The sequence below is a fragment of the Ursus americanus genome, chromosome 28, assembly GCF_024610735.1.
Source record: "Ursus americanus isolate L20-20 chromosome 28, mUrsAme1.1.p, whole genome shotgun sequence".
Classification (NCBI taxonomy): domain Eukaryota; kingdom Metazoa; phylum Chordata; class Mammalia; order Carnivora; family Ursidae; genus Ursus; species Ursus americanus.
The window spans coordinates 1,417,932-1,547,259 of NC_142154.1; the positions used below are offsets into that span (position 1 = coordinate 1,417,932).

The following is a 129,328-nucleotide window of genomic DNA, read 5'->3' on the forward strand; positions in this document are numbered from 1 at the left end:
TTCCGTATGAGTGAAATCACACAGTATTTGTCTCTGTCTGACTTACTTCACTTAGCATAATACCCTCTAGTCCAGCCATGTGCTCGTAAACGACAGGATCTCATTCTTTTTTTTATGACTGATGTGTTTGTGGGTGTGTGTGTGTACCCCACATCTTTATCCATCCATCTGCGGGTGGATACTTGGCTTGGTTGCATATCTTGGCTATCGTAAATAATGCTACAGTGAATGCAGGGGTGCGTGCCTCTTTGTGTTATATTAGCTTGTGAATAACGTAAAAATTCCAAAGCAAATCAAAAAGTCAGTGTTTCAAATACTACTTTGTGTATTGGTAAGTATTGTGCAGCCTGTGCTTTTATAATTCTAACTTTTTAAAACTTTTAACTCTTTAAAAGAATATTAGATTTCTAAGAAATTAGCATTAATATTGTAAATTTGTTTTCAGTCAGTGATGACCACTTTGCTTTTATAATAGTGTTCTCTCCTTTTCTGATTGTCTTCTTCATAAGGAAAAGCAAAACTCAGAAACAAAGGAATGGCTAACATTCTGGTTGGATGTCCCTGGAGGGAAAAATACTTGATTGATGACAAACTCTGTTGCCAGGCATTATTCGACCATCATGCAGGTCCCAGAGTAGGCATGGTTCTTGCCCTCTATTTTTCAGATGCGCAAACTGATGAGGGCAGAGTTTAACTTGCTCAGGGCTAAGCACTTCGTTCGTGTCAGAGGCTGACCTGCACTCTCCATCCATTTAGCTGTGGTCAACTGCCCACAGAATTGGGATGTGAATCTGCCGTCCTTTGTGTCCCCCTCTCCCATCCTTTCTCTAACACAAGCATCTGTGTCCCTGTGTGCCAGGCACAAGCACCCACAGTTAATTCGCTTCTCAGATCCCCTCGATGGAGCAGGAGCGGTGGTCATCCACACTGTGTCCTACGGGGGACAAAGCCCGGGCAGCAGAAGGAGCTTAAGTGGCTCGTCCGAGGTCAAATAGCTTGTCGGCGTCATTTTAACATCAGAACGTGAAATAGCAGGTGAGCTATACTTTTTAGACTTAATTCTCATTAATTTCAGCCTTCCAAAGGCACGCCTGCCCCTGTGGCCCAGAGTGGGAGCGTCGCAGCTGACGGGTCAGCGGGACTCTGGCAGGACTCTCCAAGCCAGGGGGCCGCGTCCACGGAGTCCGGGCAGCCCACGGGACTTCCGCAGAGCCCAGGACACGGGAGGGGTGCGCCGGGCTGGGGTCAGTTCCAGGCGAGGGCTGCTATCGGTGGGGCGCAGGGCCCGGTGCCTGCAGCCGGGCCTCTGTCTCCGGGGGGCGAGGCTCTGCGGGGAAGCCTGTGCAGGGCAGCGAGGACCGCTGAGCATTCCGCGGAGGGGCGCTGCGGGTCCCGGCAGGACCAGGGTGGGGGCGGGGCCGCGGGGACAGGGCAGGGGAGGGGGCGGGGCAGGGGAGGAGCCGGGGTGCGGCGGGGGCGGGGCCGGGGTGGAGCCGCGGGGTCGAGGGGCGGCGCCCTGGGGTCGCGAGCAGAACCACCCGGGGCGAGATCCTGCCTGACCCAGCCGAGTGCCGCCCGCGGCCCCGCTCCCTACTGGCCAGCATGTCCTTCGTCGCGGTGTCCGAGGATTCTGACTTCCCCATCCACAACCTGCCCTACGGCGTCTTTTCCACCCCAGGCAACGTGAGCTACTGCGCTAGGCCTCCGGGCGGGGACGGGACGGTGCCCCTTCCGCTGGGACCCCCGCCCCAACCCCCGAAGCCCGTGGTCAATGCCCAACAGGCAGGACGCTGGCCTGGGGTTCCCCCGCTGGACGCGCCCCAGGGAGGCAGCCCCTCCCCCCAGGTCACTGGGGGCAGGGGGGGTGAGTTGGGGCGGGTGGAGGCTTTGGGGCTGTCTGTTGAGGAGCCTGTGGTTCCTGCCTGGTAACTTTCTAGATGTGCACATAGTTGAGCCGCTGGTCCTCCGTTTGTGCAGGTTTGTGGGAATTAAATGCGAAATGAAGCAGAGCCTACAGCTGTCTCTCCCAGGCAAGCAGGGCCAGTCCAATTACTGTGGGGTTTTTTAAAGATTGTATTTATTTATTTTGGGGGGGAAAGAGAGGGAGAGAGCAAGCAGGGGGAGGGGGAGAGGGAGAGGAAGAAGCAGACTCCTCACTGAGCAGGGAGCCCTAAGGGGGGGGGCTGATCCCAAGACCCTGGGATCATGACCTGAGCCCAAGGCAGACAGACACTTAACCGACGGATCCACCAGTTGCCCCAAGTCAGATTATTGTTACTGAGCAGTTGAAGCGCCTGGTCTTACTGCTTCCACCACAGTTATTGGGGTTTGTTTCCTGTCCCCTAACGCTCTATGGCTGCTTGTTGGTCTGGCAGGTTAGACCCTAATGCTAGAACCGGGGAAATATTGAGGACCTCAGCATTTTTAGTAACTTAGAGGGATATGGCCGGTGAGCTGTGGGCCCCAAATGCCAAGTTAACCTGCCTCTAGCTACCATACTTTCAGCTCGTGGGGTGGGCTCCTGGGCATTCCCTTGCTGGTTGGAAGAAGCCCTTTTGGACAGAAAAAAGGAGCTTTCACTTAGTAAGTGTAGCCTGATTGGTAGAAAGAAATCTTTGAAAACTGGGGATTTATTAATCTGTAAGAAGGTCCCTGGGTGGAGACAGCAGATTCCCTTGGATTTATTCATGGTAGTTTTTGCTCTGTAAACCATAGACGCTCATTATTTGCTCACTCCCAACACTGTTCAGGAAATATTTGCTAAAAGAAGCTCCTGGCGGTCAGCCCTTTCCCCCATGGCAGATCTTTGACCCCAAGTGGCCGGCCTTCTGTGGGCCTGCCTGCAGCAAATGCCTTGGTCTCCGAGAGCCAATGTGTGTTTCACAATGGCCAGGCCTGAGCAAACATTGCGGGGACACAGAAAGTTAACTCTCAGTCCCTTGGAGGGACAGGAATACAATGAGGCAGGTTAACCCTTGACCTGTGTTAGCCAACCATGCTCTGCCCAAGCCACAAGGCCGGTGAGTCTGGACTACTCTGGAATAAACGCCCCTTGGAGGGTGGCTGGTGGCCTTTGGACCCCAGGCCCCTTTGTTGACAAATTAGAATGTGCAGGGAGAGCCACGGCGGGGGGGGGGGGGGGGGTGACGACGCTGGAGACAGCACGCCTTCCCAGGGCCCTCTGAAAAGCACGCAGCCCCTTGGGCATTCTGGAAGGCTCAGGGTGTGCACGTGTGAACAGGCCTCCGCTGAAGCTGTCCTGCCCTCAGTGGACCTTGCAGGGTCGCAGCTGCCTCTGTAGGCTGGTCTTCTTGCCAGGCACTGCCTCCCCACTGCACGCCAGCAGCCAGCTCTTCATAATTCGGGCGGAACGCTAGTGAATTAATCCGATCATTACTTTGTTCATTCTCTTATTCAGGGAATGCCTAAGAACCCCAACTCTGGGCCAGACTTTGGGGGGGTCAGGGATCAAAGACACACGAGACACCCTCCCTCCATCTCAGGGTGCTCATGGATTGGGAGAACACAGGAGACTTTGTGAAGACAGGAATGATGGCCTTGGCGATGGGGGCGCTGCCCGCGGTGGGCTGCAGCCTATGGCCAAGTTGTTAGAATCCCTGTAGTCTGGCCCTGCCTCTGCCTGCTGGCCCTCTGCTCTCCTCAGCCACACCGGCCACCTTTCAGTTTCTGGAACATTCTAAGAGCATTTTTCTGCTCCAGGACCTTAGCACGTATTGTTCCTGCCTTCTGTCTGGAGTACTCTTCCTTCTACTCTGTGCAGGTCTACTCCCCTCTCACTGTTCAGGACTCAGCTTAAATGTCACCTCAGAGAGACATCCCTTAAGCACCCTCACTGAATGAGGCTCCCTGCTGCACCCCAGCCACACCTACTGTCTGTCACCGCACCGTGTGGGGCCTTTGCTTTCGGGCAGCTGGCACCAATCCCTCCCCTGTCCCTGGTGCCTTCGTGTCCTGCTGGTGTGGAGTAGAGGCTTCCTAATTGTTTTTGTCTGAATGGCTGTCTGCCCTGTGTCCGGCCTCAAGATAAGAGATTTAGATATTAATTGAACTCCCACAACAAACCTGCCGTTATGTGTTGTCCCCATTTCATGGAGGAGGAAACCGCGGCTCAGGACGGCTAAGAACCCCACCGCAGGTCTCACAGCCAGTAAGAAGCAGAACTGGAGTTGGACCCCACATGGGAGAGCTTCCAAACCCCATGCTTTTCCATCTTTGTCAGCCTGGGAGTGGGCTGAAGGTTTGGCCTGGACAGCCGTCTGTCAGCTAGGACCCAGCGACAGCGCACGTGCGTTCTCTTACAGTCAGACCAACGGGGTATCTCTTCCGAATTTGTCTCCCTCACGTTAGGCAGGGGACCCTGAGCCCTGAGAGGACTAGGGACTCGTCCCAAGGGACAGGATGGCGAGTGACAGAGCGGATAGGGACTCAGGGGTCCTGGATCCCAGCCGGGAGCCCCTTCCCATCTAGCACTGAAGAATTCAGCTCCCCGAATTTATTGTTCTCATTTTTTATTTTTTTCAAGATTTCATTTTTAAGCAGTCTCCACACCCAGCTTGGGGCTCGAACTGACAACTCCGAGATCAAGAGTCACAGACTCTACTGATGAAGCCAGTCAGGCGCCCCTTCCTGGCACTTAAAGTAGACAGACCCCTGTTTTCAGGGTCTTTGAGTCACAGCTGGGCGCACAAGGGCAGCGTCTGGGCTTCGTTTACGGCTGGGGAAGCTGGCCCTGCGCTTGTCGCTACGTCTTGGAGGTTGCTCAGTGGCATTGGCTCCTTCCTACCTTCAAGGGACCAGGGTCAGAAATGGCCCCAGGGTCTGCCCTGCACACCCTGTGGCGGGTGGCCACTGAGGTCCAAGTGCTCACCAATTGTGTCCATTGCCATTTGCCAGAGGGGGAGACTGAGGCCCAAGGAGTCGGCCGTGCAAGCAGCTGGGAAGGAGTAGCCAGGCCCCCCAGGCAGGGCCGGGTGAGGGTGCGGCTCTGGTCCACCCCGGTCCCAGGGCCTGATGTGCAGGGGAGGTGGCCGCCTCCTCTCAGCCTGCTGAAATGAGCAGCCAGTGGCGAGAAGGCCAGCCTGTCATCCCACCTCTAGGCTCTCTGGAGCTGAAATGGCAAAGCTGGACCCTCAGGAGAGCTGGGAGCCCAGCTCAGGACAGAGCTCCCGGAGGCTGGGTCTGCAGCCATGCTCTCTGGTTTCTTGTTGGCCAGCAAAGCCCAGGGTCCTGGAACAAAAGCCAGGAGGCCGAGGTGAAGACGGGATTTTATGTCGTGGGAAGGAACTTCCCCCCTATGTTTGGAGCAGCTTGGCTTCATGGTCCCTCATGACCTGAGCTCTGCCTGTTTGAGCCAGAGCGGGCCTCATTAATGAAAGCCCCTGACCCTCAGCCCTGTGCCTGGGGCGCTCTCTGCTCTGCGGTGCAAAGAAATTCCCCCGAGGGAAGGCCTAGGTCAATCCTGGGAAGTAATCCAGCTCCTCAGTGAGGTGGTGAGCTCCTCATCACCAGAGGCATTTAAGCAGTACCTGAGGAACTTCTCTGGGGACTTTGCCTCCATAAGGGGCTTGGACTAGGCAGCATGCACCTTCCCCTTTCCAAGGGATAGTTGGATTTATTTCCCATTCAGTGAACATAGATTCTTTTCTTGTCCTAGAAGCAGATAGGATCCCAGGTTCTGCCCGGCCAGAGGTCCCCGGGGCAATCTCTGTCCACTGGGAGACTAAGGGAGTTGGGGGTCGGGCACTGAGGACCCAGTTCCTTGGTCCCTCTTCTTAGAAGGCCGTCTAAAGGTGGGATCCACGAGCTCTTAACTAGACAGATTTTGCAGGTAAATAACCAAGCTTGGCCGAGGCCTTCCCCAATGCTGACAATACTGTCTCCCTCCCAGCCAAGGCCGAGGATCGGCGTGGCCATTGGCGACCAGATCCTGGACCTCAGTGTCATTAAGCACCTCTTCACCGGGCCTGTCCTCTCCAAACAGCAGGATGTCTTCGATCAGGTAGGGCTCCATGCCCCGTTGTGGCTGCTGGATTTATTACGAATGGCACCAGGAAGATGCTCTTCCCTCCCATTTCGGATAAGAGATAGTGCCTTCGGAGGTCTCAGAAACTTTACTTGGGTCAGGCTGCGTGGTTCTGAGACAGGCCGGCAGCAGGCAGCCTGGGGACAGCTCCGGTGGCCTCCTAGGTGGGCAGAGTTTCAGTCTCTGCCGTGCTGGGCCCTTCTCTGGGCTCTTGGAGGAGGCTGTCGGTTCCCAGTTAGTCCCCCCGTCGAGCTGTGGGACCCCTGCCTGTCCGAGGTCGGCGCCGGCCCTCGGGTCTGTAGACAAGGCCAGGGAGCAACGGACGACGCCTTGTGTGCGCCCACCAGTTGGGAGTCAGCCTGAAGTCCACGCCCTGGAAATGGTCGGGTGCTGTGATGTCACCTCCCGTTCGTGGGTCAGGACGGAGGACGGTGTTCATTGAGCACCCCCTGTGTGCCGAGAGTTCCACACACGTCTCTCGTCCGGTCCTCACAACGACCCTCTGGCACAGGACTCGGATCCTTGGTAGATGGTGGGGATCTCCTCTGAAATGAGCCACGATTCTCCCCCGTGGCTAGAAGGATCGGAGCCCTCAGACCCCAGTGCTGCTGCTGTCACACCAACATGGCTATGAACCTCCTGACGGGGGTGTGTGGGGACCGAGCCCCCACAGACGCAGGGAGTGTTTCCGTGGCAGGAACGCAGCCCCCTTCAGCGGCACACAAGGCCCCGTGTCCCCAGCAGCACCCCCGATAGTGGCTCCCAGGCTTTGCCGATCGTGTGCAGACCTGGGGCGAGGGGGTGGGGGGGACGCTTTCCCCAGCTCCAGGGGCGGAGAGAAAGTCCTGGCAGTGCGAGGGCCTCTCCCATGTGCGGTCTGCCCCCTCTGCCCCACGTAGCCCACTCTCAACAGCTTCATGGGCCTGGGCCAGGCCGCCTGGAAGGAGGCGCGAGCATTCTTGCACAACCTGCTATCCGCCAGCCACGCCAGGCTGCGAGACGACGCGGAGCTTCGCAGACGGTGAGGGGCGTGCGGACCTAGGCGGGCGGGGAGAGGGGACAGTGCGGTGACCAGGGCCTTTCGGAGCCACTGCTCGGCTGCCTCCACCTCCTCCAGCCCCTGCCTCCGCTGCATACTGGTGGCAGGGCTCTGGGCCGACTGGGAGGACCCGTGTCTTTGGCCTGGAGGGTCTGGCCAGGTCCGGCCACTGCCCACTCCCTTCCTCATCAGCACCTTCCACGTCTGTGTCTGGTTTCCAGAGAAGGAGTAATTTGGCCCGTTTTCTCGAGAGGAAAATCAGAGCAGAGAGGAGGCATCGGGGCTCTTGTGGGCACATGCCCTCCCCAGGGTGGCCTGCTGCAGCCCAGTCTTGGCCCCAGGCCAGCCTGGGGGTGCTCACTGGAGACTGTGAGCAGGATTCCAGGGCTGGTTTGGGCTGAGCCTACAGTGGGCAGCCAGAGCAGGAACCCCACTTGGTGCTTGACCTTGAAGCCCCTGGTTCTGTGTTGCAGTGCGTTCGCTGCCCAGGACTCTGCTGTGATGCACCTACCGGCCACCATAGGTACGTAGGGCCCCTGTCCCGGAGCGGCTCACGGGGCCAAGACACTGGCTGGCCGGGTCCGGGGTGCCTGCTACCGGGCGGGCTTGGGAGCGGGGCGGGGCTCTGGGCTCTACCCACGCCCGTCATGGACCCAGGCCAGTCTGAAAGCCAGAGCCCTCGCTGGGTGGCTGCTGGCTACTGGGATTTGTGGTTGGCCATCGGCTCCCTTCCCAGCAAATGGCTCTGTCCTCGAGGCTGGAGGGAGTGCTCCCAGCTCATCCGTGAGTCCGAGTCAGGGGTTCGAGGAAAGAGGGTCCTGGAGAGCCCCAGTTTGAGCCCTTGGCCGGGAGTCTGATGAAAGTTCCAGTTGGCAAGTTGCCATTGTGCAGACTCCCTTAGCTGAAGCAGAGGGAGGCTCTGCACCCTCGTCTCCCAGCCCCAGGGTGCTGGCGCACCTGTGAGCTCAGAGGGTTCCAGAACCCGGGGCTGCGGGGCCCTGGCAGGCCTTGTGCTGTGTCTGCCCCGTTTGCTTTTGCGGCCTTCGTCCTAGCACAGCCTCTGGAGGCCTTCCTGGTGGAGAATGGCCTTTCAAAGGACAGGTGCACCAGTCAGGACTTACCCCGTCCTAGGGTTTGAGGGTTGAAGCAGCTTAAGTGTGCAGAGCACAGAGCTCAGGTCAAGCTGCGTGTGTGTAAGAACCCCCCCCCCACTCTGCAGCCCCTGCTTCCTTCCAGGGGCTCTCTCTTCTGCCACCCCTGTGTTCCTGCTTCGGACAGCTTCTCTGGGGCCTGGCGCACAGGGCTGCGACGACACGGTCTGGAGAGTGTGAGGCCGTGTGAGGACTGGTGCAGCCCGGCCTCCTGGCCGGTCCTGAAACACCAGCGCCTCAGCCTGTTTGCTGTCCATCCCTGCGCCCACACCAGGCCACCACCATCCGTCCGTCTCTCTAGTCTTACTTCTAGAAGCTTCATGGAGAGGGAATCACACTGTGCATAAGCCTTCGTGTCCATCCCAACCGGCATTTCCCCCCAATATCACCCTTACTCTTCCTCTTATGTTCCTGGTAATCTGTATTTTGTATGAAGGAAAAAGAAGGTGTTAGTTAAGGCGGTCTCACAAAAATTTCTTTATAAACTGTGGTAAAGTACATGTAACATAAAACTTCCCGTCTGAACGATTCCGAAGTGTACGTTCAGTGGCATCGAGTACACGACACGGTCCCGCCTGTTAGCGTGAGCCTCTGGAACCGCGCACCTGCCCCCGGTGGGGGTGGTGTCGTGTCTGCGCCTCACGCCCGCCGCTGCCGTTGCCCGCCGCTTGTCAGCCATCACGATGCAGACACCCGTATGGAAGCAAGCCGGCGGCGGGCGCTCTGGGACGACGGCGCTGTGACCGCTGTGTGCTGGGCCCCTGCCTGGCCCTGGGGTCCTGCTGCAGTGTGCAGCCCCGAGCTCCTGAGGGTGCGTGCGGGACGGCACACACCTGCCCCGCTCTTCGCGGCTTAGAAGACACCACCTTGCAGTGTTTTGAAGGATGATCATGTGAGAAAGACTCGATCTTTGAGTCTGTTGAGTTGGGATAGCCGCCGCAGGGCCGCGGTGCCCCCACGGGGGCCAAGGGCTCACCTTTGGGGGCCTTTCATATGCCAGACATTAGGATAAGTACTTCATTTACTCACTTACTAACGATTTTATTTTTAAGCAATCTCTACCCCCAACGTGGGGCTTGCAGCTGTGGCCCTGAGATCACGAGTCCCACGCCCCCACTCACGGAGCCAGACGCCCCCATGATACGCACTTTAGACACATTATTTCCTGCTCTGTAAGGTGGTGCCCTGGAGTGTGACCCTTCTTGTTTCTGGTTACGGATTTCTTCTTCCCAAGAATCCCTCAGCTCTTACCTCTGGGATCCGGACATGAAGGCCGTGTGCCCCCTGCTCTACCCACCCCCCCCCATAGAACTTCTCTCCTCGGTCATCACTGCCCTTTCCAGTCTAGACTGGCCTGCCGCCCTGCTTCGTCTCCCCCTCCACCCCTCCCTGCCTACTCCCCTCCCCCTTCTCTCCCTCCTCCTCCTTCCCCTTTCTTCTCCTCCTCCCCCACCTCCTCCCACTCCTCCTCCTCTTCGTCCTCCTGGAGCAGTCCTGCCAGAGAGAGTAGGGAAAGGGCCTCAAAGTGTTGCCAGGATTTGGACTCAGACCAGGGGGGAGAGAAGCCATGCAGGTGGCAGGTGCCGCTCGCAGGTGCAGCTCACGCACAGGCCTGGGGAGCAGAGCCCTGGGTCGGCAGTGGTGAGGTGGGAAGCCCCGGGAAGAGGAGGGGTGTCCAGGGGTCTGTTCCACTCAGTCTTGGCTCCTCGTTCCTTACTTGTCTCTCAGAGGAGAGTTCTCAAAACAAACTGTGAGTGAGGCTCATCGGTGTTGCATTTGCGGCCGAGCTTTGGACGGCGCTGTGGGGGTGCGCTGGCGGGAAGGGCATGTAGGGGTGCACGCGTGGGAAGGGCGGGGCTGGACGCCTGCATGTGCCTCTTCCTCCTGCTCTGAGACCCGCCCTGCCTGTGCTGGGCAGCTGGCCACCGCGGGGTCTCCGGTGTCTCCCCGCAGGTGACTACACGGACTTCTACTCCTCCCGGCAGCACGCCACCAACGTGGGCATCATGTTCCGCGGCAAGGACAAAGCCTTGATGCCCAACTGGTACGTCTGGCCCAGAGTGTGATCAGTGCGCAGGCTGTCTCTCCATTCCCAGCAGCACACTTTCCCAGGAGCTAACAAGTCCCTCTCAGGGTCAAGAGACCGGGGCGGGGGGGGGGGGGGGGCTCCCATGCCCGTGATCCACCACTCCTGGAAACAGAGGGACCACCCCTCTGTCCCTCAAGCCCCTTTGTGCAGAGAACAGGGTTGAAGATCCGTCCCCGAGTGGGTTCGGTCCTTCTAGGCTCCTGTTGTAAGCTGTGTATCACTACCCTGTGGGCACGCCTCGAATCCCAGCCTTCTCCACGCCTGGAACTTTCTGATGCCTGAGAACCGTCAAGTGCGCCCATGCTCTTTATCTGTCGAAGTGTGGGCAGCTCACAGCGTGAGCTGTGTTCATTTCTGGGATCCGCACAGGGGATTCTGGGGTCTCCAAGGCTGTGACCATTAGCCTCATTTCATGGGAGCGAAGACAGGCTGAGGAGGCCTGGCTTGCCCGAGGACAGACAGGGCCAGAGGCACCTCCTAACTCCCAGGTCAGGGCCACGCCCCACTGGGAACACGGAGCCCAGATCATTGCCCCTTTGTTCCACGTTGTCCCCTGGATGTGGGGGTTACTTAGAACATGGTGGTAGGTGCACAGCCCAGGCCGGGTGCCGCCAGCCATGCACAGGCCGGGGAATGTCCGTCAGACTCAAGGTGAGGAAGGAGGAAGGAAAGAGACAGCAGGCTAACCACCTAGAGAAGTGAAGCAACAAGGCCAAGGTTGCAGAGCAGGACGCATGGGTCTGGGAGAGCAGGTGTGCAGCGAGACCAGGCTCTGCCCCGGGCAGGCTCCAGGCTGAGTGGGGGAGCCGGGCCATTTCCGTCTGCCGATGAGAGCAAATGGGCTTCTCTCCGGATGTTGGAGGCGAGGTTGCCCATGGCTGTGCCTTTGTCACTCTCTGCATATATCCTTTATTAATACAGGGTATGTGTTCATATCGTGATTAAGCCTGGCTTGCCCTCCCCGCCCCCACCCTCTGAGTCCCTCCTCCCGGAGCAAAACTCTTGTCCGTTTTCCATATTCTTTCACAGACATTCTGGCCTTCTCTTTGCCAGCTTTTCTATGCAACCCCTGCTCTCCTACTAATTTGAAAGAATGTTTCATATGTAATAGAAATGAACCCTTTGCTATCACGCATAGTAAATACTTTCTCCCAGCGTGACATCTTTTTACTTTGCTCTCTTTCCTGATACAGAAGCTTTATACTTTTATAAAGTCAAACATGTCCATCATTTTTTAATTTTAATTTTTTTTAAGATTTTATTTATTTGAGCGAGAAAGAGAGGAGAGCAAGCAAGAGAGCATGACTGGGGATAGAGGGGCAGAGGGAGAAGCAGACCCCTGCTGAGCAGGGAACCCCACACGGAGCTCGATCCCAGGACCCCGGGGATCATAACCTGAGCTGAAGGCAGACGCCTACCCGACTGAGCCACCCAGGAGCCCCTGTCCCTCATTTTTTTTTTTTAAAGATTTTATTTATTTACTTGACAGAGATAGAGACAGCCAGCGAGAAAGGGAACACAAGCAGGGGGAGTGGGAGAGGAAGAAGCAGGCTCATAGCGGAAGAGCCTGATGTGGGGCTCGATCCCATAACGCCGGGATCATGCCCTGAGCCGAAGGCAGACGCTTAACCGCTGTGCCACCCAGGCGCCCCTATCCCTCATTTTTTTAAATGACATTGGCTTTCATGTCATCCTGAGGCTTTTTCCAGCCCAAGAATTGGAAGATAGTCTTTGTGCTTTGCTCCTGGCACGTACTGTAGCCTCACTTTGTACAGATTTAGAGGTGTGCCCCACCTGGAACTTCCCTGTGCGCGTGACGGGGGGTGTGGGTCTGCATTCGGCTCCTGGACGGCCATAGATTGCTCTAAACCCGTGACCTATGACAAGAGAATGAATACCTCGGGGTTCTGGGGGCCGGAGCCTGGGGCCGAGGTTCTGGGGCTGAGCTCCCTCCGGAACGTCCGGGCGACAGTCTGGGCCCTCGCTGCTCCAGCTCCAGGAGGCTGCAGGGGGCCCCGGGCCTGACTCTGCCTGGCTTCCTGTTGTCACTGGATTTAGGGCCCCCGGATGATCCTGGATGACCTCATCTCAGGACCCTTAACGCAGACCCTTTTCCACAATAAGGTCACCTTCCCATTTTCTGGGGGATGGGACGGGGACATGATCTTGGGGGGCCCACTGTACGGTGTGACTCGTGCAGACATTTGTCAGGCGTTCATCACGTGCTGTGCTGTGACTGACAGTCGCGGTCACATTGCTTGGCTGTCCGTCCCTAGCGCATCAGACTTTTAACTCCCTTTCTCCTGTGTTTTGATATTTGGGAGCTCTTTCCTTTTTCACTTGTCTGTCTTAGAGACAGAGCTCTTGGCTGTGTTCCTGCTGCCCTGTGCGGCTTTGCCGTCAGGCCGGCCGGGTCGGGCGCCCAGGGCCAGCGCGTCACACTGCGTGACCTCAATCAAGCCCTGGATGCTCTCCTCTCTGCTCCGGGCTGAGTTCGCGCCCTGCTGGCTGGCGGCACCTGCGGCTGGGGGCGGGGAAGATCTGGGAAGAGTCTGAAGAGGGACCCTGTGTGGTGCCGGCCTGTTCTGAGCACCATGTACGCTGGCGGCTGGTACTGTCCCCGTGGGTTGTGGCGTCGGCTCCTGGCTGGTGCTGGAGACGAGGATGGAGGAACCCCTGTAAGTGCCCAGCTCTGCGGCACTAAGTGCCCCCACACCACGGTGCGCCTGTCGGCACCATCCACCTCCAGAGCGTTCTCACTGGGACAACGGACGCTCTGTCCCCGTTAAGCACTAGCTGGCCAGGCCCCCCGCCCCGGCTCTGGGCACCACCATGCTCTCCGGGATGGCACAGAGGCGGAATCGTGCTGGCCCTTCTGAGCCGGGCCGCGTGGCGTCGCTGAGGCTCACCGGAGTCAGGGCGCGGGCCGGCATGTCCTCCCGCGTTAGTGCTCGCTGGTCCTCCTGTGTGCTGTGTGTAGACCACACTTTGCTTATCCCTCTGCCCGTGGACGGATGGTTGGGACTACCTTTGGGTTTTAGAACCACGTGTGTATGTGTGGACTCCTTTTTGTTTTTAGTTCTAAAAACTAGAAATTTATTTTGCAGCATGTAACAGTTAGCGTCCTTCCTCCTCCTTTCTCAGGCTGCAGCTTCCCGTGGGCTACCATGGCCGCGCCTCCTCCGTCGTGGTGTCCGGCACCCCGATCCGCAGGCCCATGGGGCAGATGAGCCCCGATGACTGTAAGTGGCCCCAGCGCCCAGGCCTCACTGGTTCCCGCTCTGTGTGCCCATGGTCCCGTGGCCCGGCACCCACGACAGCCTCTCTGTCCTGCCGCTCTTGCAGCTAAGCCTCCTGTCTACGGCGCCTGCAAGCTCTTGGACATGGAGCTGGAGATGGTAAGCCAGGCCTCGGTCTCTGCACGGGCGTCCCATGGCAGCAGCGCTCCCCGGAAGGGCTGCCCGGGGTCCCTGCCTGGGGTCCCGGCCTGGCTGCCCCCGGGACAGTCCATCCTCGCACGGCTTCCGTTTTGTGAACTTGCTGAGTTAACCGCTAGCGTCCCCCGCAGTACCCGCAGAGCTGGTGGGGGTCATGAGCGGACACGCAGAGAGTGGCGGAGAATTGGCGTCCCCAGCGTGTGTGTGCCACGCTCTGCCTTCTCGGTCCCGCTCACGCTGTGGACACGTGCTCTGCGCACTACTGAAAGCCGCGTTATTTTGCATCTTTGTGCTTATTTTGGGGGGGGTGCTTTCGCTGTTTTAAGTTGCCCCTTGAGTGTGGTGCTGTAGTGTCGTCTGGTGTTGGCGACGCGCCCTCCGGGGACACGTCTGGACTGCACAGCCCGCCTCCGGGCGGGACCCAGCCGGCACTCACGCACTTGTGTTCCTGAGTCAGCAGTCGATGTCGGACAAGGTGCCCTCAGACAGAAACACATGCGAAACACGGTTAGGTATCGATTGGCTGAGGTAGGCCCGGTATTTTCCGTAGGAGCTGAGGGTCTGCACCTGCTAATCCCGCGTGTGTATTCTGTATCGATAGACTATACGTGACAAGGGTCACACCTGTCCCAGCCGCCCCGCAGCTATGGTTGGGCCCGCGCAATCTCAGAAACGTGGCTGTTTTAGGGCTGCATGGTTTTTTAAATTAAGGGGTTTTTATTTTGAGATACCTGTAGGTGACATGCAGTTGTAAGAAATAACACGGAGAGATCCTGAACGCCTTCCACACACTCTCCCCCAGGCGTAACGTCCCGCACGGCAGTACCTACCATCGCTTCACCCCCAGGATGCTGACATTCATCCCCGAGGACCCCTCACGCTGCAGGGCTCTGCATGTTACTGGGGACACTGAACTCTGGGAAGTCCCCGAGGCGAGGGGACGAAGGGGAGGGGGGAGGAGCTGAACTGAACGGGAGGACCCTGGTGCAGCTCGCAGGATGATCAGAGGGCAGGTAGTGGAGCCAGGCCCAGTGGGGGGCATGCAGGCAGGCGGGTAGCCGGGGGCTTCCCTCCACCGGCATCTATGGGGAGCTTCTCCTCATGGCAGGTGGAGGAGAAGGGATTGTGGGGCCGCCTGGTAGGGGCCATGGCACTGAGAAGCCAGGGCCGGCTGGAGGCAGGCTGGAGTTCCCTGTCCCTCCAGTCCTGCCCTGTGATTCCTGGGGTTCCGTCCAGAGGCAGGAATGTATGGTCACTTCCAAACAGCAAGGCCTTCCCCGCCAGCCCTCAGCCCCCTGCAGCGAGGGTGCCATGGGGGCCCCAGGAGGAGCCCTGCCAGCGCAGAGGCACGGAGCGGGGCCCTCTGCAGGCCTGTGCTCTGCCTGTGTTGGTCCTGTCGGGGGTGGACAGCAGGCCGAGGAGAGGCAGAAAGTCGGTGTGCGGAGACGGTGCGGGGCGGGCGGGATGGGGAGCGCAGATGATCTGCACTTGATGCTGATAAGATTCTATAGAAATTGGTGCCCGTGGGCTTTTTTTAAATCTTGATGAAAAGACTTGCAGTGTTTAAACACTGTCACAGAGCAAACTGTGACAGGTTTTGCAAATGTCACGGCTGATCCTGTGTGTGCCTGACAGTCGTCCCCCCATTTTCCCCTGCGATGATGTCTTGGGATTCTGCTGGTTTCCGAGGCCCTTGCTGGTGATGTCTCTCTGCAGAGGGGGAGGGCAGCGGGTGGGGGTGTGGGGGATGCCCCCCCCCGCCACGGCCCTCCTGGCTGCATTACGGAGGCAGGCTTCTCATTTTTCGTGACACGAGTACACACCCAGATATTTCTGTCTCCCATAAGCCCGGCGTAGCTGTCAGATCTTGAAATGCAGCCTGTGGGGGTGCGTGCAGAGGTGCAGGGGAAGGAGCGGGGTGGCCTGGGGCTTGATGAGGGAGGGAGCAGGGCAGCCATGGGATTGGGCCGGTTGGAGGCCTTGGGGGGTGCCGGCTGCATCCTGCCGCTCCCCACTCTCCCGAGGTGACCAGCTCTCAGCTCAAGCACAGTCCACGACTTAGAAATGCAGTGAATTCGCAGCCTGGGCCGGTCCCCGGTGGCAGTCTTGGTCCCTGGCCTGGGTTTGGAAATGCCTGCCCTCTGCCCTCCAGACCAGTGCCCTGATTCTAACCAACTGTTCCCCGCGTCAGGCTTTCTTTGTAGGCCCTGGGAACAACTTTGGAGAGCCGATCCCCATCTCCAGGGCCCACGAGCACATTTTTGGAATGGTCCTTATGAACGACTGGAGTGGTAATTATTGGGGTGTGGGTGCCCTGCTCTGGCTGAAGACTGGGTGCTGGGGACCGTGTCACAGAAGCCGTGGATGGTTTCGGGGTCTGGTGCTGTTCAGAGGTGGGGAGCGCGGCTCGGTGTCTCGCGGACTTCTCGGCTCTGAGCCCCTGGGTTCCGATCTCCAGTGTTCCTGTAAGCTAACCAGGAACAAGGCTGACGTCACAGCTGGCGTTTCTGAGCACCTCTGTGCCAGGCCCTGTGCTGAACCCCCACAAGGCGCCGGTCACCTTAGCGTTCCCCTTTCACGGGTGAGGAACTGAGGCCCAGGGAGATTGCAGTTAGTTGCTGAGCTGAGATTTCAAACGAAAGCAGCTCAGTGTCCCAGTGGCTCCCGACCTCTAGGCCGCATGCCTGAGCCCCAGGAAGTGTCTGCCCCGCCGCCACCCCCCCGGGGGGGGGGGGTAGAGGATGAACTTCCAGCCCCCTCCTGGGGGAATGCCTCCCTGCCCTTTGGTCATCGTTCTCTTTGCTGTAACCTGGCACAGTGACCTCGAAGGACCTCTGTCCTTGGCCCTGAATGCTGTTGCCTGTGGTCCCTGTGGTCCCGGGCAGTCTGGCCGAGGCCAGAGCTCCGTGCAGTGTGGCGGTCCTCCTCATTGGGGGGAAGAACGGAGTCTTGGGCGAGGCCCTGGGCAGCCTTTGTAAGCCCTGATTGGCCCTTCTCTTGCAGCTCGGGACATTCAGAAGTGGGAGTATGTCCCTCTTGGGCCGTTCCTTGGGAAGAGTTTTGGAACCACCATCTCTCCATGGGTGGTGCCCATGGAGGCCCTCATGCCCTTTGCCGTGCCCAACCCGGAGCAGGTAAGCGGTCCCTCTGCGGGAAGCTGCACACCCGGGTGCCTCTGCCCCTGCGGCTGCTTGGCACCGGGCATCCACACTGTCTGAATGTGCAGGGAAGCTCCGTGCCCCCCATCTGCCTGCTGGGGGGCCCTTTGCAGTGACCTCAGGTGGGCCTGGCACAATCCTTCTGCCTGTGCATTCTCCACTCCCTGCACAGTTCTTGGGGGGAAACACAGAATTCTGTACCCTTCGGAATCCTCTGAGGCCCGAGGCCAGAAGAGAAGGGGTCCTGGCCAGGGCCACCATCCTGCACAGCTTTGCTAAGTTCTGCTCTGTGCGGTGGCGCCCCCTGGAGTCCAACTGGTAGAATGCAGCCTGGAGCCTGGCAGCAGGGAGTCCTGGTCCTAGCACCACTTCACGCCCCCACCCCGTCCCATCAGCGGCCAGAGCCCCTTGTGACCTCTCCAGCATGGATCTGCGGCAGCCCCCTGCTGCTCCTGGTGCTCCGTCCCCCTGCCTCCCCTGTCTTCCCGAGGCCTGCGATGCTCTCAGCCCTTTGCCGTCCCCCCCCACACACACTGTCCTGGGGCACCTGCACCCACACTGCCCTCTTGTGCTCATGTCTGCTGCGCTGAAAGCAGACTGGGAGTTTTTCCCTTCGAGCCGATTCCTCACGAAGCAGCTCCCCTCACTCTTCTTGCAGGCCGTGCTGCACCCCTCCCACCTCTCCACACCTCCCTGTCCTGGGAGGTCTCCTATCAGCCTTCCTGAGAGCCAGCCCTTCCCAAACACCCTCCCCGTGGGGTCTTCACAACTCTTGCTACTTTGCCTGTCATTTGATGTTTTCCTTTAAAGCCGCTCCCGTTTTTTTGTTGTTGTTGTTTTTGTTTTTGTTTTTAAGACAATTTTTTTTTAAAGATTTATTTATTTATTCGACAGAGATAGAGACAGCCAGTGAGAGAGGGAACACAAGCAGGGGGAGTGGGAGAGGAAGAAGCAGGCTCATAGCGGAGGAGCCTGATGTGGGGCTCGATCCCACAACGCCGGGATCACGCCCTGAGCCGAAGGCAGACGCTTAACCGCTGTGCCACCCAGGTGCCCCAAGCCGCTCCCGTTTTTAAACTCAAATAATGTGTTTAGAAAAGGAAGGATCTTTTATTTGTTTGTTTATACTTTATATTTCTATTGGTGTCACTAGCCACCAAATTAATCATAAAAAGAAACGCGTAACTGTTACAGTCACCCCAGACTACTCGTGTGTGGCATGTCTGGCAACACTGCTGTGGGCTGCCGTGTGGACTCCGTGGCCTGGCCGTCGGGCTGCCTCCACCGGGTCCTGCACCAACAGTGCGTTCCTGCTCCCTGGCTTTCTGGGGCGTCTCTGATCTGACCCCTGTGCCCTTGACCTGCGGATGCTCTCCCCGCCCCCCCCCCCCCGCCAGCTTCTTTCCAGAGACTAGCGCATGTGACCACCCTGGTCCCTATCGTGTGGGGGCCTCCTTTGGCCTAGGGGGGATCCCCTGTGTGGAGGGAGCAGTGCTGGTGCGCTGTGGGACCCCCCCGGGCCAGCGCCATCTGTCAGCAGCCCCTGTGCTGTGCTCTGCCCTCACAGGACCCCAAGCCCCTGCCGTATCTCCGTCACGACCGGCCCTACACATTCGACATTAACCTCTCTGTCACTCTGAAAGGTACTGTCGTGGAGCTGGAGGGTGTGTCCAGGGCTCGGTGGGCTCAGGTGGCCAGGTGCCATTGTCCCATTGCTCCTGAGCCCCTGGGGGGCGGGGGCGGTGAGAGGGCATCACCTGCTGTGTCCCTGGAGCTGTGGAGGGTCCTGCAAAGGGAAGAGAGGGGGACGGGGTGCCCTTTGCTCAGAGGACACCACAGGAGCCCGCAGGACGTTAGCGGCCTGTCACTGCCAGAAAGCACGGAGCCCAGGGCCTCCCTCCTCTGCCTGCATCCCCTCGTCCGCACCGCAGCCAGGGGTCTGTTCAGCCTCCGCTCACTCGCGCACCACCAGTGACCCCCCGCCCCGGGCCCATGTTCCATCCGGGGCCTGTTGGAAAGCCTGGCTCTGCTCTCTGGGGCTGCACAGCTGGCCCCCACACTCCACCCTGGGTCAGCCCTGAGAGCCTCACGGACGGGGCCCACGTGCCCTGGAGGCTCTTGGGCTCGGCTCCTTTAATAGGCAGGTAGAGCGTTAGTGTAAAGAGCGTGGCTCTGCAGGCCGTGGCTGGGGTCCACCCTCCACCCCTGCTCAGCTGTGGGGCTCTGCAGGCTGTGCCAGCCCTGCTTATCTGTGGGGCTCTGCAGGCCATGGCTGGGGTCCACCTGGGGCCTGCTCAACTATGGGCAAATGGCTGAGCCGGTCTGTGCCCCGGTGCGTCATCTGTAAAATGGGCCAGTAATGGCACTGACATGACCATGTGGTTGTGAGGGTTAAGGAGGTGGACGGGCTCTGTAAAGGTCTAGAGCAGAACCAGTACCTAGGAAGAGGCTGGTGTCATTTCTGTTCCTGTAGGGGCCCTTGGGGCTGGGGGCGGGTTTGCCCAGGGGCTGCACACAGAGCCCTGGCCACACTCTGGCTTGGATCTGTCTCCTCCTCTTCTCCGGTGTATGCACGCCAGGCTTGGCTCGCCTGCCCCCTCCAGCATCCCCACCCTTCATGGAGGTGGTTCCCCCGCAGAAGGGGACAGAGCTGTCACCAAGGGAGCAGGACACCCCCCAGAGGAAGGGGCTTCAGGAAACACCCCACAGCTGCAATCTAGTGCCCTCCGAGATCTATGCCGGCCCTGTCCTTTCATGTTATGCTGTAGGAAGATGAGGCTCAGGGAGGAAAAGGGGTTCACCCCAAGTTGCTTAGGGGAGCTACTGGCCAGGCTGAGAGGAAAACCTGGTGTCGTTGGATCTGGGCTTGTCTCCTCCTACCCACAGACCCTCTTGGGGGCCCACTTCTGTCTTATGTTCATCTGCTGGCCTGGAAACATCCAGGGGAATGCCCTGTTGGGGAAGGAACGGTATTATCAAGAAGGCGCGGTGTCCAGAGACTTAGAAAGACCTGGAAGGGGAGGACTGCGTACAGGGATGGCTTCCAAGACCCCTCTCCGCCCCAGTCCCGAACATGCTGTTCTGACGGCCCCAGTTGAGATCTGGGTGACAGGTGTAGGCCCTGACCTGACCAGGGGCCGTGGGGCACACCTTCCTGTGCAGCCTCAGAGGGGAAGCCAGGGCCAAGGATTCTGAGGGAGTAACGGGCCTTGTAGGTGTGAGCACGGTTGGGAAACAGAACAGCCGTGACCCGCGGCCCTGCCTGTCCTAGCTGCTTCGTAAATACCGCTGAAGTGCGTTGTAAACCGGACGTGGCCCGTTGGGGGAGAGGCAGGTGGGTTTCTACGTGCTCGGGCTGGAGATTATCACTGCGGTGCACATCCCCCGGCTCCGGTGTTCACCGTTTCACAGGCCACAAAACCGCTTACCTTACAAGTGTGCCCCCCGTCCCGATCCATGGAGCGAAGTCCCCTTGTCGATGCTACTTGTGTTTCCAACAGGAGAAGGAATGAGCCAGGCAGCCACCATCTGCAAGTCCAATTTTAAGGTGAGCTTTGAAGCTGGGCAGACTGCTTCTCGGAAGTGTGGGACGTGGGGTGGTCCTTCCGGGAAGAACGGGAGGCTCGCATCCATTCTGGGATATGGTGATGGCTCGGGGCGTGGCCTGGAGCTTCCATGGCCCTGTTCCTTTCCAAAGAGGCCACGAGGCCACAGAGACTCCTCCAGATGCAGGCTGTGTAGACATGACCAGCAATTTTCTTGGGGGAGCGACCAATGTTCCTAACAGGGTCTAGTCTGCGGCTTCTTCTGTCCTGGCAGGGGAGTGGATTGAGCCAAGTGACTTATGTCTGTTTTAACTGAGCTGCTCATTGAAGCCTTACTCACACAGAGGAAAATGCACAAATTCTAGGTGCCCAGCTCAATTAATTTTCACAAAGTCCACACCCCTGTGTGGCCAGCACCTGCCGGGCAATGGGAGATTTGCAGGCCTCCGCTGCCCCCCTTCCGTCCCCTCCAGTCACGTCTGTCACGTAGCACATGTGTCTATATACGCAGCCCAGAAGGACTTGCAGACACTTTCCCCAGGAGCTCGAGCCCGCCCGCATGCACCCCGCAGCCCGTCAGCCTCCCGGCTGTCCTGGCCGGCACGGCCGCGGTGCGCCTTCTCCCTTGGGCTGCTCCGAGCGTGGTGGTGTCAGTCTGCGTCTCCCTGAGCAGTCCCGCAGCTGGGCCCCTTCTCGTGTGTTCACTGAGCATGTAAGCGTCCTCTGAATCAATGTAGTCCTGTTGCCTCTAGTTTCCCTTCTAACTGGACCTTGTTCTGGGCTCCTTAGGCAGCTAGGAAATCAGGGGGCCTCCTCAAGGGGGCTCTTGGGCAAGAACCTGTTTCTAAGTTCTCCTGTGTCCGCATGTGCAGCTCCAAGAGTGGCAGATCTAAGAAGCTGTGGGCTCGGAGAGGCGTGGGCTGGCACTGCGTCTGAGCGTCTTGGCCCCGTGGTCCTTGGCCCCCTTCCCCAGGCAGAGCTCCCTGCATGCTCCTTCGTTCCTGGGCCTGCCCAGACATCCTGTTGGCTCTATGCTTCAAGGCCCAGGGAGGTGGGGTGGACGTGGGGGGAGGAATGCCAGTGAGCTCTTTGCTCATTAGAAGCCTCTGCTGTGATGAGGTCCTGAAGCATGCCAACTCAGGACCCAAGGGTATTCGCAGGGCAGCGTCTGATTGCAGACAGATGGGCAGGTTGCAGACTGAGCGTCTGAGCAGGGAGAAGGTCTGCCTTCCTGGAGAAGGCAGGTTGGGGAGCCTGAGGGAGCAGGGGAGCCGAGGCCAGTGCACAGCGGGGAGGGAGGGGGGACCCCAGGAGGACAGCTTGTGGTTGCTGTGAGCGACCGGGCGAGCTGGTTGGGGCACCAGGAGAGAGCCCGGGGAGGCTGTCTGTCACGAGCGGCTGTGTGAGCTGCCAACCAGGAGGCTGGGGTGAGCCACCTGCCCTGTCCCCCTCTGTGTCCCTGCCCTCAGTATATGTACTGGACGATGCTCCAGCAGCTGACCCACCACACCGTCAATGGCTGCAACCTGCGCCCAGGGGACCTGCTGGCTTCTGGAACCATCAGCGGGCCGGTGAGTCTCCGATGCCTTGGGCGCTGTCCATGTGGACAGCCTACTCCGCACACAGACCCGAGGGCCCTGAGCTTGTCCTGCAGAAGGGCTTCCCACCCAGGGCGGGCGCATCTTACAACTCTTCCTTCTTCCAGCTTCGTCCAGCAGGGGGTGCACAAGGGGCTTCCTTTCCAGACACTTTCCAGACTTCCTTTACAGACACTGTAGGACGGGAGGCTGCATCTGTGTGCTTAGGGGACAGAGGACGTGGGGGGAGTCAGGGAGTGGCCATGCAGTCTGGCTGTCACTGGGTCACATGCACCTTCCCAGGATGAGATGACCCCACTGCTGTGCCCCCTGACCCCCTCATGCCACCATAAGCCCATGGGAGAGTCGTAGAACCTTAGGGGATGGAGACTTTGGGATGGTGCACGTGCCAATCACTTCCTGCAAGGTCCTGACCGCAGCCTGTGGGTCGACGGGAATCTCTCCCCAGTGGGAGGGTGTCAGGCGTGGCAGCATGTGGGTTCGCTGCAGTCGCAGGGCAGGAGAGGGCCTGGGCGCACTGTCCCAGCACTGCCCGGGACCCAGACAGCGCAAGCAGGGCCCAATGCAGAGGTCCCACCAAGGCAGGGTCTTTGAGGGGCACAGCACCCATCCCTGCCCGGGGCTCCTCGGCTTTGCTACACGTCCATTCTGCAGCCGACACCCTCACCAAGGTGTAAATACATGGGAGGCTTTCTTCCCTTCTTGTGATGAAGGAGCCAGAGAGCTTTGGCTCCATGCTGGAGCTGTCGTGGAGGGGAACGAAGGCCATCGAGCTGGGGAACGGACAGACCAGGAAGTTTCTGCTGGACGGCGATGAAGTCATCATAACAGGTGAGGGCAGCCAGGCCTCGCGGGCTCCGTGCACCTGCTGCTGGCCTGCGTGCCCTGGCCGTGTGGCGCTGCGGGCTGGCCCAGAAGCCATCTGTCTGATCTCGTCCCCACTCCGGCATTCCCAGGCCCCTGTCTGCTTCTTGTGACCACCGCAGCCTTGGCCACCAGGGACTTTAAACCTCAGTGTCCACGACCAGAAAGGCCCCAGGTGTCCCACTCTGTCTCCCTTCCTACTGAGCGAGACTGTGGGGTAGCGGCAGGCTCCCACACTTCTGGGCTTTGCCGTGCTGGGACCCCGTGTCTTGAGACCAGGCTGAGCTGGGCCGTGCCACACGCCAGGTGTTACCACCCAAGGGGGAGGCACCGCAGTGGCCGGCAGCACCCTCGTCAGAGTTAGACGCGGGTCCACCCCCAGCTCCCACGGGCTGTGCGACCCTCGCCGAGTTATCGACCCTCCTGGGCTCCGGTGCCTCATCTTTAGGTACTTATGTTTTAAAAGATTTTATTTACTTATTTGAGGGAGAGACACAGACCATGAGTGAGGGGAGGAGCAGAGGTTTGTTTTTGTTTTTTTTTTTAGATTTAATTTTTTAATTTATTTTATTTTTTTAAGATTTAATTTATAGGTTCCTCATCTTTAAAATGGAATTAATGATGCAGAACTTACCCTCACAGCATGGTTGTAAGGATGAGAGGAGCTGGTTTATTCCTTCATTCTCTTTTTTTTTTAAGATTTTTTTAATTTTTTTCTTTTTTTTTAAGATTTTATTTATTTATTTGACAGAGAGAGACAGCCAGCGAGGGAGGGAACACAAGCAGGGGGAGTGGGAGAGGAAGAAGCAGGCTCCCAGCGGAGGAGCCTGATGTGGGGCTCGATCCCAGAACGCCGGGATCACGCCCTGAGCCAAAGGTAGACGCTTAACGACTAAGCCAACCTGGCACCCCTTTTTAAGATTTTTTAAAATGTATTTATTTGAGACACAGAGAGAGAACGAGAGGCGGAGAAGCAGATTTCCCGCTGAGCAGGGAGCCTGATGCAGGACTTGAGGCCAGGACCCCAAGATCATGACCTGAGCTGAAGGCAAATGCTTCACCAGCTGAGACCCCCCAGGTGCCCCTATTCCTTCATTCTCGCGCACCTGCTTGAGTCCCATTCTGGGATTCCAGTCATGAACAAGACAAATACAGGGCCTGGTCTTTGGGAGCACCTGGCAGGGTTTAGTCACTCGCCTGGGGTCTCGCTGCCAGTAGGCGCTGAAACCGAGGTCCCACCTGCCAGCTTCTCATCAGAACCCCGACTCTGAGCCCCTTGTTTTCCTTACCATCATTACAAACCTCTCCAGACCCGTATTTTCAAACACTTGTGGGGTGTTCAGGTCAGCAGGCACGCCCGGTCCTCCATGCTCACAGCCTGAGTGTCACGTCGTCACCCCCTCCTTGGCCCCGTCCTCTTGCCGCTGTTTCCCCTGCGGGCTGGCACCATGGCCCCATTTTGTCAACACAGCCTGCTGAGCAGCCTTTCAAAGCCTCACGCCCCCTCTGTGCAGCTGCCTGCCCCAAGCCACCACCCCTCCGTGCCGGGACTGCCGGCACGTGCCCAGCCCCTGCGGTCCGCCCTGCCATGGGGGGCGTCACTCGTCTGCTCCCGGTTGCCTCCTGGCTCCCTAGGGCCTCTTGTGTCAGATGTGCACCTGCCACTCCCCTGGTTCTGCCCCGCCCGCCGGCCCCATCGAACCCCCTGAGGACTTACATCTCGCTCAGCCGCAGTAGTGCCCTCGCCGGGCGCTTGGGTATAATCGGTCTGTGCAGGCAGCGCCAAATTCTAGTTAATTGTATGTGCGTGTTCCCAGCCTGACTAGGAGCTTGGATTCCTTCCTCGGGCTGCTGTCACAAATGGCCACAAACATGCTGGCTTAGAACAAGAGAAATTCATTCTCTCCCCGTTATGGGAGGCAGAAGTCGGAAACCCAAGGGTTGGCAGGGCGTCCTCCTTGCCGAGGCTCTCGGGGAGGACCCGTTCCGGCCTCTGCCACCTGCTGGTGGCTCCTGGGTCCCCTGGCAGCCACATCCCTCCAGCCTCCCCCACCGTCCTCACTCAGATTCCTCCATGGCCGCCTGTCTCAGTGGCGCACTCGCCATGGCATGTAGGGCCTGCCTGGGTCATCGCCGCATCTAAGACCCCTCACTTACTCACACTTGCAAAAAGTGCTGTGTAAGGTAGCAGTCAGGTGTTCCAGGGCCGAGGGCCTAAGCTCTGTGGGGTCATTGTTCAGGGCAAGCTGCAGCCCCACAGGTCTCTGCAGGCTGACTGTGTGCCAGGCACGCATTAGGAGCCGTGCGGTTGTTGGTTGATGAAGCGAAGTGGAGCTGGTAGAGAAGGTGCGGGCAGAGCCCAGGCCGTTACCGTCCCCACAGCCCTGTTGCGGCCTAATTCCAGCTTCGCTGAGATTTCTGAGAACCTGCCAGGGGCCAACTGAGTTACAGCGCTTACACCGCCCTGATTCCGTCTGACACTCACAGGAGCCCTAGGCCAAGGGATCGTTGCCCCAGTTTACAGGGCAAAGAGCTCAAGTTGGCAGCAGGTGGGTTGCCTGCTGGGATCATGCTCGGGGGGAGCCGGGGTGCAGCTCATGGACCTCTCTGTGGCTGTGGTCCTCTCCGTGGCCGGTCTTATTTCCAGCGTTTCTGCGGTGCTTACGCACCTGACGCAGACCCTCAGCCCTCCTTCAGTGCCGTGAGCATTGAGCCCCAAAGCGTTTTCTGAAGTTCTGGCTGGGGAGGAGCTGGGATGGGAGAGGAGGGAGTTCCAGCTTCACCTTCCTGTCCTGCCTCCGGGGCCCCCACCCAGCTATTCCAGGCTGGGCCGTGGTCCAGGACAGGGGCCTATGTGGCTGTGCAAGGGTCTCAGCCCCCATCAGTGGAGCTGCACCACTCCCTTGGAGCCCCAAGGCTCAGGCAGTGGGTCTGTTTTCTCTCCGCTCTTGCTCTGTGGCTCCCCCGACGCCTGCGAGCCCTAGCGGTATCTATCCTTGTGCTCCCACCATGGCCAGCCTTCCGGGCAGGAAGTCCTCCTCTGTTTACAGAACGGAGAGCTCGTGGCCCAGCACAGGTTCAGGCGTGTGCGGGTCCTGCTGCCTGGGCTGCGCCCGGCCACATCCCACTGTTCCGTGCCCTCCATGTCTCCCAGCCCCCCACAGCCCTGTCTTCTGCAGGATTTCCTTTCTTGCTTCTCATGTTGATACAGACTCCTCCCTGGTATTTATTTCCTTGGACCATTTCCACCGGAATATAGCGAAAGAGAAAGTGCCTGTATGGAATCAGAGCCCCATCCTGAGCCAGAAGCTTTTTAGCAGTAATCTTTAATCAGACACAAAACTCCACGGTGAACACAACAGCAACACCATGATTTGCTGTGCACGTACCAGGTGCCAGGAATGGTGTGCGTTATTCTTCACACGGGAATCCCCTTGGATTCCTGTGGTGCCCTTATTCTGACTTACAGATAAGCCCTTGGAGGCCCCGGGCGTAGAGTACTTGGACGAGAACCACACAGTTAGCAGGTAGCAGCCCCAGAGGGCAGCTAATGGCTTTGGGATGCAAAGCCCACCACCTTCGCCGCCCCACGAGGATGCCAGCCTCCCCCATCTGCTTTCCCGGGTCATTTCCTACAGTTTGGTTCAGTGCTGTGATGCGGTCGGGACTCCCCCGATGCTCCCGTGGCAGAGACCCCTGGTTTCAGGCTCGGTGCTGCTCCCCGGGGCTCCTCTGCGAGGTAGGGTGTGCACCTGGACGCGCCAGCAAGAGCGGCATTCCACGAAGCTGGGAGACTGGGCTGCAGCTACGGGTCGCATTCCCATTGGTGGGATGGAGTGGGGGGTGGGCTGAAGGTCAGCGTCCAGGCAAGGGCCAGTGAGGTCAGGATGCCGGGGCTCGTATTCCAGAGAACGGGGTATGCTTTCACCTTCACTTCTACCGTTGGTGGCGGTGGGGGAGAGGCGGGGGAGCTGGCTCTGACCTCTCGGGTCCCTCTACCCCTGCATGGATACACCGGCCCCCAGCTTCTCCTCTCCAGACCTGGGAGCAGCATCCTGGGGGCTTGGGAAGGCTCTCGGGTCCCTTCCCGGCCGGATGCGGCTCCTTTCATCCTCTGGACCGGTGGGCTCAGCCAGGACAGCTCTGGCTCCAGGGGGTGTCCGACAATGTCTGCAGATAACCTTGGTTGTCCGTGAGTGGGAGTCAGAGATGCCATCAAGCATCCCACCGAGCACGGCGAGCCCTCACTGGTGAGGGGCATCCAGCCCAAGATGTCACGACACTGCGGCTGAGAAGCCCATCTCGGCCACCTGCCATGCCAACTGTAAAGTGGGGGGATGTGGGCAGCCTTGTCTACGGGGATGGCTGGTCGGAAAGGGAAATGATGGCGTCGTGGATCCGTGTCCAGGAAGCAGGCAGTGCGTTCGTGGGACCAGGGCAGGGGGCCACGTGATGGACTGAGCGGCAGCGTCGGGGGCTGGGGAGGAGGACGGCGCATCAGCGTCTGCCGCTCCAGGAGGAAGGCCCTTGGAAGAGGCTGCCGTTCTGACTTGGTTGCTTCGACGTTTCCTCCTGGTTGCTGGACGCTTGTCTGCTCGGGTCCACACCGGGCAGCAGATGGCACGGCCCCAGAGTCGGGGCCTGTGTCCAGCAGGTGGGGGGATCTGGCGGTGTGTTTGTGTGACTCAAGGTCACAGGCAGCCCCTGCAGGAGCCCTCATGGTCACTGGTGCCTGGCACCACCCCTCACCCGCTCTGGCCTCCACGAGGCCTGGGGCCTGGGGAGTGATGCAGGCTGAGGGGCCTGGGCCGAGGCCTGACGCTCTTAAGTCTGGGTGTTTCCATCGCCTTCTGTCTGGGGCCCCTTGGGCTTTCTTTAAAACATGGCTGTGACTGTCACTGCCTTGTCGGAAACTCCTCCGTGAACCTCAGTGGCCTCAGAATAAGGCTCAAAGTCCTTAACACGGCTCGTCAGGGCTCTCCGTAAGTAGCCTCTCTGGGGCCCACACAACGGCTTCTCGGAACAAATGTAGCACACGCGCCCCTCGCCTGGACCTCTGTGCCCGCGCGGTGCCGTTCCTTCTGTGCCCTCCTCCCGAACTCCTACCCACCCTTCAAATCCCAGCTCAGATGCTCCCTCCTTCCTGCTCCCGGCTCCTCCGTGCTGACCTCTCCAAACTGCACACACCGCGCCCTCTAACTCCGGTCTAGCCGGGCCCCCCGCCAGCCAGGCCTCACCGTGCCCTCTAACTCCGGTCTAGCCGGTCCCCCGCCAGCCAGGCCCCACCGCGCCCTCTAGCTCCGGTCTAGCCGGGACCCCCGCCAGCCAGGCCCCACCGCGCCCTCTAGCTCCGGTCTAGCCGGGACCCCCGCCAGCCAGGCCCCCCTTGCCTTTCCCTCGCCCTGTAGATGTGGAAAGATGTGGAATCCGATGACTGAAGCTCATGTTGGTTGAACATCAGGCATTTGCGGAACTCAGGCAGTGTGGCCTCTGGCGAATTAGCAGACCTGGGCTTTGAACCCAAGCCCACTCAGGAAGGGTTGACCCCCTGTCAGAAAAGCCGTGGAGCCTGTGCTTCCGAGGGCCCCTGACGGCAGGGCACGCCTGCAGTTCCCTCTCGGTCCCCCCGTGGATCTGCTCGGCCCCTGGGGACAGTGGTTCTTACGTTTAAAATACGTGTTCATCGTTCCTGCCTAGAGTCCAGAGGACTGGCCGCTCGGCTGCACTTCCTGTGAGCCCAGCAGCCTCGTGGCTAACCCTGTCCTTGTCCGTCCCAGGACACTGCCAGGGGGCTGGGTACCGCGTCGGCTTTGGCCAGTGTGCTGGAAAAGTGCTGCCCGCTCTCTCGCCCGCGTGACCTTCTCTGCGTTGCTGGATGTGAGGAGCTCCCCGTCCCCCCACCTGGGGCGTCAGCGGCCGTCTGTGCGGCTGTGGGCCTGGTTCCTCATGCTGCGTAAATAAAGCCACTGTGCTCGGCCTTCACGCTCTACGCCCTGTGCTGTCGTGGTGTGTGAGGTCCCCCCACGCTCTGGATTTGATCCGGAAGGTCCTCGAGAGACCTCACTTGTCTCCTCGTTCTCAGGAGTGGTGCTCATCACACGTCCTTCCCGTCACACATCCCGGCCTTCCTAGCGTTCCTGGGAGTGTGGGAAGAGAGTGGCGGCTACACTAGTTAGGGTCCTCAGAGAAACAGAAACGAGAGGATATGTATGTGTATAGAGAGATTTATTTTAAGCAATTGGCTCATGTGATTGTGGAGGCTGGCAAATCCAAAATTGGCAGGGTGGGCCAGTAGGCTGGTAGGCTGGAGACCCAGGGAAGATTTGCAGTTTGAGTCTGAAGGTGGTCTGCTGCGGAATTCCCTCCTCCTCGGGGGAGATCAGGCCTTTTTCTTGTAAGGCCTTCAACTGATTAGATAAGGCCCACCCACATTATGGAATGGAGGGTAATCTGCTTTACTCAAAGTCCACTCACTCAAATGTTAATCTCATCTGGAAAATACCTCCATAGCAGCATCCATGCTAATGTTGGACCAAACATGTGGGTATCATGGCCCAGCCACGTTGACACATAAAATCATCACAGCACCCCACACATCCAGTATTCCTTGGGGGCTGATTCGTGGGGTGCAGAGTTCGTCCACGGGCACTGTGGCTGTCTCAGCACATCGCAAGCCTCGGGTAGAGACCCCAGGTTGTGGGCACACACACCTGAACTGTGAGAGAGCAGAAAGGGGGCCGGGGGCTCGCTTTGCTTCCCCTGTAAGCCCATGAGAATCCACAGACTGAGCCCCACCCACAGCAGACGGGCAGCCCCTGTCCCAGCCTGGTTCCTGGTCCCCACAGTGACTTCTCTTGAGCTGAAGGACCTCACAGCAGAGCCTGTCCGTCAGGTCATGCTATCCCTTCATTTCGAAATCTTTGTTGAGCGCCCTCTCTGTGTCAGGCACTGTTCTGGGCACAAAAGATGCAGCGGAGCACAGAAGAGCCCACCCTCTGCCCTGGTGGGGCTTGATTTCCAGTAGGAGAGAGACAGACAATAAGCAAAGGGACAAGGAAGAGACAGACCGCGTGTAAGGTAGCGATGCGGTCTCTGGAGCACTGGGGTATGCAGGTGGTCAGGGAAGGCTAGTGTCTTAGGTTCTTGGTGCTTCCCTGCCAGGCAGCTGGAGGAAGGGAGGGAGTCAGCCGGATGGATATCTGCAGAGAGAGAATGCTCCAGGCAGAGGGACTAGTCAGGGCAAAGCCCCAAGGATGGGGCATCATGCTTATCACTTCTGGGAACATAAGGAGGCTGAATTTCTCCCATGAAAGCATTCCAGGGCAGGGAAGTCTGGAGTTTTATGGTAATACCACAGTGTCCTGGAGAGCCCACACCATTCACTCTCAGCACAGGTTTTCATCTTCAAGGCCGCCTCATGGCACCAAAGGCTGCTGGAGCTCCAGTCACTATGCCCAAGTTCCAGGCCTGCAGAAAAAGGAAATCAAGAGGCAGGGGGTGGGGAGAATAGAAGCACCCCCTTCCGGCTGAGTTATGTCAATTTAAGCAGCCTCCCTGGGAGTTCTGTACCACACTTTTCATCTGATTTCATTGGCAAAAATCACAAGACCACACCTCATTGCAAGGAAGTCTGAGAATGCAGTTTCTTAGCTGAATGCATTGTTTCCTCTGTTAAAACCTGAGCTCAGTGGCTAAAGAGGAGGAGGGGAATGGATACTGGGGAGCCGCTGGTGGTCTCTGCAGTCCGCAGGCTGGGAGGCCTCAAACTTGGAGGCAGACCTGCTCTCACGCGCTAACTCATGGAGCTGAGGCCTGGGCCATCGTCTCCAATCTTTGCTGATTTCGGGGGAATTCCTGTGTAGCTCAGATGGCTGCAGGGCCTCCCAGACCCCCACCGTCTGAAGAAGATTGACCCAAACACTCACTCTCAGGATTTGGAAGGCCAGACCCTTCCCGCGGATTTCTCTGCATTCCTGGAGGCTTGTGTTCCATCGGCTCCGCTAGCATCCCTGTTCTCCACCCTGTGTTGGAGATTGTTCCTCTCGCTCTGTCTCCTGGCATCCTTTGGCGTGAGGTTTCCATCCTCTTTGCCTTGGAGGCCTGACGTCACTGCGGCTAAACACCTGCTGTGTCAGCTGCTATCAGCTGGATGCTGGTATCAGCTACGGAGAGCACGCATTTAGCCCCTTGCCATGCACTTAGTGCTTCCGGGGCAGGTGGTGCGGGGACATCTGCTGGGTGGGGCTGTGGAGCCCGAGACACAGAGGGCAGGGGCAGGGGCAGGGGCAGCCAGCTGTCATCGTGGCCCCAGACGCATCCACGCAGCAGAGCAGGACGTCTCAGCTGGGTCCTTCCTGGGCTCCCTCCACCGCAGCCTGAGAGGTCAGTCAATGAGCCGTCTTTGGTTTGGGAGCTGACCTTATCGAAAGGTCAAGAAATACACAACAGTGGCACTTGTGGCCTGATTTTCTTTCACAACAGTCTGTTGTGCACCAGAGGCTTTTTGAAACTGTGCACAGAGTTTGCAGTTTTGGTGGCTTGTCCAAGGATGAGGCTAACCTCAGGCCAAGACCATATTTTTGGGGACAAGGGAGCCTTAGGATTTTAAGTACCGTATTGATTTTATCTCAAAGATTCCTGATGCAAAATGGATCTCAAAAGTGGTTATATGGTTTTTTTCTTTTTTTAGTTTGGAAGCATATATTTTTAATGCCCTCAGGAAAAATTAACGTGTCAGGGTTGCCTTCCAAAGCATGAATCTGTTTCCTGTATCTGTTCCTTTCCTGCCCCCTCGGCAGGACCCCCGGGCCTGGGGGAGACTCAGGAAGGACGCAGAGGGGCCACTGGTCGACGGGAGATGGCGGGGAGTGCGTGCATCCTTGCCGATCTGCTGTTTTGTGTCTTTGGTTTGGTTTTTCATGGTCTCGGAGACTAAGACCGGGGCCAGGATTATTCAGACACTGTGCCAACAACACACCCAAAAGCTGGAGCCGTGAGTCTTTTCTTAAAGCGGGATCGGAATGGAACATCTCTGTGTCCACTGACCAGTGTCGTCTGATGATTCGAGCAACGTCTGCCTTCTCCAGACGCTAAGCTCCCGGGGGCAGAGTCAGCTGCTGCTCGCAGAAAGTTCTCCACGACCTAGCACAGCGCCTACCCAGCACATAGTAGGCACTCAGCGCGTATCTGCTAAATGAATGAACATCTGGGAGATCACTGGGGACAGGATTCTGCCCCTAAGCCAGCAGACACCTGGAGACCCACTTCTGCCTCCGTATTTAAGAGGAGTTAAGTGAAGCTACACACTTAAATAAAAGACATCCTGTTCTCCCGCCTCAACGTATGTTTTCATAACGACAACACAAAAATAGTTGCAAAACCATTTATGGCATTTGATTGAAAATTGGCAAGACACCAAGCATAACAGTTTGCTTATTTTTCTTTTTTTAATTGAAGTATAATTGATGTACAGGGTTCTGTTAGTTTCAGGTGTATAGAGGTTCAGCACTTACGTGCATCACCCGTGCCCATCACGACGAGTGTCCGCTGGATCCCCTGCCTCGGGGGCACCCCTCCTCCCCTCGCCACCCCTCTGACCATCAGTCTCTTCTCCTATCAAACATAACAGTTCAGACATTGCACGTGAGCCGTGCTGGGGAGGGGGGCAGTTTGAGATGAGCATTTAAGACATACAAGTTCATGAGTTGTTCTATAAATATTTTTAAATAAAATTTTAAAATTTTAAATTTATCATTCTTGCCTTAATTTCATTAGAATCACTATTTTGTCATAACCAAGCTTTTGCCGTGATTTGGGTTTTGCTGAGAGACTGATCTAAATGATGAAAAAGAAATTGAATTATAATCAAACGTACAAAATATAGCCTCACAAAACTCTAATGTTAAAAATTGCAAAATGGAATTTATTTTATATGCATTTGTCAGTTATTTTTCTTTGATAATATCCAAAGTCTCCATGAAAATTAAAGGCAAGATACAATTTATAATTGAAGAACCTTGCATATCAAAATTATCTAAACCAAGCTGAAATGTTTAAATTTATTTTTTAAAAATTAATTAAATCCTTTCATGTACTTCTGATAAAAATAAAGCAATTCGCAAGCCTAGTGCTCGGTGTCCATCTGGTCACCACAGTGAACAGTTAGTATCACTCTGTGTGTCGTGATGAGGCCCGACGTGCAGATGAATTAATGCGAATCCGTTACTATTGCAAAATGTGCCCTACTCGCCGCGTGCGGCTGTCGTGACGACGGGGCTGCTCTGTGTCCCTAGAAGCACGGGTTGGACAAAGAGCAGGAAAACGGGAATCTGGTGCAGCTGCGAAAGGCCACTGGTGTGGACGTGAATCAGTTGCATCCGCTTGGGGTGCTGAACCAGCTAACCCGTCGTCTTTCCTTTACCCACTGTCCTTTGCCGCTGCCCTCCCTCCCTGCGTCAGGGGACGGGCCCACCTCCCATGGTGGCCGTGACCCACCGCGGACCGCGTGCCATTCACCCTGGTTTATTTGGACGCCGCGCAGGATGGGGCGAGGCTGCGCCCGGGGCCCGGCCAGTGTCACTCATGGGAGGGGCACCTGGGGTGTAGTCGATACCCCAGGCGGACCCTCGAGGGGCAGAGGGGCCCCTGTGGCCCTGACGTGAATGCGTGCGTGTCTGTCTGTCACGTGCGGGCCCCCTGAAGCGTGAGTCCCGGGGAAGGACCCCCTTGCCCGGGATCAAGGGCAGTCCCGCTGCCTTACCTCCCTCTCTGGGCCCCACATTTTGTGCAACGATGAGACTCGTTCCTTGCTCAGATCTGAGTGAGTGGCTGAGGCTGGACTCCAGGACTTCGAGCCTCGAGGGCAACGCTTCTCTCCGGCCGGAGATGATGGTTCAGTGGGTGGAACTGTGCCTTTGATACGTGGTTTGTGTGCAAACCCCGGTCACACGGGAGCTGCTCGTGAACGCGGGCGGCGCTGTCCTCGCAGAGCTCGCTACTTCGTGGCTGTGAGCTCAACACCAAGCTCGTCTCTCAAATCAGAGGGGAGCTTGACCTGCTCCCGGGATGCCCCTTACAGCACTGCTGGTGGAGCCCAGGCTCCAGCCTCCGGGACGTCCAGTCCGTACGCCTTCTGCTCATGGCCCTGAGCCCCCTTTCTACCTACGGGGTGAAGCCCGACATCTCCCCGCTTCATGGGCTAACTGATGCGCCCTGGGGGTGGCTTATAGTACCGCGTGGGATTATTTGGGGGTGTATTGGCCAGCCGCTTCCCTGTGTGGTCAGGCTGAGGGGTTCCCAGTTCCGTGGACCTTCTTGACTGTGTGTCAGGCAAGAAGACACTCTTTCTCTGGGAGAAAGGCATATAGCAGGACTTAGCCAGGGTGCCCCGGGCTTTCGTACAGCCGGCTGGTGGGGGGACCAAACTGTGTAAGAAAGGGCATCGAGGACTGCTCCTGCCCTCCTCTTTCCCAAATACTCAGTTAGGACATGGGTTTTGTGCACTAGCTGGGCCAAGCCTAAGATCTGTTGTCAGGGAAGAACAGCAAGGCCCGACGCAGTGATGCTCTGTTTGTCACCCTGCATGTGGTCTCCGTCCTTCCCCGCCCCGCTGTGTCCTGGGAGGCTGACCTCTGGGGATGACGGTGCCCAGGCTCACGGCCTCTGGCTTCAGGTTGAGATTGGGCAGCAGAGGCTCAGGCCGAGAGTGGAATGCAGGAGGAGAAAGAAGCCGGGAGTAGTTGTTTTCCTCACTCCTTCCCTTCTGGGCCACCGGTTTGGTGTGGCTGCGTCCCACTGGGTCCCTCTACCCGTGGCTCACAGCTCCCGTGGGCAGCACGGCCGCCCCCCACCCCAAGCCAGGGATGGCAATGGCTTCTCATCGTCATCAATCCTGGGTTATTCACCAGCCGTTGCGGGTTCTCTTAAACCTGTCTACACATCCGAAAATAGGAGGGGACCCCCTAAATTAAGCCCTCCTCAATGAATCCTTTGAGTACACAAAGGAATGTCTGGAATGATGTCTGGAATTTCCCTGGAATACTGCAGAGGAAGGAAACTGAGGGCTCAGGGAGATGGGAATGTTGGAGTGAGTGCATTCTGTGCGACTGACTGGTTCAGTCACCCCAAAACCAAGCTCTCTGGAGGGCCCTGAGGCCAATTCCATCACAAAGCCATTAAGAATGCATTAGGAAGGGCGGGGGTCCCCAGCACGTTTGAGGAGCTCTCCTTCAGGTTGGAGACAATGGTGGGAGATGAGGTTCCAGATGTCAGCAGTAATAATGGGGTCCCACAGACTGGAAGGGGCCACGTGGTACAGGGGACCCAAAGGTATAGGGAGTGTCTGTAGCAGACAGGATACCATGTGGAGCTTCTCAGCATCCCAGGAGGAGAATCAGAGCTCAACTGTAGAAGATTCAGGAAGAGAGGATTCAGGGCCGTACTGGGGAGATGTATGTGGAAGGACGTCTTTGAAAAGGTCTTGAACGTGAAGATAATCGTGTGCCAATGAAATGCCCATCAGAAGACATCCACAGCAGAGAAGGCTCTCGATAATTAGGTGGGGATGTCATCCCCCTCCCTTATCCACTCTGGTGCTTGCTTCCACAGTGGCCACAGTGGAAGGGATGGAGGCCGTATATGGGTTCAACAATGTGGGCTCCCCCTCACCAAGGCTCCTCTGCTTCCATCATCTCCAGATATGCAAGGAGGTGAGTGCGGCCAATGTCCAGCCCCCGGTAGGACACCATTCCCCAGGAGTGGGCTGTGGGAACAGGCCAGCCACTTGGGGGTGGGTTGATTATACGGGACCCCTTCGATCATGGAGGGTGGAGGGAAGAACTTCATACTCTGGATGTAGACTTGCCCTCCCTGCCGCCCCAGCATTTGTTGGGTTTCATCCATTTCCGTGCATCTCAGCCACATGACCTTCCCCCGAAGAGTGCATTTGCAAAGGGAATGCAGCAGTGGGCTCCAGCCCCGGAAATTCACTGCTATAGCACTTCCCTCGTCACCCAGAAGCAGTGGGCATGATGGAAATTTGCAGTGTGCTGTGGACAGCTCAGCTCTGGTGGCTGACCTACAGAACGCAGCATCCGCCCTAAACCAGAGGCCCCATAGTGCCGCCTTCCCCCTAGCTGGAGGATCCGAGTCTGGAAACCAAGGGATGGAGGCAAAAGGAGTCCTCGGGCTGCTAGACCCAATAATAACCCACTTATTTTTGTTTTTCGCCCTTGTATCCTCAGCCTTGGTGGGTCTGGGAATTCTTAGTGAGGGAGAAGAGATGCTTCCACCAGGGTACACAGTTACAGGTGGGCTAAGTCAGAAACAGATCGTTGTCCTTTTGTTGACCAGGGGGCAGAGAAGGGGATCGCTGCACGGTCAGAGTGATCTATCCCAACTGCACGATGGGGGTGGGGAGCAAGGAGGACTGGCTCTGGAGCTCAGAGGTTCACTGGGGAGCCTCTTGTGACTCCCATTCTGTACCCCCCAGTGACGCTGACGGTCCTGAGACCGTAGTCGGAGTGGCGCTCTCCTAGGGCACCTGTTCTCTCCGAGCAGGTGAGGCCTTCCAAGTCTCTTCGCGTTCTCTGTGGGTTGGTAGGAACTGGCAACCTGGTGAAGACAGGCCGTCAAGAATGTGAATCTTCCGTGAATGAAGATTCGGGGCATCCGCCAGGTGGACTACTCCAAAAGCCATGGGAATGCTGGAAGGTAGAGGGACGTGGAGTGGGCGGGGAGGAAGGACGCCGTGATTATCGGGCTGGGCCTGGTGGCCAGCCACGGAAGGGAGGACTCGAGCACCTGCGCTTCATACGAATGGTTTACTTACTCACCTGGAGGTCGGTAAGTCCCAGGTGGGAGCAGGACTGCATTGCTACTCGCCCCTCCCCCAGACGGTATGGTGGTTCATGGAACTTGAGGTCACCCCTGTGCGGGGCACATAGAAACCTGTTCCCCATTCAAGCGAAGTTCACGGATGGATACTGAGTGCTGACAGGGCTGGGTTGTGCTGGTTGTGTTCGCTCCAGAGCACTGGCAGATAGGAACCGCTGCACCCAGCGTCCCCGACCACAGGGTTCTATTGTTTTGGCTGATGGGAGAGCCGGAGGAGAGACCTGAGGGCTGAAGGTGAGAGATCAAGGTGTACCTTCCCCCCACGTTCTCCCTGCCGGCTGCGGTTTGAGCAGGAGTTTGGCCGTCTCCCTGTGGCCACGGCTCCTGTCAGTGTCCCCTCCCCCACTGTCACAGTCCTGCTGGGTTCTGAGAACCCGCTGCCTCCTTGCCACGTCAGGCCGAGCTGGAGACGGCCTCACACCCTGGCCCGATTTTCCATCCCGTGTTGTTTCCCTGAGCCCTGCCCGACCTCTCAGTACTCTTTACTTGGACCCTCAAAGCAGGAAACACTTTGGGCAGCCATCTCTTTCCTGATGGGAGGCGGGCTGGCTCAGGTACCAAAGACAAACTCCACAGGAGGGAGGGAGAGCCTCGGCTGGTAACCGAGGACACAAGGATCCGGGGGCAGGGCCGGGGGAGCGGAGGCCATCTGCCCCTCTTGATGCAGCCAACCTGTGTTTGGACAGAACGGCGGGAAATGCGGGTGTGGACCCGGGGAGCTCAGCGGGGGCACCTCTCAGCAGATGGGGCCAGTGGCCAGAGATGTCCGTGCAGCTTGTCGACCATCACGGGTAGCAGGGCCGGTCTTCAACGGTGAGACCGCGGGGCTCGGAACCGCAGCAGTGGACACACAGGGCACGGCGATTCTCTGCAGCTGGTGTTTGGAAGCACAGCCAGCTCCTTTTAGATGGAGCTGGCCTCTGGAGTTCAGGGACAGGGTTACCGGTGAGGGATACCTGGGGCTTTCAATTCCATAAAAACTTGGTAGACATTTGAGCGACTAGTTGGAAAAAATACAACAGAGATGTTGGGAATTGGTACTCCGGGCTGGTGAAGCGCGTGTCCTGTTTCTCCCATCAGCCTCTCCGAGCATTCTCGGTGGCCGTGCGTCTCCTGCTGTCGGTCCCTCCGACTGTGGGTGCTGCCCCACCTGTCCCTTTCCAGATCGCATTCCCTCCCACGGCCCGCTGTCCAGATGCCTTTATTGTCCCCAAATACCACCGCCACAGAATGGACTGGGGCACAGACATTACTGAGAGTCTGGAGGGGCCTGGGGGGCTGAGCAGAGCACAGTGCAGACAACAGCCCAAAGTGACCACTGGACACCACGGTCTGGAAAATCCGCCATCCTTTCTCTGCAGTGGGGACTTTCTGGTTGGTTGTCTTTCCCTTAGGTCTGGAACTGTGGCCAACGTCACAGACTTCTCTCTTCCACTGAATGCTTGCACTTCCTCTCTGCCAGCTTCCAGTCTTCAAGAATCCTGTTCATTTCTTTTGCTGGAAGTTTCTCTCTCCATTCACACCCCCAAACCTCATCTCAACTAGCTGGAAACTGGCTAAGAGGCTCTGGCCCCAGGAGCCCACATCCTCATCCTGAGAAAGAGCAACAACAGAAGCTCCAAATTCCCTTTAATACAAGTAAATGCGATGTGTGTCTTAGGTGGAGGGGCTGGGGTTCATTCTCTTCCCCACTGTCCTGAGCAAGCTCCCACGGTCTATCACATCTGTCTTTATCTGTCTTTTCTCTCTTGGTGCACGTATAATAGGGAAAATGAAAGCAATCTGAGTCCTTAATAATAAGAGTCTGGATAATTGTGTACATGCACTAGACGGCATGTCCCACAGCCACTCAAATGATAAATAGGAAGATGGGAGCAGAAATACACTCATGAGATAATGTTAGGAGGGAACGTGATTTTCAGTTATGTAACTGATGACATTTATAGAAAAATACATCTTGCATTTGGACAAGGATTAGAAAGGAGTGTATGGGTACACAATGAAAATCACTGTTTTGCTGGAGGCTTGGATGGGGTGTGATTTTTTTATTTTTGATCTTTTCTGAAATGTTATTTCCCCATGCCACCAAAAAAACAAAAACAAAAACCACCCAAATAAATAAAAAAACCAGTCCAGAGATAGGGTGGGAAACATCAGCAAATCTAAGTGTGGAAAAACAATGAAGTGGGAGCACGGGGTCCCTAGGGCCATGCTTCTCAAACTTCGGTGCGCTCACCAGCCGCTTGGTGGCTCTCGCCAGCAGATTGCTGGGCGCTATCCCCAGAGACACAGAGCCTGAAGGTCTGGACTGGGCCCAGGATCCTGGATTTCCAGCGAACTCCAAACCATTGCAGAGGTGACCCTAGGGCACCAGTCTTTCCCTCCTGAGGATTCCAGAGTATCTCCAGGTGAGGGCTTCCGGAGCTCCTCCATTCTTGGGAGCTGACTGGGAGCTGCTTCTGATTTCCGTCGTGAATCCACACCGATGGGTTTTCACAGAAGTGCGGGCTGTCTCTGAGGTAGGCTGTAGAGCCGAGGCTGCTGCTGGGCCTGGGGCACAAGGCCCTTGCTCTAGATCCTTCCTTCATCCAGAGTCTCCGTGCATCACCGTTCACTGCCCTTGCCAGCTGCCTCTTTGTGCATCCCACACAGCACGTGTGCATGTGTGTGTGTGTGTGTGGGGGGACAGCTGGACAGGCCCTGCGATGTGCCTAAACACCTGAGACCTTGTTCACTGTCAGGGGTCACCTAGTGGTGACGGTGCTTTGGAAAGCCACTGCCTGGGTGCCTGGGCTGGAGTGGGACCCAGAGCTGGGATGCAGGCGACGGGAAGGGAGCCTTGCCCTTCTTCACAGGTGCAGGTCTCTCCTGATGGGGATGGTCGGCCGTGCCTCGGAGGGAGGGGGCTCTAGGGTAACTTCACACTGTGTGTGGTTCCACAGTGACAATGACAATGATGTACATGAATAGACACCATATCCCTTGAGATCCGGTGCTGGGAGAGGTTGCTGTGAGTGTCCCTCTGACCAGGGGTCCTGGCTGGGAGATTTGGCCCAGCAAGTGGCCCTGGGAGGTTGAGGAAAGTCCGGGCTTCCAGGCTCTGCTGGGAGGGGGATCCTGGAACCTGTGCCCCTCCCGGCTCAGACCCCTGGCTTCTCCTGGGGGGTGGAGTCAAGGAAGGACACCGATGTCGGCCCATGTTCCTTCATTCCATCCTCACAACAACCTTGTGAGGTAGACATGGTTCCCTCACGCTACACATGAGGGAACTGGGGCTCAGAGAGGCTATTATCTGGGGTGATAGAGCAGAAGGTAAAGGAGCTGGGACTTGGGACCAGCGTGGTGGGCTCCATGTTCTTGCTGCAAGGTCGCCGAGGGAGGAGACGGGAGAGGAGGAGACCCCAAGAACAGTCACTATCAGCAAACTGTCCCTGCCCCCCACCAGCCCCCTCCTGTCCTTTTAGCCACAGGAGCCTCGCACAAAACAAAGAAGGCAAGGCTCTTCCACCTCGTTGTGACACGAGGGGACTGAGGCACGCAGAGGGGGCGGGACTTGCTCACGGCCACACAGTCTTTGGGTGACGGAGGACGAGACCCAGGGCTCCTGGTCCAGTGCTTCCCCTGCAGCGTGTGCACATCTGAGAGACTATACGGCATGGAAGAACGTTGTGTGCGGGGAAGTCAGCAAACAGATTGAACTGTGCGGCCAGAGGCGACGCTGATGGAGCCATGACCTCGCTCAGACGATGGTTGTGACGGGACAGGAAAGTGTCCATGCTCTGCTACCAAGGGATGCGACATCGTGCGTACGGCGTGAACGTGACCATTTAAAAAGATGTGTAAAAAAAGCTTGGGAGAAGTGTATCAAACTGGCGGCTTTGGGGAGGTGGGATCGTAAGTGTTATTTTCCCCCTTTCCTTCTATTTTTCTGTGTGTTCCCAAATTCCCAAAATGCGCATTTCGTTTATGACAGGAAAAATAGACCCCTCTATGTTTTAGCTTAAAAAAATACTGCTGGGAAGCAGGCCTGTGCCTGGCGAGAAGGTGGGGTGAAGCCCCTTCCATCCGCCTCCGCCTTCGCCACCGCCCCGCGGCTGCCCAGCGGGACGGGCTGGGGATCGCGGGTCGTCTGTGCTCTGTGCCGGGAGCTGCCACGGCTCGTGCGTGTGCCGTTTTGCATTTTAAGGGCAGACAGTGTCCTCACCATGAGAGCGCTGTTGTGTGACGGCGGGGGTCTGCCCTGGACCCAGTCCCAGAAGGTGCACAGGAGCGAGGCGACAGGACCCCCCCCCCCCATCGTCCCACAGTGACTCCCCAGCCCCGACCGGCCTCCTGACTCCGGGGCCAGTGCTCTCCTCTCCAGGCTGGCCCACCACGGACCCCCGTGGCGCCTCACTCTGGTGCTCGAGAGGGAGCAGGTGCGGCTCCGGTGACCCCTCCATCCACAGCCAAACCCATTCCCGCGTCTGCGGGCGGGCTGGCCGGTGGTCACATGGAGGCCCCCGTGCCGGCGCCTCAGTCGTCCAGGTGCTGCTCCTCCCAGGTGGACGTGGGGATGGCGCTGTAAGGGTCCATGATGACCCTGGCGCAGCGAACGATCATCACCACGAGGAAGAGGCAGAGGAAGACGAAGCAGGCCAGGGTCAGCCCTTTGTCGACATCCACGTACACGGGCTCCGGCGTGGGCTCCTCCATGTCGGGGCTGCGGCCGCGGGCTCCTCCGGCTCGGGGTTGACAGGTACCATTTTCCACCCCTGCAGAGAGCCGGGGCAGTGGGGAGGCAGGGCCACAGCCCGGCCTGGGGTGGGGACACAGGCCCCTGGGTGACAGCGTGCGGCCCAGCCCCTCCTGAGGGACCCCGCCCCGAACCTCCTAGGCGACCCCCAGCCAGTGCCTGGGGGCAGGGGGGAGAGTGAGGGAGGAGGACCAGCGGGGCGGGGCCGGGTGCAGGGGGAGGCCTCTTGGGGGCGGAGCTCCCGCGCTGGCCTCCAGCCGAGACCCTTAGGAAGGGCGGTGTCACGGTGTTTCAACTCCGCCGAGCCCCTGACGGAGGGTGAGCCGAGAGCGGAGAGCCTGAACAAGGTCAGGTAAGGGGAGGACCGCAGAAGCCGTGTTTGGAACCGCGCATACGAATGGGCTGCAGAGACGCTGCTGTCACTAAATGGGGGGTAGGCGTGGAGGGTCTGCGCTGCGGGGGCCTCGGGGGCCTCCCAGGGACGTCTGCTGAGGCCTCGCCACAGTGTTTGGGAAGCGCAGGTGCGCCTCGCCCTGCAGCCCCGGGCCTAAGACCACGCGGAGACTCCGTGGGTCGCGCCTGCGCTTCCGTGCCGAGGGCGGTGACGACGCGCAGGCGCGGGGCCGCGTTGGGGGGGAGGGGGGAGGGCGGTGGGAGTCCGCGTGAGGCGGCGGGGGCGGTGGGAGTCCGCGTGGGGGCGGGCCGGCGGTGGGAGTCCGCGTGGGGGCGGCGGGGGGGGGCGGCAGTGGGAGTCCGCGTGGGGGAGGCGGGGGCGGTGGGAGTCCGCGTGGGGGCGGGGCGGCGGTGGGAGTCCGCGTGGGGGCGGTGGGGGGGCGGCAGTGGGAGTCCGCGTGGGGGAGGCGGGGGCGGTGGGAGTCCGCGTGGGGGCGGGGCGGCGGTGGGAGTCCGCGTGGGGGCGGTGGGAGTCCGCGTGGGGGCGGGGCGGCGGTGGGAGTCCGCGTGGGGGCGGCGGGGGGGGGCGGCAGTGGGAGTCCGCGTGGGGGGGGCGGGGGGGGCAGTGGGAGTCCGCGTGGGGGCGGGGCGGCGGTGGGAGTCCGCGTGGGGGCGGTGGGAGTCCGCGTGGGGGCGGGGCGGCGGTGGGAGTCCGCGTGGGGGCGGTGGGAGTCCGCGTGGGGGCGGGGCGGCGGTGGGAGTCCGCGTCGGGGCGGCGGGCGGCGGCGGCAGCACTTCTCTCGTGGCCCCCGGCCCGGGCACGCGACGCCGTCTCCGCGTGGAGGGGGAGCTGCCTAGGGCAGGACGCGGGGCGCCGCAGCCCAACTGTGAGCCCGAATCTTCCCAGCACTTGAGCTGTGTTTTACCTTCACGTCCGGTCTGTTTCCTCCTCATGCCGCCCCGGAGGCCGGCTCGCGGGGCAGCCACGTGCCCACCTTTACCATTGGGGCGACCGAGGCACAGACGGTGAGTGTCGCACGCCGGCTCCGCAGGCCTCTCCCTCCGCTGGTGCGAGGCCGGGTGGGTTGCGTCCCCCCCCTCCAACCCCCTCCACCCCCACCGTGGCCTTTAGGAGGACACCGAGGCAAGCTCTGGGTTGGCCGGTCCTGGCATATCTCTAACCACCGGCAACCACGCTGTCCCCTCGCTCAGACCCTGTCTCCCTTCCCACCCCTCCCGGGGGGCACTGACCTGCCGGTCGGAGTGGTCACCACGTCATCAGGGCCACTAGGGGGGCTCGCACTCTGGGTCGGGCTGCTCCAGGAGGGCCAGGGAGTGGCTGGACATCACCGTAGCTACGAGCGTTTCACTCAGAGCGCAGGGGGCCCCTGAAACGGAAGAGGACAGACCATGGCCAGTTACTTCCCAGGACGCGCAGCCCCAGACGTGATCAGGGCCAGCAGGAAGGACCGGCGGGGGAGGGGGGGGGGCTCCTCCCAGGGCACCGGGATGGGGCCCAAACACTTTACTCTTTACTTGTTTCTTTTACAAACTATAGTGTCTTATTTTTTTTCATAAAATATACGTAACATAAAATTTGCCATAGTCCCCATTGTTACATGTCCAGTTCAGTGGCCCTAAGGACACTCACACAGTTGTGCAACCATCCCCACCATCCGTGTCCAGAGCTCTTCCTCTTACAAACCTGACACTCGGTGCCATTCCACAGCCAGGCCCTGGCCCACCAGCTCCTTTCTGTCTCTATGAACTTGACTCCTCCTGGGACTTCCGGGAGCAGAATCCTACAGAATTTGTCCTTCGGGGACTGGCTTGCTTCACTGGGCCTGGTGTCCTCCGGGTCCGTCCATGTCATAACTGGTGTCAGGAGCTCCTTCCTTTCCTTGTCAAGGCTGAGCAGTATTCCAGTGCGTGTGTGCCACGTTTCCCTATCTGTCCCTCCACGGATGGTCACTTGAGCTGTCTCTGGGCTATCATGGACAACGCTGCTATGAATATTTGTGTGCAAATACCTCCCTGAGACCCTGCTTCAATTCCTTTCGGTATATACATATATCCAGCAGCCAAACTGCTGGATCAGTGTTATCCTTTTTTTAGTTTTTTGAGAACTAAAATTTTTAAAGATTTTATTTATTTGAGAGACAGAGAAAAGAGGAGCAGGGGGCGGGGCAGAAGTAGAGGCGGAAACAGATTCCTGCTGAGTGGGGAGCCTGACGCAGGGCTCCATCCAAGGACCCTGAGATCATGACCTGAGCTGAAGTCAGACACTTAACTGAACGAGCCATCCAGGTGCCCAGAGGACTAAATTTAACATTTTTGTACAAATAATACTTGTACACAGTTTATAATTCAAACAGCACAGGGAGCAAACAGTGAAAACTTCCCCCATCCCCAGTAATCCAGCTCGATTGGGGGGGAGACCGCTACCATTAGGAATGCCTTGTACACCCTTCTGATCTGAAGGTATATTCTGTGCACATACACAGACGTTTATCTACTTGTTATTTACACAAATAAGATGTTTATTTATTATTTACACCAGTGCAAGTCTGTTATACAAGCTGTTCCCCATCATCCATTTTTCACATAATCGATCTTAGAGAGTATTGCCTATTGATACAAAGAAAGTTGCTTTTTCTTCTTCGTAGCCATATTATGTTTTATTGTATGGATTTATCATAGTATATTTTACCATTCTTCTGTTGATTAGACATTTAGATGATTTCTCATCTTTTGTTCTTCATGCAACAACGTGTCGTTCTGCACGTGCATGAGGACATCTGTAGATTAAATTCCGTCAGGTGCACTTGCCATCCCTAAGGATACATCCATTTTAATTCCAATAGGAATTATTCTCTCTACAAGTCTGTGCCTACGTAAGCTTCTACTGTTGTCCTGCACCCTTGAAAACTCTTATCAAGTTTTTCAGTTTTTGCCAATTTGGGGGAAAATGTTATCCAAAGATGTTTTTTCCTTAAGCTGAAAAAATTGCCCAGTAAACATGCATCTATTTACCACTCAGACTCTACAGTTACTAACATTTTGCTATCTTTATTTTATTTCATTTTATTCATCTATCCATCCTTATTTTTTGGATGCAGTTCAAAGAGGCAGGTGTTCGCACACTTCACTCGAAGCACCCCAGCATGCATACCATTAATCAGAATCCAATACTTGTTTACAGCTTTTTGCAAAGTAAGACTCACCTATAGCGAGATGCGTGAGTTTCACGTGTGTCGTTCTTGAGATCTGACAAGAGCACGCACCTTTGTAACTTTTGGGAGTATTTTTATCTTTCATTTCTGTTAGTGAAGGAGGTTAAACATCTTCAGATCGTTTGCATTTCCTTTTCGTGAGGGAAAAAGGTCAGTTTATATCTTTTATCTATTTTTCTTTTGGATTTTGGGTCTCTTTTTTGACCTTGGAAGCAGAGAGTTGAGATAAATACGTTAATTTTATTTGTTCATCTGATTTTTCTTTTCTTTTGCTTGTAATTTTTTCTTTATCTCTGATTCCTACTCCTCGTTCTTTATCACCACGATGTTAGTCATTAGTATTCGCTCTCTGATTGTTTCTTTGTTCTTTTAGGTGTGCTTCTGTTTGTGTAATTTGAATTGTCAGTGTTAAATGTCTCTTTATTCCCAGCTATTACAGATGAAGACATTAGGGAGCTCATTCTTCTTTCCGCCTTTTTTCCCAGTCTTTACATTTTCTTTGGTTCTGTTATTTTCCCGTGGTGAGAGCACATCACATTTATATATTGTTTTAATCTCTTTTCCGAGATTAGTCCTGGTCCTGCCACTGGGGTTTTCCTATCAGCTCAGATATTCTCCAGCATGACTTCCGGGAAGGAAGGGCTCCTGGGAATAATATCCCCTGAGGCTTCTTTTGAAGGTAATGTGCCTTTTTTTCTGACTGCCTTGAAGACTTCCTCTTTGTCTTCGGTTTACTGCAGATGAGCCTGGTGTGGTTTTCTCTGTATTTTCCTAGTACGTGTACTCCTTCAATCTCACTCATGTCTCATCAATTTTCGAAAACTTTTGGCCCTTCCCTTTTTCAAATATTCGTCTGTCCCATTCTCTCACTTTCCCCTTTCTGGCTTTCCAAATACACGACTACCTTTTCATTATGTTGGTTTGTCTGTTAATCTTTATTTCTTTTTTTTTTTTATGTTATGTTAGTCACCATACACTACATCCTTAGTTTTTGATGTAAAGTTCCATGATTCATTACTTGTATGTGACACCCAGTGCTCCATGCAATACGTGCCCTCCTTACTACCCATCACGGGCCCAGCCCAATCCTCCACCCCCCTCCCCTCTGAAACCCTCAGTTTGTTTCCCAGAGTCCGTAGTCTCTCGTGGTTCATTCCCCCTTCTGTTTACCCCCCCTTCATTCTTCCCTTCCTTCTACCGATCTCCCTGCTATTCCTTATGTTCCATAAATGAGTAAAACCGTATGATTATTGTCTTTCTCTGCTTGACTTTTTTCACTTAGCATAATCTCCTCCAGTCCCGTCCATGTTTCTGCAAATGTTGGGTAATTGTTCTTTCTGATGGCTGAGTAATATTCCATTGTGTATATGGACCACCTCTTCTTTATCCATTTGTCTGTTGAAGGGCATCTCGGCTTCTTCCACAGTTTGGCTAGTTGGACAATGCTGCTATGAACATTGGGGTGCATATGGCCCTTCTCTTCACTACGTCTGTATCTTTGGGGTAAATACCCAGTAGTGCAATTGCTGGATCACAGGGTAGCTCTATTTTTAACTTTTTGAGGGACCTCCACACTGTTTTCCAGAGTGGCTGCACCAACTTGCCTTCCCACCAACAATGTAGGAGTGATCTCCTTTCTCCACATCCTCTCCAACATTTGTTGTTTCTTGCCTTGTCCATTTTTGCCATTCTAACTGGTGTAAGGTGGTATCTCCGTGTGGTTTTGATTTGAATTTCCCAAATGGCTAATGATGTTGAACATTTTTTCATGTGTCTGTTAGCCATTCGTATGTCTTCATTGGAAAAGTGTTCATATCTTCTGCCCATTTTTGATATGTTTATTTGTTTCTCATGTATTGACTTTGAGGAGTTCTTTATAGATCTTGGATACCAGCCTTTTATCTGTAGTTTTATTTGCAAATATCTTCTCCCATTCTGTGGGCTGCCTCTTTGTCCTGTTAATCTTTATTTCTGTATGTTTTTTCTTTTTATGCTGTGGTCTGAATACTTTCTTCCGAGTAGTTTCCAGTCCATTAATCTTCTCTTCTGCTCTGTCCAATTAGCTGTTTATCTATTCAAATTTCCATTTAAACCATACTTTCCAGTTGTATAATTTCCATTGGATCCTTTAAAAAAAATTTCCAGCTCTGCAGTGAAATTTTCCACCTTGTTACCTACTTTCTTGAACACATTAATCACAATTTTTTAAAGACCACATTTAACAATTCCAGTGTCTGGGTCATCTGTGGGTCTGCTTCTATTATTTATTTATTTTTCTTTTGGTTCAGTTTCTTGATATAGCTGATAGAAATGTCCCTGGAATATCGAGCATTGTTATGAACAGTTGTGGCGGCTCCAGACGAGCTCATCCTTTGGCAGACCAGGTTCACTGTCTGCTCTGGTTACAGGTAGAATTTAGGCAGATGCGTTAATCCAATAGGGGGCTGAGCTCACTGGAACTGGGGTCTACTTCTTGTTAACCAGGCTAGTGACCGCCTCTGCTTTGACAACGCTCTATGGTCTTACTCTCTGGCGTTCTGTTCTATTTTATTTTATTTTATTTTATTTTATTTTATTTTATTTTATTTTATTTTATTTTATGTTATGTTATTTTACTTTATTTTATTTTATTTTATTTTATTTTATTTTATTTTATTTTATTTTATTTTATTTTTAGAGACAACATGAACAGGGGGAGCAGCAGAGGTTGAGAGAGAAGCAGGCTCCCTACTGAGCAGGGATCCCGACTCGGGGCTCGACCCCAGGACCCTGGGATCGTGACCTGAGCTGAAGGCAGATGCTTAACCGGCTAAGCCACCCGGGTGCCCCTCTTGTCCTCCATAGTTCTGAATTGAGAACCTGGAGTGTTTCCTTGGGCTGTTTCTTCTTAGAGTGTCTTGAATTCTAGTTTTTCTCTTCAGTGACCTGAGGCATGAAAACTGAGTGAGACAAACTACTCAGAATTATTCAGCAACTGATGTTTGAATCTCTACAAGAGCATGTACCCTAAGAACAGTGGTCATCAGCTAATAGCCACTAATGATTACATGGAAGCCCAGGCCTGGGGCTGAGCCCATACGTGTTAAGTCAAAGCTCTCCTGTTCCTCTGTTCTGGATTTTGAAAGATGTTCACTGCAGCATTGTTGTAACAGTTGGAAGGAAGGAAGGAAGGAAGGAAGGAAGGAAGGAAGGAAGGAAGGAAGGAAGGAAAAGAAAAGAAAGAAAGAAAACAAACCAAACCTGGAACAAAGTGAATGTCACCTTTGGAGTGGTTACAACAGCTGTCATGACATATATCTGTGTCACGGAATACTCTGAGGCCGTTAAAAAGAAACACACGCGCAAACGAGATCGAAGAAATTTTCTTAAGTGGAAAAGTTAAGGAACAATACTTCAAATATGATATAATCTATATAAAATAAAAAGAACGTTTAGGGGCCCCTGGGTGGTGCAGTCAGTTAAGCATCTGACTCTTGGCTTCGGCTCAGGCCGTGACCTCAAGGTCGTGAGACCGAGCCCTGAGTCGGGCTCCACGCTCAGTGCAGTCTGCCTGAGAGTCTGTCCCCCTCTCTCCTCCTGCTCATGCTCTCTCTCTCCCCAAAATAAGTAAATAAATCTTAAAATAAAAAGAGCTTTTTAACTATCAGTATGTACACATGTATGTGTTAGGGGTGGGAGGTTAGGTCGAGAGCTGCTCCTGCTTTCATTAAGAGATTTAAGAAAAGTGCAAACATAAGTGCCCACATTTCCATCATGCAGAATTTGTAACTATTACCCAATCCTAGTTGCTTTGTCCTTTTGTTTCCAGAACTATATCCTTCTATTGTAACTGCTAGCCCACAGAGCCATTTCCTCTCACCCCATCTAGAAGTACCACCATCCTGAGTGTGGTATGCAGTTCCCGTCCTGGGCATCCATGGAAATCTAGGGTTCCTTGAACCATACCTTGAAAACACATTCATTTTACAGACGAAGAGACTGGAATGTAGGGAGAAGGAGTTTTCTCCGGGTCTTGGAGCAACGGCATAGCTGAGCTTGGGGCAAACCCGGCTGGGCCCGTGCCACGGGCGTTGTGGTTGTTGGTGGCTCTCAGGGAAGGATGAATGTGCTGGAGTGTCACAGCAGGACCCAGTCTGGCCTCTCAGACACAGACCCTGAAATCCCAGGCCCAGGGTCTGCCTTGAGTTATTATGGATACCCTGCAGAGATGGTAGCGGTCAGACCTCGGATAGATTGCCTTTTGACCGCCCCTATCTGGTCTGGGGCCAGGATTGGGCTCTATAACCTTGGAACAGGCCCCAGAAGAAGACTGTTGGTGTTTTCTGGATCCTTCTAGCCGGGAGGAATGCCAAGGATGTGGACTCAAAAGAACAGATTTGCCTTTCCGCCCTCCAGATGGAGTGCGCTCATTAACCTTAATTACCGAGCAGGCACAAGGGCCGTCCAGCTCCATTGCAGAGCGAGGACACGACACCCAGGAGAGACTGTAACACAGAACTCCGCTGCCGTTCCCGGGGAGCGGAGGGCCGCTCAGGGGTCCCCAGAATCACGGAGCTGTCCTTCAGCACGGAGCCCGCACGCGCCAGGGGCTCCATCTGCCCCCTTCCTGGGGAGGCTGGAGGTGACCTTGCCTCAGAGTCAGGGATTCTGGGCGGTGAACGACCCTCAAGGGGACTGACTGCTGGGCCGCCCCGGAACGCTCACCAGAGCGTGCAGCTTTCGGGTTGGGGTGTAGCAGTTCCAAGTGGATGTCCTGCCAAATGCCACAGTCCGAATACAGAGCCTGGAAATGAGTGTCTCAGTCGGGGTTTTAGGGCAAAACTAGCAGGAAGGGTCCACAAATACAGGATCTGGGGTAAACGTGTGTCCCGCCCCAGGGCTGGGGGGTGGGAAGCTCAGGTCCTCGCTTTCTGTGCTGACATATTTCCTTTTTTCTGTCCATATGTGTGTCTCAGTCTGCTAGGGGTGGCTTATGCAACAGGATGTCTGTCCACTTCTCACAGTTCTGGAGGCTAGAAGTCCCGGATTAAGATCTGCCAGGGTTTGATTTTGGTGAGGGCTGTCTTCCTTGTGTGCACATGGCCACTTTCTCACCATGACCTTGCCTCAGCATGCTTGCATGCAAAGAGGGAGAGATCGCTCTCTCTCCTTTTTATAAGGTCACCAATCTTCGCAGAGTAAGACCCTGACCTTTATGACTTCATCTGACCTCTTTAAAAGCCGTCTCTCTGAATACAATCACACTGGATGTCAGGACTTCAACAAATGAATCTGGGGGGGGAGGACACAAGTCAGTTCGTGGCAATGTGTGAGTTCTGGGTCCAAGTTTGACCAAGGGGCACGGCCACTCTGGGGCCACGCAGACCCATACCTCGTGGGCACACAGTGAGTGTTGAGAAGATGAGGACCAGTGTTTGGCCATGGCCCTCCAGACACCGCTAGTAAGAAGACGAGGAGGTGACTGAAAAAGCACGCTGCTTGTTACTGTGGGGAAAAACAACGGGCTGTGTGGACATGGTGAACTCACTCAGATAACAAAGACTGGTCACGTGCCATCATCAGCTGGTGCTATAAATAGCAGTGCAGCCATTATGAAAGGTGACCCATCAGAATCACTCCCCCAGATGGCAGATGGGTTAAGTGGATGGCGTTTGCTCAGGACAGAGAAGTTGTCCAGTGTCTTAACCTCACACCAATCACATTGTCCTGCGGGACTGCACTCGGTGGCCTCACTCCTCCATCAGTGCAATTAGCAGCTGGTCCGTGTTCAGAGATGATTAAGACCGTGACATCTTCCAGGGCTGGAGAGAAGCAAGGAGGGGATGGGATTCATGGAATCTTGTAGGTAGGACTTGTTGTCTTCCAATATTTAAACCTCCCTAATCTCTAAAGAACCTTCCAGAGCAAAGAGGCGGAAAGAAGCAGCACCACTTTGGATAAAAGGGAAGAGAACATGTCCGTCCAGAGAGTGCATTATCACTGCGCCATGCTTCTGTAAGCCGTCAGACCACCTGCTGTGTCGTTCTAGGCTAGACGCTGATCCTACCCGTCTCCCGTGGCCCTCCTTGGGTTCCCTTCACCAGCCAGTGTGCACACCTCCCAGGCTCTGCATGTTTTGCTCCTGGCAGCTCCCATCTACAGCTTCCTAGACTGCCCTTGGGTCACTGCAGCTGCCCCATCCATGCATGCAGAGAGCTAGAGGTGCCCTCGAGGACCTTAGCCCATCCAGGCTGAAGAAGATGCTACCGTTAGGAGACTCGCCATCAGGAAAGCATGAAGGCCAAGCATGGGACCACATAACCGCTACTGGTGCTGGAGAGAGATGTGTTGCTCATGGATCTCACCAGCTACCTCTGCAGAAGCCAGGAACAGAGATGAGATTATCCAGAAAAGACCTTTGGAAGACTCTCATCAAGTGGAGTGCATCCCTGTGACACACGTGGGCCGACACAAACGTCCTGAGACTGTGATGCCGGTAGTAACACTGCCCGCCTGGTCTGCAAAGCACAGAGAAGACAAGATGAAAGAAGGCAGCTGGGCTCTCAAAATTCTGCAGGCAGAAAACAGCCTGATGGGAATAGTCCCTGTAAATGTGTCCTGCCCTTCAGGAACACAGAAGAATGACCCTAAGGGCAACAGCCTTGGCCCAGGGGACAGAGATGTGGACACAGAGGGTGAAGCCTTGAGCCACGGATTATTCCCAGGCCTTGAAAATGAGTGGAGTTTTCCTGGTGGAATTTTGGAATTGCTTGGGACTGATGACTCCTTTCTTTAATTTGTTTTCTCTTTTGAAAGGGGAATGTGTGTAACTGTTATCCGATGCGTGTCCCACCACTGTATTTTTGGAGCAGATAACATCCTTTTCCAGGTCCCCACAGGTGGAAAGGGGTTTTGCCCCAGGATGGATCACGTGCAGAGTGTCACCAGTACCTGCTGTAGACAATTGAGATGAGATTCCGGACTTGGGGTTGATGGCATAATGGGTGAACACATGCAGGATAGACGCGAATCTATGGAGGCCAGAGAGCGGGCTGCAGGAGCGTGAATAATGACCCCCCCCCCCAAGAAATCCACACTGAATCTTTGGAACCCGTGAATGTTATCTTACAGAGCAAAAGGGGCTTTGCCGACGCGATGGGTTAAGGATCTTGCGATGGGTTTTCTGGCCGAGTGCTCCATGTAACCGCAGCTGTCCTTGTGAGCGCCTGGCAGAGGGGGGGATCGGCTGTAGTGGGGGAGGAAAGGTGACCGTGGGAGCAGAGACGGTGTGAGGAGCTCGCTCCTGGAGCCGCCAGAAAGAACAGCCTTGCCAACACCGAGGTGTTCCCCCCTTCACACTCATTTTGGCCTTCTGACCTCCGGAATGGAGGAGCATACGTCTCTGTGATTCTAAACCACCTCGGCTTGTGGCAGTTTGTTACACAGGCAAGGGGAAGTCACAGTCCTTTTGACTCACATCCCATCTCTAAGAGGCCTGAGGCTATTTTTGCTTTCTTTCCCCAGGATTGGAGAAGTGGAAACCAACCAAGGGCACGCAAGAACACGACGTCTGGCCAGCAGACGAGGCGTGACTCACTGGCAGACTGTCAGAAAAAGAAGTTTCCTTAAAAGGGAACCGAAAACCCGAAAGAGGGAGGACCGTCAGCTTCGGCGCTGATGCAGGTGGACGAGGCGGCCGTATAGACGAGGAGAGGGGGGAGACATTGCACAAAGACAGGGCGAGTTGCTCTAGTGGTCAGACCGAGGTGCGGGCCCTGATGCTTCGGAGCCCGGCTCTTCCCAGCATGCTGACCCCCACACCAACAGCAGCCAGAGGTCAGAGCAAGAACGCCAGCAGAGACCCCAAGAGGCAATGCAAGGGGGACAGGGCAAGGCCACTCCTTGTCCTTACACGAAAAGATCCGTTCTTCGAGGTGACCTTACTGAACTCTGTTCTTCGTAAAATCACTCTCCAGTAGAAAACACTTGGAAGAAGCACCTTCACTTTTGGAAGGCAGGGCCCTCACTGGCCAGCGCCCAGGGCGGCACTCGCTTTCCACGAGTGAGGAGGAACAGGTGCAAAAAAGAAGAGGGTAAGTGAACACTGTCCCCTATAATGCTCTGTAGGGCACTGAGGCATCAGGGCAAGCTCAGACTCCGGAGACTCACGAACGTGGGTTCAAATCCTGGGTGTGCCGTTGGCTCTGGAGCAGCTTGAGGACGTTGCCCCGTTAAGCCTCCATCCCCTTGCCTGTGAGATGCAGCTGCTTATGTGTGTCTCCTGGGGGTGTCATCGGGGTCCATGAAAGAAAGGTCCTCCTCTGAGCCCCATCTTTCCCTTCGACAGAGCCCACTTGGGAGGCTTTCCATGACTCCTCGTCTGCTCAGAGCCCGCCTTCTCTCCGTTTCGCTTCTCCGATATCCCCACGTGTGGACCTGTGCCTGCGTGGATTCAGCCTGCTTTGGGGCCCCCTCTGTGTGTCAGCCACCATGTCCCCGGTCGCCTGCTCTGCTCATGGCTCCCGTGTGCAAACGTGGACATGGAGTCCGGGATCAGGTATGTGTTTGAACATGTCAAGCTAACGCTGGTAGAATGACATGGAATATTTGGACAGTATGATTAAGAAGCCAAATAGACATTTTTACTGCCTGCAGGGAATACACATTATTTTCAAATGTTCACAGGACATTTATGAAAATTGACTTAATACAAATTCACAAGGAAAACATCCATACATTTTTAAAAGTGGAAGTTTTACAGGCTGTGTTCTCTGACTGCAAAGAAGTTAAGCAAATGAATGAACCCACAAGCCATTTGACTTGAGAAAAAAAGAATAACATGAAAAAAAATTGTGTTCATTAAAAAATTGAGCTGCAATTACAGAATATTTAGGAAATCATTCTAATGAGAATACCACCGATTAAAAGTTATGGGGTGACGTGAACGACAGCTGTTTACCGCACTCCGGGGCAAACTCCTGCCTGTCATTACTGAACCGGAAGAGTTAAATGCAGTGACACAAGGAATCCACCAAGATACTTACATGAACCGCATCGAGAAAATCCACAAGATGGGATCAGTAAGAGTAAGAACAAAAATTAATAATTCACAAGAACAGAAAATCAGTAGAGTTAAACCACAAAGAAAGTCCTCTGAAATAGTCTGAGTTTGGACAGACCCCTGGTGAGTCTGTTCTGGGGAAAAGGGAGAAAAGGGCACACGCGTCATCAGGAATGGGAAAGGGGTTGCAGCCACAGAGAGGAAGGAAACCGATTACAAACGCCAGGCAGGACTCTGGGAAACTCTGCCCATACATCTTAAAAATTCAATGATTAAAAAAAAAAAAAAGAAGAATTCAATGATGTCTTTTCTAGAACGTGAATGGTCAAAACGGACCCAAAACGTAATTAGAAGCCCAAACAGAGGTCCTCCATGAAGGCCTGTTGAGAGTGTCGCGTTGGCACGAGTTGGGCTGGTGTCCGGCAGGCAGGGCAGGGTCCAGCCCGAGCTGTAGGAGCACCACGGCGATCCCTGGAGAGCCCCGGGAGGGGAGGCACCTGCTCCTGTCCTGAGGGCTGGGGGTAGCGTGGCGGCCACCGTCACACTCCTTCCCTCGTCTGTACTCCCCCTTGCCACGTAGGGGCCATAAAACGGCCCATTTCCTGTGAATACCTCTCTGGAACAGCTCAAGCTCCGGTAGCCTCGACTTTGAGTATGTTTCTTGTGATTAAGAAGTCCCCAAGGTACTTACTTATAACCAAAGAGCCTTCCAGATGGAGTGTCTCCTTGAGGCCAAAGGAGGCCACATCACTTGGGAAGCCGGTGGACAACAGCAAGTACACTCCAGTGTCCGTGGCAACAGTTCCACTCAGTCGTCCATCAAGGGAGTTTCCGAGCATTCCTCAGTGCTCTGCCAAGAGCCCCTAGATTCACCCCCACACGTGGGCCACGTTCCTGGGGCGCTAGCCGGCCTCCAGGATGACTGGCCCAGGACTGAGCCTGGGGTAGAGTGCATCAGGGATTGGAGCCATTCCTCTCTCAAGAGAACCCAGCTCCAGGCAGGGGCCTGCCCCCCAAGTCTAAGGCCCTTATCCCCATGATGCTTTTATTTCAGGGCCCTCATTCCTCCTTCCTCCCTCTGCGTGTCATTGAGTGAACTACTAAAGCATTTTTAACTTGTATCTTGCTGGAAAGGGGTAGAGTCTCTCGACCCGTTTCCATTCTGGAGGCTCCCAGGTTCCTTGCAACTATACCAGCCTCTTCTGGGCATCTCCCAAGGTCTGCTGATCAGTTTATCTCCCAGAAAGAAATGCCGATTTTCCACCTTTTGAATATCCTGCTACTCAGAACCAATGCGACGTTTGTAAATGTCTGTCTTTATCTCATCTTTCATTAGAAAACTCTGAAGTCTGTATCCCGGTTCTCCAGGGCTGGGGCTCCAGCCAACTGCACGGAGCATATGTCTTCTGTCTCTGTGTATGTTAGGGACACGTTCTTTTCATACTGTTTCCCTCAAATCAGTGTAAGTCCTTGATTTTCTGTGTCTGAGGGGTGAATGGACAAAAGCCCGCGGTTTTGAGAACTAGGGAAGAGAGGTCTCTTTTCCAAAGAACATACTTCATTTGCTCCCAGCCATGAATTGAGATGTTCACGTTTCCCCTACTCACCACTTTACACGTGTCATACAGAAGCAAAGACTTTAGGGGTCACCCAGTCCAGAGCCTGTATTCAGAATTAGGGAGACTGAAGCTCAGGGAGGCAAGTGATGGGATCCGGGGTCCCCAGAGGGGACGGGAGCCCTTGACTTCTGGAGGTCGTGAGTGCCTTGGCGTTATCCATGGTACCTCTAGCTAGGCTCGCTGGTGTCCTTGAGTTGCTTCCAATGGCAGAAGGTAGGCTCCGATGCCAGGAGACGAGGGAGAAAATTCATCTTGTGTTTTTTAGTCCATGCCAATTATAAGCTGGGACTCTGTTCCACTATGGGCTTTGTGGTAGCACAGCTCCTCGGGGAATTAAGGAAAAATGTAGGAAATGAGACCAGACTGCCAAGGATGCGGTCTGGCGGCAATCCAAGCAGGCAGCGGGTTGGAATCCTATTTCAATGATTATGATGTTGGCTGCAGGTTTCTGGTTAATAACCCCCACCAAGTCAGGGAAGTTTTCTTCTCTGCATATATGCTCTAAATTTCAGTACCTTACATAGAAAACGGGGTAATGATAACACGGGCCTCACAGCATTGTTGTCAGGGTCGGATACGGCACACGTTGCCCCTAACAGCGCCTGACACACAGAAACGCACGAGAAAATGAGCCATCTGTATTAGTTCCAGGGTGCTAATGAGTTTCAGGATTGCCCAAGATAAACATGGGTTTTTCTCCTTCGTGTCTGAATAGATATCTTCATGTTGCACCAAACCTAGATCCCGGAATAAATCCTACTTGGTATATTCTCTTTTAACGCACGGCTGGATTTGAATGTTAATATTTTATCCGGGGTTATTACAACCGGCACTAAGTAAGATGGAATCTGTTGACTCCTTTGTGTGTGCTGTTCTGTTAAATTTTTTTGTATCAAGGTTGTGCTCATTTCTAAGCACAAATTGGGGAGATTTCCATGTGATTCTGTGTTCTTTAGTGGTTCAAGGAAGAGGAATTATCTGTAAAGGGTGTTTTTTTCCAAGATTTTATTTATTTATTTATTTGTTTGTTTATCAGAGAGAGAGAGAGAGAGATGACAAGCAGGGGGAGCAGCAGACTCCCCGCTGAGCAGGGAGCCCAATACGGGACTCGATCCCATGACTCTAGGGTCATAACCTGAGCTGAAGACAGACGCTTAACCGACTGAGCCACGCAGGTGCCCCAATTTTGTTTTTCTTATTTAGGTCTGTAAGCTATCTGAAATGGATTTTCCTGTGATCTGACCCGGGCTTTCAGTTGACGTCTTCCTGTATGGAGGAACAGTTGTCTTCACCTGTTTACTGACTAGTCTGTTTTTCCCCCATGACTTGTAACCTCAAGTTACCATGTAAACATGAGTTCGCCCTGGGCTCTCCGTGCTTTTAAAGGTGTCTGCTGTCTACCCTGCACCAATACCACACTGTCTAATCACATTCAAATGGCTTTATGAGGCATCTTGACAACTCTAGTCCAGGCCCCCGCCGTGGAACGTGTATGCAAGAGCACCTTGGCTCCTCATACATGTTACGATCATCTCGTTGGGATGCTGATTGGAACTGCACTGAATTTTAAATCCGTAGCAATGAATTACCATCTATATGAGACGGTAATACCTTTTGCCATTGGTGAGTTAGGCATTCACACTTTCTCTCATGTCCATTCATCGTGTTTTACCATCTCACCGTGAGAAAATGCATTTTTTGTTTATTTATTCCTTGGTTTGCTGTAGTTTACGATATTGTCAGTACCGTCTTGTTCCTTTTCTCATTTTCTATTTGTCCATCAACCGTATATACAAACAATAGAAATTTTTTTGTATATGAATTTTAAATCCCACCAACTTCCGGAGCTCTATTATTAGTTTATTTTCTATTTAGAAAATCGGTGTCAGGGCGCCTGGGTAGCTCAGTCGCTTAAGCGTCCGACTCTTGATTTCGGTTCAGGTCATGATCTCAGGGTTGTGGGACTGAGCCCTGCATCAGGCGCTGTGCTCAGTGGGGAGCCTGCTTGTCCCTCTCCCTCTGCTCCTCCCCCTGCTCTCTCTCTCTCTCTTTCTCTTTCTAAAATAATAAATAAATAAAATCTTTAAAAAAAAAGATAGCAGTGTCTTCAAGGAAGAGTTTTGTTCCTTTCTCTGCATGTTGCCACTTTTTCTTTTCCTGTTGAATCTGATCACAAGAAAATGGTCAACTGTGGGGGCAGCAGTGGGCGTCCTTGTGGTGTTCCTCATTTCAAAGGGAATATGGCTATTCTTTCATCATAAAAATGATGGGTTTTATAGGTCTAATTTTACCTCTTTCTCTTTTATTAGTTTTTGTTGTTTTTTTAGCTTCACAAGATGACAGTTTGATAGATTGATTTTCCATCTTTCTTGTGAAATATAACAATTTTTATGCTTGTGGATTTTTTTGAGTATGGTTTTTTTGCTGCATGCATGGAAAACTGTGTTATTGTCTATGGATTTTATAGATCACTTCCTCATTGCTATTAATTTTTAGTCTCTGATTTTTATTTTGATTTGAAGGTCGTGTGGAAAAGTGATTTTTCAAAAATTATTAAATGCTTAGAAATTTTTATTTATTTAAAAAAATTCGTTAATTTTATTTTCATTGCATTGTGGCCAGAAAACATAGCCTCTTTCAGGTTTTACTCTGTGTCTTCTGTGTGTGTACACATGGTTAATTTTTTGAAACTATTTCATGAACATATATAAAAACTTGTTATTCTGTTTTTGGGCATGTGAGATTTTATACACGTTCATTAGATCAAGATTATCCATTATGTTATTAGAATCGTGATTCCGCATGGCTATTTGATCAATCCAATTTTGAATTCATATTCATTTTTACGGAAATTAAAGATTTTGAATTTAAAATTTTATGGAAATTTTAAACCACCCACAAAGTAGAGATAGTGAAGAATCTTTGCCAACCCCAATGTCTTGAAGATCTCCTACGTTTGCTCTCAGAAGTCTCATGTTTACTGTTCCTTCAACGAAATGTCTGTGAACAGTGCTAAGTAAGGTTCATTCTTTCTCCCCAAGGGGGTATCTGGTTTCTTGCTTCATTTATTAAAAAGACCATCTTTTCCCCTAAAGAAACACAGAGGCTCTTTGTTGCAAGTCAAGTGATTCATGTAGGCAGGTTGATGTGCTGACTTCGAAATACGTCCACAAATCCTTTGAAAAGGCAGACTCCATGGTGCCTGCCCTTGAGCCTGGTGGGGAAACGGGGGCTCTGCGGCCCCTCCATGAATAAAATGAGGTGGAAGTTAACTTGGGGGCTGGTTAGAGAGGGTCACACGGCTTCTACTGGTCTCACTTGGAACACAGGGACCGGGAGCTTTGGGCTGCCATGCCAGGAGGTGGTGCCCTGTGGGGAGCACGTGGAGACCCAGGGATCCTTCCTCATGGGGGAGGACGCCCGACATGTGGGCGAAGACGACTTCCCGAGGACCCCAGCCCCAGCCACCACCTGCCTGTGGCCACCAAGAGCCCCGGAACAGTAGCTGCTAGCTGAGCCCAAAATGAAAGACTGTTATTGTTTTAAGCCAAGATTTGTTACGCAGCCGTAGTACCAGAACAGGGTCTGTCTGCACTCCTCTCTGGTTCCATTGTCTTTCTTTTTACCAACGCCATGTTTTCTTCATTCCAGCTGTAGCATAAATCTGGAAATGCACTAGTGTAAGTTCTCCTAATTTGTTTTCAAGATTGTCTTGGATATTCCTGGGTCTTTTCACTCACACACAAATGTTAGACTCAGCCTGTCCATTTCCACAGAAATACACCTGCCGGGATTTTGATTGGGGCCGCACCGAATCTGGATCAACCTTGGAGACAGTCGGCATCTTCACACCGTTGAGTGGCCGGCGCTCGCCCTATCTGTGAGTCTTTATTTCCCTTGAGCACTGTCTTGAAGTTTTCTGAATGTCTCAAAATAGCTTTCTTTTGCCTTTACTCAGACTGTTGTTTTGCTGAACATAGATTTCTAGGTTCAAGATGATCTTTTCTCAGAACTTTAAAGATACTGCTTCATTCCTGACATTTTAGCACTTAGTGTTAGAAATGAGACATCTAGGGGTGCCTGGGTGGCTCAGTTAAGCGTCCAACTCTTGGTCTCAGCTCTGGTCTTGATCTCAGGGTGGTGAGTTCAAGCCCCATGTTGGCTCCACGCTGGGCATGGACCCTACTTGAAAAACAAAAGAAATGAGACATCTAATTTTTCTTTCTATTTTTGGCAGCAAATAAATGTTATTTTCTGGTCTGGAAGCTTATAGGATTTAATCTGTATTCCTAAATATTTAAAAAGCTCTACCAGAAGATTACTCATACGTGCATCTTTTTTCCATTTTTTTTTCTTTCATTGAGTTGGGCAGTTTTCTTAAAATAAGAAAAAATTTTATTGAGGTATAACTAACACACAACATCATATTAATTTCCAGTGTATAACACAGGGATTCGGTATCTGTCCACTGCAAGATGGTCACAAGATGTCTAGCAAACATCTGTTACCAAATGTAGTTACAGATATTTCTCTCGTGATGAGGACTTTTAAGATTTACTCTCTCATGGTGAACATTCTGGATCCAAAGTTCAAAGGCTTTCTTCAGCTCTGAGAAATTTTTTCCTATTTTTTTCTTTTCCACATCCTCTTCGATCGACCTTTCTGGTTTTATTATACAGGTAATGGCTCTTGGGTCTTGGTTCTCCACGCCTCTTGCTTTTTTTTCTTGCAAGTTGTCCCTTGTTCCCCACCTTCAACCTTGAAGGTCCCTCAGTTGGTCTTTTTAATTGGTAATCTGGTTTCCAGCCAAGTTTACCCTGCTGTTCGCTGCCTCCGCTAGTCCTGTTTTGTCCGTCGCGCTTTGAATGTCAAAGACGTTTTGCCCTCTCCTCATGCTGTTCTTAGGTCGTAGTAGCTTGCTCTTCCTTTATGAGGTGCTATTTTGTCACTTCGTAAAATCGACCTTCCCGAGTATACCCATTAAAATTTAATTTTTCCTCCTGTTCCCTCATTGCCCTTTTTTTAAAAATTAAAGACCATTTCTTCTAATTGCTCAGCTTGTTGGGATGTGGAATGTCCTCGTATGTTTTCTGCCCACATTTATGGATGGGATTGCAGCTGCACGTGCGTTCGTGGCTGATTGGGCTCCTTCCACGGCTGCCTTGGTTTGACCCCCGAGCCACCTTCTCTAGGAGCAGAGGGGTCCACCTGGCGCAGGGACAGAGGGGGGATCTCAGTGCAGGGATGCTCGGGCCAGAAACCGGAGCAGGTTAACCCTCCCCTCTTCTCACCCCACCATCAGGGTAAGGTGGAGAAGCAAGTCTCCAATTATGGCCAATACAGAAAGATGGGGAGAGATGTCCAGGTCTGGCGGAAGCTCTGTGTGGGGCTGAGGGGAGAGACCTCTAACTCCCTCTGTTGGTTCTCGGATGCCCAATGCTCTCGAAGTCTCATGAGGGTATTTGAGTTAGGATGGAGGAATGTTTTAGCGGGAAATTAAAAAAAAACTCCAGTGAAAGCAAAAAAAAAAAAAAATTAGAATATCGTTGTTCTGTTGTTTTGTAGGAGTTTTCCTCTCCATGCGCATTCGCTGTGGTGGCCCCGAGTGTGCCCCCTTTCCTCCCCCTCCCTGGCCTCGTGCTCTGTGAGCAGTCTCCCCCAGCAAATGCTGTCCTGCATTTCGGAAGCGGTCGTGCATGAGCCCCTGTGGCTGATGGCAAGCTGGCCTGTGTGAGGCCTGGCCCGGTGCTCAGACTGGCCGTTTCCCCAGCTCCCCACGACTGAGTGCTCCCACCCCTGCTGCCGGAGCATGCTCCGACCCCGGGCCTTCTGCCGCTCTGCTGGGAGCAGCGACACTCCACTCCCCGTAGGTCGGGGTCAACCTTTGACAGCGGGCTTGAGCGCTCAGCTACTCTCACCTGCTTCCCGTCTTCCAGAAATTCCTATAGCCCTCTGCCCCACAGAGGGGACCCTGACTCACTTTCCAGCACTTCCACGTTTAGTCTACGTTTTATTTGGTAATTTCAGTGGGATATCCAGAGCAAAGGGAAGGAAACGAAGACTCAATTTGCCGTTTTTAAAGGAGCGAGATTTCCCCCATCTCGCTTATTTGTGTATTAACTGATGTATTCTTCATATTTTACTCATAGGGCTCATGCTTCATTGAGTTTTACTGAGTGTCCACAGCAGATGCTGTTTAACATTTGTTTCTGGGGAGCCGGGTGGTTCAGTCGGTGAAACGTCTGCCTTCGGCTCGGGTCATGATCTCAGGGTCCTGGGATCGAGTCCCGCATCAGGCTCCCGGCTCAGTGGGGAGTCTGCTTCTCCCTGTCCCTCTGCCGCTCCCCCAGACTCATGTTCTCGCTTGCTCTGCTCTCTCTCTCTCAAGTAAATAAATCTTAAAAAAAAAAATTTTTTTTTAAAGAATGAAAGAAAAAAGTTTTTAGGCAAAAAAAATTTTCTTGGACAGTGTGTGATCCGATTGAAGTAAATCCGTGAGTCCTTCGACTTTAAACTGTCTCCTTCGGGTTTCGGTGTTTGTGTCCCACTTTCCAGCCCCCAGGGATGATCCCAGTGGCCGATTGCTTGATTCCTTAGGGGAAGGCGCCCCTGCCCCCGCCTCCCCAGGCAGACGTCTGGGGATGTGAGCCTGTCCCTGGCGGTGGGCCGTAACAGTCCTCAGATCCCGCAGGGTCCTCGGGGTCCTCACTGGCTTCTGCTCCCCGAAGGAAGACTGCTGGACCTCTGCCTATTGCCGGGTGTCCATCCACGGAAGCCCCTCTCTCCCAACACTGGGCCTTCGTCCCTTTCACGTTCACATCCCTGGACACGTGGGGATGTCTGGGTGCCCGGCACATGGGTGCACTGACGGCAGGGAAGCGGGAGCTCGGCCTCAGGCTGGTCGTCTTGCTGGCTCCGCGCCACTTGTCCTGCACGTGCTGGCCACACGTGGGCTCATGAGGGTCCTGCATCTTCCATCAGGTTACGCCTGAAGTGAGCTCCTGGCCCAGTGTTCGGGAGCCCCTGACGTGTAGCTGCGTGCTTTGAGAGCCCCGAAGCTGAGACCCCGAGACTGGGGTGAGGACAGGCTGGGACACGAGAGCCCGTCTCCGGACATACTCAGCCTCCTCGTCCCCCTTCTCCTTCCCGCAGTCTCCTGGGCTAGAGGGACCGTCGGGCTTGCTGTTTCCTCTACACGAGAGCTCCACACCTGCTCTTGAAATTTCTAGTTCGCGCCGGGGGAAGCATGGACCTTCAGAGGCAGTGCTAGGAAGCGTTCATAGCAACGTGACACTGTGATGACATCCAAGCGTGTAATAACAGACTCTCGCCTCCAACAGCACACAGACGAGCTAGGTGTGAGCCACGCAGTCCATGCAGAGCACTGATCACGTGCAGTAAGACCACGTGTGGGTCTGTGACAGATCAGAAATTCAGGGGAAAAAAGTCCTGCTTCACAGTCCCCTTCCGTCCTGGGGTCTCGAGCCCTGTGGCCTGGCTGGCTGCACACGGGGGTGTGGGGGCATCCTCTCCATAGGATGGAAGAACTCTGTGACCTTGACAGTCTAATGGAAATTAGAGGGTGCTAGAACATCCTTTGTTCCCCTGGTATCCTGGCTTGTGAGAGCAATATTGACTTGGCTAACAAATTCCAATATGGTACATAGTGGTCAAAAGCTGAATGGGCCGTTCTGTTTGCATTTCTGTTGTCGCGTGGTTTGGGCCGATTAGGGGAGAAGGTCAGGTGCACAAAAATACAAATGATACATATATAGAGTTTATAATTTCCTTTTATATTTATCTCACGCCAAGAAAGTTCTACCGAGGCTTGACTAAGCTTCCCAAGGTAGGACCATTCTCCTTTCCCATGGCAGGCTGAGAGGCCTTGGTAGAAAACTGGCAATGACGCGGACTATTCCTGCCTGAGAGCAGGTTGGAGAACTGTGTCTGGTAGCAAAGATCGTCCCCAAAGTTTGCAGTTTTATTGCTCTGTAGAACATTGAGAAATTCTTTGTGTAAATTAGCAGTCTTTTTCAAGCGGGCTTTCTTTCAGGCCCTTGAAAGACTCCCTTTTTCCGATTGTCTTAGAGCCGGATTTCCATGGTGATGGTCCCGTCGTTCACGAATGAAATAAATCACTGGTTATGCCACGTATTTTCGCAAGAGTTGAGATTCTAACTTTTTGAAAATCATACTTGGACGCTTCCATTGTCCCCTTGGAAGCCGGACAACGTATAAAAATAGAAGATCATTCATGCCACGACGCTGACGTGCAGAGAAGACTCGGTGTCTTTATTTTACCTGTGATTTAAGTCGTCTTTTCCCAAACATTAAGAATGGTTTAAATTTATCTGACCCAGTGATTTATTGCAGCACCGTAAGGCAACCGAGGAAAAACAGTTATGCGCGTGGACGGCATGCCCTGGGTTCTGGGGGAAGGTGCCCTCGGGTGCGGTGGCGGCCCCCGTGGCCTGGTCTCCGGGGCAAGGTCCCTAGTCTGCTGCTCTGTGCGCCCCACCTGCTCCTTGGAGCGGGCTGTGGGCTGTGTGCCTCGGGGTTTGCTTTTGCTTCCTCACCTGCTCTCCCCACTGCAGAACCCGCGGCCTCTCGTCTTCCCCGAGGGCCTGGCTCACGGGCTACAGAGGAAGCCAGGAGCCAGAGAACCAAAGCCTCCCCTCTCTGGATCTCAGAGGTCACTGCGTCTGCTGAGCGGTGCCTTTAAAGAAATTAGTCCATTCCATCTAAATGGTCAGACTTAACCACCTCAAGTTGTCAGTGCTGCTCCCTGACTATTTTTAATATCTGAGAATCTGATGTAATGCGGCCTTTTAACTCCCTGTATTGGCAATCTGCATTTCTGTTTTTTTTTTTTCACCAGGTCATAAATTTCATTGATACTTTCAAAAAGCTAACTCTAGGCTTTGTTGTACGTGTGCTTTCTATCGAATTGATTTCTACCCTCACTTTTACTATTCTCTCCCTTTGGTTTTCTTTGGGTTTAACTTGCCATTCTTTTTCTGGTTGATTCCATTGGCAGCACACATCACTGATGCTGGACCTGCCTCCTTTCCTAACCGATGCACTCAGAGCTACCCACCTTCCCTTTAGAGCTGCCTGAGTGCAGCCCACAAGTTCACTGTGTTCTCTCATTTGCAGTGGGATTTCTTCTGTGACCCGTGGGTAGTTAACGGTGTTTGCTTCACTGCCGAACATTTAGAGATTTCCCAGTTATCTTCGTGTGATTGATACCGGAGTCTGATCCCTACTTCCCTGTGTCTGCCGCCACAAATTCTCCAGCAAAGCTCTCTCCTGTCCATAAGGAGCAAGGACCCCGGTCCTCACTGTTCCCTCGACGTGTCTAATGTACTTTGCCCCTCCAGGCCTCAGCTCAGAGAAGAAAAATGGGGAGACACAAATCTCACTACCTTTTCTCTCTCTCACCATCCTCTGCCATTTTCATCCTGCCTTGTTTTTCTTTCCCCTGGGCCAACATTTCCTCCTCGAATGTAGCTAATATCTCATGAAGGACATGGCCAAAGCTCTAAGCCATAGAGAGGTTTACGAGCCGACACCTCTAATTGGTTTGTGATATACTAAATCAAAAAGGAAATAGGGGAATTGGGGAAATTTCTTCTCAAGAAAATAGCCTGAGTTGCAAGCCTGTTATTCTGCTGCATAATCATATTTTAATCGTCAGGAGCTGAGTGTTAGTGTGGCCTTCCTTGCTGCTTGCCTCCCGTAGCGTTCCGATCTCCTCCAGGCAGACCGTTGCTTAGCATGAACGAAGTGAGGGACACACACCCAGCAATGGGGAGAGAGAAAGGCCCGTTCACTTTGGTAAAAATATTCCCCACCTTACGAGAGAAAGGTCTGCACGCGCGAGAACAGCTGCTGATACCGGCGCAGACTGTATATTTTGGAAAAGCGTTTCCATTCATAGCGATGTGGAAGCGCTAGCCACGCGGTTGCTATGGTTACCGAGCCAAGCAGCTTCCTAGTCTCAGGCACCGCATGATGTGGAGCTCCTAGGGCCACCGTGGGACCAGGGCACGGGGAGCACAGGTTTCTGTGTTTGGAGCAGTGGGCGTGGGGTGGGCGTGGGGGCGGCCGAGCTATAGGAATGGGTGAAATCTGACTGTGACCCTGAAGGCGCAGCTGCGCAGTTGGCCAGCAGTGAGGTGCCCAGGCTGGGAGCTCGGTGGTGGCGGACGATGGGCTGCATGGACAGGGCCGGGGGAGCAGAAGGGGTGGGCCTGGCTCCTGCGTACTGCCCCTCCCCGGATCTCTAGGGGGTCACACGCTCCCCTTTGTTTGTCCTCCATCAGACCAGTGGCCAAAGACACTTCTAGGAAACGGAGCTAATGTTTCTAATTTGATAGCAATTTCATTTGTGCCCCAATGTAATTACTGACTTTTTACATTTTACTGAACGTTGGCAAGGAGCCTCTAACAGAGTTTTTAAATGGAAAGAATCAACCTTTCTTCTCCAAACAATGAAATCGAGTCCGGGTGAGGGCAGGTGGGCAAGTCTTTGTCAAGCCTGCCCTTCACGCCCGCTAAAGCCCCGCGGCAGCCTCAGACACAGGGCTCACCGAACCTGTGCCCGCTCTCTGTGCCCCCTCGCCCCCCAAAATACAACCCAAAGCCTCCGCGGGAAGCCCCTTTCATGACACAGGCACGCGTGCCCTCCCAGGGGGTCTGCACAGCCGAGTCAAAGCCCAGCGCCCGCCCGGGGGGAAACAAAGCAGGCACCTGCTGAATGCATGCTTGTCGGGAGAGCCATGTGCTCGCGTTCACAGCCTGCGACACAGTGTCCAGGCTCCCACCGTGACCGGCCGTGCGACCCCAGACAAGTGATAGAACTTCAGTGTCCGTATCTTTAACAGGGGGGTAGACCCATCCCCACGCATCTCAGTGGATCCGAGAGTGAACGAGGACAGATGCCCCAGTGCCCAGCACAGCACCCGACACGGAGTTTGCGCAGTGGAAATACCGGCTATCGTATTTATCTCTGTTGTGACGGCTGCCCTCCGCGGGACTCAGATCCCCAGGCTGGCTGCACAAGGGGCCCACGAACCCTGCCTGGTGCTCGGTGGTGGCTTCCCCAGAGCACAGCCAATGACACAGCAAATGGCCTGGTGTCCTCGGACAGGGGGCCATCCCACAATGACCGGACTCCCCCAGGGACATTTCCCTCCACCCAGAGGGAGATCAGCGGGCTGGGGCCACACTTGGCTGGTACAAGGGGCTCAGGAGAGCTCCACAAGCTTGCTTCCCCACACCAACAGGGGAGAGCTGCAGGAGACTGGCACAGCTGTCCCCAAGAGTGATGAGTCTCCCTGAAATTCACGGCCCCTCCCAGCAGGCAGCTGCACAGGCTGTGCGGCTCCAGGCTGCGGGACTCCGCCGCATAGGGAAGACGTCGGTCAGGAGCCCACGGGGCTGGCTGTGGGCTCTGCGAGTGCTCAGGAATGGGGTCCCCGGCACAGGGCTCCGTGCTGCCTCCTCTATCCCCACAAACAGAGGAGAAGAGTGGCCCTGAGAACAGGAGCCCGTCTGCCGTAGAGAAGCTGAATGACCTTGAGCACGTCCCTGAGTCTGCTGTCCTCACAGCAAAAGGAGCACGTCATCTGGGGGGGTTTAGGCCTCGTGTGCAGGGCACCGTGCAGAAAACAAGGAACCCCCAGCCTTGTCACCTCAGTGCATCGACAGACTTCCTGAGGGAGGGACTGATTCTGGAAACTTGTCATTTGGGAGGCTGCTTCTCCGAGATCAGGGACAATACATCAATAAGCATTTTTGCAAACCAAGCAGTGAGTCGAATTAGTGGTGTGAGGAGGGTCAGGGGTGGATGAGAATTGGAGCCGGAGTAGGGTCAGGTGAGACAGGGCCGCCTGGCGTGCGTCGGTCCTCCCAGCTTCTCCGCAGGCCCTAGCGCTCTGCACCAGGCTCCGCATGTCTCCCACCGTCCCCCTCTTTGTCCGGGGCCACGGCCAGACCTACCATCCCAAGTGACCACGTTAAGCACCAGCTGGCTACAGTGCCCTTCATCCCCACGATCAAGTCAGCCCTTCCGCCAGGCATTCAACACCGCCTTGCCTGGTCTACCCCAGCCTCCCTGCCTCCCCCGCTGTGTGAACCCCTACAGCCCAGCTGCGGCTCCCCATTGCCCCTCACACACCGGAGACCTTTGTTCACGTTAATCCTGCGCTTGCAGTGTCCACCCTGTTGACCAGCCAAAGTCTCCTGGGCCTGGCTCAACTGTCACTTCCTCCGGGAAGCCTTCCCAGACCTTCTGGGTCCTGCGTCAGAGGTGCACTTACCATCAAGCGAAAGGGGCTTCAGTTTCAGGGCCCCTCATTTGAGTGGGTTCCTGCCAAGACCGTAGGAAACAAGCGCTCTAGCACTATTTTATATGGTCGTATATTTTAGCACACTTTGAGCAAGTGAGCCACATTACCAGCAATCGATGCAGACCAGCCCGCTCTCTAGCCCACCTCCCACCTCTGGGCTCACCCCCCTCCAGTCGGGAGGCCGTGGAGAGCCGGCACCATTCCAGGGATCAGGCCAAGGCAAAGTCCAGTCAGAAGTACATTCAGTTTGGATTTGGGGGGATAGTTACGTGGCCCACAGTGACTTCTGTATAAAGACGCTCTGCATAGCTCGTTATTTGTTAGTTTTATTTGAATTCCGGTTAACACACAGGGTTCTATTACTTTCAGGTGCACACTGTCGCGAAGGTTTCACCGGCTACCAGGTCGTAGGAGAAATCCAGAACACAGTTTGTCTGACTTGTCAGCTACTGATCTTAAGAATATATTCTACTGGGAGGCCCGGGGGCTCAGTCGGTTAGGCATCTGCCTTCGGTTCAGGTCATGATCCTGGGGTCCTGGGATTGAGCCCCACGTCCGGCTCCCTGCTCAGCAGGGAGTCTCCCTCTGCCTCTGCTCCCCTCCTTGTGCTCTCCCTCTCTCTCAAATAAGTAAAATCTTTTAAGAAAATATCTTTAAAAAAAAAGAATACACTCTCTTGGCCTCATATGCTTGGAGACTCACGGTCAGGCCTTTGATTCCCCATTAAAGACCGTCTAGTCTTTCAGCACTTGGCTCTGCGCCGGGAACAGCTATGCCGCCCAGTCGCCTTCCCCCATGCAGGTCCTCCTCTCACCACCCCCCTGCCCCGTCAGCCGGATCCTCTGTGTGCACCTGAACGGTGTCCTGATGGTCTGACATGATAAACTGACATCCACGGAGACAAGATGAAGCTCACAGGACACACGGCATCGCGGACGTGAAAGACACCTGGTTAATGAGGTCACCCAACGCCTGTGAGGACTGCCAACGCCTTGGGGTCTTCGAGCTCGTAAATGAAAGAGCTCTGGCGAGACTGCCTCACGTAGGACCCGTTACATGATGTTACCAGTGATGAGCTGTGTAGCTGAAAGAAACATTTCTAAACTAAGCCAATAAAAACCAAAGTTTGGCCCAGGATGCAAGACCGACAACATTGCTCTTTTCTGTAGAGATGATTTTACTAAACTAGTTGAAATGTGAAGAGGAGGTCAAAACACAGCCCAGATCGTCAGAGTAAAAATGTCATACGGGTGGGTCAGCAGTTAATTATGTAAAAAGTTAATTTTTTAATGGATTTTGTGAATCTTTCTCTCTTTTTAAAAAGATTTATTTATTCATTTTAGAAAGGGGGTGCAGAGGGAGAGGGAGAGAATCAGGCAGGGCCCTCACTGAGCACGGAGCCCAACATGGGGCTCGATATCAGAGCCCTGAGACCAGGACCTGAGCCAAAATCAAGAGTCGGACACTTAACCAACTGAGACACCCAGGTGCCCCCATCTTTCTTTTTTAAGTAAAAAATGCTTACATGTTTTTTCACTTGTAATTTGCTGTGATTTACCTTTTCATTCTAAATAAGGTTAACTTTTGTAGTCATTTTGTTTTCATGATTTTGTATTGCTGTGTTAAGGGGGGGCTCCCCACGCCACACACACTTTCGGGCTCTAAAGCTGGGGTCCACCCTGTCCTTCACCCCCAGAGGGGACCAAGTTCTCCCTCTCTAGACCTTCCTCCTGTTGTGCCTGTTCTGCCAGGCGACCCACTCGGGGACGCATCTTGGATCCCATCATAGGCTGCCCCACGAGCCTCCAGGGGTTGGACCGAGCCCCCCCCGTCAGCCGAAGGAGCCGAAGGTCGTGCTGCCTGCCAACAACAGCCTCCGGCCCCCAGCGCAAGAAGCTCCCAGCAGTGGAATCAGCTCCTAATCGCTGTGTGCCAGGAAGAGTCTCCCACGAAGACTCCCTTCTGGAAGTCCTGAGAACTTTCCAGGCATCTGTTAAGGGGAGCAGGATTTTAGAAGCTCATTTGTTTCCCTGATTCATTGAATGGAGTTCTTTAAAATGCATCTGTTTATTGGAGACACTTTGTACAAGATATAAAAATCAGTGGCAAATGTCACATTTTAGTGAAAGTAAATCCAATGTATAAAAGCGCAAGCAGCCGTTAACAAGGGACATGTTTTCTCTGAAGCAGGCAGCATCACGATCCTAAATCAAGACACCAGGACATCCTGGGAGGTAGCGAAGTCCCCAGGGGAAAGCTGGCTTCCTTTGCCTTTTTGTCCTGCTCTGTGCCAGGCCCTGAGGGCATCCTGCTGGGGAGACAGGCGCCACAGGACGAAAAGTACCCAGAGACGGCAAATGCCAGCTGCTGTGCCCAGAACCCTTAAGCTGGCATCGCGCCACCCAGCGTGTGCCCACTGCGCCCTCGCCAAGGCCTTGGGACGGAAGTCACGGCACAGAGCAACCGAGGCGAGGACCCAGCCAACAGTCGCGGAGACTGCAGGGGGCACTGACCGCTCATCTCTGGGCAGCACGGCCCCTGGGCCAGGCGGCTCCCCCACCCACTCCCCAGGTGCTTGGGTCAGGAGGGGCCCCCAGGGAGGGCTTCTGAGAAGGCTTCCCACCCAAAGTGCCCCCACTGTGGGGCAGGAGTGGGTCTGGGGTGGGGGCGGGGGTTAGCAGGAAAGGCATTCCTGTTTTCAGAGCAGATTTCCTAAGGCCCTGGTTTCTCCAGGCAGAAGGGTCACCTCAGTGCATCGACAGACTTCACGCCTGCTAAAGCCCCGCGGCTGTGCCCCCCCGCTCCCTCCCTCCTCTCCCCATCTTCCCCTCCCTACCTTCCCTCCCCTCCCTTCCCACCTTCCTCTCTCCTCCCTACCTCTTCTCCCCTCCCCTCCTCTCCCTCCTCCTTCTCTTCCTTCCCCGCCTCTTGTTCCTCTTCTCCCCTCTCCTTCCTACCTCCTGCTTCTCCTTTCCTCACATATTATGCTCCTATCACCCTGTTTCTCAAAGACAGTATGGGTTTTTCCCACTTCCACACCTTTGTTCACACAGACCCCTCTGCCTGGAGAGCCACTCCCCTTCACCTGAAATCCTTCAGGTCAACTTCAAACATCACCCTCCCTGATCTGAAGACCCCCTTTTGGGTTGTGACCCTTGGCATCAAGTGTGTGCTGTGCTCACACAGGGAAAGTCTCTGGCAGCTGGGAGCCCATGTCCTCCTCCTCCTCCCCCCTTTGAGGGCGGGTACCCCCCCCCCATTTGCTGCCGCTTCTCTGCCTGCAGACACTGGGTGCTCTGTGGACGCGCACAGCGAGGACAGCCGTCCGTGCTGGCGCATGGTCTGGGGGCAGCTGAGACACAGCGGGCACCCCCCCCCCACCCCGCCGCGGGTCCTTGGCACCAGCCCGTCCGTCCACCCGCAGCAAGAGCAAAGCCAAGGCTGATGATCAGGATGGTTGGAGTCCAGTGCCCAGCCCTCTCCCTGGAAGCCGGCTCTTCCCCACTGCTGGTGAAGAACCCAGGCAGGAAGACGGTCCTAACACCTTTCTCCTGCGCGGCTTCATGGTCTGACGCTTTCACGGCCATGTCCGGGTTCTCATTCCTGTGAGCGCCCCAGTGGGGTTCTGCTGTTTTATAGACGAGATACAGGAAGGAGGCTCAGGGAGGCCTCATCTAGCCCACTGCACATCACCCAGGGTGAGAGGGCTCGGGGCCCCCCGAAGAGAGGCAGACAGAGTGCTCTGACTGCATCGTGGTCATTCGGGGCCCGTCCCCTCTGCGGAGAGGCAGGAGGCAGGGAGCCGCCCCAAGGTGAGCTCCCACCCCGCAGACCTCCTGCACTCCCGCCTTCGGGCTTGGATTTGGTGGCACATGGGGCACCTCTGAAGCCTGAGCAACTCTCCTGGCCCACAGAGGGCTCCCGGGAGCCTGGGGAAGAAGGCAGAGCAGGGTGCCCACAGCCTGGGGCAGGAAGGGGAGGCCAGATGCGGCCCCTCCGGTTACTGGTCACCAGAACAGCCGGAACTGTCTGTTGTCTCAGGGGACCTCCTATGCCGCCAGACCATGATGCCGCCCAGCGTCTCCTCCGAAGGTCGTAAGGCGGTGGCCCTCCGGTGGGTCTGGGCAGGGGCGCTCTGTTTGGCCTACAGAGCTCGGCTTTCAGTTTAATTTTGGTTTAATTTTTAAAACTTGGCCATTGGCAGATGTTACGTACAGTTCAGCATTTCTGCTCGTGCAAGGCTGTCGGAGCCGGGAGCACGGTGCCCCCCTCTCTGCCTGGCAGGTGCCCCCACGGACGGCTCGTGGGTGTCCCCCCCCCACCTCACCACCCACTGCGTCACCCGCCTGCCTCCATACACAGCTGATCGTGCCATCACAGGCACGTGTCCCTGAGCTACACGGGGAGGTCAAGAGCCTTGGACCCACTGATCCGCGGCCACATGAACCACACTTCCATCTGCCAACCCTCCATTTCCCTCAGCTACCTCCCCCTTGGGAAGGGCGCCGTGCCGAGTACACCTGCCTGTTCCCCTCGCCCCACGCCCGAACGGCTATGGATCCCCACGGCCGTTGAGGCCGGGCCCCGGGAGCCCCGAGGGAGGCCTCTGCGGCCTGGTTGTTGGGAGCTGTGGTGAGCAGTCCCAGCCTGCTGGATGCAAAATCAGACTCGTCCAAGGGATGGTACCAAGACTCGTGACCAGCCGGGCAATGCCCCATGCCCACTGTCACCTTGGCAGGAGGGCTGGAGGTGGGCGGCACGCTGCCCTGGCAGAGTCCCTAGGATGCGGGCCAGCGGCTGCAGGAAAAGCCCCAGACCAAAGGCCAGAGCTGTTCTCTCGGGCAAGGCGTGTAGTGATGGACTGCGAGGATCCAGGCTATTTGGCATTCTCCTCCTCCTCCTTTCCCGCAAAATTCCAGATGCCAACGCGGCTCTCTCCTTGCCCCCCACATGTAGGTAGTGCCTCCCTACTGAGCTCCAGGAAGATGTGGTCCGGGGGGAGCGTCTCTGACAAGTGGACGGAGCACTGGGTCTGCAGGCCCGTGATGCTCTGCGCCGTCTGGAGAGCAGGAAGGAGCGGGGCTCTGGGGGCGTCCGCCACCGTGCACCGGGCCCCGCCATCCCTCCCCTCAGCGCTCCGGGTGCCTCTGCGCAGAGCCTGACCTGTGGTCCCTGGCTGGTGTCCCGTCCTTGTCACCGAGGGTGCGGAAGACGAGAGGGGCCATCCAGCCGCCAGTTATTAACTGCCCTTCCCTGTTTAGAGTCCTGGGAAGTGTCGGCTTGTTTTCTGCTGAACTGGAAACAATCTTCTCATACTCTGCTAACGCTTTCTTCCCTCTGAGCCTAGCAAGCAAATGAACAGATGTGGCCCGAGAATTTATGGGCAAAGGCCCGTGCTCAGGACAGTGGGGGAAATGCTGGTGAAGGGTGTGTCGAAACCACAGATGTTCCAATCACCCTTTAATTATTCCTGATCAATGCGACCATCAGGAGGGGCAGGCTGCGCAGGGTGGGCCGCGGGGGCTGGGCGGGCAGATGCCGCCTCTCAGCTGAGACGCGGGCCGGGCACAGCCAGACCCCTCCCTCCCCGGGACACGTGCAGCATAGAGAGAGGCTCTGTTGCAGGAATAGTATCGCATCGCCCGTGGTGAAGATGGGGCAGGCTCTCTTCCGAGTCAGTGCAGAAGGGCTCGCTGCCGAGTGAGATCGGTGGACGGGCGGCTTTGCACAGTTCTGGCCCTCAGACAGACCGAATCACATCGCCCTCTGTCGCCAGGTCGGGGTGACTCCAGAGATGGGAACTGCGCTCCTAACAGGTGCCCTCATGCTGCTGCTGCTGCTGGTCCGGGAGCCCTGTGGACCCTACACCAGCAGGTGCACACCCCCCTGTGTGTTCTAGCAGCCTCCATGGACAAGGAGGGAGGGTCAGGGTGGAGAGCAGGGTCCAGAATCCCAGCCCAAATCCTGTTTCCTAGCAGGGCAGCTTGGGCGGTTTATTTAACCTGTGGCTCAGTTTCCCCATGGGCAGGACAGGGGTGATGATGAGCGCACCGGCCTCCCAGAGTTGGCGTGAGGGCTAGAGGCTGCCGTGGCGGAGAGCACAGAGATGCTCACGCACTCCAGCCGGGCTGCAGGGGAACCGGCTCCAAGCTCGGGTACACTGTGCTCGCTGACCTAAGTCCGCTGGTCTGCAGCAGAACTCCCCTGCTCTCCTGGGGATCTGCACACACTGGCCTTGAGAGTGAAGGACCAGACTTTCCGGGAGACAAGGCCTGACCACGTGCGAAAACAGCGGGCTCAGATGCCAGCAAGTCCACTCAGGGTCACATCCACACAGGACGAACGGCCTGGACACCTGCTTCTCCTGCACTCGCCCCCTCCCTCTTTCCTTGCCGTCCCCTTTAAAACCCTCTGGCTCTGCCTGGACGCAAAAACCGTCTCTGAGCCATTAGTCCACCATCTTCCCCTGTGGCTGGCTTCCCGAATAAAGGAAGCTTTATCACTCGTCTCTCAAATACTAATTTTCAAGGGCCGAGCAGCCGAACCTGAGTTCAGAACCGGGGCTTGGGGGGCAAGTTGAAGGCCCAGCATCAACTGCTGTGAGTCTGTCCCTTTGTGGGGAGGACCCTTGCCAAGCACCTGCGGGTCGGGCCCTTGGGCACCAAGGCCCTTTGAGGCTCTGACCCAGCCCGCCTCCTGCTGCCTGTGGGATCTTGTGTTCCTCTCCAGCCTGAGCAGGCTGCTGTGATTTATTCAAAAACCACCATCACTGCTTCTGAACCTGGAGGGTGACAGGGCTCAGCCGGGTGCCTCTCACTGGGGGCTTTGTCCCGGGGACGTGGAGGCTCAGGGGTGGCAGGGAGGGTCCCTACAGAGACCAGGCAGAAGTGTCACTTCCAGCCTCATGTTATTCGTCGAGGGGCCCACAGCCCCCAGGCAGGCTCAGGCGGAGGGGCCGTGGCGACCACCTGTGTGGGGCGAGGGTTGAGGAGCCTGTAGGCGTGTTTAAAGCCACCCCGAGGCTCCTCTGTGCCTTCTTCCCGATTCCCTTCTGCCACCTGCTCTACCTGAAATGCCACCTGCCAGCCCCCACCGCGTCAGCCCTGCCCGCTGTCTGCTCCCTGCCCCAGGCCACCGCCGAGCCTCCTGTGCCCGCGACCACGGTTCACGGGGTTTCAACCTCACAGAGCCCACTGAGGCGGACAGGCAGCAGACGGCAACACCAGAAAAGGTACGTGCGGGGGGAGAAACTGCAGGAAGCACGAAAAGGCTCGTCGAGTGCTTAGCTTTGTTGGTGGGTGATAGTCCCTTCTGCTACATTTTTCAGTATTTCCCAAAACTTCTACAAAGTCCATCTATAACTTGAATCAACAGAAAAATATTTTGCTGGGAAGAGGACACTTTAAAAATAGATGGCAGACGTTTCTTGCCCTGAATCCAAAGCCCTCGGCTATTAAGCTATTCAAATCTTTGTCCTCCAGAGAAGCAAACTGTCTCTAATTCCGAAGTCCACTCTACATAAAGGGGACAAAAATACCACACGACAGATCAAAGGCGGACAGAAAGAGCCTTTCTGCTGCGCCGGCGGAAATTGGAGCAGTCCTGGGCTTCGGGGAGCCGGGCAGTACGTGCTAAAACATGCAGTCGCATCACGCGGAGAAACCGGTTTCTTTCCGTCCCCGGGCCTCGCGGTGGGTCCCTCTGTGGTTCTGCGCGGCCGGCTCGGACAGGACAGCGAGGCTTTGGCCACGGGCCGTGCTGGCGGCCACTGAGTCGTGACTCTTGCTGCAAATGGGAAGTGATGAACCGCCGTTGTCGTGGGAAGCCCGTCGGGGGAGTTAATGGGTGTCTGTCTGGAGCAGCGCGGAGAAAGGGGGCTCCGTCTCTGCCCAGACATCGCTGGCGGGGGACTTCCAGGGATGCGTCGTTTAAACCAGGCAAGTGTGCAAACTGCCCTCCTCTCTCCAGGCAGGGCCGGCGATTCTCTCAAGTTCAGGGTGCCTCGCCAAGTTGTGCCGAGCTTGTCGAAAAATGTGCATGGCCAGCTCTGTGCTGGGAAGCTCTGGGTCAGGGCTGCGAGGCTGGCTTCTGAGTGTGCGTTTTATCACGTGCTTCTGGGGCGTTCTTGCAGTGTGAGCTCTTCTCTAGCATCAGACCCAGACTCCACGCACGCGTCTCAGACCTGCTGCGTGACCGCACGGCGCTCGGTGGTTTTAGATATTCTCCATAAAATCTTCCCACAATGTCCGTTTGCCCGTGAGAACACGGAGCTTGGAGCAGTGGGGTTGGTTCTCGGTGGTCCCATGGCTGTAAGCACCGGAGTCAAGGTCTGGAACCAGAGGCCCTCGTGTTCCCCTGGGGTATTATCTCCAGGGTTCTGTAATCTGTGACTCCAGCCAGGCAAGGCATTGATTACTGGGTCACTGTCTCTACCGCCTTCCACCATCCAGCCCCATTCCATATGTGCGAAGATCTTTCCTTAAACTGTCCCACATCCCCCACCTCCTCTGCTTCTGAGATGCCTCCGAGAGGGGCGCCTTTTGTCTTCTGAGCAGCCAGAGGTTCTCTCCTTGGAGTCACAGGTGGGGGACACCTGCTCTGAAGGGGGGGTGACCATGGGGGGTGGGGGTGCCCTGGGAAGAGGAAACTCAATTCTCAACAGTGGTCTGGCCCTTGAGACCGTGCAGATCCACTCTCCCCACACTAACGTAGACACCCAGCATCTAAGGAGTGTTCTCAGAAATCAGACACATTGCTGAACACAGACATTTTCAGGAGAGCCGGGTGTCACCGGGCTCGTATACTGACGCACGGTAATGTCTTGCTCCTCCGGTGAGCTGGGCTCTGGCAAGAGGCAGGATTGTCAGAGTTCAGTTTGCCAAAAGTGGCAACGTTTCTCTATTCTGCTACAACACCGAGGAGGAAGGTAGCAGCATTTTAGCCAAGGTGCAGGGAAGGGGGACACTCGCTGCGTCTGCCTCTGGGACCCAGGTCACACGCTGGGGGTTGAGTCCAGATGTCTATTTGGGGATAGAGATCAAGAGCCAGACACTTAACTGACGGAGGCACCCAGGTGTCCCCGGGGAAGGGTCTTTTAAAGAGGTGACCAGGGTAAAATGAAGTCAGATGGGTGGGCCCTAACCCCATACGACCAACTGGGGTCCTTATAAGAAGAGGAGATGAGGACACAGACATGCACAGAGCAGGGACCACGTGAGGACGAGGGAGGAGAGACCAGGAGAGGGGCCTCCAAAGAAGCCAGCCCAGCAAGGGGCATCTGGGGTCTCAGTCGGTTAAGCGTCTGCCTTCGGCTCAGGTCATGATCTCAGGGTCCTGGGAACGAGTCCCACATCAGGCTCTCTCAGAGTCTGCTTCTCCCACTCACGCTCCCTCTGTGCTCGCTCTCTCCCCCCCCCCACAAAAAAAACATGAAATCTTAAAAAAAAGAAAAGACAGGAAGAAAGGAAACCAGCCCTGCCGACACCTTGATCCTGGACTTGTAGCTTCCAGGACGGTCAGCAGGTACGTTCCTGTGTGTCAGCCCCCAGTCTGGGGTACGGCGCTCGGGCACCCGGGAAGCTGTAAGTAGGAGTTCCCCCTGGGGCGGCACAGGCAGCCCCCCGAGGCTCAGCTGCAGCATGGTGTCAGGATCCCTGCAAGCCCACCACACAGTCTGCCCTCTGTCTTGAGTTTGGGGGCCTGCGGGGCTGCACACCGACAGACCGTGTCAGTGTCCCCGTGGCTATCGGAGGGGCAGAGGGGAAAGGTGAGGGGGCCGTCACCGTCCTCCTCACTGTCTCATTGTCTACTGTCCCTACTCAAGGCCATTTCACGAGCCGGCTCCAGGCAACCGTTGAGAAGGCTTCCGAGGCCCCGTTCCGGCTCTGCTGGAAAGCACGTCCTGACTGACGAGCAGAGCCTGCTCCGGGCAAGGCAAGGGGCGTGACAGACACGTGCCATAGATCTGCAGTCTCCTAGAACCCGGGGCGCTCCACCTGAGCCAAGGAGAAGTCGCGTAGCCGGGGGGAGCTGGGTATGATTAAAGGCAGAGCAGTCCCGGGGCGCTTGTTGGCCACCAGTGCCAACCGCTGGACGGCAGACGGATGTCATCATGACCGCTACCTCTGGTCAGCTCACTGTGGCTGCCTGAGCATGAAGACCTACATCCCAGAAAGACATATGTCCATGGAAAGAACTGTAGTTCAGTCCCCACTGTCTGCCCCGGGCCTGGGTTGCAGGAGTGGCAGCATGACGCCCGGTCTTTCTAACCCTATTGCAATCTCCAGGCTGAACTCAGGGCCTCTGCCATCACACGAGCCCAAGGACATGGATGAAATGCCATTGTGGGGTCTGTGAGCTCATGGGGCCAAGGGACAAGGAGATGGATCTTTTAGAAGAAGGACAGATGGCCAAGGGCTTGGCCTCCCTCCCTGGGGCATGAGTACACTGAGCGGGCAACAGTGTGGCCCGGGGGTCAAGGGCACTGCCTCCCTGAGTGGTGCTGGGCTGGCTGGCTTCCTTCCTTCCCTTCTTCCCTCTCTCCCTCCCTTCTTTCCATTATTGGTTGGGGAAGGGCGGGGGGGGGGGAGAATTTTAAGCAGGGTCCACACCCAGCACAGAGCCTGATGTGGGGCTCGATCTCACAACCCTGAGATCATGACCTGAGCAGAAATCAAGAGTTGGACGTTTAACCAACTAAGCCCCCTAGGCGCCCCTGGGCTGCCTTGCTTTATATTAAGCAAAGATAAATTATGGAGTAGAGCAAAACAATTTTTTAATTAAAAATTAAAGAATTTTTTAAAAATTTAAAACATAAAAATAGAGTGTAGCCCTATATACCAAACATGAAATCTGTGCCTTGAGAACCTTTACTGAGGCCTCAGGGGCACGTTCCTTTTGGGGTCATTAGTGGTTTTCGGCGGGGAAGTGGAAGGAGCTCTAGTCTATGGGAACATGCTGGGTCCATTCCTCCCTCTGTCTGCGCCTGTCCTTGCTACGGGGATGGTAAAAACTTGAAGGTCAAGGTGACAGAGTGGGCCCTGAGGAGAGGGCCGGAGAGGCACCGGTTCTGTTTTCAGACTGGACGGTAAGCGAGAGGCAGGAGCAGTCCTGGGTGGTGTCTGGGCAGGACGGGACTGCAGGGGGTGAGGCTGAGCCACAGGGGAGCCCGTTCTTGGGCAAGCCCCTCTGTGCCACAGGGGCACCGCCGAAACGTGGGGCTCAGGGGGTAAGTGGCAGGCTGGGGATTCTGGGATTAGGAATCCCAACCTCATCTCTTCCCATCAAGGACAATGTCCTTCTATGTTTCCCTTGAAATAAGTCCCCCGAGGGGTCTCTCCCTGGAAGGGCTTGAAACATCCTTGACCTTGGGGGCACAGCAAGGACCCCTCCAGAAATGTCCAGCCATTGGGGCACATGTTCAAGAGCACGCAGAGGAATCCCGACTGAGCTCGGACGTCCGTGGCGAAGCAGGGCAGACTGTGGAAGGGAAGGTTCGCGGGACCTCTTTTATAAAACACCTGCTATGTGCTGCATCCTCAACGATGATTCCCACAAGAACCCAGCAAAGCAGCCCATTGTGCGCTAAGTTTACAAACGGGAAGACTGAGTCTCAGAAGGAGTTAGAAGCTTCTATGCGCCAGGCAGCCATGATGGAGACCAATTACAGAGGGACCTCGCGTGTGGCTGATTCCATCTCATCCTCACAAAGTGCAACTGGTAATCACAGCTACGTGCAAATACACTTTTGTGTGTTGAGTGCGGACTGTCAATCAGGGATGTCCTCCTTCGAGCAGCCTCCGGGACGGGTGCAGCACAGGTGAGAAGGACCCAGGCTTCACAACCAGATGAGCCCTGTGGGGAATACCAGCTCTCCTACACTGAACCGACCTTGGGTAGGTCGTCGCTTCTCTGCTCACAGGAAAACAGGGATAAGAATTGCCGCCCTGGGAATTAGCCGCATACAAACAGTGCTTAGCATACAGTAAGTGCTTCACAAGTGAAACTCACTTTCGGATACTGGTTCTCCTGGGTTTTACAAATGAGAGACAACGCTGGAGAGGCAACTCGCTTACAGTCACCTGACCAAGGCAGCGCCCAGAGCAAATGCTGACCTGTCGGCTGCAAGCTCAGGTCTCCTTCTGCCCTGTGAACACTGGAGAACAGACGTTCTCGGGGCTGATCCTGAGTCGTCAGGAAATGTCTGGATTCCCATGAGCCAGGTCTCTGATTGTAAGAAGCATGCCATGCACTTTAGGAATATTTTCTCCCAAAACCATTAAAATAGTTGAAAATGTTGTCCCTTCTAATGTTTCAATGTGAACCTCACTTATCTAAAGAATTCACTGACATGGACCCATTCCAGAGCCTTCGATGCCAAAATTCAGAGCCATTACGGTCTTCTTCCATACCAGAACTTATTAGAAGCGTTAGCCTCAGAGTCTTGGAACCCTGTCAATTTTATAAACACTGCTTTTTCTAGCGTGGCCGGACAGGAGAATTTAAGGACACTTTCCTTGATGCCACTTCATTTTCCACTTACATCATGGAAACACTGTTGAATTTGAAAGATACTCTGCACAAACCACCTTAATACAGCAGCTTCTGAGTCTGTGCTGTGATAGTGTAATCTGGTTGTGTAAATATTTGTTGGAGAAAGATTAACTAGCGAGCCAGTATATTCAGAACGGCCGCCTCTCTCATTAGCCCAGGAAGGAAGTAAACCGGAAAGAGGAGCCGTTCTCTACGTCACGACTTATGGGCAGTCACTGAACATCTAGACAAACTACTTTTTTCCCTATGCCAATTAAGGTTCGTACTATTGAAAAAGGTCTTTATTTCACCATAACCTTGATCAATGTAAATTTGTATTTTAAATATCTAACAGCCAGAAGTTTGCTACAATTTTCCAAATTCATTTGACTTCAGAGACACATTATACTTCATGCATTTGTTGCTTGCATGTTGTTTATAAATAATAAATACAGCCGAAAAGTGATTGGCGAATTAATCGTTCAGGACAGGAGCATATTAACACCAAGATTACACTGAATAAATGAACAGCCTGCCCTCAATTTCTCTTTTGGATAAATGTGAAGTTAGCAGTTTCAGAGCAGTTTTCCAGAGATAAGCGTTTGCTCGCACGACTTCCCTCCTAGTGGGTCCTCAGAGCTGCTGTTACGCTGAGCCATCCCTGAACATGGAACCTTCACCCAACTCCAATTTGTAAGTCACATCTAAGGCCTTGGATGTTTGGCTTTGTGATGTCCTAAGCCCTTTCTGCAGGTGTGTGAGGACCACACGTCAGGTTAGTATGGTTCCTCTCAAGGGGAGCCTTCAGGAGACAGAAGGACGTGCAGGGAACTCGAACCCCCCAGCCTCTAGGCATAGACCCCCTAATTCACTGGACACAGATGTGACATGAAAGAGTAAGACTGCATCGCACTGCCAAGCCAGATACTCTGGTCCTCTGGCTGGCCTCCGGGGAGGCTCAGGGAGACCCTAGGATTGAGCTGATGCAGACCTGGATTAGAGCAGAACCGTCTCCAGCTAGCCCCACCTGGGACTTCTCTCTGGGGGGAGGCCACACTGTGACCTTACTGAAGATCTAATGAGAAGGTGCATCCCCTTGGTCCTTCCTGATGGTCCTTCCCTTCCAGAACTTTCCCTGTGGGCCATGGAGACTCTTACAGAATTCAGTTCCATAATACATTCCCCTAAATACCTCCCAGAGGCATTCTCTACACTGATACAGAGGAAAGATTCGAAAGATGGCGTTAGGCTTTTCGCTGTGGATCGGGACAAAATCCGACTGAGACTTGACATTTTAGAAAAGCTGCCGCCAACAGAACTTTTCCCAGAAGTTACATCCATTGTGACCTTCATCAGCCACACGGAGAAATACCTGTCCCCTGGGACTGTCAGCCGCAAGCAGGGGCGGGATTTGGGGCACAGAACTTGACAAGAAGGAATTTCTAACTTGGATTCAGTTTCGCTCACACTCTCTCCCGCCCCCCACCCCGGGACAGAGGGCCCGGGGCCCCCGTGCGGAGGAAGGGGCGCTCGGTCCCGGGGCCGCGGCCGGGCACCGCGCGAGCTCCCGGCTCCCGAGCCCCGCGCCCCGCGCCCCAGCCCCACCGGCGGCCGCGGCTCCCCCGACACCGCGCCCCGGGCCCGCCCTGCCCGCCGACCGCCGCGCGCCCCGGGCGCAGAGGCCGAGGGTCCCGGGTCCCGGCGGCGGCGGCGCGCGGCTGGACCGCAGCGGGGGACCCGCGCTCGCGCCCGGCGTGCTGGCTCCGGGGCCCGGGCTCCGGCGCTCCTTACCTGGCGAGGCCGTCCCGTGCGCTCGCGGGTCCCTGGGGCGCAGCCCAGGCCCGGCTCGGCGGGCGGCGGGCGGCTGCGGCTGAGTCAGCGCCCCGGCGGAGCGGGCGAGCCTGGCCCGGCCGCCGACAGGGGCTGTGAGCGGAGTCGCGGCCGCCCCGGCATTTTAAAGGCGAGGCAGCTGGATGCCGTTCAAGCGGAAACGCAGGGCGAAACTTCACGCGCGGCCGGCGCGGGGAGGGGGCGACGGGGGGGCGGGGGGGTGATGCAGACAGGGGGCGGTGCAGGGAGGGGGCGCCGGGCGCGGGAAGGGGGCGTGCGGGGAGGGAGCGCGTGGGGAGGGGGCGCGAGGAGGGCGTGGCGGGCGGCGGGGAGGGGGCGCCAGGAGGGGGCGGAGGGCTCCTGGCGGGGGGTGGGGGTGCGGCGGGTCCCTGGCAGGTGCCCGCCGAGCCGGGAGCTTCTGACAGCTCCTCCAGCGCGCTGCCTTCAGAGGTTCGCTTGGCGGGGACGCGGGGGCCTCTCGCAGCGTCCGCCTGCATTATGCTTAATAGCCAGACGAACGTTTCCATCAAAGTTGGGAGCGAGACCCGGCCGGTTTGCCGGAAAAATTGTGTGAAAACCTCAGGTGGCACCTTTGTAAAGCCAAAACCAAAGATTTTTTTTTCCATTTTTAAAATTGGAAAACAGGGAAAACGATTGCTATTTGCAGTGCATGGGATGGTCTAGCTGGAAAATCCGAACTGCAGATGGAAATAGTAGCCTTTTCAATGAACTGGCCGGCTGTCAAACGAACATACCAGATCAGCAGTATTCTTGGGCGCTTACTAACTGGTTGGAGATGGAAACGGAGAATCCCACCGTCACTAACAGCAAAACCATAAATAGCTGGGAATGTAAACGTGTAAGAGAATGTGGTCTACTGTGTAAGAAGGGAAAAACACCTGCTCTTTACTGGGGGACTAAAGAACACTTGAATCTATTAGGACACAATCCTTACTCTTGCACAAGAAGAAGTGAACGTTGTAACCCTGTCACGTGGTCTTGGTAAATTCAACACAATCTCCTTCAAAATCCAAGCAGAATGTTCCTTTCAACTTGAGGTAATGATTCTGGGTCTCATGTGGAGGTACACAGAGAGAACAGTCAAGGGAAAGGATGGTAAAGAAGAGTGTGAGGGAAACCAGCCGTGCTGGGTGAGGTCATGAAGGAACGCGCCTGCATGAATGAATAACTTAAACAGCGGCTCCGGGCTTACTGTTGACGGAAGCGCTCCACACGCACGAAAGCCTCACGGCCCTATGATGCGGATCCGAGGATCCCCGTCTTGCGTGGACTTCAGGTAAGGAAATGCAGGCCCCGAGGGTAAATATCACAGGTAAAGTCACCCCAGCTAGCAGGGGAGGGTCAGGGGTCTGATGTAGGCATTGGGCCTCCAGAGCCAGGCGTCTGTGCTAACCCGCCGTCACATAAAGCAGCGGTAATTGCAACCCAATGTTCCCGGCCCGGAGCTGACTTCAGTGCAGAACCGCGAAGAGACCGAAATCAGAAGCACGCAAGAAATGCTGGTGTTTAAGGTGGCACTTCAAGTGGATAGAACAGTTGCATTTAAAAAAAAAAAAACAGTATTGGCATAACTAAATAGTAATTAGCAGTGGCTGATTTTCTACCTAGTTCTCTAGAGCAAAATAAATTCCAAAATCCATCGAATAGTGAATGCAAAGAAGTGAAGCCAAAACATAACAAGGTGAATATATAGGGGAGTATTTGTTGCAAAGCCAGGATTGTGAGAACCTTTCTAAATATGTCACAGAACCATAAAGGGAAAGACTAATGGACAGGTTTATAAAATATACCAACAAATGTCTTTATTTAAAGAAAAACATAAGCAGAGTTAAGAAGTGACAACCTGCAAAAAAATAGTGGCTGTATGTATGACATGGGATTGCTAAGTTCAGCCAATGAAAATACAGGCACCCAGTTAAATTCGAATTTCAGGTAGACAACAAATAATAATTTAGTGTAGCTCTGCCCCATTCACTGTTCATCTGAGAATCAGGTTTAACCCGATGTCCTGTATTCTATCTGGTACCCCTAATATTACAGAAACATTTGAAGGTAGAAAATTCACAAAGATCTCTTACAATCATTACAAAGGATGACCATCCCAGTAGAACAAGGAATAACAGAGGTGAGCAGGCAATGCAGAAGAGAAGACATGCTGATGTCCAGAAAACAGAACAAAGCAACCATCTTGCTGCCAATGAGAAACTCAGAAAGCTGGGCTTTTTACCTCCTAGACTGCGAATTTTAAGATATTGACAAAGTTCGGTGCTGCTGTGGGGCTTGGGGAAAATAGGCGCTCTCTCTCACTGTTGACGAAAATGTCAATTAGCACAATGTTTCCAGAAAGCGGTTTGAAAACAAATATGTAACCGAGTACTTTATGTGCTTAGCAGTAAACCAAACAAATCCGCTTTTAAGAGTTTATCGGAAGAGATAACTTTACAAGTGAACAAAATGCATAAAGTCCATGCTTGTTACTTCGGGTAAAAATACATGATCGCGCAAAGCTGGTAACCACCTAAATGTCTGCGCGTAGGGGAGAGGTTCATTAAATAGTAATAACGTGCTGAGACTTGACTGTGATTCAGGCAGTGTTCTAAGCACCGCCTGTGTACCTGTTTATCCTCAAAAACAGAACAGAGTAAAAGACACCCGGCCCATGGCCCACGCCCCACCTCCCCTGAGTGGGAAGGTACGGCCAGCATCGGCATCTTACAGGAGGGAAGACGGGACAGAGAGGGGAGGCAACTTCCCCAAGGTCCCAGGCTGGGACGTGGGGCATGGGGACTTAAACGGAGCAGGTCAGGGACCGCAGCACCGGCTCCGGAGCTCTGTTGTGTACTTAATGGCAGCTCCGGGATGGACAGTGACTCCATTCATAGGATGGAAGAATATACCGTCCCTAGAAATGACAACACAGCTCTGTAGGTGTTGGCACCGAAAACGACCATGACATGGTGTGAAGTGAAAAGGGAAGTGTCCAAAAACATCGCTACAGACTGAATGTCTGATTCCCCCAACATTCCTATGCTGAACCCTAATCCATCATGCGAGGGTATTAAAAGGTGAGGCCTCGGCGGGGATCAGGTCATGAGGGGGGAGGCCTCCCGAATGGCATTAGTGCCCGTAGGAAAGGGACCCCAGAGAGCTGTGTCACCCTCCCGCCACGTGAGCACGCGTCTGTGAGCTGGAAGCAGGCCTTCACCGGACACAGAATCTGCCGGCACGTTGGTCTCGGACCTTCCAGCCTCCAGAACAGTGAGAAATCCGTTTCTGTTGTTTTTAAACCCCCCAGTTTATGGAACTTTGTTGTACCAGCTACAGCATGATCTCATTTATGTAAAATCGAAAATACTTGTATCTGGCTGCATACAGGCATAAAGATAAGTCTGGATAAATAGTCACTAACATATTAACAGGCTTTTTTCTGACTGATGGGAGTTCAGGTGGTTTTTTTAGTTTCTTCTTGATACTTTTCCAAATGACTCAGGTTTTAAAATTATGAACATGTATCATTGAAATATCCAGGGGGAAAAACCCAGAAAACAAAGTCTTCCCATTTGACGATTCAGTCCTTCAGGCTTTTCCCCAGCTTGTTGTCTCTCCCTCTGAATTCTGGGCGCTCAGAGCCCTGCCTGAGGACTCCGTTCTCCACTCAGGTAAATCCCAGGCATCCCTCCAGCACCTCCTGCCTGCCCCCTAGCTGAGCGTGGAGGACGGTGCCCTGGACCTCAGGCCTCTCCGGTGTAAGTTAGGGTTTTCGTTTCCGAGGGCAGAAATCCAAGCGAAGCTGGCTTGAGAAATAAGGCATATTCCCTGGGAGGGTTAGAGAATCCAAGCAGAGCAGGACCAGGGCCGGGTAGGGCCCGAGCTGCGATCAAGCCTACAGAGCTGCTGGGAACACTGGATCCGAGGCCTCTCTCTCGCCTCCCTGCCTCTGCTCTTCTCTGGGCATCTGTTCCCCTCTCCTCTTTAATTCAACGCCGGCTTCCTCTCCTCCTCACTCCACAGAAACATGGCAGCCTCCCGAGCCTTATGTAACAGCTTCGGTCACCCAAACACATTCATTTTCTTGGTACTTAGTTTTAAAATTTCCAAGTCAGGGCATCATTAATTCAGCTGGGTACAAATATCAGTGCTGTGCATCCATCGCGATGGGCTGTGGCTCGGCTCCAGGTCGGGAATCCCACTGGGGACTCAGGCTGAAGAAGCAGTTTCTATACGGAGCATTTTGGTCCTAGTGTTAGAGGGAAAGCGAGGACAGCAAGCCTTGGGCTGCCTCTTAAAGCTGCTGCCAGACAAAGTCACACGGCCGAGCCTGGGGTCGGTGGGGAGGAAGCCCGCAGCTCCCCCAGACCAGCAACACGGCCCCCCACAGCCAGCACATGGTGGCGAGGGGATGGGTCGTAGCGGAACACAGCCTTGACCACCCCAGCCGCTGGATGGCATGGGCAGTGGTGCCGTGTTCTGACATGTCTCCATCCAAGGAAGAAGACATGGGAATATTCAGCAGACAACTGCACCCGTCTTGATGCCAGTGGTCCTTGCGTTAGGACTGTGCGATGCCAGCAGGGGGCTAAGTGGCCACTGGGGGCCGTTGGGGAGCACGGGAAGGAATGCTGGGCTTGGAGTCAGACAAGCCCTGAGTTCAGGTTCTTACTCTGCCACCCACTAGATACGGAACCACGGCCGGGTCACAGATGGGCCGGGTCTTCCCATCAAGACACAGATGACCGTTCTCGCAGGGCTGTGGCAGAGGCCAGCACAGCACAAAATGGAAGCATGTAGCAGAGGGTCTCACCGGGGGGGGGGGGGCTCAGCCCTACTGTTAACCCTTGAAAAGAAGACGTTGCCCACCTGCTCCTACTCGGTGTCTGCTGGGAGCACAGCAAGTGCAGGGCCCCTTAAAGAGCGGGTCCGATTGCTGTCTGAGCTTTTAGCGGTGGAACTTCCTCTCTCACTTTGAAACTGCAAAACAGGTTGATTTCCACAGAATTAGTCAGGTGTCAGTCGCATGCACCTGATCTGGGTGGGTGTTGAGCCCTGGAGCCCGCCAGCGGGGGCACCGGCTTTCTCTGTGATGGGGACAGAAAGGAGGGTGCACCAACACTACCGTGTCTGTTGCGTCTTCCCTGCTCGGAGGTGTTACCATTGGCACCAGCTGGTGCCCCAGCAATGCCATCGGGGGCCCAGAATCTGTCCCCACGGGCTCCCAGCTCATTGATGGGGTCAATGCCTCCATCAGCAGCGACATGCATCTCTGACCGCATCACAAGGCCAGCGTGTAGCTTCCTGACCCCAATTCCTGCTGATGGTCTAGGGATTCCTTTATTTCGGTGGTGAAATTCGCAAGGGGACAGTTGGGGAAAAATATTTCCGGAGCCTCTGGCCCTGCCCCAGCATGGGATAGATTATGGCTAAATGCTGTACGTTCTCTGTCTGAGGCAATATTCCGCAAGAGGGCAGAGGGCCCTGGTTTACAAGAGTCAATTTAAAATTTTCAGGCATTTGCAAGTCCGTTCTTAAGCCATCGGTGGCTTGAAATCACCTGTAATGTTTCCAGCACTGTGCCGGGGAGGCCATGTCCTGGACAGTGGCCAGCGTTTGAGCTCTGCCACAGGCTAGGGAAGGTCGAGCTGGTCAGTCTCCAAGGCAGGTTCATGGGTGAAGTCTGCCATGGCCTCTCCTCTTGAGCCCCCAGGGGAGCACATCCAGAGAGGCCAGCTCTGCCGGGTGTAGGGAGGTGTCGGCAGCAGCTGCCAACTCCATCTCGAGCCTGCCGTATTGTTTAAAATTTTTACCTATTTATTTTTTTAAGAGTGAGAGCGTGCGCCAGTCGGGGGGAGAGGGAGCAGCAGAGGCAGAGGGAGAGAGAGAATCTCAAGCAGACTCCCTGCTCAGCATGGAGCCCGATGCGGGGCTTGATCCCAGGACCCTGAGATCATGGCCTGAGCCGAAGTCAGGAGTCAGACACTTAACCCACTGAGCCACCCAGGTGCCCCCACCCTCCCACCACCTGCAGTCATTTTTAAGGTTCTTTCTCAGACTCTCCATTTACAATTGCTACTTAATGACCCTGCCCCCATCTATAAAATACACGAATGAACATTTCGACCATTCCTCCAAACAGCGGCCAGAGCTGTCCCTTTAAAACCTACTACTGCTTTGCGCAGAAATCTCCCGTGGTTTTCCATTTCGCTCAGAGTGAAATCCAAGGTCTTTTGATGACTGACAAGCGCAGGGAGATCCACTGGTCCCTCGCTGGCCTCCTTTCTGCCCCCCACCCCCCACACTTCTCCAGCCCAGACATCCCCTGTCGTTCTTGCCCCCGGGGCTTTGCGCTTTCTGCCCTTTCTACCAGGACTGCTCTTCCCCCAGAGATGGACAAGATTAGCTCTCCCTCTCTCCTTCCGTGGCTCAAACCTCAGGTAACTTCGTGATCATTCTGTGCAAAAGAGAACTTCCGTCCCTTTGACTCAGTCTCAGCTGCCTTGCTTTGCGTGTGTGCGGTATTCACCTGCACGGCCGGAGTGCACACTTACTGGGATGTCAGTGGTCTCTCTCCGCTGGAGTGCCCGTCCACGCAGGCAGGGCCTTGTTGGGTTGCTCCTGTGTCTTTCACGATGGGCCCAAGTTGAGGACACAGCTGCTCATGGGCTGCCTGGTGTAGGGAGCCTGCTGCCTCCGCGGCGTGTGCTGCGTGTGCTGCGTGTGCCGGGTGTGCTGCCTCCGCGGCGTGTGCTGCGTGTGCTGGGTGTGCTGCCTCCATGGCGTGTGCTGCGTGTGCTGCGTGTGCTGGGTGTGCCGGGTGTGCTGCCTCCGCGGCGTGTGCTGCGTGTGCTGCGTGTGCCGGGTGTGCTGCCTCCGCGGCGTGTGCTGTGTGTGTTGCGTGTGCTGGGTGTGCTGCCTCCATGGCGTGTGCTGCGTGTGCCGTGTGTGCCGCGTGTGCCGGGTGTCCCGCATGTGCTGCATGTGCTGCGTGTGCTGTGTGTGCTGCGTGTGCTGTGTGTGTTGCGTGTGCTGGGTGTGCTGCCTCCAAGGCATGTGCTGCGTGTGCTGGGTGTGCTGGGTGTGCTGCGTGTGCTGCGTGTGCTGGGTGTGCTGGGTCTGCTGCGTGTGCTGTGTGTGCTGCGTGTGCTGTGTGTGTTGCGTGTGCTGGGTGTGCTCCGTGTGCTGCGTGTGCTGGGTGTGCTGCCTCCATGGCGTGTGCTGCGTGTGCCGTGTGTGCCGCGTGTGCTGGGTCTGCTGCGTGTGCCGGGTGTGCCGGGTGTGCCGCATGTGCCACGTGTGCCGGGTGTGCCGGGTGTGCCGCGTGTGCCGGGTGTGCCACGTGTGCTGGGTGTGCTGCGTGTGCTGGGTGTGCTGCCTCCGCGGCGTGTGCTGTGTGTGCTGGGTGTGCTGGGTCTGCTGCGTGTGCTGTGTGTGCTGGGTGTGCTGCGTGTGCTGCGTGTGCCGGTGTGCCGCGTGTGCCGCGTGTGCTGCGTGTGCTGGGTGTGCTGCCTCTGCAGCATGTGCTGTGTGTGCTGGGTCTGCTGCGTGTGCTGTGTGTGCTGCGTGTGCTGTGTGTGTTGCGTGTGCTGGGTGTGCTGCCTCCGCGGCGTGTGCTGTGTGTGCCGGGTGTGCTGCGTGTGCTGAGTGTGCTGCGTGTGCTGGGTGTGCTGCGTGTGCTGCGTGTGCCGGTGTGCCGCGTGTGCCGCGTGTGCTGCGTGTGCTGGGTGTGCTGCCTCCGCAGCGTGTGCTGTGTGTGCTGTGTGTGCTGGGTCTGCTGCGTGTGCTGTGTGTGCTGCGTGTGCTGTGTGTGTTGCGTGTGCTGGGTGTGCTGCCTCCAAGGCATGTGCTGCGTGTGCTGGGTGTGCTGCGTGTGCTGGGTGTGCCGTGTGTGCTGGGTGTGCTGCGTGTGCTGGGGCTGCTGCGTGTGCTGGGTCTGCTGCGTGTGCTGGGTGTGCTGGGCGCGGGGCCTGGCTCCCGGGAGCCGGTGAGAGCACAGCTGTGAGCTTCTACCTGTTTGGCCACGTCCCAGCCCAGGGCCCGGCTCATTGCCTCGTAGACCCAGGACGAGTTGACCCCCAGAGACCGTCTGAAAAGCCCTCAGGTGCCGGCTCAGGAAGGAGGCTGGACGGAACACACTGGGCAGGGTTCTGCACGCAACCTTGGGCTACCCCCGCTCTCTTCCAGGCCTCCTCTTCTCCACCGGGTCAGGGCATGGGGTGCTCTGAGCTCCCTCTCTGCTCCAGCATTCCACGTTCTGTCCCTGGATGGGCCGGGGAGGCAGCTTTTGAGGGAAAGCTTTTTGGAAAATCCGCAGCTGTTGGCTGCTGTCTGCATCGTGGTGCGGCTGATGCTTGCGCTCTGGGCTCCCTGCCTCTGCCGGATGACACAGCACGGCTGTGGGTCAGCTTAGCCTTGCCCTCTGCTCACCCCGCACCTCAGCGCCAGGACCTCCGGCTGATTTGTGCTCTCAAGGAGCTGGGAAGGCAGCGGGATGGGGGAGGGCAGACTTCAGTGACAGCCCGTCCCTCCTCTTTGCATTTTGGGGAAGGCTGATAGATGATCTAGTCCTAGAAGAAGAGGCTCAAGGGAAGGAGATGGGGTCTGCCAGCTGGACCAGCTCGGGGTGTCAGAGCCTGTTCTCATACGGCTTCCGTACTCACAGGTCCACTTACAGGCCACGCAGAGCAGGTAGGAAATGATGCAGACAGGGAAACTGAGGACAGAGAGGCTAAACAGCGGGTCCAGAGTCCCACAACGTCAGGCCAAAATCCCAGAACTAGAAACCAAGTCACCGAGTCTTTGGTGCAGTTTCTGCCACGTCCAGTCCCCTCCCCTGGCACGTGGTCACACTCCTGAAACTGAAGTCGTTGCTGTGTGGCCGAGTACACCAGAGCTCGTGGTCCCCGGCTGAGCCTGACTCTCTGGGCTGTGGGGCCTGGCATCTTCGCTTCGGCTGGCCCCGGGTGAGCTGAGCACCGTCAGCCCTGTGGGGGCTGAGCTCCCTGGACTGCACATCATTCAGCACAGGGGTGCCCCTTCACTGGGCCCCTCACCTCCTCTGTCAGCCCAGAGTGGGGGACGGTGCATAAAGTGGGGTCTGCTGAGAGGTGCTGTTCAGATGGACCTGCTACCGGGAAGGTCGGGCTCAAGTTGGTGACGCCCCACAGGAGCCGTGGTGCTGTAGAGCCCTGGTCCAGTGTGGACCCTCTGTTCCGTTCTTGTCGGAGTCTGGAGTCACTCCTTCTCCTTTGGGAACTTGGCCCCCCACCTCAGCCTGCTCTCTTGGACTCTCTCTTGGGGTGGGACCCATCTTCCAGCTTCCCTTCAGAGACAAGCCTGTTTTTAAGGGGCTTCCTCTGATCCTCCGGGCAAGCAGAAGACAGTGACAAATGGCGGGGGGTGGGAGGAATTGTAGTGTCTGGAACTCACAGTGCTCTCGGGGATCCTTGGTGCTGATCCTTGCTCTGTGGTTCCTGACTCTCCTCCCAGTGGGTCAGGGCAGATGTTTCCCTGAATGCCCTGCCAGCTCAGAACCCCATGGTCCCCTGGAGAACCATAAGGAACCCCTGCTCTGAGAAGGACCATTTGTTCACTCCTTGTGCACCTGTCTTCCCTGAGGGCTGGGTACGAGGGCACAGCTCCAGCCCTGCTGGCGTCTCCCCAGCTCCTCTCGCTGCAGCTCCAAACCTCAGCATTGTCTACCAGATGGATGCAGTTCTAATTCCAGCAAGCTATGTCCCCGTGAAGGCACCGCCAGAGGGAAGAGAGGCAAAGCTGGGAGATAAGACTTTTAAAAAGCTTTGGACCTGGGACAGGAAGGGAGAGAGACTGAAATGAAATCTCAGGTCACTCAATCTCCGTCTGCAATCTGTTCTTGTCTTCTACCCTAAGGCTGATGAATTTGTCATTGAAAGGGGTTAGTTAGACAGTGGCAGGGTGAGAGCCCAGGTATCCTTCACTGTGATCCCCACCGCCTTGCTAATGTCCCTTGGGACAGCCTGCTTCAAGAGAGCTGGGCTGCTCAGAGTGCGGGGTAGTGCTGTGCCATCTCGAGCCATGGAAGAGTGAGGGGGCCCTGATTGCTTGTATCTGCTCTTCCGTCATCCCGTGCCTGGGAATTCCACATTTTCCACCAGGCTACGAAGGATGACACATATTTATCTCATTTTCTCTTTTGTCCTCCCTATCCGCACAAAATATGACACCCTCCCTGCGCTCACAGAACAAGGATCCACTGAGTTTCCATTGTGGAGTCAGTGAATAAGAGAAACGTGGTCCCTGCTCTCATGGAATTTACAATCCAGTGGGTTAGAGTGACATTAAAGGAACATTTACACAGTCTCCGGTTACAATTGTGTTAAGTGTCATGACAGGCGAGGGCAGAGCACAGTGAGGGAATGTAATAGGAGAACAGAGTGAATCTGGGCAGTGGGGAGGCTCCCTGGAAGAGGTGACACTCATGCGAGGTTTATGGCAGAAGCAGGGGTGTGGAAGTCAGGAGAATGGAAAGCAGACCAAGATGGCCATACGTGCAAAGGCCCTGAAGTAATACGGAATTCATTGTAGAGGAGGAACTGAAAGAGAGCCAGGGGGAGGGAGGGCATAGCGGAAAATGAGGCCAGAATGGTGAGCAGAGGTCAAATGTGAATGACCTTGGAGGCCTCCATAAGGATTTTGCCCTCATTCTAAGAGTGATGGATGGCCTGAGAATGGTTCTTAGGGGGAAGGACTTGGTCAGATTTGCATCTTTAAGGTAGCTTGGGAAGAAGGCCATGAGGTGAATGCAGTGTCCATCTGAAGGCACAAGATGATGGTCCTGATCAGGGCGGTGGTGGAGACGGGTGACAGAGGGAGGACTTTCAGATTTGTTTGAGTAGAGCCAACAGGACCCAGCAGTAAGCTAGTTCTAGGGTCTTGAGAGCAAGGCCTGTCCAGGACAGCGCTCAGGATGTTAGCTTGAGCCACTGGGCAAGGGTGCGGCAGGGGCTGGAGGGCGGGGCACTTGCTGAGCTGAGAAGCAGATTTGGGGGGACACTAGATCATCGGTTCAGGCTTAATATGTCAAGTCTGAGATGTCTGAGGCTGTTCCAGTGGAGATTTTACAGATAAAGTTAGATACGTGGAATCCAGCTCAGAAGAGAAGAGGAAATCGGGGGAACGTGTGGGTAGTGGAAGCCATGCACCAGCTGGGACTGCCTGGGAGAAAGCGGAGACTGGGAGGACAGAGGACCTGTCCTGGGGATACCAGCATTTACATACTGGGAAGAGGAACATGGCGGCCAAAGAGATGGGAGTGGAGTCACAGAAGGTGTGAGGGGGCCCCTGTGAAAAAGTGGCTTCCAGACCAAAGGAGGCTCCTTGCAGAAGGAAGGTGTGGTGGCCAACATTGAAGGCTGAGAAAACCATGTCCATGAGGGCTGAAAAACAAACCTGGGACTTAGCAGTGTCAAGGATCAGGGTAACCTTCATGAGAGCAGCTGTGGTGGAGGGCAGGGAGGGAACTCAGACTCAGAACTCAGAACTGGCCGAGGAGCAGGCAGGAGGAGATGAGCTGGGGAGACTAAGGTCAAACAACTTGTAAGGAGAGAAGAAGGTGGGGGAGCATGTGGGTCAGGAAAAGTGCTTTTTGTTGTTGCTTGACTTTGTTGTTGCTTTTGGTTTTTTTCCAGAGGGGAATGACTTGAGCAGTTTGGATGCTGATAGGACAGATCCAGCAGAGGGGGAGAGGCTGATGTGAATAATGGCTGACTCTAGAGCCCTGAGAAGGCTGAGAGTGGGGTCCAGGAGGAGGGCTGACCTCTACTGGGAGGCAGGTGCTCCCCTATCGTGTCAAGTGGAAAGGTGCAGCCTGGCTGTGGATAAAGGTGACTTTGTGAATGCCAAGGAGGTGGGGGAGGGTGCCGTCTGGTGGTTTCTGTCTTTTCTGTGAAGAATGAGACCAGTGTATTCTCCAAGAGTGAGGGAGGCAGAGGAGAGGTCAGAGGTTCGGAAGGGCAGAGAAGGCATGTTATCGCCGAGAGGTGTTTGTCTGAGGTTTGCTCTTGGGACAGCAAGGTTTGGGGATTATGTGGCTCCATAAACCACAGTTTCACCCTTCCAAGCCCACTTTTCCCAGGTTCCTCATCCCAATCCTTGTACCAAAGGCAGATTTCTATGGTCTACACCGCAGCCGGTCTACGGCCTGGACTCAGGCCTCCCTGATGCCCCGACTGCAACCAGCCACCAGGGCTGCCCTCATCCCCCCTCCTTGCCATTGGCCACCGCTGCCTCCTCTGGCTTCCGCCTCAGAACACTTAAAAAAACCTTGGGCAAGTACAGAGCTTACTGTCACAGACGCCCGTGTACCTGCCACTTGTTTCATGAACACAGACATTTTGCCTCATTTGCCTTTGTTTTCCCTTAAAAAATGCACCGTTACCGGACTTCTTGCCCTCACAACCTATTTGCTTTGACTTATATTTTTATTAGGTAAACAGTCACGTGGTCCAAGATTTACGAAGTAGGAGTCTTCACCCTCCTCCAGTCTCCTGGTGACGCCATCTGATGTCGGTGACCGGCTGACACGAAGCTGTGTGTGGGCCTGCAGGCTGGCAGGGCTGCCGTGGGGACTGGGGAGGGGTAGGCAGCACCGATACACCACGGACCCCATGGATCCACGTCCTTCCAATCCACCGGGACCAAATCTTCCGTTGACAATGCCATCTGGGTGTGCTCTGAGCTCAGAGTCAGGGCTGAGTCAAGTCTGTCTCACTCCCAGACTCGTGCGTCTTCCTCCGTCCTGCAGGCTGCCAAGGAGAATAATGTGGCGTTGTGTCATGGTCATTCCTGCCCTGGAGACCGTGAAGGTCGCCGGTGGGACCTGGTGCCATTCCCACGGAGGTTCTGGGCCAGTGGAGCAGGACCTTGGGGCCCACCACCGTGACCGGTAGGGAGGCAAGTGCATCCCGGGAATGTCGTAGGAAAGAGCAGGAGGGCCGCTGGGGCCGCTGGGGCCGGGTGACACCAAGCAAGACGCAAGCCCCTTTCTGCTCCCGCTGAGCTCCTGCCCCCACTTGCCCCGCGTCCTGTACATCCTGGGGCTCCAGGGAGCTCATCGTCGGGGGCCCCGGGCCGTACGGCAGAAAGCAGGATGAACTCCCCCCCACCGCGGAGCCAGCTGAGCACGCTTCCCGTTCAAGTGGAGGAACGCAGCTGTCTCCTCGCAAATGCCGTGGGAGCACGTTGCACAACCCACGTCCTGCCCTGGGGAGTGGGCACGGGTGCTTGGGCCCACGCACTCTCTGCCATTCAGAAAAGCAGACACTAGCCTCGCAGGTCTCGTTGGGCAGCTCTTGTGTGAGGCAGCACTGGGCCCACACGCAGGAGGCCGACCGGGGCCCGCCGGGGAGGCAGACACGCAATCAAATCGGTTTAAGAGCCAAGCATGAGCTGTGGACAGCCAAGAAGACAGAGCACAAGGCAGGGCGCTGCCAGCTCTCCGGACGCGTCCCCAGCGACCCCTGCCCCCGCCCCTGCCTTTGGATGCGTCTACACTTGCCATTTGCACGCTTCACTTGCTGCGCACTCTGCTGCGTCTGGCTTCCCGTTCACCATGCTCCGAAAAGCTCCACGAAGCCCAGCGAGGGAGGTGATGACTCTGAAGGACTCTGGACGCAATGGGCCCGTTGGAAGAAGTTCCTCCTCGCTCCCTGCATTGTCTTTCCTCGCCTGATGTCTGATCAGCTCAGTCCCCATGCCCTCTCTTGTCCGCTCGGGCTCTGTAACAAAATGCCACAGACGGGGGGCTAAAAGAGGACTGGTCTGTCGCAGTGAAGGAGGCTGGAAGTCCAAGATCGGCCTCCAGCAAGGACCTCTTCCTGCTCAGACAGCCACCTTCCCGCTGTGCTGTCACCGGTGGGGAGAGGAAGCTCTCGTGTCTCCTCCTCTTCCCATGAGGGCACAGATCCCATCACGGGGCCCCACCCTCATGACCTCATCTGAACCGAGTCACCCCCAAAGGCCCCACCTCCCCATCCCGCCACATTGGGGGTTAGGACCTCAACGTATGAATTTGGGGGAGACACAGACGTTCGGTGCATAGCGCCCTCCCTCTTCCCTTGACCCCACGTCGTCCACCTCTCTTCTCTGTCCTCTCTGGTATGTGTCGTGGTTCGTGTGCCTTCCTCCTTAGGGGTCAACGCCCCCTCTCCTGCCCTGCAGGCCCATCCCTCCGGTCACGGGGCAGCTCGGCCTCCACCGTTGGGGGCCCAGCCCATCACCTCCCTCCTCCTCGCTCCCGTTCCGTGTGTCTTATCTTCGTGCCACCGGGTTCTCAGTCGGATGTGGGAGTCACTCGTGAGGCCCGCTGTTCTCTCACTCCACACGCCTGACTCCTGGCCCGGGGCCTGTCCTCCTTCCTGTCACCTCACCGTCATGGCCCCTCACCTCTACCTTTCCTTCTTTGCAGGCTGGCCGGTCCTCATTCCATTCTTCAACGTGTGGCTGACGGGATTGCCTAAAAACGCGACTCAGAGCACGTATTCTCCTGCTGGAAACTTTGACATAGTCCCGGTCTCTACGGGTGTTGAGCAATGTCTATGAATAGGGGGGCATTTCAGGACTTACTGAAATCCACATTGTGTCCTTTCTTTGTCCCAGAGCTAACTTCAGTTCCACACTGAAGTAATACGGAGGGAATTTCCGGACACGGAGACTGGAGACCGGAGAAGGGTTTGCTGCCCCCCCTCCACCCCGTCCCCAAAGCAACGTCAGGTGCGGTTTGGAGGGTGCCCTCCCTGGTTTCAGCCTTCTGAGAGTGAAATGGTGTTCGCTTAGGGCCCGAGCAGTTCTGGACACTTCTATTGTATTATTATTATTGTGAAGGGGACGATCACCCCAGAGGCTTTTACCTGCAGCGGAAAAGCTGTCTCGAAGGTGGACGTTGCTTTAACCCCGTCGTTCCCTCCGAAGGCAGGCATGATTGGCCGCCGAAGATGGGATGTGACGACCCCTCCCGTCCGTCACAGGCGGGGGTTCTGTGCCGGGGGGCGGGGGTGGCTGTGCCAGGCCAGACGGTGCACGGAAGGCCAGCGTGGCCACTGCACAGAGGTTTCCCGCCACATTCTTGCAAACACTGCATCTACGATTCGCTGACATCTGAGACATCTTTTCTACAAAGGTATACACACGTCTCACGTTCAACAGCACGATATGATAACGTCTTCTGTTTCATATGAGAGAAAACATGGTTAGCCGCAGGGTTTAGAGGGAGGACGCAGGCCTCTGGGGCGGGCTGGCCACGGGTCTCTCTGGAGGAGTTTTAGGCCTTTCCGAAAATCCTATGCTGGGTAAGGAACTTGTGTCCATAATATGTAAGGGACTCTCACAACGCAACAATAAAAGGACAAACAACCCAATGAAAGAAGGGGCAACAGGTTTCTCCAAAGATATTTCAGAAGGAAAATAAGCACATGAAAAGATGCTTAACATCATCGGTCATTGGGGAAGTGCAAAGCCAAACGATGATGGGATGGGGGCTCACACCCCCTAGGACGGCTACCGAGAGAAGGAGACCCTGAGGAGTGTCCGCGAGGATGTGGAGACATCGGAGCCCTCACACCGTGGGTGGGAAAGTAAAACGGGGCGTTTACTTTGATAAACAATTGGGCAGTTCCTCAAAAATGTTGAACCTCAGAGTAACAAGCGGTGAGGAATTCCACCCCTATGAGCGCGGAAAACACAGAGCCACGCAAAAACTTGTGCAAGGACAGTCGAAGCAGTGCTGTCAGTACCGGTCAGGAAAACGGAAACACCCCAGACATGGTACAGCCACACGATGGTGACACAGGATCCAGCCACGGGAAGGCAGGCGTTCCCAATGCACCTGCGACATGCGGGAACGCTGGGAAGGTCATGCCACACTGAGGAAGCATGAGTCCATTTACCAGGAAGCTCCAGAGCAGGCAAGTCTGTGGAGACCCACGTAGATGAGTCGTTTCCAGAAGCCGGGGGACGGGGAAGCTGGGAGCGGCTGCTGACGACAGGTGGGATTTCTCTCGGGGGCAATGAGAATATCCCGCAATTAAATTCAGTGATGGGTACAACTCTGAGAATACGAACACTGCATTTTATGCTTCAAGAAAAGGGAACGTCGTGGTGGGTGAATTGCATCTCGATAGAGGCAAAAGCAGAAACCGTGAGCAGGACGGTGTGGCTGGCACAGTGTGGGGTGGGAACGGGAACAGTCACAGAGGACTGGGGTGGGGGGGGGGCCGTGGAGCGTCCTGAATATGTGGGTGACACGGGAGAGTCGTGCCCTGGCCAGCTGCTCTTGGCCAGGACGCGTAGAGTGGATTTGGAATGGGAGGAGGTGGGGAACATTCTGACGAAGGAGATCTGTTTTTGGAAGCTGGGCTGAGGTTCGAGCGGCATCTGTGTTCAGGGAGGGTAATAACTTGCTGGTCTCGGCCTTCGCACCATCTGCCGTGTGCCCAGCTGGAAAGGCCTCCCGGGCACTGAAAACCGACTCACCCCCTCAGTCGTCATGGTCCTGGAGACGAGCCATCATTCCCCGGCTCTCTAGTCCACGCCATCTGGGTGTTGGCCTGGCTCGTGGCCCTTCTCCCTGGAGAACCATCTGTGGAGCCACGACCAACCCCGGCCACCAGCTGGCTGGTGTGTGGTCACCACTGACCCCTAGCCTGGAGCATCTGGGACTTTGAGACTCAGAGAGACACAGGCGGGATCTGTCCACGGCAGTGACAGTGAGAGGGTCACAGGCTTCCGGTGCTTAGGCCTCTGACACTGCGGTAGCTCTGCCCTTCCTGAGGCCTGGGGGGTCGGCTGCCCCCACGGACACTGAGCTGCACCCCCACCCGGCCCTGTCTCCTCCTCTGCACCCCCTTATGCCCGTGAGCTAGAGAGGTTTCAGGGTGCTGGCCGCCAGGCTCCTCTCCACTACACAGTGGGTGCAGGTGAGCTCCGTGTGGCCTGCGGGACCTGCTCCGTCACCAATGACGTCGTCTCAGGGACTGAGGCCCAAGGAGTTGGCTTTGCCTTCAGTGAAGGTATGCGTGACAAAGAGCACATTTCTGGAAGATCCATTGAGTTCTAAGACTCTCCCTCTGCCCTGGGAAGGGTCAGGGCGAGACCGCCTCACCAAGGAAGGGACTTGGGGTGGGGAGAGGGCATGGTGACAGGCGCCTCTGCGTCTGTCACGGGCACACGGGGAAGACTGTCCCCACCACAGAGATGCGCCTCAGACCCCCTCTGGGCAGAGCCTGCTGCCCCTGAGTGATCAGCTTGGGGGCTGAAACTCGTCAGGCCAGCAGCCCAGGTCTCCCCCTAAATATCATGCACCCCACTCCGTCCAGCATCCGCTTCTCGGGAACCCGCATCCAGCACGTGGCACGTGGGCACGACCTGGCGAATTTCTGTCCCACTGGCATCCGTGTGGCTGTTGGGGGAAGGGGCACAAACATGGTTCCGGTTCTTCTGACCCAGTAAGCGCGTGCTCTGCCCAGCCGGGGAGACCTCCCACCGCCCGTGGGGAGCAGACGAGGGCGAAGGGGGCCCCAAGGCTGGGAAGTCCCCTTTATCAGGACACAGGGGCCTATGCGGGCCACGGACACCCCCAGCGAGAGTGAAGGGAGAGCTTATCTTCCTACACCCGAGTGACTCCAGTGGATTTTCAAACACCTGAGCTTGTACTGTCACTTTCTGGCTGGGTTTATTTTTAGTAGGGTTTCCAGTGATCTTTACCTACAGTGAAGCAGACGTTTGCTGCGGGCCCCTCTGGAGGTATTTCCACCTCTTCCGGAGACGAGCAAAGAGACCAACTTCGGGCTTGGTGCTGGGGGAGTGGAGGGAGTAGGGGGAGTCTGACCGTGTAAGGAGCTGGGGTGCAAGGAGGTCGACCACCCCCTCCGTCTCCCGTCCTCCACCACGAATCAGCATCAGCAGGGAGCAGCTGGGACCCACAGAGGACCCACCACAGACACAGTGAGAGAAAGGGGCAACGTCAGGCCATCGCGTGGTTGAGAGGGAGACACAGTTGGTCCGAAGGTTTGGTTTGATTTTAGTAAAACCAGCCCTGCGATGTGCCAGGAAGCAAACTCTTGATGAAAAAACCCATCAAGAGTCCACCGTGAGCTTGGTCGCGTGGTCAGGGGTGGGAAGGGCCTTGAAGGACAGTGGACGATCCTTTCCTTAGCCGGGTCCAGAGAAGGCATGGTGACACTAGGGAGTGACAACATGGGGGGGGCATTTCCTGGTCTTCTGATTGCCAATCCAGGAAGAGTGTTTTATGGGGTGGGGGGCGCCGCAGCCAAGTGGTGTGTGATGTAAATGACAGGGTCTGACTCGGGGTGTGGGAGGGGGAGCAAGAGTGGGGGCTGGGCGTGGACTGCTCCAAGGGCATCCAATTTGACTTCAGACATTATCTCCAAGTGAGGTTTGTATATAGACGCCGTGTGTGTGTTTAAAGTGTTTCATTAAATGTAAACATTTAAGATATACTACAATTTTCTTAAACCCATTCTGACATTTTTAAACTTTTTTATATACTGGCAGCCTAAAAAAAACCCCCAAAACCAATTTGTTTGAAGCCCTCTCAACAATGAGAGGCCTGAGCAAATTATATTAATGACCCAACAAGTATTCAACTATTCATATAACACCCCCGGGTGCCAATATGAACAAGAAATGTAAGTTATGTAAATTAGACATTTCAGCCATTTAAAAATAATTTCCTACCCATATGGGCCCCGTTGTTTCAAGTATCAAGTACAGGATACAACTTGTCTCCCGCCCCTCCTGCCGTTCCCTTCTCCGTGGGCCACGGCAGCCCCATCCGGTCCGGGTGGGAGCCCCCGTCCACACCCTCACCTTCGCGTGGAAACAGGGCCAGCAATGTCTCCTCCTGGCAGGGAGAGGAGGGATTGGGCACAAAGCGATGACCGTGTCTTAACTCATCACTTGAGGGGCTGGTGGAATGTCACCTGCTGCGGGGTTGGTGGCAATCAGGGGACACACTCGGGCCGCCGGACTCTGGCTCCAGCACAGATCCCTGCGTGTCCTCTAGAGTCCTTGTGAGCTTGCTCAGCGAGATGGGTGAGCTCCCTCCTGACTTCAGTCCTACCGTTGGGACCTGAGTCCCGTGTTACTTGCAATGCTGAGGCCCAGGTGTTATTCTGAAGGTCGTGCATAGCTTCCCTGGGTGACAGCACCCCCTTGCAACCACCAACCCTAGCAGCTTGCCTGCATGGCCCCCACCTGCCCACAAGGGGCTGAGTGTCCTCCTCCTACGACCAGCCCCCCCACCTCCACCCCAGAGCCCGACTCCCTGCTGGTCAGAGACTGTCTTCGTCTCCCCAGTCCCCCCAGGCACCTGCTTACCCATGGAGCTGGCACCTGCGTGCCTGGTGTCTGTCATGGGCCAGGCTCCGTTTCAGGGTCTGGAGATAACAAAACGTAGTCATCAGTAACCCTACCTTCTTGCAACTTGGAGTTTACTGGGGGCTGGGGGCTGGCCTCGGGAAGTGCCAGTGAGGAGAAGGTCTCTCGTTAGCACCAGAATTGGGTTTGTTGGTGTCGTTTGTCATTGCTTATAACTGGCCCTGGGAGTCTGTTTTCTTTTTTCTTTTCTTTTCTTATTTTTTAAGATTTTATTTATTTATTTGACACAGAGAGAGACAGACAGAGAGAGACAGCAAGAGTGGGGAACAGAGGGAGAAGCAGACTCCCCGCTGAGCAGGGAGCCCGATGCAGGACTTGATCCCAGGACCCTGAGATCATGACCTGAGCCGAAGGCAGCCGCCCCACCGACTGAGCCCCCCAGGCACCTGCGAGTCTTTTCTAACTGAGTCAGAGACAAGCAGGCACAAGGTGAGCTCATATGAGGGTCACAGTCTGCGGTTCGAATCCTGCTATCTTGAGGGCTTAGACGTCAGGTTCCCATCTCTGCCTCTCACTCGCTGCAGAATTCTTTAGTTCGTAACTTGCGGACACATTGCTCTCACACCTCAGTGTCCGCAGAGCAGCACCTGGTCTGCGAGGCAGCGCTGGAACCGGAGGGGCTGGCGCCCGCGGGCCCAGGACAGAACCGCCCTCCGCGTGTGCTTGCTGGGACTCTCTGTGCTTCTGCTCTTAACCTTCCCCATCTTTCCCCAATTATTCTTTGTTATGCTGCTAATATGTTTCATGCGGCTTTTTTCCGTATGTGTTTGAGAAGCTATAGATCTTGTTTTACTGTACTAGTTATTACCTTTAAGGAAAAACATAAATTTGAAGCCGTCTTTCTCTACTTCAATGAAAAATAACTCTTCTCTCCCTAAGTAAAGCAAGAAATTTAATATGCCTTTAAATCTCCCGTTCTGTCCCCATGTAACACTCTGTTTTCTTGGAATAATCTAGGCTTTTAGATCCATGTTATTATCAGCAGCCCTTTCTTCCTCCAACTTCCTTGCAGGAGGGTATATAATGTTTGCATTAAGTTAAATCCCATATTAATGGGAGTTCTTTAAACTTAACTACCTATTTCGTAGGTTTAAATATCACGTGTTTTTTAATTTGTCTCTGCTATTCCTAGAGTCCTAATTTTAACTGGATTGGTTTCTTTTGGGGGGGGAACGGAGTGATCCGTGTATTGCAACATGCCCCCCGAGGCCCCTGTACCCACAACTGTGCCCTGGCTCATCTGGGATGGGGCGCCCTTCTCCTGCCCTTGACGTTGGTGGTGGTCATGTGACTTGGCCAGTGGCACGTTGTCTGACATAAAAAGATATCAGTTCTGAGTTTGACCTTCAAATGGCCTTGCCCTTTTCTGCTTGTCCTCCTGCCCGTCCACCGTCCCAGGAGGAGAGAAGCCCTCGCTCATCCGATGATCCAGGCAGGACATCCCGGTGGCCCGCGGACCCCCGGTGGGAAGCAGTGCTATCTGCCCACATCCCCCCGGATCAGCCAAACCCAGTGGGGTCATTGGTCAGGAAATAATGGGTGACCACACAGAGGAGTTCTTCAATTCTTATCAAGAGACCGGCCCTCATTCTCCTCCCTCCGAATTTGCCCTGGCCTGTGACTTGCATTAAGAATTTAGTGCGATTTCTCGGCCTAGCCCTTCGGAGGCCTGGCAGCGTTCTCTGCCCAGCCCTGGGGTCCAGCCTCCCGTGTGGACAGAAAAGGCCCCGCCAGCTCCCACCTGTTCCAGCCGCCCCAGCTAAGGCATCAGATCAGCTACTAGCCAGATGGAGCCATCGAGCGCCTCTGTCAACCCCACACCTGGCACACAGCCTACGGGCGCCCAGCCTACCCACCGAGGCCTGGGGACTATTAGACTCCGGCTCCACCAGGAAAGAGAGAGCAGCTGCTGAGGGTCACTAGCCTCGGCCATGAAGCGTCACGAGCTCTCTTGTCCTCAGTGCAACCTGAAGGCGATGCCATGGCTTCTATTCCTGGGAGGGTCACGCAGCCCACGTAGGTTTGCCGCAACCCTGCGCCAGGCGAGGGCACGGAGCAGCCACCCGCACACGCTGAAACAGCCCAGGGTCCCTCGGTCAGCAAACGTGACTTGAGGACCAGAACTGGGTCCCTGATGTCTGACTCAAGAGGGAGCCTCTCTCGACGTGCCAGTGGAAACAGAGACAGGGAGCAAGGGGAGGACACACTCAGACCGCCCGAGGGACAGCCTCTTCTCAAGCCCGGACGTACCCTCCGTGTGGAGAATATAGTAGCGGGGCGGCCGGGTGGGGGAAGGAAGCAAACTCAAAACCTAAAAACTAGTAAGTGCTTGAGGACCTTTCTGCCTCCTGGCGGGGCAGGAAGAGTCTTTCCTGAGGTCGGGAGGGCTTCTATTTGAGAAAAGATCTCAAGAATATGATAATATTCAGTTCAGGTTGTTTGCTTTTGCAGGAAGTAATCTTTTTTTAAAAAATGTTGTTGTGGGAAGAACTCTTGGCAGGAGAGCCGCCCCTCCGCAGATTCTCAAGCGTGGAGCGCAGCGCGGTCACCTGTGTGCAGGTCGCTGGGCAGCTCGTCTCTGGGCGTCCTCCTCATGCACGACTGACTTTATGCCCACCGGTTAGCATCTCCTCGTCTCCGCCTCCCCCCACACTGGGCAACCCCACTCTACTCCCTGCTTGTTTGTTTTTTTTAAGAAGGAGGCGGGGAGGGGGAGGCAGAAGGAGAGAGTCTCAAGCAGGCTCCACGCCCAGCATGGAGCCCAACGTGGGGCTCGATCTCCCAACCCTGAGATCATGACCTGAGCCAAAACCAAGAGTCACTTAACCAACTGGGCCACCCAGGCGCCCCCACTACTCTCTGCTCCTAATAGTTTGACTATGTTACATACCTCATCGAAGGGGAATCGTGCAGAATTTGCCCTCAGCGTCTGGCTTATTTTACTCAGCAGAATGTCCTCCAGGGTCATCCGTGTTGTCGCAAACAGCAGGGTTTCCTTCCTTTTAAAGGCTGGATAATATCACATTCCATTGTACGTAGTTACTGCATTTGTTCGATCCACGCACCTGCTGATTGATGGATGGGCTATTTCCACCTTTTGGCTGTTGGGAGCGACACTGGGATGCCCTGGGGCTGCTCCTATCTCGTCGAGGTCCCAGTTTCAATTCTGCGTCATGAACGCCCTGCAGTGGGTTTGCTGGATCCTCCCCCCGCACCCCACGTCTTCACGGCAAGTCTGCTGTGAGCTACACTTTCGGAAGCCGAAGGACGGCGCTGGTCCTTCATGTAGACCAGAGCACTGAGGATGGAAGGAAGTGGGGGGGTGAAGTGCGGCGCTTCCTGGGAAAGAGGGTTGGGAGGAGGAGTGACCGTGGAGGTCTGATTCCCCGTGGCCTGCAGACGCCCGGAGGAGGGCCCAGCCCGTGAACGCACACATGCAGACAGAGGAGTGGGGACACTCAGGGTGCGTGGGACAGATGGGGTTAGACTGAAGAGACACCACCCAGGCCTTCCTTCAAAAACACAGAACCCCGAAAAAGGCAGCCCCCTGCTCCTTCCTTCTGTCTCTGGGGACGCATGAGGAGCTGTTGCCTGGCCAGCCGGAGGGCGCCGCCAACTTCTCTCTGTCCGCAGGTGCTGAGCCGAGGGCGGCCCAGGGCCTGGCATGACTCTCGCCATGCCTCCGCATCCAGAGCCTTCCGAGCCCTGAAGGAGAAGCAGAAGTGCGGAGGGGGTTGGGTGCCCCATGCTCGAGCTGTGCCCACGGAAGGCTGAGCGGGCCGGGTCCAGGCCACAGGGCTGGTCACCAGGCTCCTTCCCAGTGCAGGGAGCAGCTCCCAGGACCACGGGCCATGTGGGAGGCTTGCCCCTCAGAGCCAGGGGCCAAATGAAGGTGGCGGTTACACACTGCTACCCAGATAGCCTCTTCTGGAAACTTCTGGAAAGAAGTGTCATCATGAGGAAGGGGAAGAGAAAGTATCATGACTGACTTACAGGTAAGACGTGCCCACCTAGAAAACTGCGAGAAGAAATTGAACTGTAAGAATTAATATCAAGTGGATACAAAATAAATCTTCAAAGTCCTCAGTTGTCGTAGTAATAATTACACAGAAAAGATAAAGGACTCCATGAACAGAGAGCAATATAATTTATAAACTACTTAGGAGTAAACTTAATAAGAAATTGACTCGGTCTTTATTTTTAACCATTTTTGTTTAACTGGGGGACATAAAAGTCAACGTGAATAATGGCAGAGAGAAGCCTACGCGAGGAACAGTCATCGCCAAGATAGCAGTTCTCCGAAAACTAATTTATAAATTGAATGTGCTTCTAATGAAAACACAAGGAGATCATTTTTGAACTTGTCGAGTAGATCTCAGTTCATGGAAAGAATAAATGCTCACAAAGAGCCAAGAAATTTTTTGAGGGAATGAAATTACTGATGTCAGCAGTTAGCTCGAGTATTGGCTGAAAGCGATGGATATTGGGAATAGCCAGACGAATAGGAAAGAAACCAAATATTTTAAAGAAATTGAGATGTGATAAAGATGGCATTTCACAGCAGTGGGTGAAATAATATTAATTTTTAAAAAGTTTATTCATTTATTTAAGTCATCTTTACACCCGATGTGGGGCTCGAACCCATGACCTTGACTGAGATCAAGAGCTGTGCACTCCTCCAACGGAGCCAGCCAGGCGCACCCCCCTTTTTTGTTATTAATTTTTTAAAATAAAAAAATCCCACTGTTGGCAGGAATGCACACTGATGCAGCCACTGTGGAAATGAATGTGGAGTTTCCTCAAAAAGTTAAAAGTAGAATTACCCTATCGTCCAGTAATTCCAATCCTAGACATTCCAACCCAAAGGAAATGAAAGCACTAACTCAAAAAGATGTGAGCCCCCAGAGCCCATTGCTGCATTATTTACAACAGCCAGGATGTGGAAACAAACCCAGCGTCCATCGGCTGAAGAATGGAAAAAGAAGATGTGGTGTGTATATAGTAGGAACATTACTCAGCCATAAAAAGAATGAAATCCTGCCATTTGTGACCACATGGACAGACCTCAGGGCATTATGCTCCGTGAGATAAATCCGAGAAAGACAGATACCGTATGAACTCACTTACGTGTGCAATCTCAGAACAAAACACAACGAAACCAAGCTCACAGATACGGAGAACAGATCGGTGGTTGGGGGAAGGGAATGGGCCAAGGGAGTCGAAGTCAAAAGACAAGAAGAAGCTGCAGAAAGGCTCTGGAACTGGGGAAACAGCCCAAGTCTCAGATTCAAGCTGTGGGACAGTGGGGGCCTCCGACGGCATCCTCCTGGTGGGGCCACGCTGGACGGGCCTTGGGCTCTGCCCCTTCAAGGTACTTCCTGGCTCCTGTCAATTCTTTTGTACGTGACAGGTGCACCAGGAGTGCCCAGCCCACAGCAGGTGCTCAGAAGTACGTGCTAAATGAATGAGCGAATGAAAATAGACGGGGGCCTGAAACGCAGCTCCGTGAAATTCTAGTTTAAGTTGGCTTGTTTCCAAGGCTCTGTCACTCATAATAGGGGTCTCGTGGCTGCTATCTTTATTATTAAATCTTCACTACACTTTTATGTTCTGCGTAAAACAAGCCCAACGAGTCCAGGGTTTTGGATAGACAGGTGTAAATTACATATGCTCTCCATCTCTCTAGTGACTTTTAGTCATTCATTCAACAAATATCGATCAGGTTTCAGAAAGCCGGGGGATGAGCACTGGTGAGTGATTAGGTGCGTGGCAGGGGACATGCCATGGGGACGGCTGGGTCTCTAGGCTTCTGATGAGTGACGTACTGACCCTGGGCTGAGAGTCGAGGGGGCAGGTGGACGAGTGGGCGTGGATCTCGAGTTCAAGTTTGGACATGAGCAGCGCGAGGCGCCCAGGGCACCTCCACGGGGACACGCTGGGTTGGCGGTTCCTTAAGTAAGTTAGGAATCCAGAAGAGGGGACATTTGGGTATCAGTGGTGCACAGATGACAGGGGGATGAGAACCAGAAATCGCCTTCTAATCCGAGTCACAAAGATTAGTGCTTGTGTCATCTTGTTAGAGAGCTGTACTTTAGCTCCGGCGGAGAGGTCTTTGACTCGTTTTGAATTAAGTTTTCTAGACGGTGTGAGGAAGAGGTCCAGGTTCACTCCTCTGCCTGTGACTACGTAGCTGTCCCAGCACCGTTGCTGTTGGGCGTATTTCTGGACTCGCTGTTCCGTGGATCTATACGCCTGTCCCTGTGCCTCCCTGTCGCCGTTGCGGTAGCTTGTAGGAAGCTTTACAATTAAGCAGTGTAATTCCTCGGACTTTCTTCTTACTCCTCAGGGCTGTTTTGGCTGCTCAGGATCCCTCGCAATTCCGTAGACATCTTAGGACGAACTTGACAACGTCTGCAAGGAAGTCAACTGGAATTTTGGTGGGGACTGCACTGGGGCGCGTCAGGTCTTCCAGACACGAAGGGGGCTTTCTTCCCGCCTACGCCTATCTCCTCCGGTTCCCTTCAGCAGTGCTTTGTGGTTCTCAGAGTTTACGTTCTCTACTTCTTCGGTCACATGTATTCCTAGGTATTTATTCTTCTTAATGTTACCGTGAATGGAGCGGTGTCTCGGCTTCATTTTCAGAGTGCTGGTGTGCAGAATTCTATGCACGGATAGAGCACCCTACGCTGTGCTGTGTGCTAAGTTCTTGTGATCCTTTCTCACTTGTGCTCCCCAGTGTACCTCGTCTGCTGTGATGAGATCCCTTCTTACAATCTTCCTCGACGATCTTTCTAAAAAGACAGGCCTTACTTTCCAGTCAAATACCTCCCTACTGTATCAGAGACGCAAGTCAGAAACTTACCGACCGGCAGAGTCGGATCACGGCTGTCTTACGCTGTGGCCCGAATATCCGTGCCCCCCCCCCCCCGTTCATACATTGGAAGAAAGACCGTTTGAAGAAAATGCAGAAGCAAAAGCCACAGTCCTTTTCATTCCAATGAAATGTTTATTTCCAGGATAAATGAGCAGTTACAACAAACTAAATAACAGACCCTTTCTGAAATCACTGCTTGCATTCATCCGAGGGACCAATTTCCTCTACTTTCAGTGCATGTCCTAATGGTGGATACTTTCCAAGAGTCTAGTAATAAATTTGCAGTCTCCAGACTCTTCCTGTCCAAGGACCGTCTCTGTCCTTCAGGCAGGGGTGCAAGGCTGGGTTTTCCTTCAGTCACATTTACAGGACCTGACCCCCACCCCCACTCGCCTGCCCCTCTCTCTGGTGGCATCTGACGCGTGGGGCAGCTCATGCAGATGGAGAGGGGATGCGGCTGGGCTCAGCCAGCTGGGAGGGCTGGGGCCAGCTCCCGTGAGCTCGCGGTGACGGGTGCTCCCCCCGCACCCGGTTTGAGGAGACTACCGATTCCACTGCGTCAAGAGAAGCCGGTGCTGGTGTCAAGTCAGGTGGAGAAGAGACGCGAGTTTTCCTAAACTTTCTCCCTACACTTTCAACGTCTGTCCGCAGCTCATCAGAACTGATTTCCAGGAGGTCACTGGAGACTTCGCCAAGCTTATGACAGGAAGGTTAGAAAGACCCACCGAATGGGTTCTGAATTATCACCATACACTCGCCAGACAAACGTGCTCAGTGACACGTGCCCGTGCTGGGTAGCCTCCGGCGAAGCGGCTCCGTGCTCACAGTTGTTCGATTACCGGCTTACGTCACGGGGATCTGACGGTGCCTGTTTGTCCGGGGAAAGGCTAGGGCACCTCGTCTAGAAAGCGCCAGCTTGGAGCTGAATCCTCCGAGTGTCCACACAACTCATGAAATTTGTTCTCAGCTTCCCCCCTCCTCCACCCCGCGCTCCTTCCAGACAGGGCGCTAAGTACCAGCACTGTTGTAACTCCGGGTACAACCACTTCTGTGCTTTGGGGACACGTGGGGCAACTGTGACGTGAATAACCTTGCACGGGTGTGAAGATACTTCATGTCTCCTCTGAGACAGCTTCTTTTTTTTTTTTTTTTAAGATTTTTATTTATTTATTTGACAGAGATAGAGACAGCCAGAGAGAGAGGGAACACAAGCAGGGGGAGTGGGAGAGGAAGAAGCAGGTTCATAGCAGAGGAGCCTGATGTGGGGCTCGATCCCATAAAGCCGGGATCACGCCCTGAGCCGAAGGCAGATGCTTAACCGCTGTGCCACCCAGGCGCCCCTGAGACGGCTTCTTTTTAATCCCCGTCCTCCCTCCTCCATTCTTCCCTCCATCCCTCCATCTCCTCACCCCCACGTGCACAGTCCATAATCATGACATAGCTCTCCAAATATAAATTTAAGCTCCCATTCTCTCTCCTTTAAACAGAAGGCAGCATACTAGTCGCACTGTTCTGGACATTGTTGTTATTTTTATAACTCTCTCATTTAGTGAGAAGAGAGACCCCCCCCCCCACCCCACCAGGAGAGACTAGTCCATTAACCAGCTCTTCTGATGGATATTGGGGTCATTTTCAATCTTTCAAACTTAAGGCCACAAGGAATAACTTGGCGTTGTGTTATTTTGTACGTGTGCGAGGCTGCCTGAGGGATCATTCCCAGAAGCGGACTCGGGGGCTGAAGGCGTGAACGCGGTTAAAACCGGGTAGAGAGTGCCACGTCGTCCTCCATCCGGGGGGTTATGCCGATCTCTGCTCCCTCCCAGGGGCACACTGAGGCGGGGAGGTGGCGGCGTCTGCCCCCCATGAGGGCAACAAGGGAGGCGTTGCCTGTACAAAGCTTACAAACCAATGATGAAACCAAATAAAAACCGGCGTGCTTCTTTTTGACGCCCTGACTTGGAAAGTCTAGTCAGTGATGCAACACTCCCCACAAAAATCTTTGTCTAAATTCTCAGTGATCAGTGCAGTGACTGGTGGGTTTTAATCATCTACATGTGATCTTTTTTTTTCTTTTAAGATTTTATTTATTTATTTATTTATTTATTTATTTATTTATTTAACAGAGGGAGAGAGAGAGAGCTCAAGTAGGGGGAGCAGTAGAGGGAGAGGGAGAGGCAGGCTCCCCTCTGAGCTCCAGCCCCTCATGACCTGAGCCAAAGGTGGATGCTTAACACACTGAGCCCCCCAGGCGCCCCTCCATGCGATCTTTGCATCCTGTCTATGTGGAAGTTAACGTGGAGAGATTGCGGTCACCCGGTCACCCGGTCACCGGTCACACGGTCACACGGTCACCCGGTCGGCCTCCTCAGCCTCGACCGCTAGCGTGGTGGATTGAGAGCAGAAGGTTCGGAGGCAGCAGGAGCATGGGGGGTGGCGGGCTCACTGCCAGCACAGCCCTGTCCGCAGCCCCGGCCCTACGCACGCCTGCATTCCAGCCGAAGATACCGCAGACTCGGATAGCGAGTGCGCTGAGTGTAAAAATGGAGGAACACACAAGCCCAGACTCTTAACTGCAGAGGACAAACGGGGTTGCCAGAAGGGAGATGGGGGTGGTGGCGAGAGGGGGAGGGGATGAAGAGGTACCTATGCCCAGTTATAAAGTAAGTAAGTCACGGGGCTGAAAAGAATACAGTCGGGCACACTGTAACAACACTGCGTACCACCGCACGCGTGATGGTGAGCACGGAGCAGAGTACGGCACTGACCGGTCCCTGCGTTGTGCACCTGACGTTAACGGAACCCTGCGCGTCCACCGTCCGTCACTTAAGAAAAAGATCAAGAAACAGGACAGGAGTTACTCCAATGCAATGCCTTCTATGTGACCACGTAAAACTTCTATTTGCACTTAAACCTTAAAAATTTGCAGAAGCTGGTCTTAAAACGGCAAAAGGAATCGCATATTATTATTCGTTACTGTGACAGACCAATATGTAGGTTTTCTTTAAAAAACTGCTAATGAAATAAAGCATTAGGCCGTTTCTGGACTGCAGCGGTAATGTTATTTTATGTGCCTTTTAATCGTTTTTGCTGGTGTAATTCACTACGTGAAGTTCAAGAAAAGAAAAAGATAACTGCATTTCTTTCTACACATACGATAACTCCATGTTCATTCTGATTCTACTGAGAGTAATTCATGGAGCGGGGAGGGGGGATGGGTGTCCACATAGGACTGCTATTTACCCCGCCCCAGCATTGTGCGCAGGGACCCCAGTAACCTCGTGGATGGATTCGGTCATGACACCGTAGGATGGCGGCCAAGCCAGCCACGGTGTAATGGTGCCCCCGTGTTGGCTTACATCGTGTTCCTCTCCAGTGAGGGCGAGAATTTCTTCCAGCGCTGAAGAGCCCCTTACACTTCCTCTCGTTTTCTGAACCTGGGGCACTAGCTCTTCAGTTCTTTTAATTATTCCCCCTGCTCTCTTCCTTCTGGGGAAGTTTCACTCGATACATCTCCCACCCAGTGTGATACGCAGAACAATGAGATAGTTTCCATGGCTGCTCACGGGGTGAAGACCAAGACTGTCTGCTCCCTGGTTCTGGACACTCTGCTTCTAGGAATACAGCCTTCACATCCATTTTTTTAAAGTATTTTATTTATTTATTTGAGAGAGAGAGCACACAAGCAGAGGGAGGGGCAGCGGGAGAAGCAGACTCCGGTTGAGCAGGGAGCCCCACGCGAGACTCGATCCCAGGACCCTGAGATCCTGACCGGAGCCCAAGGCAGATGTTTCACCAACTGAGCCCCTAGGTGGTCCACCAACATCCATTTTTAAAAGCTCCCCCAACTACTGACTGATACTAAGTTTAGAATCAATCTAACCTCTTAATTCCTTTGGGTAATGACCTCACTTAGCGACAACACCCATATTTCTGTACGTGCGGACACAGCACATCGTTTCAGGCGCACCTTTCATTCTGTGGCATTCATGCCATCATCCGGCTTGGGGGCATTATCTTGGCTTTGCCGTTGGCACCGGCCATGGCTCCCAAGGTTTTCCATATCGCGGCAATGGCAAATTCGAATAGTCAGAATCAACTGTCCTTATTCTGATCACACACACCCCACAAAATCGAGCAGTGAACGTCAAAGCCAGAGCTTTGCTGCAGACAAGGAGGTACCCCACGACCCCACATTATGACATTAATGAGCCCTCTCCTAGGGGAGTGGCCTTGACACACTTCTTGCTATTTTCTCATGATTTAGGAAGAAATATATGCTCATTATAGAAAATGTAGAATGTGCAGAAAAACACAAAGGAGAAAATAAAATTGTCCCTTCAGAGAAGACACTTAAACATTTTAGGGTCTTCTTTATAATATAGATCTGTGCTAAAACAGAGCAGCTCTTTGCCACAGGGGGCTGAGCACTTGAAAATGTGCTTGTCCAGGGGCACCTGAGTGGCACAGCAGTTAGGCGTCTGCCTTCGGCTCAGGGCGTGATCCCGGCGTTATGGGATCGAGCCCCACATCAGGCTCCTCCGCTGGGAGCCTGCTTCTTCCTCTCCCACTCCCCCTGCTTGTGTTCCCTCTCTCGCTGGCTGTGTCTCTCTCCGTCAAATAAATAAATAAAATCTTTTAAAAAATTTTAAAAAAAGAAAAAAAGGGAAAAAAATGTGCTTGTCCGGACAGAGGTGAGCCGTAAGCATAAAATAGACACTGGAGTCGAAGCCTCAGCTTGGAACATGTACAATGTAAAAATCTTATTCATGGTCACCTATATTGATTACATGTTGAATTAATATTTTTTGACATATTGGGTTACATTATATTATGAAATTAACTTGAGTTGTTTCCTTTTACTTGTTTAATTTGGCTGCTAGGAAACTTAAAATTGTGTATGTGGTTCACATGCTAGTTGTGTTGGGCACTGCTGTGTATTTTCTGGAACCAGACCTTCATGCTTTGACACATCGGAGGGGTCCTGAAGATCCGCGACCTGGTTGGGTCTTTATGCTCTATGTGATTCCACGTCTGGAGGAAGCAACCTAGGGGGAAAACGTCTGGCAGCTTCTGAGGATGCGTGTTGCCGCCGCCCTAGCCCCTGTGATGCTGGTGGAGCTCAGTCCACACCCGGCTCACGGGCGCATGCAGAGTTATCCACCTGCCCCTGGGCGTGGGACCCAAGGCAGGGCCGTTCCGGCGAGCGCCTGGATTTCTACACGTGCTGGAGAAGAAATGGGCTCTTACCACCACAGTGGCCCGTAGAAGAGAGGTCCGCACCTGCTAGTGACCGTTGCTGACCACACACGGAGCTCGGCTGCCTAGAAGAAAGCACGTGGAGATGGAAGCAGTATGAGAGATGGATGGGGACAGACCCCCTTGTTTGGGCACCTGAATCCAGCAGGGGTGGAGGCTGGAAACCTCTAGGCTTTTCAGTTATAAGAGTCGGTATATTCTATTTCCACTCTTGCCCGCTTAATTCTGTTTCAGTTGGGTTCTGCCACTTGCATCCTGGAGGGGTCTGACTGGTGTGTGTGCGAGAAGTTTTGTGTGTGGGACCAAGTGTCACAGTTGCTGAGAGCCTGGCATTGGCCCAGCTTCTGGAACTCATTGGCATGGCCATTCTTGATCTTTCCATCTGTGCCATGAACTCTGACGTGACAGGAACTCTATTTCTTGGGAAAATTATCCCCCCCGAGACGTGCCTACTATGCCCCAAGCCCACTGCTGTGCTGCCGATGTGAGAAAGAAGTGTTCTCATACCTTGTATTTTATGCAGGTGTTAATCGTTACCCCCAGACTAGGAGCCGTTGAAGAGATCAGGGCATGTCCCTTGACTGAGCCAAGGATTCCATTTTATCTTTACTGGTTGCTGTCCGGCCGTACCCCCGTGTCTGGGTCTGTCGGAGGTCCCGCTGTCTCTAATTACTGCTTATGATGACTTCACTCGCGGGTATACGGTGAACACCTTCCCAGGCCAAAAACATTTGCAAATGTAAGTTGTCATGACTGACGACACTCCGTTATATCGATACAGTGTCCCCTCCACCTCCTCTATCCTGTAGAACCAGGGAGACTGCTCTTAACATCCAGCCGGAGTGTGGACTTTGCAGTTTATTATTTCAGTGGTTCATGAGTGTTAACAGGACGCTCCTGAGATGCCTACTTTCAGATTTCAAGTGTAAGATCAATTTTTCTAAACGATTCATTAGAACTTAAAATATGGAATGTTATCCTGTTGGGTACAGAGTTTGATACATGTATTAGTGTAAACACACACAGACACACACACACACATACACACACACACACAGTTCTGACTCGGTACAGATTCAGATCAAGTTTCCAGTTTGCTTTGCTTTACGTGTGATGCGGGGAGAGTGTCGAGTTAAACTCCTGCAGTGCTAAGGGCAGCCGGGTGGGTTTGGAGGGGGGCTCTACTGCTGCACATAGACAGAGATCAGCCACCAACTTCCAAAATCATCCTGGAGAAACACACAGTCGAGGTAAAAATCTGCCTTGGTGGGGCGCCTGGGGGTCTCAGCCGTTAACTGTCTGCCTTCAGCTCGGGTCATGACCCCAGGGTCCTGGGAGGGAGCCCCGCATCGGGCTCTCTGATGGGTGGGAAGCCTGCTTCTCCCTCTCCCTCTGCCTCTCCTCCTGCTTGTGCTCTCTTTCGCTGTCTCTCTCTCCGTCAAATAAATAAATCTTTAAAGAAAAAACTCCTCCTTGCTCTGCGCATACAGGCTCACACTCGGTGTCCCGGGCCCTTCCTCCCGCTGCAGAGCCACGGCCGTGTGTGACTATGCTGACGGGTTCATGTGACGCGCGGTTGTGACTCTGGAACACCGTCCAGCAGTCCCGCGTGGACTATTCCCTGAGCTCGTCACGTGCGAGCTCTCGGCTCCTCTTTGTGCGTCAGCTTTGTCCCTGTCTTGTGCCTCACTCCGGCGTGTCTCGTCTCACGACGGTTGCACTTCCGCTGGTGTAACCTCTCCGTTGGAATGACTTTTCCCCGGACCCACGCGGCGCACCAGGAATCCGTGACCTTTGCGGTTTGAGCACTGTCTCCCACCACAGTGTGACCCAACTCCGTGCGATGCCCCGGCAGCGAACATAACCTCGGCGGTCCCGCGGTCATGTCTTCTATTTAATAAACAACCAACAAATATTTAGTGAGGCCCTTAGACGTGCATGGCACTATTTCGGGGAACCTTGAGCAAGCATCGCGAGCTCATTTAGCATTTGTCAGATTGCAGCTGGGCATCGAGGGTAACAGGTGCAGGTGGGTGGGCTGCGTCCCCCGGGGGAAGGTGGAGGGGGAAACCGAAGGTTTTCTGAGGTCTCCTGTCCCACAAGAACAGAGAGCCATGGGGGCCAGAAGGAAGGGAAAGGACGGCTTCCCTGTGGGAGGGAGCTCCACCGGCCTCTGGCCCTCGAAGGCAGGGACCGTTCCTTGTCTTTGGACTTCACGGAGCCCTGAGGGAGCAGGTCTTCAGTATTGTCAATGAATCCATGTAGGAGTGGCGTCCAAAATCAGGCCAGAACTACCAGTTATTACAGTGTCTCACTGCGAGCCTCAACCACGTGCCCTTCCAGAGACGGGCCCGAGGGGCCTCCCGATGGGGAGAGGCCCGGCTCTGTCCCCAGACGGTGCAGCTCCCTACTTCTGTGGCTCAGGAAGGCAGCCCAACGGGCCTAGAGTGACAGAGGATGGCGGGCCAGAGGTTGTAGGATCATAAGCCCTGGTCTTCTGGATCAGCGACTTCAGAATCAAAGAGTAATGCTTGGGAAGTGGTTGAGGAGGAAAATGGGAAACGTAGAAGCAGTGATTTGTGTCCAAATAAGAGTGATTCATGGGCTGCTGTTTAGTTTTTAATTTCCAGCGGGCTCGCCTAATCTCATTCCTGTGCCATCAGCTGAAATATTGAGTGTGACTTCATCACATTTATTCCTGGAGATATTAAATGAAACCGAAAGCTCGATAGCTCATTCATATGCACCTGCAGCGTGGTCTGCAGCTTAATAACCTAATTTAAAAGAACTCAGACCTTGACATTTATCTTTTAATCAAGTAAAAGAGGAGCTTGGATACATTCTCTTGAGCAAATACATCTCCTTCTTTAAATAAGCCAGCGTGTCTCACTCCAGCTGCATGCCGTAAAAATGCATACCTCTGCGAGCTTACAGCTTACTTTCTAATTCTTTGATCGATAATCTGCAAACACGTGGCTTAGAGATCATCGACGAGGAAAATCACAGGATCCCTAAATGTCAGGGGACGGGACGTCATTTCATCCCGCCCTTCAGTTCACAGATGAAGGATGGGGCCCGGGTGAGAAGGGCGCACGGGGCCAGGTCTCCAGGGACACAGGCATCGGCCAGCTCTCCAAGGCCGAGAAAAACAAAGAGATGTGGAAAGCAACAGGACAAAAGCAGGAGCAAAATAGGGCTTCTAATTCAAACTCTGAAATGGTTTGAGGATTCGACGTTAGAGCCATTCAAGAGGAATTTTCCTTTAGAAGTCGTTTGTTCCTCCGAGACCGTTTGTCTTCCTTTGATACTCTCAAGCATGAATTTAATATCTTTACCCTAAAACAAATAGCAGCTGTAAGGCTCAAAGGACAAGAAGGATATTACAGTCTACCCAGTGCAGTAAGGTCGTGAATTATTCTGCTGGTGGTTAAGCACTGATTCTCTGAGTTGATTGAAGAATTGTGGGCTCAGCGAAATAATCTTCAGCCTGTCCCGTGTTACAAGAATCCATTACTCACGCACGGAGCGGGTCTCTAGTCCGCGGCAGACCCCGGGCCACCTCGAACGCGGTCTTCGGGCCATCTTTCCTTGTGCTCTCGGCCTTCAGGGTGGGTCCCCATTTCCGGTCTTTGGACAAGTCTCTCCTTGGCTGTCAGCCGCCTGCTACCATTTCGGACTGCCGCAGATGAATCCGCCAGCCCAGGCCCCGGAAGGCCTCTGCCTGGGAACTCTGCGATCACCCAGAAGGGGAAAGTCTGTCTCTCCGTGCGCCCCACTGCTCTCCCAGGCCTGTTCTTACTCACCTGTTCTGGATGCTCAGAGATTGCCACCGAGAATTCAGAGAGGTCTTCTCGCTGTCCCTTGCCCTGCGGTGCAGGCATGACCGACCACAGCCCGGAGACCCCCGAGTGCTCAGAACAGCCCAGAGATGGTGGCTTTGACATTGGAAACTTGGCAGAAATCCCCCTGCACCCGAGGGGCATTTTTTAAGGAAAGAATAGGAAGCAACCAGAGGAGAGAGGATGCCTGAATATTCACAGGGATTCTTCCAGGAAGAACCGAGCCCCAGCTGGGCTCTTTTTGCTTCTTCAAACCAGGACGGGAGAACCCCCTTCGGCCACAGAAGCAGGTGCAGAAAAGATGGAAGTGCCTGAAACCAGGCCTGCTGAGAGTCACCATTGCCTTTTCTGTCATCATTCTTGTGTAGGGTGCCTCACACACTCTCACACATGCTCACATACTCTCGCACACCCACACTCTCACACATCACACACTCACCCACTCTCACACTCACACATACTCTCACACGCTCACACACACTCACACACACTCAATCATGCTGCATTTACGGAGGGCGCCGTTTTAAGTGCTCTTTGAAGTTCTCAGTTTGTGTTGCCTGCCCCTCGTCTTCTCACGTATCTCTCCTCTGGCTCCATGTCTACCCCTGTCCCCAGCAGAGGATAAGAACTTCATGGGTGTTTTCCATTCCTCTCTCTCCCCATCTCTATGTCCGTCTAGCTATCATCTGTCTATGTATCATCCATCTATCACGTCTCCATTATCTCTCTGTCATATATCTGTCTGTCTATCGTCCACCTATCCGTAAGCAGACTTGGACTGCGATCCTTGTTTTGTATGGGTGAGACTGCCTCGCGCCCCCCACTACTCTCGCTCAGCATGGCACGGACGCACAGGCTCCCCGTTAGCTGCACAAATGCCCGGATGGCGGGGTGCCCCACCTTGTCCAATGTCTCCTTTCCGGACAAACATGCCCCTTGTTTCTGGGTGGGGTCACTACACACAGGTGGTGGTAAACATCCCTGTACATGACATCTTAGGGTTTTGGTACTTCTTTCTTCCTATGGGGAGTGAGATTGTAGCATCAAAGAGTATCTTTTTAATTTTCACTTAAGAACTTCCTGCCAGCCTGTTTTCTAACAGTCTGAAACTATCCCATTTGCACCCGTGGATGTCAGCGGCTTCTTTCCCCTGAATGCTTACCAGAGGGAGAGTTTACAATTCATTTTAATTTTGTCACTCTGATGGGCCTAACATGAGAATGCATTATTTATTTGGCAATTTTCAGCCTTCGGAGGGTTTTGAGTGTCTGTTCATAGGCCTATTGAACAGTTGGCTATCCTCTGCTAATTGACTATTCTTATCCTTTTAAAATTAACTTGGACGTTATAGATAACTGATTCTTTATCTACCACAGGAGTTGAATTCTTTCCCAGTCTACCATTTGTGCGTTGAATTTATAATGTACAGTTTCCTCTGTGAGATACAAGCGAGTTGTTTTGAATTCTGTATCTTTTGCCATGTAAAACTAAAACAGCATTATCTTTCGAACAAATATGTTTATCGTTTCTCTTCTAACTTCTGATTTATTGTCTTGTTTACAAAAATCTCTGCATGACTACGCGTACAGAAGTGATGAGATGTGCTCAGAGTAATAGGAACTGTATTCTTCCGGCTTAAAGTAACATAACCGTATCTTCTGTGGGACGGAGTTCTGGGTGTGGCCTTGCGGAGTGTGCGTGGCTTCTGAGTCTCTCCCAAGGCTGAAATCCTGTTGTTCCTGGGTTCCAGTCACCGCCTGAGACCCAGGGTCTGCTCCAAGCTCACGGGACTGCTGGCCACAGGGCCCCCTCAGGTCCTTGCCCCGTGGGCCTCTCCATGGGGCAGCTCACCACCTGGCTGCTGGCTTCATCAGAGCACCGAGCAAGAAGAGTGAGAAAGAGAACCAGCCAAGGGGAAGGTCATGGTCATTTACACTTGTATCTGGGAGGTGCTGTAAATCGCTGCCGATTCTATTCTGTTCTATTCTGTTCTATTCTATTCTATTCTATTCTATTCTATTCTATTCTATTCTATTCTATTCTATTCACTAGAAACAAGTCACTATGTGCAGCCCACACCCTGGGGAAGGGATCCCATCAGGGCGTGAACACCAGGAGTGGGTCACATCTTGGAAATCTGTCTGTCCTAGTGACAGAGATCATCAGCATACGTGATTCTGTTTTTCAAGGAAAACAGTTTTGTCCTAAAGTAGCTCTTTATGCCCAGTTTTGTGTTTATGTATTTGTTTTGACCTCTTAACTTTAAATTGAATCAATTTATTTTCATGAAAAATTACTGCATTGTCTTTTTTCTCTCTCTTTAGGTACTAATAACCATATCTTCAAGGACAAACATCAGTGCCAAGGCTGAATCAGGGAACCATGGAACCAGAAGTTTCCTTCTGGTTTTCAAACTCCTTGGTGCTTTTCCAACCAGAAATTAACTTTCAAATGCGGCCGTGCTCAACAAAGCACATTTCACCCATTACAAACGTGTCTTTATTGTCTAATTAAGCTGCTTAGGATTTAGTGAACAGAGAACCCATAACTGGGCTTTATCTCCCCATTCATTATGCCGATGCTGCTTGATGTGCCTTTTGAAGCCAATACACTGACTTTTTATATTTTCATTTCAAAAAGAAAGGCTTTAGCCATGTGCAAACTACATTAACATGAAAACCCAGCTTAGCAATCGGCATGGAAACTTGGGATTTAACTGAGCACCAGTGAGATCAAAGATTACACTCACACCAATATTTTCCTGGAAATTAGTTCATTCCAAGCACAAAACTAAAACAGAAAGGAATTATTATGTTTTTATAATTTCATTTAGCTGTGTATATCTGTCTCTATTTGTTTACTTCCTGAAGGTGTAATAACCAGGATAAATGCTATTGGGAAGCTGCCCAGAGAACCAAACAGTAGGAAAAAGAAGTCTTTTTCTATGTGAGGAAAATATCCATGTTGGGGTGGCTTATGCTATGTTTGGAGGCAAAATAAAAGATTTATAAAACACATGGTGGGAAATTTTTATCATGAAAAGTAGCTTCTGTTCATTGAAATCAATTATGCTGTTTTAAATCATCTCAAGAGTATATCCTCTTGCATACTTAAGCTAGTGATATAGAAATCAGATAAACATAGGGGTGGCAGGTTTATTTTAGAATGAAGGTAATCGGAAGCTAAGAAGGCAGGTTAGTGATTTTCATAACTGTGTGTTTTCTGGGTAGTCACAGAATATCTGAGCAATTAATGCTGTCAAATGCATACGCTCACTATTTGTTATTTAGTTTAAATTGTTGCAGCTTTCTTGAAGTGTAGCTCACGTACAATAAGGGGCACATTTTAAAGTGTGTAGTGAGATGAGTTTGACACACGCACATGCACGAAACCATTGCACAATCGAGATAATGAACTTCTCCAGCAACCACCAAAGACTCTGCCCGTTTCAACTCATCGCCCCGCCTGACCCTCAGCCCCTCCCTCCCACCATCCAGGCAACCTTGGGCCTGCTTCTCTGACACTATAGATTGGGTCACGTTTTCCAGATTTTTTGTAAATGGAATTATCCAGTAGGTGCTGTTCATTGTCTGGATTCTTTGACCGGCTTAATTATCGCGAGACTCAGCCATACCGGTGAGTGCACCAAAGACTTGCTCCCTTCCATAGCTGAGTATCGGTCCATAGTATGAATACGGCAAATTTGTGTATCCGTTCATCAGTTGACGAGCGTGGGGCTTGTTTCAGCTTTTGGCTATAAATAGAGCTGCTGTAAATATTTGTATATATGTGTTTTGTAGACATAGGCTCTTATTTATTTTGGGTAAATACTTAGCCGTGTGATAGGTGGGTTTTACAGTAGGTGCAGACTTACCATTTTTCTAGAGGGCCGAACCATTTGCCAAAGTGGTTGTGCCGTTTTCCGTTCCCTCCAGCACTGTATGGGGGCTCCAGTTCCCCCCCCCATCCTTGCCATGAAATGAGTTTCATGAATAGAGATTTCTTGGGGTTCATACAATATCTTACCAGTGAATGTTGTCGAAGACACAGTCCCCATGATTTCTCATTGAATGAGGCTCAAAGGGACCTTATTTTACTTTGAAAAGTTTTCTCTTAAACCAGCACTACAGCCTGAGTGTGTGTGGGGGGGGGGTGGGGGGTGATGGGTGCACGAGGAGCGTGGGCTTGGAAGTCAGGCTGCCACTAATAACCGTGCTACTCCGTGTCCTCAGCTGTAAATGCCGCGGATAACGGTCTCTATCCTGCGTCGTTGTTGCGAAGAGAAATACTTTAATGCAGAGAAGTGGCCCTGCGCTGGGCACAGAGCAGTGAAGAACGATCACTGACTCCTAACGCACAGGAGCTACGCTCGCTCTCCCATTTCCTTGGGGTCTGTTCCGCAGCCTCACCCCCCCCCAAAGTGCCCACTCCCCGTGAGCTGGGGGCGGTGGGGAGGGGGTTCCAGACGTGCGAGAGCAGGCCAGGTCCCCTTCCTGCCAGTGCCCTGGAGTAGGAGGCAGCCCCTCCAAGGGAAGCCGTGGCGTCTGGGGACAAACCCCAAAGGGGGCTCCCGGCTCATGGCGCAGGGAGCTGGTGCCCAGGTGGGGGACGGAGGCACTCAGCTCACGCTTCTAGAGCCCGCCGGCCAGGAGCGCCGAGGGGGCGCGCGGCGACCCCGGAGTGGCCGGTCACCTGCCGCCGCGCGCGTCCAGGCGTCCAGGTGGCTTCAGTGGCCGCGTCTTCTACCGGGAGACGCAGGAGCTGCGTGGCCAGGACGTGCCACCTGCTGCTCAGTGGCGCCCGCTGGCGGCGGAGGCGAGGCAGGTGCGAGCCGGGCAGGAAGCGTCAGCGGCTTCGGCGGCCGGGCTGGGAGCGCAGAGCCCGGAGCTGAGCCGGCAGCAGCCCGAGCGGGCGCGCCTGCGGGCAGGAGGCCCTGTGATTGGGGCCGGTCCCGAGGCCCTCGCCGCGGGTTGGTCGTCCGGCCCTGGAGACGCCTCGCGGCAGCCGCGTGATGCACACACGGCCTCAGGTGCAGGAGGGCGCCGGGCCGCGAGGGGTGGCTGGGTGGCCTCCGTCCCCCACCTGGGCACCAGCTCCCCGCGCCATGAGCCCGGAGCCCCCTTCGGGGTGTGTCCCCAGACGCCACGGCTTCCCTCGGAGGGGCTGCCTCCTACTCCAGGGCACCGGCAGGAAGGGACCTGGCCTGCTCTCGCACGTCGGGAACCCCCTCCCCCCCGCCCCCAGCTCACGGGGAGTGGGCACTCCGGGGGGTGAGGCTGCGGAACAGACCCGGAGAGCCACGCGCTTTGGGCAGCGTCTGCCTTGCTGGACCCCAGCACCTCCTGGAAATGAGGTAAGAAGGAAGGAAACTAGAGGAACACGTCCCAGGCAATTAGGATTGCACAAATTCGCGGTTCGCGCGTGTTCAGCGGGCCCCATAGAAAGGCCCTGCAGACGGCGTCCAAGCTGTAGGACGATGGACAGAGCGTTGAATTGCGCCGTCATCGGCGGGGAAGGCTGCGAGGAGCAGTGGGCGGCCAGGGACGGGCGGCAGCGGCCGGGCGGGGTGGCCCCCCAGCTGCGTGCGGCCTGCGCACTGCCCCCCACGAGTCCCGGGACCTCCCCGAGGAGCACCCCGCTCCCCGCAGGAGGCCATTGCTGTTGCCACTGTCCGCCCAGCGTTGCGGGAACACGGCCGCGGTCGGAGCCGGAGGTGTAGACGGTGACAGGAAGCAGTGACGCTGCGTCCCACAGTTGCCTTCCAGGCTCCTCCGGGGCTCCATCACAGTGCCGAGGGGGTTCTGGGTGAGAGAACCCCTCCATAATCGCGCTCTCTGCTGCTTCATGCAAGTGCTGCGTCATCCGCCCCTTCACGCAAGACGCTGACCCTCTGTCAGGTCCGCTTGTCACTGGGCGTCCCCAGCCGGGCCCCCAGAACATGCACCAGGGCAGGTGCCGCGGGCTGAGGGCTGCTGGGCTGCTTACCTCTGCGTTGCTGTCTTTATTTATATCCACGAACACAGGGCTAAGGACATGGAAACCAGTACTCGTATAATTCAGGATCAAGTAAAACGAGGGAGCTTGTAAAATTGATGGAAAAAACTTTTAGTAAAATATGAAAATCTAAGTATTTCTGTAACTATAAATACTTATAAAAATAAATACATAATTTATATACATATGCAGTAATTATAACTCATAATCAATTTATACTTAGAATAATTTATAGAATATAGTTACATAAATATTTACGATGAAAAGTAATAACGTAGATAAAGTATTTTCTGTCTACACGAATCGCATGCATCACTTCCTTTGCGTTGGAGGGAGACCCTCTGCATCTCACACACACCTGGTGGGTCTCCTGGCCTGGCCGCGTGTATAAACGCACATTCATCCCAAGAGGTCCTTTTGCAGCTCAAGCATTGTCCTACAGAGGTTTTTTAAGGGAATATGTGTAGAACCTGTGAAAGCATGTTTTCTTCCTTTTCTCACCTCCAGTGTTGGGAAAGCAGAAAGGCTGGGAGGCCATTTTAGCATTTTGAAAAAGTAGCAAAATCTGCGTATTATTAGAGAGAGGGCATAAGGTGTTATTTTTCTCCTGTCCTCGATGAGTGTCCATGACCTGAACCACAGTGGTGGACAAGTCCAGTGGTTACCAGTTCCTTCGTAGTCTGTGCCAGGGTTGTGCAGTGCACAGCCTTCACAACTGTCTGTGGTGGGCCTACAAACCATGTGGCAGACAAAGTCCTATGTGTCCATATTTTCAAAGCCAATCTCAAAATATGGGAGATGATTTATCTTGCTTTAAGGAACAGTCACATGACTATGAGAGGTTAAATGGCTTGTTCAAGACCACAGCCCACTCTTTGCCACCTCCCAAACTTTCATTTCAACCTGGAGGATTTCTTTTGCATTTCTCGTAAGGGCAGGTCTACTTGAACTCCCTCAGTTTTGAGAGGTTTTTTGCTTGTTGTTTGGGTGGTTTTTGGTCGGTGGGGGTGGGGAGGTTGTCCTCATCCCTCTTTCGTTTGGAAGATGGCTTTGTTGGATATAGAACTCTTGGTTGACGGCATTCTTTCAGCCCTGCAAATACGTTCCCACCCTTCCTTCTGGCCGTCCTGGTTTCTGGCCAAAAATCCGATATTAAAGTTACTGAGGATAGCTTGCGTGTGACGGGTTGCTTCTCTCTTGCTGTTTTCAAGTTTCTCCCTTTGTTTTTTGCTTTCCAGCAATTTGACTGGAATGTGTCTCCGTGTGGATCCTTAAGCTTATCATGCTTGGACTTGGTGGAGTTTCTTGGATTCACGTGGATTCGTGTCTATTCATTCCATTTATCCTACTATATATTTTTTAGTGAAGACTTTACTTTTAGAGCAATTTAAGGGTCACAGCAAAATTGAGACGGTACAGATTTCCCATATACTGCCTGCCCCCACATGTGTGTAGCCCCCCCCCCACCCCTATATCAGCTCACCGGTACCAGCTACCAGAGTGGGACATCCATTAAAATTGAGGGCTCGGCGCTGATGCACCATAATTACCCAAAGACCATAGTTTATGTTTCACTTCCCTTTTGAGGTTGTACATTTTGTGGGTTTGGAAAACTATGTAATGATGTGTATCCATCATTATGGTACCATACGGAGTATTTTCACCTCCCTAAACGTTCTCCGTGCTCTGCCTGTGGCTCTCGTCCTCTCTCCCCGCCCCTGGCAACCACGGATCATTTGATTGTCTTGACAGTTTTGCCATTTCCATTCCCAGAATGTCTGATAGTTGGAATCATACAGTACGTGGCCTTTTCAGTACGCGCTCTCCCACTTAGTAATAGGTTTTCAAAACTCCTTCATGTCTTTTCATGCTTGATAGCTCATTTATATTTTTAGCGAATAATATTCTGTCGTCTGGGCGGGCCACAATTTAATGAGCCATTCCCCTGCTGAAGGACATCTTGTTGGCTTCCAAGTTCTGATGAGTTGAATTGAGCTGTGTTGGTTTGTGTGTGGACAGAGTTTTCAATGCCTTTGAGCAAACAGCAAGGAGAGTGATTGCTAGTAAGGGTAGTTTTGGTCTGCGAGAAGTGCCACGCTGTCCTCCAAAGTGGCCACGCCATTTTGCATTCCCAGCAGCCATGAAGGAGCGTTCCTGTGCTTGCCACCCTCGCCAGCACGGGGTGTTGTCAGAGTTCTGGATTCTGACCATTCTAATATGGGTGTAGTGGTATCTCGATGTTGCTGTTTTAAATTTTTTAATTTAAATTCAATTTAATTAACATATATTATTAGTTTCAGAGATGGAGGTCAGTGATTCATTAGTGTTATATAACACCCAGTGCTCATCCCATCACCTGCCCTCCTCAATGCCCATCCCCCAGTTACCACATCTCCTCACCCCCTCCCTCCAGCAACCCTCAGTTGGTTTCCTAGAATTAAGCATCTCTTATGGTTTGCCTCCTCTGTTTTCATCTTATTTTATTTTTCCTTCCCTTCCCCAATGTTTATCTGTTTTGTTTCTTAAATTCCACATATGAGTGAAATCATACGGTATTTGTCTTTCTCTGACTGACTTATTTCTCTTAGCGTAATACCCTCTAGTTCCATCCACGTCTCAATGTTCTTTTAATTTGCATTTCCTTGATGACATACTACACGGAACATCTTTTCATATGGATCTGTAGTATCTTCTTTGATGAGGTGTCTGCTAAGGTCTTTGGCCCATTTTTAATTGGGCTGTTTGTTCTCTTATTGTTGAATTTTCAGAGCTCTTTGTATATTTTGGATAACAGTCCTTTATTAGATGTTTCTTTCGCAAATACTTTCTCCCTGTCTGTGGCTTTTCCTTATTCTCTTGACATTGTCTTTTGCAGAGCAGAAGTTTTTATTTTAATGAATTTTTATTTAAACAAAGTCCAGCATGTCTTTGTATCTGAAAGTTATGACCGCACCCAAGACTATCTGAATTTTTTCTTGTATTGCCTTCTAAGACTTTCATAGTCTGTGTTTTACGTTTGAGTGTGTAATCCATTTTGTAATTTCTGTGAAGGGTGTGAGGTCTGTGTTGGGATTCACTTTTTTACATGTGGCGGTCTCATCTTTCCAGCACCGTGTGTTGAAAGACTGTCTTTGCTTCCGTGTGTTGCTCTGTTATTTTGAGATAGTTAGACAAGAAGAAAAGACTAGAAGGGCGCCAAAGTGTGGGAGAAGCCACGTGGGGATGGGACCTTCTGTGTTCCTTAACAAGCTTTGCAGACGCAGTTGACTTCTCAAACTGAGTGCATATGTCACTTCGATAAAGTAAAAGGTAGGTTTTAATAAATGGGCAAAAGGTAGAAACAATGTGCAGAGAAGGCGTGCAATGGCTCAGTAAGAGCTCGGCCTCCCCCGTGATAGCAGAAGTGCAAAGAGAGCGGCTCTCCCGTCTGGCTGGCAGAGGCCGAAAAGGTTGGTAAACGCGGTATTGCTGAGGTGAGTGGGGTACAGTGCAGGCAGGAAGAGGGGCGCTTACAGGAAGTACCGCCATGTTGTTTCAGTAAGTGAAGAGCGCTCGCTGTAGGGCCGTGTGCGTGGTGCGATTCCATCGTGCGGAGAAGAGGAATCGGAGGAATCTGTGGTGGTCGCTTCCCCGGGTGGGGGTCGTAGGAACAGCTCTACTTGATTTCCTCTGGACCGGACTGCGAGCTGCAGGGGCTCGTCTTACGTGTCCACTTGACCGGGCTGTGGGGTATCCACGTGTGGGGTTCCACGCTATCTGTGTGGGCCTGGGAGGGCGTTTCCAGATGACATCGACCTCTGAGTGGGGGGACCGGGTAAAGCAGGTTGGCCTCTCCACCCTGGGCGGCCCTCATGCAGACTGCTAAAGGCCTGAAGCCAACAAAAGGCTGAGTAAGAGGGAATCCCCCGTCTCTGCCCGCCTGGCTTCCAGCCGGGACTCGTCCTCTCCTCCCTCGGATTCAGACCAAGACTGACGCCTGCACTCCGCTCTCCTGGTCCTCAGGCCGTCGGACTTGGACGGGAGCCGCGCCATCGGCCCTCCTGGGACCCGGCTTGGGGACCGCAGACGATGGGACTCAGCTCCATGATTCCCCAGCCCAGACACGAGGGAGTGAAGCGGAGGGGTCCCCCCATCCAGCTCCTCCAGCCAGCGGTGAGCAGGGGGCAGAGGGCAGCCAACCTTGCTGTGCCTTTTCCAGATTCTGACCCACGGAGTCTGTAAGTAACAAGCTTCTTTCTTCTTGTACGTGAGTAAGTTGGGATGATCTCTCGACGGCAACAGTGAACAGAGCGTTCTTCATGGCCCTTGAGTAGACGTAGGGACTCAGTGCCGGTTCAACAGTAAAGTGAAAACACAAGCAGCGGCACATGAAACAATTTATTTAAAAAACAAAATGAAAAGAAACCAAAAACCATCCATTCCTGTGGGAACCTGTGTGTACGTGATAAGACCGGCCCCCTTCAGAGGGCACGAGCGTCTGCGTGTTACTGAAAACGAGTCTGTCGATTGTACGCAAGCTCTCTGTAACCTCTCTGCCTTTCCCTGCCAGCTCCGTCTGGTTCTGAAATGTGTGTTGAGATTCCCCGAAGTGTGCTTTCCTCGTTCTCCACAGATTTATCTGACTTGGATGTTAACTCACATTTAAATTAACATTCCCTTCTGTTACAATTATGTATATGCACATAAACATACGTACTGTGACATCATTTCGAAAGCTTTTAAACTTATATAGATCACGTAATTCTTTATATTCTGTAATTTAGTTTAAAAAACAGCAAACTATAATTGCAAATATAACAAATGGGGAATAAATTGGTAAAAGTGATAGAATCAAGAAAACATCCCATCCTAGACCCCATTTAATAACATGTGAAGGAAATAAGGATACTTTTAGTAAGATTTCAAGCAAACAGGAGATATTCTGATATGGTTACGTGGACAAGATAAACCTTAAAAAATGCAGAGAATTTTGTGATGCAGAAATGATCCCTTATTAAAGGAAAATAGGCAGAAATATTAAAATATTAAACTGATACCGTTACCCAAATAATTTATAAAACTAAAATCCCCAGACAGTGTGCAGGGTGCTCTTTGAAAGCTGCATAGCAAAAATTCGTGAAAATCATCTTTCTCTTTTCATGGGTTTTCTTTTTAACTGGTCTGTGAGCAGCTCCTGTCCACATACAACAGAACTGTGATCTCACCAACAATTAGTTCCCGTTTTTGTGAATGACACGAGTAAGATGATCAGAAGCAAAATTATATGTAATTAAGTATCTTTAATTAACTAAATAACATAATTAAAGATATAAATAGATAAAATAATTAATGCAATTATCTATTATAATTATCAGAAGCAAGCAGTGGA

At 54.1% G+C, this 129,328-nt stretch overlaps 2 protein-coding genes across 17 annotated transcripts; one reads left to right on the forward strand and one right to left on the reverse strand.

The window, feature by feature from the left end:
- Window positions 1–1,499: 1,499 nt before the first annotated feature.
- On the forward strand, window positions 1,500–70,305 carry FAH (fumarylacetoacetate hydrolase). 16 transcript variants are annotated; one of them, XR_015722058.1, is made up of 21 exons: window positions 1,500–1,683; window positions 5,909–6,019; window positions 6,943–7,064; window positions 7,556–7,605; window positions 10,187–10,277; window positions 13,467–13,564; window positions 13,668–13,720; window positions 15,951–16,050; window positions 16,763–16,893; window positions 18,485–18,560; window positions 20,418–20,464; window positions 21,932–22,033; window positions 22,774–22,891; window positions 35,531–35,631; window positions 36,482–41,904; window positions 42,853–42,971; window positions 45,751–45,857; window positions 52,682–53,250; window positions 53,505–53,714; window positions 59,614–59,717; window positions 68,560–70,305. XR_015722058.1 is itself a non-coding variant. In XM_087856578.1 (15 exons), exons 1-15 carry the CDS (start codon window positions 1,603–1,605, stop codon window positions 36,540–36,542), a joined length of 1,299 nt encoding a protein of 432 aa, XP_087712704.1. In that variant the 5' UTR covers window positions 1,503–1,602; the 3' UTR covers window positions 36,543–36,646. The 16 variants fall into 16 exon arrangements, 4 of the variants coding, with proteins under 4 accessions (XP_087712706.1, XP_087712704.1, XP_087712705.1 ...); XR_015722065.1 differs by lacking the exon at window positions 45,751–45,857 and having other exon boundaries at window positions 52,682–52,840; window positions 53,134–53,250; XR_015722063.1 differs by lacking the exon at window positions 45,751–45,857 and having other exon boundaries at window positions 36,482–39,827; window positions 40,282–41,904.
- On the reverse strand, window positions 38,848–41,512 carry CTXND1 (cortexin domain containing 1). The gene has a single exon (XM_045813132.2). It carries the CDS (start codon window positions 41,510–41,512, stop codon window positions 41,333–41,335), a length of 180 nt encoding a protein of 59 aa, XP_045669088.1. The 3' UTR covers window positions 38,848–41,332.
- Window positions 70,306–129,328: the final 59,023 nt, after the last annotated feature.

Bases quoted from the DNA above. Each gene is read 5' to 3' on its own strand.
- FAH (XM_087856578.1), top strand. From the start codon at position 1,603: ATGTCCTTCGTCGCGGTGTCCGAGGATTCTGACTTCCCCATCCACAAC. The intron at 13,565-13,667 runs GTAAGTGGCCCC...CCGCTCTTGCAG, and splicing joins GCAGATGAGCCCCGATGACT to CTAAGCCTCCTGTCTACGGC. The intron at 20,465-21,931 runs GTGAGCTTTGAA...CCCTGCCCTCAG, and splicing joins TCTGCAAGTCCAATTTTAAG to TATATGTACTGGACGATGCT.
- CTXND1 (XM_045813132.2), bottom strand. From the start codon at position 41,512: ATGGAGGAGCCCACGCCGGAGCCCGTGTACGTGGATGTCGACAAAGGG.